The sequence below is a fragment of the Peromyscus eremicus genome, chromosome 7 (assembly GCF_949786415.1).
Source record: "Peromyscus eremicus chromosome 7, PerEre_H2_v1, whole genome shotgun sequence".
Classification (NCBI taxonomy): Eukaryota; Metazoa; Chordata; class Mammalia; order Rodentia; family Cricetidae; genus Peromyscus; species Peromyscus eremicus.
In genome coordinates, this window is record NC_081422.1 from 54000066 (window position 1) to 54139076 (window position 139011).

The 139011-nt window shown below is 46.1% G+C and overlaps 3 protein-coding genes across 11 annotated transcripts; all 3 read left to right on the forward strand.

Moving 5' to 3' along the window:
* Positions 1-8271: 8271 nt before the first annotated feature.
* Celf6 (CUGBP Elav-like family member 6) lies at positions 8272-38093 on the forward strand. 4 transcript variants are annotated; one of them, XM_059268011.1, is made up of 13 exons: positions 8272-8600; positions 12268-12350; positions 21228-21276; positions 34381-34509; positions 34603-34682; positions 34823-34966; positions 35064-35196; positions 35278-35427; positions 35652-35714; positions 35979-36059; positions 36153-36296; positions 36820-36975; positions 37749-38093. In XM_059268011.1, the coding sequence occupies exons 1-12, from the start codon at positions 8339-8341 to the stop codon at positions 36945-36947; spliced, it is 1446 nt and encodes a 481-aa protein (XP_059123994.1). In that variant the 5' UTR covers positions 8272-8338; the 3' UTR covers positions 36948-36975; positions 37749-38093. The 4 variants fall into 4 exon arrangements, with proteins under 4 accessions (XP_059123994.1, XP_059123992.1, XP_059123995.1 ...); XM_059268009.1 differs by having other exon boundaries at positions 35979-36296; XM_059268012.1 differs by lacking the exon at positions 37749-38093 and having other exon boundaries at positions 36194-36296; positions 36820-36932.
* A 13575-nt stretch (positions 38094-51668) lies between these two features.
* Positions 51669-84667, forward strand: Parp6 (poly(ADP-ribose) polymerase family member 6). Of its 3 annotated transcripts, none has more exons than XM_059268014.1 (23): positions 51669-51736; positions 55009-55203; positions 55778-55855; positions 56727-56821; positions 57392-57452; positions 57686-57776; positions 58436-58502; positions 61880-62029; positions 63269-63479; positions 64031-64084; positions 65758-65853; positions 66411-66503; positions 67868-67993; positions 69768-69833; positions 70728-70795; positions 72828-72876; positions 73128-73240; positions 74163-74235; positions 74901-74970; positions 82805-82884; positions 83470-83533; positions 83698-83782; positions 84323-84667. In XM_059268014.1, exons 2-23 carry the CDS (start codon positions 55201-55203, stop codon positions 84423-84425), a joined length of 1896 nt encoding a protein of 631 aa, XP_059123997.1. In that variant the 5' UTR covers positions 51669-51736; positions 55009-55200; the 3' UTR covers positions 84426-84667. The 3 variants fall into 3 exon arrangements, 2 of the variants coding, with proteins under 2 accessions (XP_059123997.1, XP_059123998.1); XM_059268015.1 differs by having other exon boundaries at positions 73131-73240; XR_009380256.1 differs by lacking the exons at positions 74901-74970; positions 84323-84667 and having other exon boundaries at positions 83698-83745.
* Positions 84668-94457: 9790 nt separating this feature from the next.
* Positions 94458-116935, forward strand: Pkm (pyruvate kinase M1/2). 4 transcript variants are annotated; one of them, XM_059268016.1, is made up of 12 exons: positions 94458-94590; positions 100033-100149; positions 102482-102648; positions 103163-103254; positions 106369-106500; positions 107084-107270; positions 108304-108574; positions 109233-109383; positions 109566-109718; positions 112649-112815; positions 115156-115337; positions 116276-116935. In XM_059268016.1, exons 1-12 carry the CDS (start codon positions 94541-94543, stop codon positions 116380-116382), a joined length of 1776 nt encoding a protein of 591 aa, XP_059123999.1. In that variant the 5' UTR covers positions 94458-94540; the 3' UTR covers positions 116383-116935. The 4 variants fall into 4 exon arrangements, with proteins under 4 accessions (XP_059123999.1, XP_059124000.1, XP_059124001.1 ...); XM_059268017.1 differs by lacking the exon at positions 112649-112815 and adding an exon at positions 113210-113376; XM_059268018.1 differs by lacking the exon at positions 100033-100149 and having other exon boundaries at positions 94479-94590.
* The last annotated feature ends 22076 nt before the right edge of the window (positions 116936-139011 follow it).

Consider the following 139011-nt stretch of genomic DNA (forward strand, 5'->3'; position numbering starts at 1 on the left):
GTATGAACAAGAGCAGGTGGTGAGTTATCTGAGTAATCTATCATCAAAAAAGCTTGTTGAATGGAGAAATTCAGAAGACACTGCTGATGTTTACCTGGTTTCTGTAAGTCGGGATGCTTGGACACTCAGCTGGGCAACAAAGTGCTCTGTCACTTCTGTGTTGGCTGTTCAGGTGTGCTGAGTGCTCAGCAGTAGATGTTGGGCTAACGATGTAACTTAGTGGTAGCATGCTCTCTTAGTGTGTACGAGAGGCCCACTCACCACAATAGTGGTGTCATTTCGTTTCATCCTGTTATTGATGTGGGTACCAATGTTACCTCCTGGCGTTCTCTGTTGTGATTCAGTATCCTGACTGAAGCACCCTAGGGAGGAAGGGTTTATTTTGGCTCGTAGTTTGAGGTCACAGTCCATGGTGGTGGAAGCTTGAGGCAGCTGGCCACATTGCATCTGCAGTGAGGAAGCTAGGAGGGAGGGCTGCTAATGTTAGCTTGCTTTCTCAGTTTTCTGGGGCCCAGGGCTTCAGCCCACCGAATGGTGGCGCCCACATTCAAAGTGGGTCTTCTCACTGCAGTGAACCTAATCAAGGTATCCTTCACAGGTGTACCCAGAAGCTGACGCAATCTACATACTCACCCACAGGAATACCCAGAGGCTTGTCTCAGGGTGAGTTTAGATCCTTCAAGTTGACCACCATAACAGAGACAGACATAGAAAGATTACATGACTCGCTATGATTATACATATCGTCTGAGTCAGCATTTGCTTAGAGGACAGAGCTCTGATCTCAACTTACCCTCTCTCTCCTGTGCCACCTCCAGCCACTGCCTGACACTACATCTTGTTTGGACGCCCCACATGACACACCCGCAGTGCTGATTACTCTGATGCATCTTGGCTTGAGTCAATTTTTTCCTGGTTTATTTATTTGTTAATATATTTATTCATGATAGTGTCTCATGGATCCCTGACTGGCCTCAAACTCACTGTGTAGCAGAGGGTCCCTTTGAACTTCTTCTGATCGTCTATGTCCTCTACATCCTGCATGCTGGAATCCCAGTTGTGAAGCATCCTGCGCAGTTTGTGCAGTACTGGGGAGTCGAACATATGGCTTCTTACTGAGTTAAGCCCTAGCTTCCCCTACCACCACACACACCCCATCTTCCTCTAGTGGACTATAGTTCAAGTCTCTCAGACCTGCTTTTCCTGCTTGCTCTGACTTATATTCATGTTTCCCTTCTTATCATGCCACAGGATACTACAATTTGACATTAGCCCCATCCAGAGCCGTTCTCAACAAGGCTGGGACAAGCTGCCTGTTAAAGCCAGGACACATTTCAATAATAAGCAGTTTATCTTGGGACTTGGTTTTGTATTTTGAATTTTTTTTTTTTTTACTTCTCCCTCTAAAATCTTACTTGTCAGGTTTCTGTGAGAGTCTTTCCTGTGTGCTCTGCTGTTTTCATCATCTTTCCCATGTTCCACCACTGTCTGAACAATGTCCATCCAACAATCCTGGAACTGGGGGATTTCCTGCCTCCCTTTGCCCCTCCCTTCTTCCTTTCCTCCCTCCTCCCTTCTTTCTGTTAATCCCAAAGATGGGAGGGGAAAGACCACCAACCCAAGGCAGAGTTCGAGAGGTCAGCATTGGATGTGAGGAAGACAAGGCTTTTATAGCTGGGATCTGAACTCAGGTCCTCTGGAAGAGCAGTGTGTGCTCTTAACCAATAAGACATCTCTCCACTCCAGATTTCTCATTTGGTTGCTAGATCACTGAGCATGGAATATCAGCCTTCTGCTTCTAGAGGATACCTATCTTGAAGTATCATTTCCTATCACTCCACCTATATTATATACAAGAAAAGAAATTGGCTTAAGCAAGAGGTGACACTCCCTTACTATGTACATACAGTACCAAAATGCAAATTTCTGAGTTATGTAAGTCTAAACATCAGTGTACCTCATGTGACAGAAGCAGGCATTACATGATCCTAAGAATAAGCCTATAAACAGATAAAAGAAGCCAAGAGAGGTAGCACACACCTGTAATCCCAACACTTGAGAGGTGAACGAGGCAGGAAGTCCAGATGTTCACTTATTCTTGCCTATATAATGAGTTTGATGTCAGCTTGGTCTACATGAGACCCTGTCTCAAAACAAACAAACAAACAAAAACAGATATGTAAGAAGTTTATGGAGAAAGTTACTAAATGTTTGGAAATATGGAAGAAGTACCAGATATAGGTACATGACATGTTCATGAATGAGAAGATTCAATACAGCAAGGGCTTAAAATGGTCTATAGATTCAATGTGACTCCAAATGAAATTCATTTCATTTTTGAGACAGGGTCTTACTAAGTAGGCCTAAATGTTTGGAACTCCCTGTGTAGATCACAATGGCCTCAAACTCACAGAGATCCACTCTCCTCTTCCCCTCAGGTATTAAGATCAAAGGTACACACCACCACACCCAGTAAAGTTCAGTTTTTTGATTTTGCAGTAGTGAGATTCAAAACTAGAGCCTTGAACAATGCTGAACAAGCAATCTACCACTGAATTACACTTCTAGCACGTCAGTTTTTAAATTGTTGAACTTGGAGATGATTTAAAGGAAACTGAAAGAAGAAAAAGCCAAGAGTAAAAAAGTCTATTTTCAAGGAGAGAAAAAATTGCACTATGGAATTGAGTTGATAACCAGCCGATGCACAGTGTGTGTGTGTGTGTGTGTGTGTTCCCAGACAGGGTTTCTCTGTGTAACCTTCACTGTCCTGTAACTTACTCTGTCGACTAGGTTGTTTTTGAACTCAGAGATTCTCCTGCCTCTGCTTCCCTAGTGCGTGCCCCACCAAGCCCAACTCAATACACATTTCTTTTTTTTTTCCCCCAAGACATGATTTCTCTGTGTAGTTTTGGTGCCTGTCCTGGATCTAGCTCTGTAGACCAGGCTGACCTCGAACTCACAGAGATCTGCCTGGCTCTGCTTCCTGAGTGCTGGAATTAAAGGGTCACCACCACCTGGCTCACATTTCTTAATTATCTCATTTATGCTTAGCATCTTCAGCTACTCTCATACAAATTATATGTACAAGGGCTGGAGAGGTAGTTCAGCCATTAAAGGCTAGGCTCACAACCAAAATGTCAAGATTATATACGTATAGACATGTAGACATAATTATTTTTTGTTTGACATGGGTTCAATGTAGCCCAGGCTAGCCTTGAACTCACTGGTTAGCCCACATGGATCTTAAGCTCATGGTCCTCTTGTATCTGCTTCCCAAGTTTGGAATTACATACCACTATGCCTGGTTCACACACAGGTTTTAAGGGCACTATCTATTCTTTTTGTTTTGTTTTGTTTTGTTTTGTTTTGTTTTGTTTTGTTGGTTTTTCGAGGCAGGGTTTCTCTGTGTAGTTTTGCACCTTTCCTGGAACTCACTTGGTAGCCCAGGCTGGCCTCGAACTCACAGAGATCCACCTGGCTCTGCCTCCCGAGTGCTAGGATTAAAGGCGTGCGCCACCACCACCCGGCAAGCACTATCTATTCTTATTGGCTGGTGCACACATTAATTATGCAGAATATTGCCACCACAATGCCAGACGTTGAGTCATTATAAGGTCAGGTATGGTACATGTCTTTAATCTCAGCACTTAGTAGGTGGAGGCAGGAAGATCAGGAGGTCAAGGCCAGCCTCAGCAATAGAGTAAGTATGAGGTCATTCTGGGCTACAAAAAAAAGTAAATAAAACAAATGAATAGATGGGCATGGGATTAAGCACACATCTTAATCCCAGCACTGGGAAACAGAGGCAGACAGATCTTTGTGGGTTTGAAGCCAACCTGGTCTACAAAGAGAGTTCTGGACAAATACACAGTGAGATCCTGTGTCTAAATAAATAAATAAATACTTTTAATTCATGACAGGGGTATTGGTTCAGGAATATACTAACTCATAAAACAGGATATGAAACCCAGTAAAGGGCTAATCTATATACAGACACTGAAATAATCAGAGGTTACATTGAAAATTAGCATGGGACTTCTAATTCTTTTTGTTTGTTTGTTTGTTTGTTTGTTTGTTTGTTTGTTTGTTGTTTGAGACAGGGTTTCTCTGTGTAGCTTTGGAGCCTGTCCTGGAACTCACTTTGTAGACAAGGCTGGCCTCGAACTCACAGAGATCTGCCTGCCTCTGCCTCCCAAGTGCTGGGATTAAAGGCGTATGCCACCAATGCTCAGCTTCTTTCTGATTCTTATGAAATAATGTTAGAAACCATCCTTTAATCTTGTACAACACACACACACACACACACACACACACACACACACACACACACTAAAAAACTCTCTACTCAAAAGTCCCAGCTAAAGAGTGAGTTGGAAATAGATCACTGGCTCTGGAGACTACAGCTCAGCTTTGAATCATCTTTTAATCACTAAAATTAGTTTGATTATCTCAAATTGATAAGAGATTCTGGATGCTTTCCAGAAACAAATGTAAGTTCATTCTGGAGAAGAAAATACTAACCTCCCCCAACCTCCAATTATTTCTAAAAATATTTTTCCAACACAATGCCTATCACATAATCAGAATCATCCAGGCACATAAAGAGAATATTAATGAGGTAATAATGATAAAGAATGTCCCAAAATTAGTGACAGACAACAAATCGAAGATTCAGGAATCCTGACAAGGGCCCAGCAGCATAAACGCTAGGTAATAAACAACCCTCATATAAGCATATCATATTCAAACTGCAGAAAACCAAAAACATGAAGAACTAGGGTCAGGAGATGAGCCAGAGGAAATATCCCATCCACCTACAGAGGAGCAAAGATTAGAATGGTGTGACATACTTAAGAAAGAAAAAATTATACCCACCACTTTTGAATGAAGAAATGAAAAAGAGGCACATAAATGGAGATGTCTTGTGTTTGTGAAGACAAAGAGTCAATATTGTTACAGTAACATTTTTAAATATTTAGTGTGTGTGTGTGTGTGTGTGTGTGTGTGTGTGTGTGTGTGCACATGGGTACGTGCCACCATTGCATGTGTGTGGAGGGCAGAGGACAACTTGTGGGACTTGGTTCTAGGGATTGAATTCAGACTGTCAGACTTGGTGGCAAGTGCCTTTATCCACTGAGCCATTTCCTTTAAGGGCCACAATATCAGTTTTGTTTCATTTTTTCTTCCCAATGTGGTCTGTATCGATGCAAACCCAGAGTTCCAGGAAGCTATTTTATGGGTTTAGTGATTGTCAACTTAACACAAACTAGAGTCACCTGGGAAGAGATAACCTCAATTTAATTTCTTCCAGCAGATTGGTCATTTCTGTGAAGTGGGAGGGTCCAGCCCATTGTAGAAGGTGTCTTCTTCCCTAGGCAGGTGGGCCTGGGCTGCATAAAAAGCTTGCTAAGCAAGCAGCTGGAGCAAGCCAGTCAACAGTATTCTCCCAGGGTTCCTGCTCTGACTTCCTTCAGTGATTGATGGATAGTGACCTAGGATCTGTAAGTAGAAATAAACCCTCTTCTCAGCAGAGGCAGGTAGATCTCTGTGAGTTCGAGACTAGCCTGGGCTACAGAGTGAGTACCAGGAAAGGTGCAAAGCTACACAGCGAAACCCTGTCTCGAAAAAAATAAATAAATAAAATAAATAAATAAATAAATAAGCCCTCTTCTCCTGAAGTTGTTTTGGATCATGGAGTTCACCTTGACATCAGAAAGCAAACTAACACAATGAGTACTGACAAGCTGACTCTAAAATTTGTATAGAAAGAAAAAAAAAAAGAGTACATAACATATCAAAAGAGAGCAATTGGCCGGGTGGTGGTAGCGCACGCCTTTAATCCTAGCACTCGGGAGGCAGAGCCAGGCGGATCTCTGTGAGTTTGAGGCCAGCCTGGATTACCAAGTGAGTTCCAGGAAAGGTGCAAAGCTACACAGAGAAACCCTGTCTCAAAAAAACCGAGAGAGAGAGAGAGAGAGAGAGAGAGAGAGAGAGAGAGAGAGAGAGCAATTGACTATTTAATTTTCAATTTGTCACAGAACAAATAAAACATTTTTAAATTAAAAAGACCCAATTAGTCAGGCAGTGGTGGTGCATGCCTTCAATCCCAGCACTTGGGAGGCAGAGGCAGGAGGATCTCTGTGAGTTCAAGGCCAGCCTGGTTTACAGAGTGAGTTCCAGGACAGGCTCCAAAGCTACACAGAGAAACCCTGTCTCGAAAAATATAAAAAGACCCAACTATACACACTTTTAAAGTTACCTGCTTTAAATGTAGCTATGGTGCTGGGGGGTACACCTCGGTGGTCTGGTACTCGCCTCCTTGCAACGATCAGTTCAAGGCTGGGCATGGTAGTGCATGCCTGCATTTCCAGCACTGGGAAGGTTGCCCCCAGAGAGAACCATAAGTTTGAGGCTACCCTGGACTAGGTAACAAGATCTTGTCAAAAAAGAAAGAGAAAAAAAAAAACAACAACTGCTCCACCAAGAAAAAAACAGTTTGAAAAGTAGATGTACCCCAAACAAACTACTAAATATGTGATGCATACATAAACTAAGAAATCTTAAGCCTAGCACGAGAGTAAATGCCTGTGACCTCAGAACTCGGAAAGTGGAAGCAGGGAGCTCGGGAGTTCAAAGGTTCTACTCAACTCTATAATGAGTTAGTGACCAGCCTGGATGACAAGAGACCCTGTTTCAAAAACAATAACATGGAGCTGGAGCTGAAGAGATGGCTCAGCAATTAGAGTCCTGGCTGCTCTTGTAAAGGACCTGGGTTCGATTCCCAGCACCGACAGGTAGGCTTATACCCATCTATAACTCCAGTTCCAGGGGATCTGACACCTTCTTCTGACCTCAGCAGGTACCAGGCACACATGTGCTGCACATACATACATGCATGCTGACCAAATTCTCATATACACAATAATAAAAATGTTTACAAATTTACTCTTTCTGTGTGTGTGTGTGTGTGTGTGTGTGTGTGTGTGTGTGTGTGTGTGAAGGAGAAAAAATACATATGTGGTGGCATGCTTGTTGAGATCAGAGGACAACTTTCAGGAGTGGGTTCTCTCATTCCACCTTGTTGAGGGTCCCTTTTGTTTCTGTCCCTCTGCTACCTGGTCCTCATGGTTCTCGCTTCCTCCTCCCATCTTGCCACAGAAGTGCTGGGATTACAGATGCAAGGCTCAGCAACTGGCTTTTCCATGCAGGTTCTGGGTATCCAACTCGGCTTATCAAGCTTGTTCATTAAGAGCCTGCTTGGCTATCTCGCTGTTCCTTCATCTTTATGAATGTGCGCTTGTGAAAGGGGAGGTAAACAGTTCAGCTTTGTGATTTTACAGATAGCTTTTAGATATTAACACGCACGATGTATCAGTTTCCGTTTCTTCTTTTGCCCTCTGCTCTGCAAATGCCAGGGGCCCCTACGCCCTAACTTCTTTGACCCACGGCATCCTTTTCAGGAAAAGGAGATAGCACCCCTAAGTTAGAATAGGGAGGAACCAGGCACGAGTGCTGAGTAAATATGGCTACATAAGTTCTCTCGCTCTCCTGAGGAAGAAATCAGCGCTTGGGGGCTTGTTTTAGGATGCAAGAGACGGGAGTGTGTTTGAGGCTCAGGAGCAAGGAAGTGGTTGAAGATACCAAAGAGGTGTGTGATGGAACCCGGTAGGATGGGTTCCATAGGACTGGCTTCGGTAGTAGGGATAAAGAGGTGGAAGCCCCATCTGCCCCGCAGAAAACCGTCTCGCTGTTGGAGGTGTGCAGGAAGGGATCGGCTCTGACTCCCGCAGACATCGCCACGCATGACGAAGCTACTTCCCATCCACTGCCACGCCCGCACACCCTCCACATACAGGGCAGCTGAGGGTCCGGTTGCCATGGAGAGCGGGAGCGCGTGAGCCCAGCCGCTCCTCCCGCGCCCCCCACCCCCGCCCCAGCTCAGCCAACTCCCACTCTGATTGGCCACCGCTATCTTATTATGCAAATCACTTGCGTAGACTGGCCCGGCTAGCTGTCTGACGTCACTAAACTCGGGGGGGCGGGTAGAGGGGCTGGGGCTCGGGGCTGGGCTTGGCGAGCTAGGGCGGGAGCCCAGAGAGCTCCGAGGGGGACTCCGGCCGGACCCAGGCGCCCCGCCCTAGACCACGCCCCTTCTTAATCCGCCCCGCCCCTCGCTCTCGGCCGGGCCCCGCCCCTCGCTCTCGGCCGGGAGCCGCCCCCTGGTTAGCCCCCCGCCCTCGCAGCCGGGCCCCGCCCCCTCCCCCAGGCCCTCGCCAGCAGTCCAGGGAAGGGACGGCGGGACAAGCCGGACGCGCGGGAGGGCGGACGGGGCGGGGACATGGCCGCGGCGCCCGGAGGGTCTGCGCCGCCCGCCGGCCCCGGCCCGCGCCTGGCTTTCAGCACCGCGGACAGCGGCGTCGGCATGAGCGGGCTGAACCCAGGTCCCGCGGTGCCCATGAAGGACCACGACGCCATCAAGCTCTTCGTGGGGCAGATCCCGCGGGGCTTGGACGAGCAGGACCTCAAGCCGCTGTTCGAGGAGTTCGGCCGCATCTACGAGCTGACGGTGCTGAAGGACCGGCTCACCGGCCTCCACAAAGGTGCGCGGGGTCAGCCCAGCCCAGCCCAGCCCAGCCCCAATCCAATTAGAGCGCAGCCCAACCCAACCCTGGCCCCAAACGCAGGCCCAACCCCAGCCCTACCGAGAGCCAGCCCAGTACCTGCCCCACCTCAGCTCTGTCCCCTCCCCAGGTCACAGAGCCCCAGACCCAGAATTTTCTCTGTGACATCCTCCTGAGCGCCACTCCGATTCCCTAGCAGGTTCTTCACTCTAACCTCCAAATCCCTTGTTACTTCTCACATCCCAGCCATTCCCACCTCCCAGCTGGACCTCTCCACCATCCCTCCCATCAGACACCCCAAACCCTGGAATTTGGAAACTTATTCTACCTCCCAGCTCTGGAGTAGCCGGTCTCCTGATCCCTGGACCCATGTATTTCCAGAGCCCTCTGGTGCCACCCTACTCAGGCCTAGCCGCTCACACACATCTTGGGTTTGCACCCCTCCTGGCCTCCAACCCCAGCCAGCCCCAAAAGCCTCCAATTAACTCTTGTGTCTGACAGCTTTAAACATCCCATGCCCAAATTCCTCTTCTCCTTCAGAATTCAAACCTGTCTAATCTATACAGTCCAATTCACCTCCCAGGAGACTGACTCTCAGAGACAAATGCCCTCTCACATTTGACAATAACCCTGATATCTCATATATTTTTCCAGAACCCCAACACTCTTTACCTCTTCTGATTTGAATCCAGAATCCCAGCCTCAGCTGGGAACATCCACCTTCCTGCGTCCCCTTCATCTTAGGTCCTCCCTTAGATGAATACACTTTTTTTCACCACTCATCCCCACTCCTGTCTGCTCCCTCTCAATCCTCCTGGTGGCCTCCTCTTTTCCTTTCTTTGCTGCCTAGTCCCAGACCAGAGCACTCGAGGGGTGGGGTCAGTCTAATGAGGAAGATGGAGATGGTGCCCCTTCTCCCTGCCTTTCCTAGGAAGACAGAGGCACCATGGTCCTGTCCAGCCACACCCCTTTCTTCCTGTAGAGAAGGGAGGAGACTTGTTTACATGCAGAAAAGTCTGTCCAGGCTGGGCTGGAATAGCAGAGCCGGAATCATATAATAATAATTTGAAGGGAAACGTGCTTATTTCTCCACTGGGAAATAATGTGGCTTCAAGATTTTGGTGGGGGAAGGGTCACCAACTCTCCTCCACGGTCTTCCTAAGAGAAAAGTGACAGGTCTTGCAGGGCAGGTCCACTCTGAAGGCTTGTGAGCTAGCATCAGACTGCTACTTCTTTCCTGCCGGAGACCCCAGAGCATTCCTTGGCATGCTAACGTAGGGGGCTTTGAGAAAATGTTCATGAAAGACCTAGGCCATTTGAGTAGGGGGACCTTTTGGTGAGGTTATGTTAAAGTGCCACAAGGACAAGTTCACATCATCCAGACTCCTTGCAGGGCAGCCCAGCTGCCTGTCTATCTTCCTGCCCATCCACTTACAGCACTTTTCTCTAGACATTGATTTCAGTAGGCAAGCATAAAACTAATCTTTGTAGATGATCTGTAGAATAAAGCATGGAATAGCTGCAATTCTCACTTAAACACTCAAACACTCAGAGTCTCTGAACTGTTCCCTCATTCACTGTTCCTTCCCATTAAGCACTAATTCTTCCTGTTCCTCCCCATACTCATGTGTCCCTTTAAGCCATGCTTCTCTGTATTTCCATCATGTCATTCTTCCACCTTCTAACCCAAGCAATCTACATGTTTTTTTTGTGGTAACACCTGGGCTCCTAAGCCTTTCATAAAGTACCTTCCAGTCTGACGTCAGATGTTATGGCTCAGTGGCAGAACTGATAAGTATGAGACCCAGGGTTAGGTGAGTTAGTCCCAAAACAGTCTACAGCTCTCCAAGGAAAGTGTGGCCTTGTGTGATATAGAGGCAGCCTGGAGGGTCTTCAAGTCAACATTCCAACTTTCTCCCCAGCAACCATGATGTCTAAATGCTAGAGTGACTCATTTTCATTCTGATGGCTGAGTATTGAGGGAGAAAAAGCCACCATGCTTTGAAAACAACCATAGCCTAGGAATTCCAAAATCCCAAACCCTGACCTATGACTGACATAATCTCTGGCTTCAGTTACCCTACTGATATGAGAACACTTTAGCTAAGAGTTCTCAATAAACCACAGGCAATCCTTCCATCCTAAGGAGGCAGTTCCATAGAAGGTGCCACTGAAATAATAAGAAATGAAACATTTCCCATTTGCTTTTCTAGTCAGCTGTCTGAGCAGAAAACTACACCAGCTCCTAATGGCTTCCCACATGCATGTGCCCTTCCTTGGTCCTTCTCCTTCCTCTACTCAAAAGGTTTGTTCTGAAAATGTAGATTTTTATCATGTCACAACCCCAGTGAAAACCCTTTAGTGGTTCTCCACTGCTCTAAAGGATGAGTACAAATTTATTGGGGTCTCTAAGGCTGTCTGTAACCCAATCCCTGCATACCTCACTAGGCACTCAGCTCCGACTCCTAAGTCTTCACCCACACTAGCTTTCTCTCCATTTCTCCAACACACCACATTTTGACTCAGTTTTCATTCCTCCCACCTGAAATAATCACACCCCTCTTCTTACCTGGTTCTAAAGGACTCATTATTCCTGTTCTTGAGAACTCAAAATCTTCTATTTTATCTTCATCATTATTTGCTGGGGTTTGAACCTAAGATCTCATGTATGCTAGGCAAGAACTCTACCACTGAGTTACATCACCACCCTCAGTGTCTTCTTGTAGACAGTCCTCAACACTTGGAAACAGACTCAGGCACTCCTCATGACATCCAGTCTCCAAGAACTCCTCTCCATTTTTAACCCATCCTAATGCCCAACCAAATAAGTAAGTATTGGATATTTTCTGGATGAATGAATTCTCAGTGAATATTGGAAAGGAGGACACCTACTTCAGTGTTTTCCAGCATCCTGCAGATTTTGAAGCTGAACACAGTGGCATAGTGTTTACTCTTTAGCTCAACCTGGACTCATTCCCTGATCCAAAAACTAGGCTTCTTTTACAGGAGTCCAGGTTGGGTCACAAATAACTCTTTAAGGGCCCTGTCTTGACAGACCAAGGTCCTTGGATAGGGTTAGGGAGTTTCTAGAATTTCCTACTTACAGAAAGCCCTCAGACCTGAACCAAGGCTGAAATCAAATCCATTCCTAAACTTCAAACTTGGGGAAGGAAGTGTTGGGAAGTAGCTGGCCTTCAACCCCTCATCTTCCTCTTTTTCTTTCTGCCACTGGATTAGGAAGGAGTTGAGGCTGATCCTTGGAGACTACTGCGAGTCTATATCTAAAATAGATGGGCGCTGTGGGGTGGGTACTGCGTTGAAGAAGGCAAAGCCGCTTAGGAAGGTTTAACCCTGACAGGACTTATGGATGGACTGAGGAAGGAAGCTGTGGGATTGAGTGAGCACATGACTGGGTGCATGGGTACACATGTTTCTTGGACAGAAGACCAGGAGAAAATGAGAGGTAGCCAGAGTTTAGGACATAGGTTCCCAAGCAGGTGAAGACTCTCCCATCACAGAACACTTCACAGGGCAGTATTCATGTTTCCAGGATAGTGACCCTAAGTTTGTTAACTTATTTGGATCTTACCAAGAAGAATGTTGAGGGGTTTCAGAAAACCCCCTGAGCCAGGCTCTTCCTCCTCAGGCTGTGCCTTCCTCACCTACTGCGCCCGGGACTCTGCTCTCAAGGCCCAGAGTGCACTGCATGAACAGAAGACCCTGCCAGGGGTAAGTCAACCAAGGTTGAGGGCGGGATGGGTGAGAATCACTTCAATGGAACAATGCTCTGCATGCATGCCAAAGCAGTATACAGGGTTAAGTTGGTACCAGCAGCTAGAAACAGGGTCATCTACCCAGGAAAGGGTTTATGTGTTCCTTGAACAACTCAAGCCCCATGTTACACTCAGTCTTCCGGCTCAGAGAAATGGGCTCACAACACTTGAGCCAAGTGTTCGAACTTATTTTTTAGAAGAGACATGGTGATATAAGCTAAGTTAGAATTTTTCCACTTTGGCTAAAATCATGGTTTCAGGTGTTACTTGTCACTACTGTGAGCATGTATGTAGTGATGTAGGGGAGAGGCTCTGCAGAGTCACTATCCTGTGTTCTCCAATCTTGTGCTCCTAGATGATGCTTTCCTGCGGTCTTCTTCCTGTAACACGTTTGGGGTACCTTGACTCACCAAAATCGTCTTCTTTCCATGTTACAAAACACAGCTAAAGTTAAAAGGGACTTCTTGGTTTTATAGACACCCAGGATTATATGATCTGGTCTCAACTAATGGATGGTCACAAGTAAAAGAAAATTGGAATCTCCCATCCATGTGGTAGTGACAATTAGGATCTAGCATAGGTTTCCAAAAGGAAAACATACTTCCCAGCCTCATTTTTTCCTATCTGAAGAGTGTTGTGTCTGGAAAAAGAGCAATATTCAAATGTCATGTGTAGGCAAAGTCTGGAACAATGTCCATTTTAGACTTAAGAAGGTCACTGGCCTATTAGAAAGAGACCAGGATAGAATTAAGGCACAAAGACACAAAATAGATCATGAGATATGTTCAAAGGAATTGCAGATAAGTATGTCTGGAGAAAAAAAAGAATTTAATGGGATTTTAATATGAACACATCATAGCATGATAATTAAAAATACTTGGTTTCACATTGTTCAGACTTAGATTTGAACCTCACCTCTGTCACTTACCATGGTGTTCTGTTTCCTTCACTCAGGCTTTAGTTTTCTCACTTCTAGGGAATGGGTTGTACTAACAATGTAGCTCCTTGGGCTGTAGTAAGGAAGTCCCAGTAAATATGACTGTTGCCTTAAGATCTTGACAAAGGACTTGATTTTCTTTCTTTCTTTCTTTCTTTCTTTCTTTCTTTCTTTCTTTCTTTCTTTCTTTCTCTTTTTTTTGGGGGGGAGGGGTTTTGAGACACAGTTTCTCTGTAGCTTTGGAGCCTGTCCTGGACTAGCTCTGTAGACCAGGCTGGCCTCGAACTCACAGAGATACACCTGCCTCTGCCTCCTCACTGCTGGGATTAAAGGTGTGCACCACCACCGCCCGGCTCTCTGAGCAAGTTTAAAACCTAATTTTTTCTGGGCATTCCTTTAATCCCAGCACTTCAGAGGCAGAGACAGGTAGAGCTCTGTGAGTTTGAGACCAACCTGATCTATATCGTGAGTTCCAGGACAACCAGGGCTACATAGTGAGACCCTGTCTCAAAAAAAAAAAAAAAATACAATAAAACCTGAATTTCTTCATCTATAAGACTGAATTTGTGGGCAGATGGGCTAAGTCATGTGAAGTACAGAGAACAGAAGAAAGTGAGCCTACGGTGTGGCGTAGCCAGCGGTAGTAGGAGCAGTCATTGAAAGAGTAACGTTAGTAGGAGCAGTTGTAGAAAGCATCATTCATCTAACCGTGGGAGCAAACGGTTCCTGCTGCTAGAACAGGCGTCAAGACGAGCTGGAACACCCGTGCAGGAAGCAGCGTGGTACAAATTCAGAGTTGCAAGAAACAGGTGGGTGTGAGGTGGATGGGCCTAATGGTGGGAGGGGGAACCCCAAGAGAGTCTGGGCCAGGCTGAGGGCAGGGTCCTACAGAGGGCTGCAGTTGAAGGGGAAACAAGTGGGAGATTTGGAGATTTGGACTTTACCTGGAAAGCCCTGAGCAAATCAAGAGGGCTTGGGAGAAAAAGCTTCTGAAGAAGTGGTGAGCAGTCCCTGTGGGGTTTCATAAGAATGGGTGCTCCTTGGAAAAGCACACTGAAGCCCCAGAGACCTGGGAGGATTGACTCTAAGGGAGAAAAGCAAAATAGTAATAACCAACAGTTCTCAGCACCAATATTCAGGGCATTTTACGTGTTCAAGTCATGTAATCCTTTGTGAAGACAGTATTGTTACTGCCCCTACCCCCATCTTACAGATGAAGAGACTGAGTCTTCAAGGGAGGTGCCCAAGCTCATGTATGAGAAGCTCTGGTCATTGAGCCCGGTTAGTCTATTCACTTAATTGCTCCACTGTTACATGAGCTAACTTGGTGGCAGATGTGGCTTAGTTTCTTTCTTAGTTTCTGAAGAGTGTGGCACTCGAGGACCTCTGCCTTCTTCCTCTCCTCCATCGGCAGACCTCCAGTGTGGACTGGTTTCCTCTGTTACTGCCAGGATTGACTTTATTCACCCTTCTCAACTTAACAAAGTGAAAATTAATATTTAATTAGCCTCTTAAATGAAAATCAATGGCACTGTTGGCTAGCCCCGGCAACATCCATGCCATCAATCTTTCCTTTGAGCTTGCCAGGGGCAGCAGCAACTTTTATGAGAGAGGACCGGGCACCCAGCCTTCTGTAGATACTAGGTCCTGGGTGTAGCTGCCATCTGCTGGAGAGACAGGGATAAGACTTCAGTCTGTATTTTTGCTGGAATGTGGCAAAACTGAAGGGTAGAAAGCCTGGAAAGGCTGAGTGAAGCCCCCAAAAGAAAGCCTGAATCTTCACGGGAAACAGCATAGTTTGTTGGAGTGTCTGGAGTGAGACCTCCTCTTGGATCCTCTCCATTTACCCATTGCCAGTCTCTGCCAGCTATTGAAGCTCGGCTCCCTACTCAGAGCTTCCTTCAAACTGCAGCCAACTGCCTCCTGGCGAAGCTACTGCTGTTTCTTTGAGCCTCGCTCTAGGTCTAGAATCCACATGAAGAGAATGAAGCCAACTTGGTCCCTACTTCTGGGATTGAGAGGGTGTCCGTTATTGGTCTATCTCCCTGTCCATGACCTCCCTTCTTTGGAAGAGCCTATCCCTTCAGACACTACGAAGAGGCAGATGCAACCAAGTAGAGGAAGGCATTTGCTTGACAAGCTGTGTCCTGTGCAAAACAACTCGGGAGGAGAGAGAAAACCCAAGTTAAATCCCACTATACTCTATAGACCAAGCCACGCCCTCAAGAAGCTCCCGGTTCACAGGTAACTCAGTGCACTGCATTGGAGTTACACCTGGACATGCAAAAGAGGCCTCAGGAGTGGAGAGGAAGGAGAGTGCTACCAGATGCTTTCTCCATATCTGAGGGTCTGAGAAGCTAAACGCCAAAGGCCACTTCTGAAATCTGAGGATACTATGAGAACTGACAGAAATGTCTCCCAGCAAAGATGACTGGCTGTGAATGGGTGGAGTGTGCTATGCATGTTGGGTAGAGGAGACAGGACACACAAGTTCTGACAGTCAGTCTTGGGCGGATTTAAGAAGAGTTAGGGATGAAGTTTTGAAGATTACCCTGGCTACAGCATGGAGACCGACTGAAGCGGGAGAAATAGCGGAGGCAAGACAGTGGGACAACGTCGCTTCTGAATAAGCCGGTGGTGAAGCGAGCTGCCCTGGAGCTGGGATGGTGCAGGAGTGGAGAGGAAAGGATGGGCTCATGGCATGCCTATGTGCTCTAGAGCTCATGGGATTTCATAGTGAGCTGGGTTGGAGGAAGCATGGTAAGCCGAGCAGTGGTAGCTCACGCTTTTAATCTCAGCACTCGGGAGGCAGAGGCAGGTGAATCTCTGTGAGTTTGAGGCCAGCCTGGGCTACAGAGAGAGTTCCAGGACAACTAGGGCTACACAGGGAAACCCCTATCTCAAAAAAACAAAACTAACAACAAAAACAGTGAGGATGTGTGGTAGAACCAAGTCTTGAAAATGTTGATGTTGAGGGTTGCCATACTCTTCTCTGACCCTCGCGACACCTCCCCTAGACTCACCAACAGTCCTTCTCAGGGGAGTACTGATAAAACCCTTCCTGTGGGGAGGGAATGCTGAGTGAGGGACAGAAGGCAGCACAGGGCGATGACTAGCCCAAAGACAGGTGTTTCAGACAAGTCTGTAGGAGAGGTGGGACACACCTTGCTTCCCTTCTGCTTACTGGCTCAAGAGAACAGGGCCTTGTACAGGTCTGGTTGCCTCTAACCTTCCTCACCCCACTTCGTGGAGTAGATTGTTCTCTTCTCTCCGATATTCTCTACCTTGATTTCCCCTTCAGGGCCCCGACACAGACATGGGCCTGGGAAACTCTTGGAGGAACAGGTGATCAGTCCAGGCGAAGGCTCACCTGAAATCTCACGAGAAGTTCGTGGTTGGGGAGTCAATGCCCCCATTTCCTTAGTGCACCCCAGACCCTTCCCCTGCTTATGGCAGGACTGAAACAGGCAGGGTTGCCCAGTAGCTCTCATGAGCAGCGTTCCCCTCCAGCCATGAGTAGCACGCCTAAACCTCAGGTGTTCCCCATAATCCCTGCCTGTGGCGCTGAGGCTCAGAGCCTGGGAAGCAATATTCTGCCAGTTTATGAGCTGTAATCCTGAGTCAGCCCACATGCCCTCCTTTCCCTCGGCCCCACCCTCAACAGAACTACGGTTTAGTTCACTTGTCCCGAACATCTTTTGAGTCTGTCCATTTCCTTTTACAATGGTCCCAGTCACTTTCACCTCCCACCTACATCACCGACCTTCCTATCTCTTCTCACTCCCTTTCCAATCCTCTCTCTGCACTGTAACAACTTATGAGATACTTTCTAAGACTTAACAGACCAGATCATCACCTGTCCTCCTTTTTAAAATCCATCCCTACATCCTTATAGCATTTAAAATATATTCACGTCAAAATCCTTGACGTGCTTTTTACAGCCTGCCCTAATCTGGTTCCTGCCTGCCTTTCAGTTTCACCCTGTTTCACCAAAACAAAATAAAATAAAAAAAAAAAGCAAAAATTTGTAAAGCCCAAAAGACACACAGAAGCACACAAAAAGACAAACAAAACCTATCATATCTAATATACCTACTAAGATCTGGTTCTTGTTATTTCCACCACAAACCCTCAAGCATAGGAATGATTCCACCTCTTATGAGTGGGGATACTGAGGCTCAAAGACCTTAGAGAAGTTGCCAGCGATGTAACCAGGACTGAAGTTCCCATCTGTCTCGTAAGCAGTTTATCTTCAGGAGCTGGAGCCCTTGCTCTTTCAGGCTTGACGTTCTCTGTCTCTACTCTAGCTGTCTAGAATACTCAGCTGCTTGCCCTGCCTCTCTCATTATCTCTACCCACTCTGACCTACAAGGCCCAGAGCAAACACTATTTCTTCATGGATTGTTTCCTGTGTCATCCTTTCCAGATGCAGCCAGCCTCACTAATAGCTCCTCACCTTGCGTTGTCTCCAAGGCCCTGGTACCTCTGTGTCTCATTATTTGTATTCATGTCTTAAGAATGGGCTGGAGATATGGCTCAGTCAGTAAAGTGCCTGCTGTGCAAGCCTGGGGACCTGGGTTTGCCCCACCCCCACCCCCGCCCAGAACCCACATACAAAGCCAATGGCAATGATACATTCCTGTAATTCCAGGATTGCGGGAAGTCCCCAGGTTTGCTGGCCAACCAGTCTAGCTGAATTACAGAACTCCAGGTTTAGTAAGAGATCCTGTCCGAAAAAAAACAAAAACAAAAACAAAACAAGATAGAGGGGACTCATGATTAAGAGCACTGGATGCTCTACCAGAGAACACAGACTCAATGGAAGTTTACAAACATCTGTAACTACAGTTCCGGGGCATCTTCTAGTCTCTGTGTGTACCACTGCACACATGTGATGCACAGATATACATGCAGACAAAACACCCATACACATAAAATAAAAACAAATAAGTCTTTTTATAGATTGTGGAAGAGACCTGATATTAACTCTGACCTTCACACACACACACACACACACACACACACACACACACACACACTTGAATGAATGCACAGTGAATTTGAGCGGGGGGGTGATGATACTGTTACCCAGCGGTCAGGAGGCTGAGGTAGGAGGATCATGAGTTTGTGGCTAGCTTAGGCTATTAGCAAGTTCTAGGGCAGTATGAGCTACATAGTAAAACTACCTTAAAAACAAAAACACTAACAAATGAAAAACAAGAAGTTGAGCAGTAGGATGCAAAAAAGCAGGAGCTTTACCATCAGTCAGACATGGGGTGAATCTCCAAGTACCCACAATGTAATCCTAGACAAATAACTCTCCCTGAGCCTCAGCTTTCTCATCCATAGTATGGGGACAGTAGACCTCTTGAAGTGGTTAGAAAGATTTGGAGACAACATATATAAATAGTCCCAGGGGAAGGCTTGGCATCTTGTGGGCTCTCAGAAAATGGGGGCCTTATCTTCTCTGTGAGCCTGTGAGGGGAGTCTCCTTCCAAGCATCACTAGGGCTCATCACAGAGTTCCATAAATGTTGGCAGCATGCCCGACTGGCAGACGGTGTAGACCTTGAGTCTCTTGAGGACTGGACCCTGGCAGGCCCATGTAAGAATTCATACATACCACCCAATTTCCACTCTCCATCAAAAGGTCAGGTGGTTTGGAAGAGGGAAGGGAGCGTCCCCCCAGAGCACCAGTGAGCACCATCTCCCAGGAAACCCAGCCAAGAGCTACCATGGAAACCGCTGCTGTCACATGCGCTCGTCACCCTAGGCTCCAGAGAAAAATTCTCAGGATCTATTTAAGAACTAATAAAATAATGATGGTTTTGCTCACTCTCACTGACCCCCCAGCTCAGGCTTCTGCCCCTCTCCTTCTTTCTACCAGGCTCTCCTGACTCCCCCAGACCTGCTTTCCGCCCAGCCCCCCTTTCCTTCCCTTTTCCCACCAGTAATTCTATTTCCTTGCCCTTTTCTAGGTCTGTCTCTTACTTTCTCCCATAATTTCTGTCTTGCTGTGTTTCCTCATCATTCCCTATGTCTCTGCTCTCCATAGCTCTGTCTCTCGGTTTCTCCTCCACACTCACAGGTGGCCATGCCTAGGGACTGGTCCTGTCCTCCTGGTCCCTGGTCCAGGCCAGTCCAGACCTGTCCAGCTCGCCCTGATCTGCTTGGATTGATCTGTCATCCCCTCTAGACTACAACCTGAGTCCTGTCGGTGTCTCGGCCCCCACCCACAGCCTGGTACACTGCAGGTGCTCCACTACCAGAGGGTGGGTGTGTCAGAGCCTTGGGTGGGAGGGAGGATTACAATGGTTCAGGCTTGGCCTGTTTTCCCTTTCCTTTTTTTTTTTTTTTTCAAATGAGTCTTCCTCACCCCTCCCACCCCAAAATTTGATCCAAAGAAATTGCTCAGCTGTGACTGCCAGGGTGTTACCATGGTTACTGGGTAGCACTTGTGGCTATGGTAACAGGAAGCTGCCTGTTGTCTCGGCAACGAGCACATTGGAAGGGATGGAGTGGTCCCTGATTGGTGCAGAAGCAGTACGTTTCCTGAGGGGAGGGGGTCAGATCATCACCTTCTCAGGCCAGATGGGCATCAGTTACCCCTTCCTCCAGGAACAGGAAGGCCGCTGTTCCTTCCTCCCGGCACTCAGCTGTCTGCCCCCAACATCAATCCCTCACATCCCACGCACCAAGCTCTTGGCAGTTTACCAAGACCTTCTGCACCCCCATTACCTCATGTGATCCCCACAACACCTATGAGAGGAAGGTGAGATGGGGATTCAATCATGAATTCACTTAGGGTGGTTGGGGGATGGGAAGGTGGGGGTGTATATTGAATCACCTAGGAGCTCGTTCAGGTTATACAGTCCCCCACCTTAAGAATCTAATATGGTTCCCAGGTGATTTTTAACCACGTCTAATCAGGGAACCCTTGAATTAAAAGGTAAAGCTGGCTGGAGGAGGGAAGGGTTGGAGGGAAAAGTTAAGTTGCTTTCTAGGTTTATAACCTGAGTGATGGAGGATTGAGTTGGGGTGAGGAGATGAGCCCGGGTTCTGGTGTGTTGAGTGGAAGTGCCAGCGGGCCTTTCTAGCCAGGATGCCCAGCGTGCAGCTGGAAACATGGGTCTGAGGCTCAGGAGAGATGTGGGCTGGAGACGCAGAGGTCTGAGTCATCCCTCTGTGGATAGCTGCTGGGGCTGTGGGTGTGGGTGAAGCGATTCAAGAAGAATTGGAAGAGAGAGATGAGCAGGGAGAAAATGGTGCCTCGAGAACCCTAGCACTGTCAGGGAAAGGGGCACTCAGGAGGGATGGAGGGGTGAGTGCAGAGACTAGCATGGCACAGACAGCTGGGAATGTTTTCCCAGATTAGTAAACTGGATTTGAGAGATAGTGGCTCACTTAAAATCGTACAACGAAGAAATGGCAGCGTTAGGGGTGTATAGCACTAAGTCTGAGTCCCAGACTGTTTAATCTAAATAACACACAGCTATATTCTCAGTTTTAGACATAAACCACAAATGTGCTATAGCAATTACACCCTCCCACCCAATTCCTCTCACTCAAAGCCTTTATGTAAGTCCAGGAGCCTAAGAAACAGGCTCCACATGGAGCTACCCCGAATCCAAGACAGAAAATCTCGTTAGCCACTACATCCACCCTATGCTTGCCACAGAGCTTCTTGCTATCCACTCCTTCAGGTTCCAGCACTTTCTAAACATCTGGGTTTAAGGAAGCAATGTTGGAGAGAATCTGTAATCCCAATGGGAGCGGAGGGGTTCAGAGTGTAAGGAGGGCTGGGACTCAGAGCCCGAGGAGCTCATTGGGAAGAAAGAATGAGGCCTTGGGACCAGGTAGTCATGCTAAATGGGTGTGTTGGTCCCATGTCTTTCAGATGAATCGTCCGATCCAAGTGAAGCCGGCTGCCAGTGAGGGCCGAGGAGGTAACTTCCCTGTCTGGTAAACCTCGGAGTGGTACCGGAGTAGAGGATGGGTGGGCCCATTCCTGGAGTTAGTCCTGTGCCAGGGCTTATGACTAGACCCAGCCCAGGTTAGTGGAGTCTAGAATTGTGCATCTCAAGAAATAGCTCAGCCATCTCAACTCAGACTGAGAAGGGATAGGTTCTAGAAAGCTCAGACCCAGAAGTGGCAGAAAGGGCAGAAGCAGAGGAAGAAAGCTCTTGCTGTCTTACTCCTGGAGAATGGCCATTACTGCCTTGCCAGGTGGAATTTACAGGTGCATATAAAGAAGCAAGCTGGGGTGGTTCTCCTTTTTCAGATTCCTCTGGGTCCACAGAAGGGACCTCTCATTCTTTCCCATCATGGCCTGATTAATCACCATAAAAGATGAGCTGGCACAACAGGTATTGTGAACCATAGTAAGGAACGTAGCTGTGAACTGAGGCTCTCAGAAGTCTTTAGACATTCTTAGCTGCACTGTTTTATAGTAGAGAGAGCACTGCTTCTTAAGAAGAGTGGTAAGGAGCTCTCATAGCTGTGTTCTGGTCAGCTCCCCTGCTAGAAAGGCAACGCTGACTTCTAGAATCAGTACTTGATATCTTTCTTGTCCTTGGGTCTTAGATTACCCCAAAGTATCTGCCTACAGCCCTCCTTGGTGTCTGCTAGTTCTCCCACTCTGATAAGATAGACTTTCCCTGTCTATCTTATCCAAGATCAGCCATTGCTTCCTTATGTGAGAGTCTAAGATTTAGGAGAGAATGCGACTCATTGATAGAGACATGTATTAACATCCTACTAATTCCTTCACACTCTCCCTTGATTTCCTGTCTACATTCACTGGGCACTTTGGTGGCATCAGGGTTCTGTTTGGTCCCAATAAATATTCCTTCCTCCCTTTAGATTCTCTGACATCTGTCTTTGATTCTTAATCTCTGGTCAAGATATTATCAGCCCCACATTGCCTTGGAGAGATATGTCTAGGTTCCTTTTCTCTTTCCGTCTTTTTTTATCTCAATCTTTTCCAGACAGGCTTTTCTGATGTGCCAACTGCATACAAAACATGTTCAAGAATCTCTTCTCATTGGGAAGCTCTGTTAGGGATCACAGCCATTGTTGGCCATATTCTAAAACCTTCCCTAGCCCACATACGTGAGACAGACCCACAAGTAAGTCACCTATGAGTACATGAGTGAGCCGAGAAACAAATAGAATGTGCTGTATAGTTCATTCAACTATCCAATCAATATGTTCTAGGCTACTCCACATTAGGAACACAGAAGCCTGGCAGATTATGAGGGGACAGATGGGAAAACAAATAAGGGGTCACTCTTCAGTGTGAACAGTGTTTCTCAAGGAAAAGTCTAGGATGGCACTGTGGGGACACAAATAAGGGGGAGCTAACCTAGATTAGGAGGTCAAAGTGAGTTCTCAGAGGCAGTAACATTGAACAGGAGACCTCAAAGGGTACCAGAAAGTAGTCAGAGAAAGGAGGAAAGAGGAAGGATATTCCTCAGGCAGGGGGAATGGCATGTTCTGAGACCCCAGAGCTCAGCAGGACATGGTACAATTTGGAATCTTATTCGGGAATTGGTCCATGTGCCAAGGGACGCCTGCTACACATGGTCCTGCACATCCCACCAGAATTCACAGGTGGCTGCTCAGCAACGCTTCTGCTAGGCTTCGTGGCATCCGCTTGGGTGTTAACATTTTCTTCCTCCTTTTTCTGTACAGACCTTGCAGGTGTCACATCACTGACAAATTCTATACATGAAGCACTTCACCTGTTCACCTGTTCATGTTCAGGGTAGTTCAGGGGCAGGACAAGAAATCTGGCTGAAAAGAGGGCTGCCTAACAGCCCAATTTATTACTTCAGAAGTTTTGTGTTACACAGATTTTTCTTGACAACGGATGGTTTTCAAGGGCTGTGCACTCTGAGCACTTGCTTGAATAACCCTTGCAGATACGCAGGACCAGATCTTCCAGTGCCTTCTTGCTACATACTCAGGAAAGGAGTAAACGTAGTAAGTCTCGCAAAGAAGTTGGGCCTTTGTCATTTATAAATATTTTATTTACTGACTGATCTGTGTTCTGCAATCTCGTGTCTAGTCAAAATGAGTTGCTTTTCTTCAGGGCTATCACATCTCTTCTAGATTAAAAAAATGATTTATGTGTGTGTGTCTATGTGCAGATATACGGGTGCCTGCAGAGGTCAGAAGTGGGCACTGGATCCCTTGGAGCAGGAGTTATAGGTATTTGTGAGCTCCAGGATAGGTGCTAGGACCTGCCTTCTGGGCCTCTGATAAAGTTGTAAGCCCTTGTAATGGCTGAGCCATCTTTTCGGTCCCCCCACACCTCTCCTAGGGTTTGATTGCTGAATTTTAATGCTGTCTAAAATGTGAGAAGCTCGATTTTGTTGTTGATTTTGTTTGTTTTTTGTTTTGTTTTGTTTTGGTTTTTTGAAACAGGGTTTCTCTGTATAGCTTTGGAGCCTGGAGCCTGTTCTGGAACTTGCTCTGTAGCCCAGGCTGGCCTCGAATCCTCTGCCTCCCAAGTGCTGGGATTAAAGGCCTTGTTTGCTTGTTTTTGAGACAAGGTCTCACTATGTAGCTTTGGCTGTCTTTGAATTCAATGATCCACCAGCTTCTGCCTTCCAAGTGCTGGTAGTAAAGGTGTGCAGCAGCGCACCTGGCTGAGAGCTCAATTTTTTAAAGATGATTTTTAATGTCTTGCCTCTGAAATGTAATAAACACCACCAACATGGAACAATTTTTCCCATTAAAGTCTTTTTTTTTTTTTTTCAGTGACTTCAAGCATTCTATAACCCTGATTACAAATGTTCTTGTATTCCAAGCTGGTGAGCCTGTATATTTTTATTATTGCTTCAGTTGAAGCCTTTAGTTTACAGCTGATTTCTAATAGTTTCTGTGTCTTAAAAGACACTTGTGTCAATTAAATCTTAATTTAAAGGATATCAAAGCTGCTGATGCCTATAATCCCAGAATTTGGGAGGCTAAGGCAGGAGAATCGCTGTGGGTTTGAGGCCACCATGTGCTATACAGTAAGATTCAAGCCAGCTTGGGCTATAGTGTGAGGTCCTGTTTCAAAAACAAATCCAAACTTTTTTTTAAAGACGTTGACTTAGGTGAGGTAATTCAACAAGTAAAGACCCTTGTTGTTAAGCCTGATGTCCTGAGATCAATCCCTAGGACCTACATGGTGGAAAAGACAAATATCTCTCACAAATTGTCCTCTTATCTCACATCCATGCCACGGCATGTGATTTCACACACACACACACACACACACACACACACACACACACACACACACACACACAAATAAATAATAGAATGCAACTTACAAAAGAAATCAAGGCAAATGTAACCTAAAGGTCTCCCATTTATCTTCTGGAAGGAATCATTGTGTGATTTTTTTTTCTCATAAAATGGGGGTCAGAAACTAACTTCAGGAACCCAGGAAACTTAATATAAAATTTACGTCTTAATTATTAAAACAGAAGCTGCTTCAGCTTTTGTTAAGTGTACTGTGAGAACACAGATAAACACATCGGGTTGACTTCTTTGGCACCTGAGCTGCAGTTCTCCCATCATCCATGCGGAAATACAAAATGAGCCTTTTGACAAAAATAGTTAGTGTTCTCGTTTTGAAGTTTGACGACAATGCAATGTGTTCTTTTAATCAATAAACATGTAGTTTGTGGTAGTAATAATCAATGTACATACTAATGTCCTTTTAGATGTTAGTTCTAATACTGGAGATTTCATGCTTCTGTGGGGTGTGTGTGTGTGTGTGTGTGTGTGTGTGTGTGTGTGTGTGTGCGCGCGCGTGCATGCTGCATATGCGTATGCATATATGTGGAAAGGCGTGTGGAGTCCAGAGGTCCATCTCAAGTGTCATTTTCAGGAGCTGTCCACCTTGTTTCTTTGAGACAGTTCTCTCTCTGGGACCTGGGGTTCACCCCATTTGGCTAGGCTAACTGGCCAGTGAGCCCCAGGGATTTCTCCATCTCTGCCTCCCCAGTACAGGGATTACAAGTACACATCACCACGCCCGGCTTCTCACGTGGGTTCTGAGGATGGATCTCAGGTCCTCATGCTTGCAGAGCAAGTGCTATCCCGACTGAGCATCTCCCCAGCCCCAGAACTCGGGATTTCAATCCCTACAGCACAATAACGATAGCAATACAGCAGGATCTATCTGCTAGGATCCTCTTCTTCCATGGCTGCCCCCTTTAAGTTTGGGGACACTTTTCTCAAAGATACGCATCCACACCTGCATAGACTATATTATTTTAATGTATCCTGGCTAGGTCTTATGAATTCTGAAGTTAAGTTCCATGGTGTTCATAGAGTCCATACCCTGGGTCTCTACTTTTCATCCAGTGGCAATTATACATCAAACAGTAAACTATTAAAGAAAAATGAACTGAATTTCCTAGAGGGAAGCCATCACCTATCAAATAAACAATATTTATTTCTGCGTTGGCCAAACATGTCATCAAAAACTTCTCCTCCGGCATTTGGATTTATTTTTTTAACTTATTTATTTTTATTTTATGTGCATTGGTGTTTTGCCTACTTGTATGTCTGTGTGAGGATGCCAGATCCCCTAGAAACGGAGTTACAGACAGTTGGGAGCTGCCATATGGGTGCTGGGAATTGAACCCTGGTCCTCTGGAAGAACAGTCAGTGCTCCCAACCTCTGAGCCATCTCTCCATCCCCGAATTTGATTTTTTTAGGTGAGCATTACAATGTTTTCTGAAACCGGATGCAGTGGTACATATGAATAGTCCCAGATACTTGGCATGCTAGGTAAAAGGATCCCTTGAGCTCAAGAGTTTGAGGCTAGTCTTGTCAGCATAGCAAGACCCTATCCCAATAAAAAAGTAGAGAAAGTTTCCTGAGATAAAATCCCAAGGTTTTTCAGAATGGAAAATGTTATCAGAGGTAAGGATCCTAAGTTGATCGAACAATGATTACTACATAAATGGGCATTATTTGTTATTCAGCATGAGGACCACTATGGATTTTTCTTATTTATGTTTTCTCTACTTTTGAAACATTAATACTAAGTTAAACTGTAAGTATAGTCTGATAGGAAAATAATTTTTAGTCACGATGAAACCTCTAAAATCAGTGGAACACTAAATTTATATTTTTCCTTCCTTTTCAATTTTATAATATAGTCAATAAATTAATAAATCACATTGGCGATTATTCTGTTCGTTTTCCTTCCCAACTTGGCTGCATTTCTTTAAGCTACACAAATCTTTACACATCCAAGATACCTAAGGTACAGAAATAGATTAAAGTAATCAATACACCCAATCAATACACTCTTTCTACTTTTTAATTAAGTAATTAATTAATTCAAAACTTGAACTTGTAATCTTCCTGCTTCAGACCCAGAGTGATAGAATTACAGGTGTGCACTACAACACTCTGGTTTAACTTGTTAAAATTGTCTTATTTATATGTGTGCCTACTTGGCATGTTGTCCATGAGTGTGCAGTTTCTGCAGAGGCCAGAAAAGAGTGTTGGATCCCCTGGCACTGGAGTCACAGATGGTTGTGAGACACATGTGGCTGCTGAGAATCAAAACGAGCCCTCTGGAAGAGTAGCCAATGCTCTTAACCATTGAGCCATCCCTCCAGCTTCTTAATATTTAAATTTTTTTAGATTAAAATATAATTACATCATTTTCCCTTCCTTTTTCTCTCCCCAAACCTTCCTATATGCCCTCCTTTTCTTCTCTTCTCTTTTCTTCTTCTTCTTCTTCTTCTTCTTCTTCTTCTTCTTCTTCTTCTTCTTCTTTTTTTTAATTTTGATTTTTTGAAACAGGATTTTTCTTTGTAGCCTGAAACTTGCTCTGTACACCAGGTTGGCCTCGAATTTACAGAGATCTGCCTGCCTCGGCCTCCTGAGTGCTGGGATTAAAAGTGTGCGCTGCTACAGCTGGCTGTGTATCACTGTTTTAAATCAGATACATACTTTAGCAACAACTGTTGTAATACAGTCAGTGATGGTTATTCCTATCTTTGGTCGGCAGGCTTCTTATTCTAGAAAAATACTCCCTCTCTTCCCTACAAGTCTAACTCTTTAGGTTTACAGAGAGCACTTGAGAGTTGCCTCAAGTTAACGCTTTGCTTCCTGCAATGTGTTCTGACTCTGAAGGTAAAGAAAGCTGCTTGTCAGCATCTTGGCCGAGAGCAGATCATGCTAATCGGATGTTATAACACTCTAGGGCCTTGGCTGTGGTGGAACCCAAGGCAAGCCCCCATCACAAGTGATGCTTTTCAGACACAGGCATGCAACCCACCAAGGAAAATGCACCCCTGAAGTGTCTTCTCACTCTAGAGCCTGGCTCGCCTTTCTAAACTTAGCCCTGGCTCTCTTGGATCATAATGAAGGCCAGCAGCATCTTGTTTCCATTTCTTGCTCTAAGTCTCTTTGTTGCCATCTTCTTTAAAGTTCTTGTTTATGTTTTAATAATAAAATGCAAATAATAGGGTCCTGATAGACGGATCAGTAGTTAGGAATACTAGAGGACTTGGGTTCGATTCCGAGCACCCAGATTGCTTTGCAACCATCTGTAATTCCAGTTCCAAGGGATCTGATGCCCTCTTCTAGCATTGGAGAGCACCAAGAACACTTGTGGTGAACATACACACATGTAGGCAAAACACATATACACACAAAATAATGTGAATTTTTAAAAAAATGTATCATCTTAACCATTTTAGTGTTACACTTACTAGTGTTAAGTATATTCACAAGTTTGTGTAACCAAACCCCCAAAGATTTTAATCTTCAAAATGTAAACAGCCTGGAGAGGACTCAGTAAGTTAAGTATTTGCCATGCAAGCCTGAGGACCTGAGTTCCATCCCAGCCTTCATGTAAAAGCCTGCCCAACCGTGTGTCTCCCAGTACTGGAAGGTAGAGACAAGGAGATTACTAGGTCTTTCTGGCCAGCTAGTCTAGTGAGCACCAGGTTCAGTGATAGAGCTTGTGTCAAAAACTAGAATGGAAAGTGATTGAGGAAGACCCCCAGTGTCCACCTCTGGCTTCCACATCCACTCTATACATGTGCAGTGCCCTCCCCACCCCAACATGTGCACACACACAAAACCAGAACCCTGAAACTTGACACCATTAAACTTTTCCCCGTCTCTGTAGCCTCTGGCAAACACCATTCTGCTCTCCGTTTCTAGCAGTCAGACTACTGATAACTCATGGAAGGGAAAATGGGCAGCATCAGTCTTTTGGTGACCGTCCTACTTTGCTCAGCATACAGTGTCCTAAAGGTTCATCCCTCGAGGTGGGAAATGTCAGAATGCTTCTCCTTTTTAAGACTGAACAGCAGCCCACTGGATACATATGCTTCATCTTATTTATCCATTGATCTGTTGGTGAGTGTTCGGGTTACTTTTACCTTTTGGCCATGGTGATAAATAGCATTATAACTGAGTATGCAGACATGTCCTTAGGATCCTGCTTTCTCAGAGGACAAATGCCACATGATCTCACTCGTGTAAAATGTAAAGAGGAACTCACAGAAGCAGAATGGAATGGTGGCTCACAGTGGCTGATGGGAGAAGGGGATGGAGGAAGGAGAGACGTTACCCAAAGGCTCCGGGTTCCTGTTAAGCAGAGGAACATGTTTTAGTGGGTTGTTACAGAGCATGGCAGCTAGAGTTAATAATAATTTGTAAAAATGGCTCAGCTCACATACTGCTTCTGCAGAAGGACGGCATTCAGTCTCCAGCATCCTTGTCAGGTGACTTACAGCCATCCATAACTCCAGCTCCAGGGAATCGAATGCCTTTCTGTGGGGCTGGAGAGTGGACTCGGCAGTTAAGTGCACTTGCTGCTCTTGCAGAGGATCCAAGTTCAGTTCCCAGCACCCATATCCAAATGATGCCCTCTTCTGGCTTCCAGTGATTCTGCGAGAACATGGTGTGCATACTTATAGAAAGCAGGCACCCATATATACATAAATTAAAAAAGTGAATAACCAAAAAATCCACAAAGCCAGGTGTGGTGGCACACACCTTTAATCCCAGCACTCTGGAGGCAGAGGCAGGTGGATCTCTGTGTATCTGAAGCCAGCCTCATCTATATAGTGAGTTCCAGGACAGCTAGGACTATATATAGCACCCTGTCTCAAAAACAAATAAATGAAATTTTAAGAAATGAAGTAAATATTTAAAAAGAAATTTAAGAATTTACCATGAAAAGTCAAGTAGTTAAGGTGATGGATATGTTAATTAGCTTAATTTAGTCATTCCACAATGCATACATATATCAAAACATGAAATTGTATCCCATGAATAGGCAAAATTATTAATGATAAATTAAAAAGAAAAATAATTTTGGAAAAAAGGTGCAACAAAGCTTTTAATACTTTGGTGTAAATACTTCAAAAGAGATACTGCTGGGTCATATGGTAATTCTGTTTTTATTTTTGGGGGCTGCCATTACATCTTTTGAGGAAGGGCAGTGAGACAGGGTCTTATTGTGAGGCCCTGACTGGCTTGGAGCTCTCTTTGTAGACAGGTTTGCCTTGATCTCACAGAGATCCACCTGCTTCTGTTCCCAGGTGCTGGGGTCAAAGGCATGTGCCACCAAACCGGATACTATTTGTACCATGGCAACTGTGCCCTTTTATCTTCCTTCTTGGCACCAACGTTCCAGTCTCTCCACACCCTCAGTAACATTTGTGATTCGTGTGTGTGTGTGTGTGTGTGTGTGTGTGTGTGTGTGTGTGTGTCTTTGACAGCAGTCATTTCAATAGGTGGGAGGTGATGCCTCCTTGTAGTTTGGACTTCCATTTCCCTAATGATGACTAATATTAAAATTTTTTTCATATGCTTCTTGCTCATTGGTATGTTTTTGTAGAAATATCAATTTAAGATCTTTGCCTATTGTTTGGTTTTGATGGTGTGTTTAGTTGATTAGCTGGTTTGTTTGTTTTGATTTTTAAGACAGTGTCTCGTTACATAGCCCAGGTTGGCATCCAGCTGGCCGTTCTGCCCCCACCTACCATAACACCACCCAGTTCTTTGCCCACTGAAGACAAAACTTGTTTTTGGCAGTATCTCACTATGTAGCCCTGGCTGGCCTGGAACTCACTTCGTAGACCAGGCTGGCCTTGAGTTCACAGAGATCTTCCTGCCTCTGCCTTCCGAGTGCAGATTAAAGGTGAGCACCATAACTGGTTAAGCCTTTTATTTTTGACGTAGAGTCTCAGGTAGCCCAGGCTTGCCTCTATGTAACTGAGGATGACCTTGAATGCCTAATTCTCCTGCTTGGCCTCCTGAGTGCTGAGATCACAAGTGTGTGCCCCAATGCCTGATTTATGAAGTGCTAGAGATCAGACCCATACTGAGCAAGCATCCTGCCAAGTAAGCTGCATGCCAGGCCTTTTAAGTTTCTTGATGTTTGTCTGTCCAGGAGGTTTTGCCTACTTGTTAAGTCTTCCTTGGCTTCTTCCACTGCAGCGTAACACCAAGGGAGAGAGGCTTTGCGGCAGCCACTGCTCCAGCAGGACTAGACTGATTCTGGGCTCTCAAACCTATCATTGGTTACATTAGAATTCCTGACCTATATAACCAGATACACAAAGTAACTTCATGGAGATGAACATGTGAGAGCCTAAGTCACTTGCTTGGAGTTCAAAAACATCGGATAGAATAACAAGGAGTATACATTAGTTGCCAATAGGAAAATGCAATCACACTATGGACTATGTGGCTTTCCAATTACGTCTCAACTCCCCACTGATGTTACCTCCCTTTTTCTTCCACTCCAGGAAGGTAGAAGTCCACAACTGATATTCTGTCTTTAGGGACAAACCCACCTTCCATGAGATACTCTATGTGTTATTTTTTTTAATGGGTATGGGTATTTTGTCTGCGTGTATGTTTATGCACCATGTGTGTGCCTGAGGCCTACAGAGACCTGAGGAAGATATTGAATCCCTTGGAACTGTAGTTAGATGATTGTCAACCATCCACCATGTGGATGCTGGGAATCAAACACAGGTCTTCTGGAAGAGCAGTCGCTGCCCTTAACAGCTTAGTGACCTCTCGAGCCCCCGCTGGATACTCTTACTCAGATGGTTTTAAGTACTGGGACTGAACTCCAGGTTTTGTCATGCTATACAAGTGTTCTACCATTGAGCTACATCCTCAGACCTCACTCAGACATTTATTCCTAGCTCTTGTAGAATCCTTTTTTAAAATAAACTAGTAGAATTTGATTTAGAGGAAACTGATATATCTGGGCTGTTAGCACCATCCTTTCTATCTGAAGGAGAATCAATAAGCCTTAGAGTCTTAGTGTTGGAGGCGGCACTAAAGGACCCAGGCTTGCCTTTGATCAAGTCTCTTAAAATTATCCCACCATTTCTGGATTGCCTGAAGTTCATAGTCACCGTGGCCTAGCTGATTATCCTGTGAAACATTAAATCCTCGTAAGTAGCAAAGAAAGTTCCAAGATTCAAGTGATAACCTTGGAAACAGTTAGAGAACACAGCCCACAAGGAATGCTCTTTTCAAAGATGGCTTTTTTACATCCTGGTGGTAGTCCAGAACCATAGGCTCAATGCCCTGATGGAAATGACTAAATCAAGAGGATCTTACTGAGACAGGAGGATCAAAGGTGCCTGTGATAGCTATGCTGAGGCCACCTTTGTCCCACACTCCACCATGGGCAGAAAGGGGCAACATAAAGTTTAAATGAAGGATGGGAAGGCCACCGTCCACACAAACCTCTTTACTGTGTTAGGAGCTTCATCTAAGCTTGTCTTCTCTCTTCTCACACAGGGCTACCTGGCTGCTGGCCCAGGAGGCATGATAGCTTCCAGACCCTATCAGTGACACAGCTCTACTATAAATTAGAGCACTGTGAAGCTCCCTTGGGACTGTGGAGGTTCTGGGATCTTCTCCAGACACTTCCAGACCTTTTGTAGACATGGGCATATTTTAATGTCAAAGCTCAGAACAATAGCACAGACTTCTTGACGTTTGATGTTGGACATTTCCCTGACCACTTGAGGCCTGTTCTTCAATGTTAGGGCAAAGCCATGAATTTCATAATATTTGTACAAGACTCAAATCTACACTGATGCTGCCTTCCACCTCCTCCCATTCCTGGAAGGTTGAGCCCCATCTTTGATATTGCTTAGTGACTTACTTGCCCCCTTGTTCTTTCCAGTCTTCTTGGGTTATCCAGAACTCTACCCTGTATCTTTTATTGGTTTTGAAGAGCTTTCCTTGGATTGCACAGGGAAGATTTCAGCTCCCTTTTCTGGCTTCAGTCCAGACATTTCTGATTTTCTCTTACATCTTTATTTTTATCCTAATACTTTATTACATTGATTTATTGATTGATTGATTTGTGTGTGTGTGTGTGTGTGTGTGTGTGTGTGTGTGTGTGTGTGAGAGAGAGAGAGAGAGAGAGAGAGAGAGAGAGAGAGAGAGAGAGAGAGAGATGGCATACATGTGGAGTTCAGAGACAACTTGTGGGAGTCAGTACTCTCCTTTCACTATGTGGGTTTCAGGGATAGAACTCAGGCTCATCAGATGATAGATAGATAGATAGATAGATAGATAGATAGATAGATAGATAGATAGATAATCAGGTTCATCATTGTCAGCAAGTGCTTCTACCCACTGAGCCATCTCACCAGCACCATCTTAATATTTTTGCTGAAACGATATACTTCGCCACTTTTTTAAGAGGTTGGGAAACCAGGGATCTGTTCCATGGGTTCAATTCTCCCACTAACACCTGTAGAAGCAAAAAGAAACCATTCACAGGGTTGAACTCTAACCCCACAGGCTTGTGAAGTAGTAAAGGGGTTTAGGAGCTGGATTTTTCTGAGCTCTGGGATCTTAAAGATAAAACCTGAAGCCTGATTCCCAACCAACCCTTCTTTCCCAATGTTCTTCATGCCCTACACTGGCAAGCCCCACCCCTAATTCAGAGGCTTACGTTAGAAAGAATCCAGACTATAACAGTGAGTCCACTGGACCCTACCCTTCAATCTCAGCTTCCTAGACAGTGCTGCAGAGGTCCGACTTGGAAGATGCATAGCTAATCCCTAATTCAAATCCAAGCCCTCTAACTTTCCTCATGGGACAGAGACTCCATTTACAATCCCGTCCCTTTCTCTGCCACTCCCACAGGCAATGAGGGTGCATGGAGAGATGCCTTGTTTTTTGATAATCATCTAGATTACAGACAGAATGTGTTCTTCCAAGGCGTTACCACACCAGAGGAGGGATCAGGGCATGAGTGCATGAGACGTCAAAGAGGAGGTCACAGGGCTCGGGGAGGGCCCTGGAAGCTAGACAAGGAGATGGGAGAGGGCCAAGTCTGGGAATTAGGAAAGGGGCTCAGGGGCTCAGCAGACACAGTGGGGAAAATGCTAATGTCAGAAGCTCAGAAAACCAAACTTTCTCTGTAGGTCTTTGGCTAGATTTGGTACTGGGGCTAAGGATTCACCATTCCAGTGCTGAGTGTCTAAGGCTAAAACAGTAGAGCAGGATAGCTGTGTTCTGTGCTGGTGTTTGTTTGTTTGTTTCTTTAACAGAGCCCTCCTTAATTTAAGCAAGAAAGGGCAGTGATTTGGCCATTGCCACCAGGCTGACCAGTAAGGTCACAGTCAAGCATCCCTTCCTCCAGCGTTTTGAGTCTCCAGCAACATTGCACAAGTCTAACAATAAAAAAGGTCAAAGTATAACATGATGTGTCTAGGGCTCTGCCCCCCAAAGGCATCAAAACTGGGTAACTTTCCGCAAGAGCAGCAATGAGTCTCTGTGAGCTTCTGCAGGATCCAGGTTTCGTGATGGAAATCTCAGCTGAGTTTCTTCCCTCTGCATCTGCCTGTAGGTCACTCTGCCCCTCAAAGAGACCCAGCTTTAGGGCCCCACGGCCTTCTCACTCCCTACACGTCTTCCTAGAGTTAGACTGGTGAGCCACCTTCCCAAGCTCCACAGGCGACTCTGGGGAGTCTAGGAACACTTGGGGTCCCCAGGTCATTCCTGGCTTTGTCCCCAGAGGACCGGAAGCTGTTTGTGGGGATGTTGGGCAAGCAGCAGGGTGAGGAGGATGTCAGACGTCTGTTCCAGCCCTTCGGCCATATCGAGGAGTGCACTGTCCTGCGGAGTCCTGATGGTACCAGTAAAGGTGACCTGATCTACCCCTGGGTTTTCCCGGTGACCTTTTCTTACCCTTTGACTCCTGTAGCCTGAGTCATTCCGTTCTTCTTTCCTGCACCAGGCTGTGCCTTTGTGAAATTCGGGAGTCAAGGGGAAGCTCAAGCTGCCATCCAGGGACTGCATGGTAGCAGGACAATGTCGGTGAGAGCGGGGACCTGGGCTGAGGGTGAAGCCAGCAGGGTGGGGGACCTGTCCCTTCACCTAACTTTGCCTGCTGGGGAAGGCGCTGGGCTCAGAGCTCAGTCAGGGTCAGTACAGGTCATTATCCTTCCTCTGCCCAGGGCGCCTCATCCAGCCTGGTGGTGAAGCTGGCAGACACCGACCGCGAGCGCGCACTACGGAGAATGCAGCAAATGGCTGGCCAGCTGGGCGCCTTCCATCCAGCGCCACTGCCTCTCGGAGCCTGTGGCGCCTACACCACTGCGGTAGGTGCCTGCCTCGGGCCCACCTGGATCCGGGTCGGGAGATAAGGCAGTTACCAGCCGCTGAGGCCTCTACAGTCGCCCTTCTTCCTTCCCCAAGATCCTGCAACACCAGGCAGCATTGCTGGCGGCGGCGCAGGGTCCCGGGTTAGGCCAGGTGGCCGCGGTGGCCGCCCAGATGCAGCACGTAGCGGCCTTCAGCCTGGTGGCTGCACCGCTATTGCCTACAGCAGGTAAGGGACCCAAGAGACTGAAGCTATGGTTGAGAGGGCCCATGAAGTCTCACTTCCTGACTCTCTTACCTCCATCTACAGCTAACACATCACCTGGTGGCAGCGGCCCTGGTGCACTCCCCGGCCTTCCAGCACCCATGGGGGTCAATGGATTCGGCTCCTTGACCCCCCAGACCAACGGACAGCCAGGCTCCGATACGCTCTATAACAACGGGCTTTCCCCTTACCCAGGTGGGTCGCCCTACCCTGCTGACTCAAACCTGGAAATGGAGTGGAAGCGAGGCATTTCAGGCAAGGTCCTGCTTGGGGGGAAGGGATTCCCCCATCTTCCCTGCTGCCTTTCATAGCGGTCCTCCACCTCCCACACTCCCACCCAGGGTCTCTCCCCTGGCCCCTGGCCTCTAACCCCTGCCCACCTACCTTCATCGTGGGCCTTGGGCCCCCTCTCTCTCCAGCCCAGAGCCCCGGTGTGGCTGACCCCCTGCAGCAGGCCTACGCTGGGATACACCACTATGCAGGTTTCACTCGGTGCTGCCCAGCCCGGGGGTGGGGATGTGGGGGTGTTAAATGGCCTCAGGAAGGAATAGGGAGATTTGTGGGGGGTTAGGCTCTGTTCGAGGAGTCAATTCTTCCATCCTGTTCAGTTCCCAGCCCCAGCGACCTGTCTTGGGACAAGGGTTATGGTGAACTGGGTTGAACCTGTCAGAGGTGGCCAGGCACATAGGGATCTGTTTGGGAAATGGCTCCTGTGGGTCACTGCCCGCTCCCACCTCTGTCTCCAGCAGCCTATCCCTCGGCCTACGGCCCAGTGAGCACAGCTTTTCCCCAGCAGCCTTCAGCTCTGCCTCAACAGCAAAGAGAAGGTGAGGGCCTGGGGGCTGGAGAGCAGCGGTTTGTGAATGTGGGGGTACCCCTCGGGGTCCTTCCCCTGAACAAGCCTGCTCCTGTTCCTGCAGGCCCCGAAGGCTGTAACCTCTTCATCTATCACCTGCCTCAGGAGTTTGGGGATGCAGAACTCATACAGACATTCCTGCCCTTCGGAGCCGTTGTCTCTGCCAAAGTCTTTGTGGATCGTGCCACCAACCAGAGCAAGTGTTTTGGTGAGCTGATCCATCCCTGCGCCTCAGGATTCCCTAGGGACCATACATAAGGCTTCCAGAGACTGAATGTTATGGGACAAAGTATGGGCACAGCAAGCCTTATTTCAGATCACCTGAGAATCTTGGGTAACTAGAGTGTGTGAAATCAGGAAGGTTGCAGTTTTGGAGTTTGTCCAGAGCGGGATGAGTCTAGGTTTGGAATCATGATTTGCCTTCAGACCCCAACTGCTGATCTGAAGCCAGATTGGGAGGAGTGGAGTAAAGCAGCCCACCCAAATCAGGGAAATACTCTGACCAACACCCGGTCCCTTCCCCGACCAGACTTACTTCCCATCTTTCTGGAAATCACACCTTTAGGGATGATTTGCCTCTATTAAGCGTGTGTCTATGCTTATGTAGGCACACATGCTCACATAGTTAAGCAATGGAAAGGGACATATGTGATGGACTTAGCCTGGAAATTAGAGAAAGGAGACCCTGGCAAGCTGGATTCCCAGCTAACCTGTCTGCCCACACCCTCCAGGGTTTGTTAGTTTTGACAATCCAACCAGTGCCCAGACTGCCATCCAAGCCATGAATGGCTTTCAAATCGGCATGAAGAGGCTCAAGGTCCAGCTAAAGAGACCTAAGGATGCCAACAGGCCTTACTGATCTGCACTCACTGATCAGTCACAGACAGGTGAGTCTTTGATGGATGTCAGGCAAATGGGACCCAGGTCCCAAGACCCTGCCAGCTTTATGACATTGGGGTACTACCCTCTGAGAAATCCAGGAATAAAGAGAAGAGGCAGGGACAAGGGGAACAGAGACTGGGATTTTCTTTCAACCCGAAGTTCAAGATGAATTAGACAACCTTGGTGTTTCCAGCCTTGGAGAGGCGATTTTTAGGAAAATTCAGCCCAATATATTCTGGCAACAGCTGTAGGAGGCCACAGAAGCAGTGAGCTCATATAGGAGGGCTGTGGTAAATGGGGTTTGGTTCAGTTCATGAGGAGCTCATGGACCGTAAGTCCTGACTTTATGGTGAAGGGGAAGGAACCACTGGACAGTCTGAATGAAGAACAGAGCAGCTAATGTGGAGAAGAAGGGAGAGGGGTAAAGATCCTCAGTAGACCTGCAGGGCTTCGTGGACAATGAGCGGTGAGGTGACAAGGGCCAGTCTGGAAGGGCCGTAGGAGGCTGCCTGCAACTTGGAGAGTTGTGCTGTCCTTGCAGGTCCACTTGGCCTCAGCCCACTCAAGCTGCCCCAGAAACTTCCTGCAGGACATTGACCACAGTGATCTGCCTATGATCCAGGCAGGGACTGGCTTCTGTGGCCAGGATGCTGCCAGGAAGAGAAACCCAGACACTTAGCTAAGATGTCACAGAGGGGACAGGCTGCTCTTATCTTACCCTCAGTGACCTTTGCCTCCTCCCGGCCCTGTCTCCTTATCAATTAATACCCAACAACAGAAACTGAAGAGTGAGAAAGAAGGAAGAAGAAAAGCACAGGAACGCTGGAGTGGCCCTACCGGAAGGAGTGGCAGCAGACGGAGGTGGACCGGACCCAGGGCTGGCGCCTGGGGCTCAGGCCACTCATCATGTGGGTTGTTCCACGGAGCACTCAAGCTGGCAGGGCAACCAGTGCTGGCTGAGGATCGACTGATCTAAGGGAACCAGCAGAGGGCCTCGGGGGTGCCATGGGCTTCTCAACAAGGGAAGCCCAAACTTACTTCGTTCAAAATCATATCATTCCTTAGTGTTTAGGGACCAAAGGACTATTGCTTTTTTTAAGAATATATATATATATATATATATATATATCTATATAAATTAAAACAAAGAAGAAAAAACAGAAGAGAGACAAAAAAAGACAGTATAGAGTCTCATAAAAGCGGCCTTTAAATACCCCTAGGAGACAGGGTGAAGGAGACCCTTGATAGCCCAGCCTAGGCAGAGGAGGCTGTGGAAAGATTGTCCTGTGTCTCGTTCCTTCTGAAGCTACTTCCTTACCCTGCCCTTTTTAAAAAATGGAAAAGGATGTGAAGTCTAGACTCATATTCCAGCAAGAAGAGGGTTATGGAAGCAGTGAACCCACAATCCCCAAGCTCAGATAGCATCCCTGACGAGGCCTCAGGAGGGGCTCAGGCCTGCTCTGCCTTCTGCTCTCCTGGGAGGGCCCCAGCCATCAGAATGGGAACCTGCCTTTCCTTCCCGACGCCCTTTCCTGCGGAGCCCCAGCCTCCCCAGGCCGGAAAAAAGAGGGAACCTTTGCCTTCCCAGTCCAGGCAGACTGAGGCCGCGCCTCGGCTGAGCTGAGACACCTCCTGTTTCCCCTCCTCTTGCGACTTGTTTCCCCAGTGTCCCCTAGCTCCAGGCCACCTTCTGTCTCTTAGTCTAAGTTTGCCCACCTGTAAAGTAGACTCAAGATATATGTAGAGGGCTGTGACAACAGATGTGGAAGGTTTGCTGCTGTAAATACTGCCTTTGAGAAGGGGATAATTTTCACTATGTAGAAGCTTCAGAATTAGAGGTCCCTCTTTACCCAGGACCCCGGAGGGAAGTAGATGTTTTGCCAAAATACTAATTCATTCCTTTAAAAAGTACATCTTTCCTATGCAAGTGTGTCTCACGTGTGCTTACCCAAGGTGCTTTTAGATGGTGAGCAGTGTTCAGCTTAGAAGTGGTGTGTGCTCTGTCTGTCTGTCCTTGTCTGTCTGTTGTATACAGTGGGTGCCATATAAAGCTGATCAACAGTGGTGCTTCCTGCCTGCTTCTGTGAGATGGGCAAAGATTCAGCTTAGAACACCACAGTTCACCTTGCCTTGGCCAGCCCTTCCTGGGCCTGCAGGGCCTGGGACACATTTTTTTCCCTGAGGGAATAATTTACACTCCCACCCCTAAGTCATGGATCAACCTAGTTCGAAGCCCCACAGAATGGGGGCTACTCTGGTCCAACACTGGAGGCCTGCCATCTGATAACATTGGGACAGTGAAGGATGTGGGTGGGAAAGAGGATAATGCCCTCCAGGCACTTTCTAAGAAAACCTGTTTCCACCTGGTCCTCTGTCTTTGACTGGTTTTTGGAAGTAATGAGAATTAAAACTAGATTTGTCAACCACATTACCAGGTTAGCTGTGGTTTACATCCACAAATAATTGCCAGCTGGGAGAGGAGCTGATGTGGAGGCACATATACACCAGCATAGTGCTAACCCACAGACGAGCGCCTCGGGTACAGATGGAGATATACAACATCTGCCCATTCAAACAAAGACATATTCATGGGCCTAGGGACACAGCTCAGACAATACAGTGTTTACCTTGTGAGCCCGAGGACCTGAGGTCAATTCCTCAGAACTCACATTCAGACAAACAAACAAACAAAACAGGCATGCACACGTAACCTCAGCACTTCAACAGAGACAAGTGGATCTGTGAGGTCCACTGGTCAGCCATCCTAGCCAAATTGGTGAGTTCAAGGACAATGAGAGACCCTATCTCAAAAAAGCTAAGGAATGATAGCTGAAGTTGTACTCTGGTCTCTGCATATATGTGCACATGCACGGGCACACACAGAAACACACTTCAGGTGTTCACCTAGAAGCAGAGTGGTCTCTCAGTGGTAGGTGCTAAGTACTGTTCTAGGGCTCGGGCTACTACCAAGTAGCAGGAGTTAAGGGGAAACCCAGACTATGAAAGCACATACGATAGAGGGACGCATATGGTCTATAGCAAGAAAACTACTAACCCAGCCTGAACGTTGGGAGATCCAAGAAAGTCTTCCTGAAGATTAAGGTGAAGAGTCATCAAGAAGGAACTGAGATATTCAAACAAAGTCTTTGAGCAAATGCATAATTTTGAAAAAGTGTTTATAGCCAAGAAATAATAATCACTTATTTCAGATTCTATTACTTTATAAATAAGTCAAGACCCTTTTACCATTTCTAAATCTACCCTGAACTTTAACTCAGTACTGAGTCATGTCAAGGCATTTGAAACAATATGGAACTTATTTTATTTCATACAGTAGGGTATGAGTGAGGGATTGGAAAGCTCTAGATCCCCAAGCCGCAGGGGTTGGTGCGATTTAGATCAAGGGTTGGCAAACTATGGTCTATCAGCCAGATCTGACCTGTGACATATTTTTGTATGTCCTACACATTAAGGATGATTTTTTTTAAGAATGATTTTTTTTAAAATGTTTTCAAGGATTTTTTTTTTCATTATGTGTACATGTCTCTCTGTGGGGAAGTGCCCATGAGTGCAGGTGCCCATAGAGGCCAGCAGAGGGCATTGGAGTTCCTGGGACTGGAGTTACAGTGTTTGTCAGTGGCCTAAAGAGGGCATTACAAACTGAACTTGGTCCTCTGCAAGAGCAGTCCATTCTTAACTACTGAGCCCTATCTCCAGTCCCCATTTTATATTTTTAAAGAGTGGTCAAAACAAAATGATGATACAGAACCATATGTGGCTCACAAAGCTTTAAGCATTTATCCGGTCCCTTAGACCCTTGGTAAGGTAATGGAAGATTTGTAGAATGTTTGAGTTTGAGCAACATGGTGTTGTGTCTTTGTTTGTGTGTTCTTGTAATAGTCTGGCCCTTTTCAATTGCAAGTACCAAAACATAAACACAAGCATCTTTAGGTCATTAGGAAATTAAATAGTTTGCATAAACAATTGGTCAAAGGATAAATCCCTGCCTTTAGGAAATTAAATAGCTTGCATAAACAATTGGTCAAAGGATAAATCCCTGCCTTTAGGCATTGCTGGGTCTAGGGGTTTAAATGATGATGTCTCTACCTCTTTATTCCACTTCCTTTTATATGTTGATCTCACTACTTCTAGCTCTAAAATCCTAGGGAAGACTTTCCTCAGCCTTGAGCATGTTTCTAAGATAGAAAACTGGGCCATTTTTCCACGTCTGTGAGGAAGAGGAGAAACAGCTCGGCAAAGGGAAAGATAATCGACGGCAAAGGGAAAGATAATCGACACATAGCACATTTTACCTTTTATTGTACCTAAACTTTTATTGACAAACATACAATTCCAAAACTGTGTCTGGCTAACAGTGTAATAATCCTGGGCCCAACCGAAGCATACACAGCTGTTTTCTGTGTATGTGAGAGACAAAGCAGTTGTGGACACAATTGCTTTATTCAATCTTTTTTTTTGTTTTGTTTTGTTTTGTTTTTTTCGAGGCAGGGTTTCTCTGTGTAGCTTTGCACCTCTCCTGGAACTCGCTTTGTAGACCAGGCTGGCCTCGAACTCACAGAAATCCGCCTGCCTCTGCCTCCCCAGTGCTGGGATTAAAGGTGTGTGCCACCACCGCCCGGCGTTCTTTACCCAGTCTTAATCCCCGAGTGATGTCTGATTCTTGATCAGGTCCAGATGTGTCCTGAAGATTTTGCAGTATGTGGCCAAAAGGCCCGATTTTTCACTCCTACAATAACTAATATAAAATAGTGGAGGGAGACAGCTGAGCGGTAGTGGCGCATGCCTTTAATCCCAGCACTCAGGAGGCAGAAGCAGGAGGATCTCTGTGAGTTTGAGGCCAGCATGGTCTACAGAGTGAGTTCCAGGACAGGCTCCAAAGCTACACAGAGAAACCCTGTCTAGAAAAAAAAGAAGTGGAGGGAGATTAGACCATTATTTTTAAAAACTCTTCCATTTCAAATAAGACAAAAGAGAAAACAATGGACTCCAATCTATAGTACTTCCTTCTAGATAGCGGGATGACTGTTCCAGATACTTTCCATTGGGAAATATCTCCTTTCTTGACCTTTTGTGGACATCCCTAAGAAGATGACTTTTCTAGAATCAAAGCATCTCTCACCCAGTTCTTCATGGACTTGGATCTAAAGATTGCCTTAGCAATTCAGCATTCCTGGGTCTATTTGCTGGCTGTGAGGATTAGCTGATCCCTGGACTCTCTGTAGGCTAGTAAAACTCCCCTGGTTTCCAGACCTCTGCTGAGTGTTCATCCTTGAGTCTTGATCTGGCCCTCCAAAATTATACCTCTTAGCAACTGTTCTAGGTTCATTTCTGTTGTTGTGATAAAAAAAAATACCTTGGCAAAAAGCAACTTAGGAGAGATAGGGACTTATTTCATTTTACAGTTCCAGGGTATAGTCCATCATTGTGGGGACATCAAACAGGAGTTTCAGAGCGCTAGGCATATTACATCCATAGGCAAGAGCAGAGAGAACTGGGTGCAGACCTGCTCAATGGCTTACTTGCTTATACTCAGCTTGGTTTCTCTACTTTTACACAGTTCATGACCCTTTGCCTAGGGACTGGTGCAAAGACCCACTGTGGGATGCTTCCTACATCAGTTAAGACAATCCCTCACAGATATGCTCACAGGCCAATTCAGTAATATACAATTCCTCATTAAGACTCTTCTTCCATGTGATTCTGGGTTGTGTCAAGCTGACAGAGATAACCATAATGGCAACAGGTCACAATTTGAGCCTTCCTCTACTCGTCAGCTTCCTGGTTCAATAACAGACCATCTATCTTGCTGCCCCTACAGAGACAACTCCCATTCTGTTCTTGTATGGCTCATATTCCAGCATCCTTGGCCTTCAATGAATAGTCAAAATTCCTGACTTCTAGGCCTCAGCCTCAAGAAGATGCTTAATGCAGGACTGAGGCAATCACACAAGTACTCATCCGGCCATCAGTCTGCAGCTTCCTGAATGCCTCTGCCTCCAGCCTTAGCCAGTTTTTACATGGAGGCTATATCAACAAGGACTTGAGGAGGCTCGGTCAGCTAATCCTGAATCTGGAACCCTTTGACAACTCAAATAGCTTGGAGACTGTGGGCAGAGTCTTCAGCCCTCAACAAGACCCCTGGGGCAGATTTCTTTCCCTAGATGCAACCCAGGTATCCCGAATGCAGAGGGAAAAGGCGTTTGGTCTGAGATGAGCATGGTTACCTCTGACTTCAAAAACAGTTCTGAGAGCTGGAGAGATGACTCAGCAGTTAAGAGTACTGGCTGCTCTTCCAGAGGTTCTGGGTTCAATTTCAGCAACCACATAGTGACTCACAACCATCTATAATAGGATCTGATGCTCTCTTCTGGCATGCAGGTATGCATGCAGAGCACTCACACATAAAAAAAATAGTGTATATGGCTGGAGAGATGGCTCCGTGGTTAAGAACACATACTGCTCTTCCTGAGGACCTGAGTTCGATTCCCAATACCCATGTCAGGCAGCTTACAGCTGCCTGTAACCCCAGCTCCAGGATCTCACATCTCTGATCTTTGTGAGCACTTGTATTCATGTGTACATACCCCCATGCACATAATAAAAATTAAAAAAGAAAACTATATATATATGTACACACAGAGCTGGGCGATGGTAGTGCACACCTTTAATCCCAGCACTTGGGAGGCAGAGGCAGGTGGATTTCTGTGTGTTCGAGGCCAGCCTGGTCTACAAAGTGAGTTCCAGGACAGCCAAGGCTGTTACACAGAGAAACCCTGTCTCGAAAAACCAATATATATTATATATGTATGTGTGTGTGTGTGTGTGTGTGTGTGTGTGTGTATATATATACATATACATATATATATACATATACATATACACTATATGTACCTGTATTGTACATATACATATATGCTGAGCCAGAAACAACTCTGGCTATGCCACTATGTGCTCTGCTCATATCTGGAGGCTCACTCCTACCTCAGAGCAACAGAGCACCCATGGGATACTCTCCCAAAGAAAGCATTAGAGTCACAGAGACTCAGGGTTCTCCTTGCTCCATTCCAGCTTCAGTCATAGACTTTGGGCACCCATTGTCCTGAGGCTGTAGCATCATCCATCATGACAAAGCCAAGCTAAGCAGGAACTCAATAGTCTGCTTGTGGCCTCTGGACCTCCTCCATGACCACTATGTTTGTATATGACACAGCCTGGTATTCTTTGGGCTTAATAAGCTCAGAGCCAGGGCATGCCAGGTCGCTGGCTCCCAGCCTGCAGCTTGGATCTGGATCTGTACTTCCAGCTTTTGCTTCTGTCCTTCTCTGAGTTGACACTTGCCACACATTCGGTCACATTTTTACAGACCTTACTTACGCAGGTTATCACGATAGACTGAAAACTGAGTCTAGTGTTCCCCATAGATGCCTTTGGTGCTCAACAAGAAATTCAGGGACTCGGGAAGAAAGCCTTTGGAATGAGCCCTCATCTTCCAGGTAAGTAATCCACAAATGGCCTGACATAGCCACCTTGGCTCCTGGCCCCCGACAGAAAGCCAGCTTCCCAGGCTAGATTAATTGTAGTTGAATAGGAAAATCAGCTACTCATGGTTAGGCCCCAGTGCTGAGATGAGGACTTTATTATATCTCTATATCTTAACTCAGGTCCTCCGGAAAGCAGACTCCGGGCAAAGATGAAAATGACTTGAGTGTGGAAACCCAGGATGGTGGGGTGGGGTGGTGGGTGGAGAGAGACAGGAGGCAATCGGAGGATGATGTAGCACTGTGCTGGCAACTGCTCTACATAAGCGGTGAAGAAAGGGACGGTCACAGGGAGTGCCAGCCTTGCTCCTAAGCATTCGGTATTGCAAGGAGAAGCTGCATTGTGGAGTAGTTCACCAAGGGGATTTCCAACGGGATTTTCCATCTACACCCCCTCCTCATCCGTTATTTTCCACTGGCCAAGGCACACCCCACAAAGCAACTCTCAGGTACTTACCAGGTGCATCTTTTGCCCCCTGGGTGTTGGGAAGGCCAAAGATGGAGAAGTAGAGATGCTATTTGGCATAGTCAGGCGCCTCCCACCAAGAAAGAGGGAGGTAGCTATGGGATCCAAGAAGGTACATGAAGTTTGTGCCCAGTGCCTTACACAGGGTTGACAGCCAAGCACCAGAACCCTAGTATTGAGTTCCAAGCCAAACGCATCTTAACTTGGAAGAGGAAAAGAAGTACTTAAGTGTGGTTTTGACTATCAGGATTATCTCTTTTTTTTTTTTTTCTGGAAATTCCAGCATTTCCTGGATTTCCCATTTCAGTCTGTGTGTTCTCGCTGACTTTAGATGTGGGGAAAGAAGGCTGGGGAGGTGGCTCAGTGGTTAAAGCGCTTGCTGCACAGGCATGAGGAGCAGAGTTCGGATCCCCAGAACCTACCATAAAAAGCCAGGTGGTGGACTGCTGTAATTTCAGCCTCAGGATAGAGTCAGAAGATCTCCTGAGCAAGCTGCCTGGGGAGCCTGGCCACACCATCAAGCTTTGAGTTTGATTGAGAGACGTTGCCTCAGTGTGGGGACATGGGCACCCCAAGGTGTGACTGAGGAGAAGGTTTTCAATGTAGAGATCAGGGTGAGTACAGCCAGGGGCATCTGGAAGAGTCCAGAGCAGGGAGACAAAGTAGTAGACTAAACATGACCATGAACATGAGAGAGAGGCGGGGAGAGAGGAGGACCAAGAGAGAAGGGCAAGAGAGCCAAAATGAGAGAGGGCAAAAGAGGGCCCATGGCCCAAATGGCACAGTTACCCAGCAATGAGAAGCAGGGGGTGGGGAGAGCCTGTGACCTGGAGAAGTTTAGGATAGGAGGTGGGCGAGAGGGACTGCGGGAGCCAGGGTGCCAGGATGCTAGGACCAGGCACTTGCTGAGAGAGCCTAGAGGCCAGCATGTGCTTTGGTGCTCATGGGCACCACCATTAGCCATTTGTCCCGGGTTTCTTTTAGACCTGACAGAAGAGATATAGTGGAGAATTCACAGCATTAACCTCTGGCATCCTCATGTACAAGTATACATGTGTACCCCTACACATACAAATGTTCATATACACACACTTCATAACACACATATGAAAGTGAAAAAAGATTAGGAAAGAGAATTTGACTTTCATAATTAATAACATGCACAATTATTTTAGTCTTGGCAGTCTAGATTGATGGCTTAAGGCAGCAAAATTATACTATTTGGGTTCTGTTGGAAATCCTAGGATTTTCATGCTCCAACCTCCAGACATCTTCCTTTCTTGTGCAGCAAAAACCAATAGTGTATGAGATTAAAACTGGGTTCTAATTTATTTATTTTTCATTGTTTACTTTTTTGAGACAGGGCCTTACTCTATAGACCAGGCTGGCCTCAAACTCATGGTGATCATTCTGCCTCAGCTTCCAAGTGTTGAGATTATAGGCATGAGCACCTGGCTAAAATTGAATTTTTTTTAAAAAAGACTGGATTAGGGAGCTGGAGCTGGCCGCTCTTTCAAAGGAGCATCCATGACAAGTAGTTCACAACCATCCGGAACTTCAGTTCTAGGTATCTTATACTCTCTTCTGGCTTTCATGAGCACACACACACACACACACACACACACACACACACACACACTCATTCACATACACACTCACACACACTTTTTTTTATAAATACTGAACTAGTTTATCATATTTATGTGCTGAGATCAAAGAGTAGGGGAGAAGAAAAAGTTGAATTTACATAAAGGAGAAGGAACAAGTGAAGGAGCAAAGTTCCCGATGTGGTAAAAACGAGTGAAATACAGGATACAGTGAAAGGATAGCCTGGGCTTACAAGGGAGTCTCTGCCCCAGCTCAAATGGAAGGATGAGAGAGAATGACCATTTGGGTGTAAGCACAAAATTGAAGCAGCTCCCCTCCTGGCCTTCCTTTTCTCTGCTGTGAAGCAGAATGGGGGTAGGTGGGAAAAGCTGACAGGCAGAAGGACAGCTGGATCCAAAGATTCTGTTGAAAAGACTGTGAGGGCAGGGGCTGGAGTTCATTTGTTAGAGTGCTTGCCTAGTGTGCATAAAGCCTTTGGGTTTGGTCCCTAGCACTACACAAAACAGATGTGATGGCATATGCCTGTAATCCCAGAACTCAGGAAATGGAGGCAGAAAGATCAGAAGTTCTGGGGCTACGTAGGGAGTTCAAGGCCAGCTGGGGCTACCTGAAACCCTATCTTAAGAGAGAGGGTGGCTGTGAATTTGTAGTAAGTGTATTGTGTATGAGGTAAGTAAGCACAAACAATTTAGTCTAGATAGAGTGATTCATAGACACCCCCTTCCAGGTCAGAGTTCAGAGGTTTTCAGAAAGGGCAGGGAAGCTGCCAGGAACTTGAGAATAGTATCCCCATTTCTCTGCCTCTCTTCTTTCATTCTCTTTGGTAGTTTGTCTTTGTCCATTCTCATTCCTTAGAGTAGATCGGATGATGTCCAATTAGAATCTTAATCTCTCAGCTCTAATCTCACAATCCCCAAACAATCTGTTTAACACAGCAGTGTTGTGACATATTATTTTAACTGGGCAAAGATGTGTCACATTTGTTTATGCTGTGGACTATTACTTTAACTGTGTAAAGATGTGTTACATTTATTTATCCTGTATTTGTTTAATGATGTAAGGATGTGTGTTTAATTATGTAAAAATGTGTTGCATTTATTTCACCTTGCCTGCCTAAGGCTCCTGATTAGCCTAATAAAGAGCTGAATGGCCGGTAGCTAGGCAGAAGAGGGATAGGCGAGGCTGGCTGGCAGAGAGAACAAGTAGGAGGAGAAATCTCGGTTCAAGAGAAGGGGGATGAGGGAAGGAGGAGGAAAAGAGGGAGGCACCTGGGGCCATAAGCCAAGCAGTCAACCAGACATAGAGACAGCAAGAAAGTAAGAAAAGGTAAAAAGTCCCAAGGCAAAATATAGATAAAGAGAAACAGGTTTATTTGAATTAAAAGAGCTAGCCAAAAACATGCCTAAGCTAGGCCGAGCATTCAAGACTAATAATAAGTCTCTGTGTCCTGATTTGGGAGCTGGTTGGTGGCCCAAAAGAGAAAGCCTGGTCCACAGCTTGGACTAGGAATCCACTCACGGTTCAGTTAATTGCAATTTAGGCACCATTCGTCTCAGGAAACATGTAGGGAGCCTGCGGATTTCAAGCACAGCTATGGAAAACATAATTCCCAAAGAATGGGCTCAGGAGCTGGACTGACCGAAAATGATGTCTACGCACAAGCTCAAGTCTGTAGAACTGGGTGATGTCCTTCACCAGTGGATGAGTCACTTTTCTCGAAGCTATGCTAAAATACCTGACAGAAACGACACCTGGAAGAAGAGGTTTATGTCTGGCTCATGATTTCAGAGAAGTTTCCAGTCCATAGTGGCTGAGAAGGCATGGTGCTGGAGGGAGGCACAAGAGGAAATGTCTGGACTCTCCAGTGAGGGTCGAATGGCCCGCCTCACTCCCTCTTTCTATGAAGAGACATCGTCAGACCCAATCTTGTGAGGGTCACTTTTGGTAACCACTGTGATCGCGCTGACCGATGTGGTCCTGGAGAGATGACTGGGTAAAAGATTGCCATGAGAGCATGAAGATTCAAGTTCAGATCCTCAGGACCCATGTACAAAGCGAGGTGCGTTGTACCCTGTGCAATCCCAGCACGGAGACAGGAGGATCCCTGGGGCTCACTGGCCAACCAGTCTACCCAAATGAAGAGCTTCACTTTCAATGAGAGACCTTGTCTCAACAAGTAGAGTGCACACACGCACGGGCACACACACACACACACACACACACACACACACACACACACGCACACGGAGGAGGGGTAACTGACAAGGATATGTGTGCATAGGAAGCCAGGAAGACCATAATAATCTATAAAGCAGTTGATATTCACCGTGAGTACGTAAGCATGAGAGGGAAGGGGTTAGAGAAGGAATCCTGGGGGCTGTAGGGTTTGGGAGTTTGACATTTTATTCACGGGACCAAACTCTTGTGTTATTTTAAAACACTATGGTGAGCACATTTCCACAGTACGTGGCTCTCAGAAGACTATGTGACCCTTGGTCATGAGCAGGGCAAACCCCTTTCTGAACTACTATGAACCTTTGCACTCTAAAACTGAAACATAGCCCTCGGGTTTTTTTGGTTTTTTTTTTTTTTTTTTCAGTTATTACAGTGTAACAAATATCGAAGCTTGTTAGCAGCCAGCTACCTGGGGGCCTTTTGCTATATCCACACAGGAATCATGAGTAGGCGAGGAGAAAATCTAGAACCCAGTGAAAAATCCCAAGTGCTCAAACCAAGCTTTTCTCTCACATAAATCACTTAATTTTTTTAAAGATTTATTTTATTTTATATGAATGAGTGTTTGTGTGTGCACCACACTGGTTCTTCGTGCCCATAATGCCCAAAAGAGGGTGTCAGATCCCCTGGAACTGGAGTTACAGATTACTGTGAGCAGCTACGTAGGTGCTGGGAATTGAACCCAGGTCCTAGGCAAGTGAAACCACGGCTCTTAACTGCTGAGGCATCTCTTCCACCCCCATTAAAATCTTCATTTAATTAATTTTTGAGATGCTCTCATATATCCCAGGCTGGCCTTGAATTTGTTATGGAGCTGAGGATAACTTAATTTTTCTGCCTCAACTTCCTGAACGCTGAGATTACAGGCCTGCCGCATCACACAGGATTTACATGGGTGTGCATAAACCAAGGCTCTGTGCATGCTGGGCAAGCACTCTACGAAGTGAGCTGTGCCCCGAGCCTCCCAAGGGTGTTTGTCCCGTAGGCCAGGCAGATTCCAGCACACAGAGGAAGTGTGCATGAGGGCGAGTCAGATTGAAGAATCTGAATTTTTGATTCCTTTTTTTAATTGCCTGGCTTCAACCTGCACCAAGGGGACGCCTCAGTATCTCTATATAGACAATCTAGATTGCTGTCCTTCCGCAGTCCTCCCAACCACACGAGGCGACAAAGAAAAACATGATTTTTTGGCGAACCCGGAGAGCCTCTTTCTCACTAGCCCTCAGGGACCCAAGGAACAGGCGCCACCCACTCGCTCCCTCACGCCTTCATCTATCGTTCACTGCGCACGCGCGCCCAGGCTGGCATCCTGGGGCGGGGACACGCCCAGGTTCAGCTTGCACGGCGGTTGGTCGGAAGCCAGGCACGTGACCGCAGTCTCTTCGCCCGAGCGTGCGCAGAGGGTCCCAGCGTGCCCGGGACGGCACGCTGAGGCGTGGGTGCGCGACCTCGCCCGCCCGCCTCGGTCCCCGCCCCTTGGCCTGCCGCTCCGCCCCCGCGGGGCGTCCCGGGCCGCTCGTCCCCTCCGCGGCGGCCGCGCGCGGCCCGGGGTCGCCGTGAGTACTCTGTAGGCTGGCGTGTGGGGAGGTTTGCGCGGGATGGGGCGGGGTGGGCCGGGCGGCGGGCGGGGTCCGCCCTGCTTGAGGGACCGAGTGAGGGGCGATGACAGGCTTCGCTCGCCGGGGCGGCTGGCGGCGGTGAGCCACAGACGGCTTCTTCACGGGGAAGGCCGGGGCTGGGGGCCTACGGGGGACGTCTGGAGCAGAGGCCTCAGGCGCAGCCCTGCCCGCGCAGGGGTCCCCGCGAGCATCCCAGTCCTCTCCCTCCGCAGGTGCCCGGGTTAGCGCTGGCCCTCAGGAAGCGCCCCTCCGCGCCCGGCTGCGCCCTTTGTTTAGCTTAGTCCTTCTGACACTCCTGTTGGAGTTTTCCTCTCCTAGCACACAGAGCTGGGAGTCAAGCCCAGCGTGTAGACGTTGAGAGCAGAGGCTTCTCTGGCTTGGTAGATGTCAAACGGTCACTCTGAAAAGTGCCTGTGGACCTAGAGAAGAAGACCTTTTGGGAGTCGTCCTGAGGATTATTTATTTACCTTTGGCAGAATCTCGTAGAAATAGATCAAGCGTGTGTGCAAGCTGCCATCACCCAAAATAAACACTGAGCGTAACAGCACTCTTCTCTGGTCACTCTGATAAGTCTCTCTTTGGCCCAGCTCCTCTTGAAAGGTTCCAGCTCTTTTTTTCTTCTCTTAGTGCATTAACCCCTGCATTAGTTACTGCCTCATCACATGAAAAATGGATATATTTAGGACCTATCAAATGTTCGAGTTCCCTGTGCAAGTTATGTGACTTCCCTAGGTCGGAGTATTAAATATATAACATGAAAACTTTGAACTAGGTCATCTTTCGCCCACCCCTCTTCTTTAGTGTCTGTGAATTCCATGATCCGCCACCTGCCCCTTTCCACTCTCCGGCTTTTAAATCTGCTCTCCATCCCTAAGGGAAGAGTATTTAGTGTCTAGGGTTCAAGTCTCTTTCACTAAAACATCCTGGTTTGAAAAATTAGTCATTTTATAACCGTCTTTTCCTTGGAAAAACTGATTTTTTTTTCTCCTTTTAATAGCAGAAGCCAAACAGCAAACCTTGAAAAGATGCTCACTTTTTCTTGACTTCTGCGGTGAAAGACCTTTGAAAAAGTTGGCACTTGTAGCCTCAGCTGCCATCGGTCTCCTACTCACCCCAGGACAACCCAGGCTGGACAGTAGTGCTTCCTTCCCTCTGTATTCCTCCATGGTCGTCCATAGCAGCACTTGACTGTTTATTTTCAAATCTCAAAAAAAAAACAAAAAAAAAAAAACCTCCAGTCCCCAGAACTTCATAATTTGCTTCTCGGCTGCTCTTGAAGGTGAAGGAAGGCTTGACTTTTAAAAAGCATTTTGTGGTGGTTGTTGATGTATAGAAGCAGTGATAAGTTCTTATGTTTATCTCCTATTTAGCTTAGGTACATAGCTGAGGGATCATTCACTAATTCAGTAAATGTGTTATAGAGGCTGAGAACAGTGAAAACAGTAAAAATCTTTGCTTTTAGAGCTTTACTCTGGCAAGAGACAAGTGTGTGTTAGAGTAGTCAGAGTGTGGGGAAGAAAATAATTGGAGAGGGATAGGGAATGCTGGTATAGGTATTATTATTACTGTAATTATTTTTTAGTGGATTTTTTTGTTTGTTTGTTTTTCCCCCGAGACAGGGTTTCTTCATGTTGTTTTGGAGCCTGTCCTGGATCTTGCTCTGTAGCCCAGGCTGACCTCAAACTCACAGAGATCAGCCTGGCTCTGCCTCTCAAGTGCTGGGATCAAAGGTGTGTGCCACTGCCGCCTGGCTAGTGCAGGTATTTTATATAGGGTATTTAAGATGACCTTTGACCAGAGTGTGGATATCTAAAAGGCATCCTAAAAGGGGAGAACAGGAAAGACAAGGCTGTGTAGTGGGACTATGCTTGCTGTGTCTGAAGAACAGCAGGGAGACCAGGGGAATCTCCCTGGTAATGTGTAGAGTTGATTTTCTAGGGAGAACCTTTGATTTTAAATTGCAGTTTTCCAACTGTATACCAAAAACCAAGAAGTGTAAGAAACCCTTGTGTGGTGATATTTTGTTTGTGCTTTAACAAATAAAGCTTGCCTGAAAAGATCAGAGGGCGGAGCTAGCCACTAGGTAACCATCTCGGCCAGGCAGTGGTGGTATATACCTTTAATCCCAGCATTCCTCAGCATCATCAGTTACCAACTTTTTATTTTTTGAGACATAGCACCAGACTGGCTGAGAACTCAAAGAGATCCATTTGCCTCTGGAATGCTGGGATTAAAGACATGTGCCACCATGTCTGACTCAAAGTTATCAACATTTTGCAAAATTTATTTCATCTGTTTTCCCACTTATTTTATTTGGAACTGGGGTAGTACTTAATTTCTAAAATTAAAAATAAAATTCTAGTTGACCTACAAAACACTGAGTTTTTTCATACATATAATTGTACTCTGCTCATACTCATCCCCTCAGTAGATTTCAAAGCACTTACCAGATACCAGGTTATCTCGTCTGTATGAACTTCAGTTGTAATTGACTTTTGCATATTGTTTTTTAATCAGTGAGGTAGTACTGTCAGCTCAAGGACTGCTATGTAGAGTTTGCTTTGGTATTGTGTTTTATAGCCACACACTGGACCAATTACTAGGTTTAACTTGGTATCTGAATGTAGAGTTTGCTTTGGTATTGTGTTTTATAGCCACACACTGGACCAATTACTAGGGTTAACTTGGTATCTGAGAAGAAATGACAGACCCTTGAAAGATGCAGTGACCTGGTTTTCACATTTTATCATGCAGCATAATAACTTTAGGGCTTGTTAAAACATCACTGAGTGCCAGCCCTGGTTTTTCTACTTCACTAAATCTCAGGGGGTGAGGGTTAAGAATTGGCATTTTAACAAGTTCCCAGGTAATACTGATGCTGTAGGCACACCAGCCTACTTAGAACCAATGATGTAGAAAAGTACGGTTTGGTAGAATCAGAATAAGGACCAAGAATACCCCAGAGTAGTGTGGAGTAGGTTAGATTGAGGTGTATGTGGAGCCAGGAAGGACTAGAATAGTGATTCCTAGTTTTGGCTTAATAGTAGAGAGCATTTAACTGATTTAACTTTTATGATTAATTCCTATGAAATTGTACGCGTTGGTTATGGGATAGGGCTGTGTGTGGTCTAAGCTGAAAGCTCCCCAGGCGATTGCAGTGTATAGGTAATGTTTGTGGCCTACTGATCTAGAGAGCAGCAGAAAGCTTTAAAAGCCTACTATTATAGTAGCTTTGACATCCTTTACCATTCAAGCCTTCATAATTTCATAGCTGAGTGTTTTTTCCTGATATGTTGCAAGTGAAGGCTTCAGTGGGGCTAAAAATAACCTGTTATAGGATGAAGGACTTCTAGAAGTGGGGGAGGAGCTTAGTGCTCTTCTGAGTGCCTGTTTGGCCATTACTATAACTGTGTGGAGGTTAGGTTCCAAGACAACCGTGATAATTCAGACAGTGTTTACCAGAGCATCATCAGTGTTACTGAGAACTAACTCCATACATTAGATGGTTGTCATAGAGTGGCTTCTAGTAATATTGCTTTTATTTTTCAAAGATTTATTTTTAATTTTTTGAATATGTGTATTCAGTCCCCTGGAGCTAGAGTTATAGGCAGTTATGAGCTGCCTGGTGTGAGTGCTGGAAACCCAACTCAGGGCCTTTGTGAGAGCACTATTAACCACTAAGCCATCTCTCCAGCCCCCTTGAATTAATTTATTTTTGAGACAGAGTCCTCAATGTAGCCCAGGCCAACCTCAAACATGTTATCATCCTGACACTAGATCCCCCTCCTTATTGCTGGGACTACGGGTGTGCACTACCAAGCTTAACTAAAGCTGATGTTTTAAAAGCAATAATGAGGGATTAGGGATATGGCTTGTTGGTTAAAATGCCTGCCATGCAAGTGTGAGGACTAGAGTTTGGATCTCCAGAACCTACATAAATGTCAGGTGGGCACAGTGGCTATGTGAATGTGGGGATAGGATCTCAGCAAGCCTGCTAGCTAGACTGAGATCTTGTCTCAGTCAGGCAGAAAATGAATGAGAAAGACTCCAAGAGTCAGCCATGGGAGCCTACACACACGCACATGCACACGTACTTGCATATACATTTGCCTGCACACACATACACATGCAAAGAAATAAAAAGTGATAATGGCCCTTTATGGGAAAATAGGAACAAAGAGTCTAAGAAGAATCTGGTTCTGGTTCATAAGGCTGGTGAGGATTGGTATTGTGAAAGCTATTCATAAATGAAATAATTGGACACAGAAGCATAAGCAATTGGTTCTGCCACTGTTACTTTTTGCCTTAATCTGATTGTAACCTTATAGACTAGAGCAGATAGTTACTCCAGTCCCAACTTTCAACTTTCAGTGGATTAGACAAATGTATATTCTATTTGTAGTGCTTTCAGCTTGGATAAGAACTACCAAAGTATGTGTGTTTGCATGCATTATGCCTCTTTATATGTGACTATATTTGGATAAAATATACCTGTGTATATACTACCCAGCTAATAAATGGTGAACCCAATTGTTAATCTACTTTCCACAGGACAGTGACTTACTACCACAACAGCAGAGCCTGCCATCCCCAGCAGATCGACAGTACCTATGACATCATCACCTCCTTTTTCTCATCCTGTGATCTCCTAAATGCTCATCTTGTTGGCCTGGGTTCAGTTGGTGGTATGGAGGGGTGCTGCCTAGCACAGACCTGAGAGTGTGTGTGAGACCCACTGACCCAATGGTGAGGACTGACTCCTCATGTCTCCTAACTAATCATCTAAGGGGCAGATAAGACAAAAAGCTGACCTCACCTTTTCCTGGTATTTCCCCTCTCTTGCCCTTTTGGAAATATCTATTTGAAGTTAAAGGAAGGAGGAGTGTGGAAACAGTGTTACTTGAACTGTGTAGGGCTGTTGTCTTCAAAAGGAAAGGGAGAGGTAAACACTTGGAGATAGAAGAGTAGGAGTGAGCGTTGGCTGTGGTGGCTTGTACCTGTAGTCCCAGCACTTGGGAAGCTGAGGCAGGTGAATTGCTGCAAGGTCCGGGCTAGCCAGGGCTACATAGTGAGACCCTGCCTCAAAGACAAAACATAAAGTGAGAGAGATGAGGAAGTGATGATGGAGAGCTTAGGTATGTTTTCCTCTGTCCCACTGAGTCAGAGCTAGACCATAGATAATATTGGACTCAGTAAGAGTGAAGTGAAAGGTGTAAGAGGATTAAGTTATTAAGGCTTCAGTTATTCTATCCCAAGAAATGTGAGGGTCTGTTTCCCATCCTGTTACCCTACACTAGTCCATGTTGTTGTTTATCTCCAGGACATCAAAGGCCAGTTCTGGAATGATGATGATTCAGAAGGAGATAATGAATCAGAGGAGTTCCTATATGGAGTTCAGGTGAGGTTGTATTCCCCCAAACTCATGTTGGATGATTTAGACTTTATATGCTGGGTACATCAAGAAGGAAAGAAGTTCTGCTGAACAGAGATGAAGTAAGAGAAAATGTTAGTGGGATCTGATCTGATGGGAATCTTTGAGAACTGATGTGTTGTCCTTGCTCATGCCTGGGACTTTTCATTGTCCCATAGTAAACTACATCCTCTACATGAAGGTGACCCTTGTGTTAGAAATTATTTTCTTCTCATTTCGTCATTAGGATCAAATCTTAAGTGGCTCCTAGAGAGTGCTCATTATCATTGCTAGATAGAAAAATGCAGTTGCTACCAATTGCAATCCTAAGCCAAACTGTTCAGACTCTCAGGACACTCTTCATTTAGAACTCATCTAAATTTTCATAAAAGGCAAAATTTGGGAAGGAAAGCTAAAGATTGAGAATATGAACTTTTTAAGAAAGCCTGCTTGGAGCCGGGTGGTGGTGGCGCATGCCTTTGATCCCAGCACTCAAGAGGCAGAGGCAGGTGGATCTCTGTGAGTTCGAGGCCAGCCTGGGATACAGAGTGAGTTCCAGGAAAGGTGCAAAGCTACACAGAGAAACTCTGTCTCCAAAAACCAAAAAAAAAAAAAAAAAAAAAAAAAAAGAAAGAAAGAAAGAAAGCCTGCTTGTTGGCCTACTGAAACCTTCTTAGACTGCAGTAGAAAGACTTGTTCCATGGAATTTGTGCTAGGGTTACAACCAAGAGCCTATGTGCTGCACTTTGGTTTTTCCTGTTCCTGGTGTATCTTTGTATTCTTTTTACTCTCTTTCTTACTTTCCCTTTGTTTATCTCTTTCTACCCCTGCTACCTCACTATTTTCACTGATGCACCAGGGGAGCTGTGCTGCTGACCTGTATAGACACCCACAGCTTGATGCAGACATTGAAGCAGTGAAGGAGATCTACAGTGAGAACTCTGTGTCTATCAGGTGGGACTCCACTTCAGGATGACAAGGATCTTTAAAAGGCTAGAGTTTCCTTTTGATGGTGTGATGGACTGATAAATTTATGAGTTTAGCAATAGAAGGTTGCTCAGAGTATTTAAACATCGTTGACTATGGGGTATAGGAGTTAAAACTACTTTTCTTAGCTATTCCCTCTCATCCTAAATACCTCTAGGCCACTAGTTCCCTTTGATGTAAGAAGGGCTATGGTCGCCGGGCGGTGATGGCGCACGCCTTCAATCCCAGCAGTCGGGAGGCAGAGGCAGGCAGATCTCTGTGAGTTCGAGGCTAGCCTGGGCTACCAAGTGAGTTCCAGGAAAGGCGCAAAGCTACACAGAGAAACCCTGTCTCAAAAAACCAAAAAAATAAGAATAAAATAAAAAAAAAAAAAAAAAAAAAGAAGGGCTATGGTCATAAGTGGTCTGATACACAGCTAAGATCTTAAGTATGGAGCTACCTTCCACCCTTCTCCTGTTTCCAGGGTTAGTTCTTCTTTACCTCTCTATTCCCTCCTCTCTTAATGAGCCTCACCTGTGGTTGCCTGTGTCCCTGTAGAGAATATGGAACTATCGATGATGTGGACATTGACCTCCATATTAACATCAGCTTCCTCGATGTAAGTGGTGCCAACAGCATGTGTAGCTTGCCTTACCGATTTTTTTCATGTAGGCTTTGCGTCTTGTTCTTGAGTGCTATATTTGGAGCATATATTCTTCACCTCTGTCTTTCCTAGACCATCAACAGACACTGGTGTGTACTGTTAGGTGCATGTGTGTGTGTCATATAGAGGAAATTTGTAGTCTGTTCCTCTCTGTGGTAAATCAAAAGCTATTTCTCTTACTCTCTTAGGAGGAAGTATCTACAGCTTGGAAGGTCCTTCGAACGGAACCTATTGTGTTGAGGCTACGGTTTTCTCTCTCCCAGTACCTTGATGGACCAGGTAAAGGCAGTGACTTTGGGCAAGTGAATAATCTTATGTGTGGTCTGATCCAAAGTCCTAAGTTAACTGAAGTAGAAATGAAATTGGAAATAAGACCTTTGTGCTTACCCTTTGTTTTCCATTTCTTGTCATTAGTATCCTCGTCCACAGTCATCTGATAGCCTTCTTCTTGACTCGTGAAATTGTTTTCTCTGATTTGAAGATATTTATTCTTCTCCAAACCTCTCAACTTCCCACTGAAAATATTTGAAATTTAACAAATAGCTTCTAGAGTCTACTGCTGTCTCAGGTTTTCTTCCTCCACTATGCAGGCATGTCCAACTTGTTGACATTCCAACACATTGTCCTTTTCAGAATCCACACTCAAGAACTGAGCAATTGGCATACCAAAAATAAATAAATAAATAAATAAATAAATAAATAAATAAATAAATAAATAAATAAATAAAATTTACAAAATTCTCATAATGTTTTAAGTAAGTTACAATTTTGTATTCAGCCACATTCATAGCTATCCTTAACTGCAAGTTGGATATGCCTGAGAGTATGTAACAACTACTGTGTCTAGAGTCTGAGGAAGCTATCCTACTAAACTGTGACTTGGACTTTGTGGAGATGAGAGGTATGCACATATTGGAAACTTTCTCTTTTCTTTGCAGAACCATCAATTGAGGTTTTCCAGCCATCGAATAAAGAAGGGTTTGGGCTAGGTCTTCAGTTAAAAAAGTAAGAACTTTTTTTTGTTCATGGACATATGAGGGAAAAGGATTGAGATATATGTATCTTAGCCAGCTTTCCATTTTTGTTACAGAATAACTGAACTGTTCAACTTAGAAGATAGAACATTTTATTTTAGCTCACAATTTGGAGATTTCAGCCCACAGTAGCTTGACCCTATGCATATCTGACAGCACAGTACATCATTGTGGAAGCATGTGGTAGAAGGGGTCTGTTCAACTTACAGTGTGGTTGGCAAACACGGACAGACAAAGACAGATACACATACACATGAGGGATCAAGGTACCAATATCCCCTGCAAGGATATGCTCCCAATGACTTAACTTTCTCCCACCAAGTCCTACCTCTTAAATATTCCACCACTTCCCAATAGTGTCACAGATTGGGGGCCAAGCCTTCAGCAGGTTAACCTTTTGGGGACAGTCACAATCCAGACTATAACAACAAATGTGTCAAAGCCTTGAACGTCATATTTTCTTCCAAAAATGTCCTTCTCAAATATTCCTAGGAAAAGTTAAAATAAATTTGGGAATCCCGGTCTACAGAGCAAGTTCCAGGACAGCCAGGGTACACAGAGAAACTCTGTCTTGAAAAACCACCACCATCAATGATACAAATTTAGGAAGCCAGATTTGTGGCTTCTTAGGATGGGAAGCCTATTTTTTTGGGTGTCTGACATGACACTTCCTGGAAATTCAGAGAAAGGCTCACTATTACCTAGCATTTAAAGAAAAGTGGGGTCAGCAGCCTAGAATCAGAGCTCCACTACTCTTGTTCTCTCTTATGGTTTAAAGGGTTCCGGAGGCTTAGTCAAGTTTAGGGTATTGATGTATTAAGATGTTTGTGCTGAAGTTTTGAAATTTGAGTGTTTGATACACAAAGAGAGCTGAAGCACATTTTCTGTCAGAGTTCAGTCAGGTTTAACAGTTTAGAAGGACCTAGAGGAAGGAGTGGCTCAGTCTGTGGGCAGGGGAGGGCCGAGAGTGAAAGAACAAAAAGAAGATGATAATGGGTTTGAAGTGTGGCTGAGAATTACCCACATAGACAGACTCAGAGTACATAACACTTGCAGGGACATAGTCAAACAAAGTAGCCTGTGTGTAGGGAGATGTTGATGGTAAAGCCCAAGCAATGAAAGCAAGAAAGCCAGAAAAGAAAGCTTCAAATCCAGGAAGATGCTGAGCTTTTGGCTCAGGCAGTGGGGACACTGAAATGTGGTTTGTTGGTTCGTTTTGCTTTATTTTTTTATTTTTATTTTTGTTGTTTTTGAGACAGGGTTTCTCTGTGTAGCTTTGTGCCTTTCCTGGAACTCACTCTGTATCCCAGGCTGGGATCCACCTGCCTCTGCCTCCAGAGTGCTGGGATCAAAGGTGTGCCCCACCACCGCCCAGCGCTTTGTTTATATTTAACATAATTTCTTTATTGAATCTTTGGGAATTTCACATCATGTACCCCAATTCTGCTCACCTCCAAGTTTCTTCATATCCTCTCCTTCCCACTGCAACAGCCCCCTAAAATGAAAATAAAAAAAAAAAAAAATCAGACCAAACCAAAACAAGCAAACAGAAACAAAAAAGAAGCCAAAAAACAAAACAAAAAAACTTCTTCCCTCCTCCATCCTTCCTGCCTCTCCAACACCTCTTCATTCATCCTGGTGGCATTGGGAGCCTCAGTACCTCACACAGTCTACCCTTTTGTCCAATCAGCTTTATGTGCAAATATTCATTGCAATGAGTCATTGGTCTGATTCAAGGCCTCTGGTTTCTGGTACATGCTTGTTTGTTTTTTAAAGTTATATATTTATTAATTTTGTGGGCATGTTTGTGTCATGGTGCATGTGTCACAGTGTGTATATGGAGATCAGAGGAGAATTTGTGGGAGTTAGTTCTCTTTTTCCATCATGTGGGTCCCTGGAATCAAACTCACTCAAGTCTTTATTTACTAAGCCATTTTGTTGGCTTCTATTGAAAGGCTTTTTTTAAAAAAGATTTATTTATTTTTATTTTATATGTCTTAGTGTCTTGTCTATATGTATATAAGTGTGGTAGTGTCCATGGAGGCCAGAAGATGTTGCTGGATCCCTTGGAATTGGCGTTAAGAGTAGTTGTAGCCGGGCGGTAGTGGCCGCGCGGTGGTGGCGCACGCCTTCAATCCCAGCACTCGGGAGGCAGAGGCAGGTGGATCTCTGTGAGTTCGAGGCCAGCCTGGGCTACCAAGTGAGTTCCAGGAAAGGCACAAAGCTACACAGAGAGAACCTGTCTTAAAAAACCAAAAAAAAAAAAAAAAAGGGGCTGGAGAGATGGCTCAGAGGTTAAGAGCACTGACTGCTCTTCCAGAGGTCCTGAGTTCAATTCCCAGCAACCACATGGTGGCTCACAACCATCTGTAATGAGGTCTGGTGCCCTCTCCTGACCTGCAGTCATACATGCTGTATACATAATAAATAAATCTTTGAAAAAAAAAAAAAAGATAAAAAAAAAAAAAAAAAAGAGTAGTTGTAAACTTCCATGTGGGTTCTAGAAATTGAACCCTGATCCTTGGGAAGAGCAGCCATCACTCAAAACCATGGAGCCATCTCTAGCCCTCATGAAAGGTTTTTAGCAAAGAAAGGACATGGTCTGATTTACTTTTAGAAAACTACTCTGGTAGCATGCAAAATACTAGAAATTTTTTTATTGCCAGGCAGTGGTGGTACACACCTTTAATCCCAACACTCAGGGACAGAAGCAGGTAGATCTCTGAGTTAAGGCCAGCTTTGTCTACAGAATGAGTTCCAGGACAGCTAGAGCTACACAGAGAAACCCTGTCTCAAAAAAAAACAAACATTGAGTTACTCATATTATATGCGAATGTTTTCCCTACATGTATGTAGACAAAAGATTTATATGTTATAAACTTAGTAATATTTGACTGATTTGGATATATTGAATGTTCTAAGAATCCAGAAATATTGGAAAATTCCTCTTGGGTTTCTAGCCCCAATATCTGGGTAATCTTATACTACCAAAAAGAACATAAGAGGAACAAGTTTGTAGGATAAGAATTTTAAACATGCTGTTTAAAGGCAACTTTGGAATATGCAATGTGTTCGGTATACAGTATATCAACTTGATTTGTACAGGAGAAGTTAGGGTTGGAGAAATGTTCTGGCCCATTGGTTAGGTAATGAGAGTGAATGTTTATTCCTAGGATAAAGATGGTGCTTTAGGACAGATGGTATTCCCATATGCCAGTGTCATATCAAGGGAGGCTTTAGGCATGCATTGTTCGATCGTAACTAGCTTTATAGTGTATGAGTCTGTAGATTAGTTGCCTTTCTTTGTCCCTTTCTGCCTGATCTTGCCTCTTGATCTTGATCTCCTAGGATCCTGGGTATGTTTACATCCCAACAATGGAAACATCTGAGCAATGATTTCCTGAAGACCCAGCAGGAGAAGAGGCACAGTTGGTTCAAAGCAAGTGGTACCATCAAGAAGTTCCGAGCTGGCCTCAGCATCTTCTCACCCATTCCCAAGTAAATAATTCCCTAGAGTTGATCACTTCCAAATAACTGTCTTTTCATCTTTTTAAATGCCTAAGTTGATTTCTTCTCTCTTTAATAAGAGTCTGGTAAATTCTGTACCTTTTACTACTAATAATAGCACATGGTCCTGATCTCCTTTGTATCCTTACCTTTCTACTCTGATTCTATTTATTTATTTATTTATCTATCTATCTATCTATCTATCTATTTATTTATTTATTTAGTGTGTATGCAGTGTTCTGCCTGCAGGCCAGAAGAGGGCACCAGCAACCATGTGGTTGCTCGGAATTGAACTCAGGACCTTTGGAAGAGCAGCCAGATGCTCTTAACCACCGAGTCATCTCTCCAGCCCCTTGAGTCAATATCTGTAACTAATTCCTTATGTAAAACATAATACCTAGCTTTTGGAGATGCGTATTATTTTTCCGTCGTTTTAGAAAATTATTTTTATGTTTATAGGTGTTTTGCTTGCACTATGTGTGTGCCTGGTGCCCTCAGAGGCCAAAGGAGGGTGTTGAATCCCTGGAACTGGAGTTACAGATGGCTGTAAGCTGCCATGTGGGTCCTGGGAATCAAACCCAGGTCCTCTGCAAGAACTCCTTAACTTTTACAGCCCTTTATCTTTCCATCTTACTTCAGCTCTCATCCTTATTTCTTGTCATAAAGAAGCAGAGTAATGGACACTAACTTCTTGCTCTAATGTAGGATGTACTGATACATAGGCTCTGTAAATAAATATTGCTCCATTCTTTGACACTGGTTCTACTTTTCTACACTTTGGTGTCTTCTGATTCTCCAAAGGTGGACCCAAAGGTATATTTGTAGTGTCCCACAGACCACCTTTGATGGTTAAATAGTTGACGTTAGGCAAGCTTTAGGATCAACTACTTGCCTAGCAGAGTGTTGAATGCTTAGTCCTTTTCTCTCACAACATAGAATAATCATATCATCTTTAAGGAGTATACTTAGTCATACTTGGTCTTAATGACATGGCGGCCTAGGCTCTGCCTCTGCCTTTTCTGTGCCACAACCTGAAGAACATACAGATAATGATAGCAGAAGTCAAATTTGTGATTTATTATTCTCTTTTGACATTATTTAAGATAACAATAGACTATTCCCTTGAATTTATGATCATCACTGGCCTACGATGTTCTTTTCTCTAATTCTCTTCTAGAACTCATAATGAATTCCCAGTTTTATTACTTTTTCTTTGTTCTTTCTCTGCAGATCTCCCAGTTTTCCTATCATACAGGACTCCATGCTAAAAGGCAAACTGGGTGTACCAGAGCTTCGAGTTGGGCGCCTTATGAACCGTTCCATTTCTTGTACCATGAAGAACCCCAAAGTAGAGGTGTTTGGCTATCCCCCGAGCCCCCAGGCAGGTCTCCTGTGCCCCCAGCACGTGGGCCTCCCTCCCCCAGCACGGACTTCTCCTTTGGTACATGGGCTGGGGATGGTGTGATGTGGGCATCAGGAGGGTGGGGGTGGAAATGTAGGGGAATAACTTTTCAAAGGGGTGAGGAGTAGAGCTGTCCAGCCAAGTCCAGACATAATATCATGAATGTATAGAATGGAATAGTTTTTAATTATTAAAAGCTTGTATCTAAATATATATAATTAAATAATGATTTAATTATTAAGTGCTTGTATCATGTCTGACAGGCCTGTCTGATAGTAGTTTATAAAGCAGAGTCTGGAGATTGGCATGCCAAGGAGAAGTCATGTATAATATAGTTAGGTTATGGTTACAACTTGGTACTCAGCTGCTGTGCCAACCTATTCTAACTTTGAAGGGAGTTAAAGACAGGTGAACCTTTCCAGAACCTTTAACAAAAACTTCTAAAGGTCTCTCCGTTTTGTGATTACTTAGGCTGATCTGAGCTAAGGCTTAGCTATTTTAGGAGAATCCTGGATGAGGGTGTGAATGAGGGTGTGTGTTGGGCCCCACTCTATAGGAGACTCATAGGATCTGTCTTGAACTCTTACTAGGTCAGTGGTCACTGCAAGAACATCCCCACTCTGGAGTATGGATTCCTTGTGCAGGTAATCAAGTCCAGAGCTTTTTTCCAAAGCTCTTCCCTGTTGCTTACCCATGTAACTGCCTAACCCACAGCTCTTGAGTTAGTTACTTCTTGAGTTGATTTGTTTGCAGAACTATATTGAGTGGACAAAAGGAAAGAAGGCATAGATTCCATCCTTAAGGTCAGAGTATTATCAAGAACACTTAATGCAGTGGTTCTCAACCTTCCTAATACTGCAACCCCTTAATACAGTTCCTCATGTTGTGGTGACCCCCAACCATAAAATTATTATCCTTGCTACTTCATAGCTATAATTTTGCTACTGTTATAAATCATAAGGTAAAATATCTGCTTTGTAGGATATCTGATATGCTATCCCTGTGAAAGGGTCGTTCGACCCCCAGGTTTAGAACCACTGACTTACAGTCTTATTAACCAACCCATAAACTTGTGAACAGCCTGATTTATACACAGGAACAAGTTAAGTCAGTGTTAAGTAAATAAAAATTTAAAACCAAATAGTTTAAGATATTGTTGCAAGAGCTCTGGATTTGTGCCATCTTTCTTCCATAGAGTGTGCGCTTGTGTGTGTGTGTGTGTGTGTGTGTGTGTGTGTGTGTGTGTGTGTATGAATGTGTGTGTTTGACTAAGAGATGGGTTAATTGTCCTAGGTGGTAGACATGACTTAAGTCCTGCCTTCCAGCATCTAATCTTGGATTGAATACTCACGTGCCACAAATAGAAAGTCTGTAACGACTATAGCTACTATAACTGATTAGTTAGTACCTATGTATAAAATACTTTCATGAGAACCTGTGAAATGGCTTGGCTGGTAAAAGCACTTGCTGTGTAAATCTGACAACTTGAGTTCACTCCCTAGAATGCCTGTGAAGGCTCAAGGAGAGAACTGATTCCATAAAGTTGTCCCCCATGTCTCCTCCTCTCATCAAATACATAATGATGAAGGCTAAAACCAAAATTTTAGTTTTCAAATATAATTAATTGAGGAGAGAGAGAGAGTATGTACGTGTTTGTGTGTGTGTATGCATGCATGCATGCACATGCATAGCATAGCACTTGTGTGAATGTCAAAAGACAGCTTGTGGGAGTTAGTTGGTTTTCTCTTTCTATATATGTGTCTCAGGAACTCAGGTTGACAGGCTTGATACCACCTCCCCAAATTTAAATACTTTCGTGGACAGATCTCATTTCTTGCAGTATACTTATGAGCTGCATAATGTCCTGCTTTATAAATGAAGAAAACAAGGCTAAATGTATCTGACTTGCCTAGTTATATTTGATAGTAAATAATAGATGTGAAATGTTAACTCAAGACTTCTATGTCGGCCGGGCGGTGGTGGCGCATGCCTTCAATCCCAGCACTTGGGAGGCAGAGCCAGGCGGATCTCTGTGAGTTCGAGGCCAGCCTAGGCTACCAAGTGAGTTCCAGGAGAGGCGCAAAGCTACACAGAGAAACCCTGTCTCGAAAAACCAAAAAAAAAAAAAAAAAAAAAAAGACTTCTATGTCAAAGATCCTGCTGGTCTACTTATATAGTATCATACAGGGTTAGTAGTGTAGTGAGGGCATCAGTTTAAGTTCAGAATCTAAGCTAGATTCAGTTGTTTCCATTATCTCTAAAACAACATGAAAAACTTTTATACTTCCAAAAGATATGGAATCTGTTCTCTCTCCAGATCATGAAGTATGCAGAGCAGAGGATTCCAACATTGAATGAGTACTGTGTGGTGTGTGATGAGCAGCATGTCTTCCAGAATGGGTCCATGCTTAAGGTATAGGCCCTTGCTCTGACCCTCTTACTTAGCCAAGGCCTTTTGCTTCCTATCTTTTCTTTCTTCCTATGCCTTTAGAAAAGGGTACATTCTGTTCACAATCCTATAGACTCTAGAAAGAACTGTTTTCTCAGAAAACAAATTTCAGTAATCCTCTCTGGAGAGATAAGGGTATAAAAATAATTTTGAAGACACTATTCCCACCTAACATTTTTAAACAGGGATCTGGTATTGACCAGGGTGTATTTGGCTGTTCCCAAATCTAGGTGGGTAGGCAGAACACTTAGCTGTAAATTATAATCTGTGTGTATATATTTAAGAGCAAAGAACACCGTTCTGGAAACTCAGAAGAGAGAACATCCAACTACCTTAATGACCAGAGAGAATTTTGTAGGTAGATAAGATCACTCAAACTTACTAGTGAGGTATTTAAATTTTTGATTGATAGTCCCCCTCAACACACACACACATATCTTCTCAACACACAACTCATCTCTCCTTATATCTTCTCCATACATAACCCATACCTCTCCTGTCTGTTTAATATGTCTCTTTAGCCAGCTGTCTGTACTCGTGAACTATGCGTCTTCTCCTTCTACACACTGGGAGTCATGTCTGGAGCTGCAGAGGAGGTGGCTACTGGAGCAGAGGTATGAGAGAGGAAAAGGACACTGGGGAATTGGGATAAGAAAAGCGAAAGAGGCCAGGTATGGTGTCAGTGCCTTTAACCTCAGGATTTGGGAAGCAGATACAGGAGGATCTCTTGAGTTCGAGGTCAGCTTGGTCTACACAGTGAGTTCTAGTACAGCTAGAATTACATAGTAAGGCCCTATCTCAAAACAAACAAACAAAAGCAAAGGAAGCCAGCTATTTCATTCCTTAGAATTTAACCTCCAAATATGCTTTCATGCTTAATGGTGCTCACTAAAGTATAAAGTTTATAATAAAGCTAAAATGGATAATGAACTCTGTAGGAGGTCCATCCAAATTATGGCATATCCTTACATTGGCATATCCATACTGACAAAAGCTGGGCGGCACTTTGATCCCAGCCCTCGGCAGGCAGAGCCAGGCAGATCTCCATGAGTTCGAGGCCAGCCTGGTCTACAGAGCGAGATCCAGGACAGGCACCAAAACTACACAGAGAAACTCTACCTTGAAAAACTATTAAAAAACAAAAACAAAAACAAAAAACCTGTAATATGTAGTTATGTCCAAAATCAAATACCAAGCCAGGCTTGTGGTGGGCATGTTCCTTTATCTTCCTAGCTGCTTGGAGGGCTGAAGCAGGAGGATTACTTGAGTTAAAGAGTCGCAAATGCACTTGGGAGGCAGAGGCAGGCAGATCTTTGTGAGTTCGAGGCCAGCCTGGTCTACAGAGTGAAATCCAGGAAAGGCACAAAACTACACAGAGAAACCCTGTCTCGAAAAACCAAAAAAAAAGAGTCGCAAATGCTTAGCCTAGATGTGGTCTTCAGTTCATTTTCCGCCCCCTTTGCCCAAGAAAGAAAGAACAGATAACTTTGTATATCAAAATATCTGGAAGGATATTCATCAAATTTTGTAGTTACTTGGGAGCAAATGAATTTGTTTGGTGGATTGGAGATGGTATCTCTGTTCTTTAATTATTTTGCTAGTATTTGAACTTTAAAGATTTATTTTTATTTTTATGTGTATAAGTGTTTTTCCTGCATGTATGTATGTGTACCATGTGGGTGTCTGATGTTCATAGAGGTCAGAAAGGGTTTCAGATTCTCTAGAATTGAAACTGCAGACTGTTGTGAGCTGTCATATGGGTGCTAGGAACTGAACCCTGGTCTTCTGCAAGAGCATCAAGTATTCTTACCCACTGAGCCATCTCTCTAGCCCTATTATTGAATTTTTATAATTTTGTGTTTTTGACTTAGAAAGCATTGAAAACATTTGCAATAAAAGGGATGGGGGGACATTCTGGAGACCACTTGACTGCCAGAACTGGGCAATCATTTAGTTCTTCCCTCTCTTTTCTCCTAAGGTGGTAGATCTGCTGGTGGCCATGTGTAGAGCAGCTTTGGAGTCCCCTAGAAAGAGCATCATCTTCGAGCCTTATCCCTCTGTGGTGGACCCCACTGATCCTAAGACTCTGGCCTTTAACCCTAAGGTATAGTTGTTTGGGAGGAAAGGGCTAAAGGACAGAAATGTTAATGGTGGGAGGTGGGGTTGCCATTCCAGTACACACAACAGATTGAGTAAAGGACAGAAGAAATGGAACACTTGTTTCTCGGGTACTCTTGAACACTGGGGTTAATCTGATGAAATAGCTGAGCTTGTCAAAAGAAAGGAAGAAAAATTAGTACCTGTTACAACATGATGGAAAGAATATAGGCTTGGGCTAGATGTGGTTGCTCATACCTATAATCCCAGCACTTAGAAAACTGAGACAGGAGAATGGCTTAGGGTTTAAGGCCAGCCTGGACTACATTGTAAATTTCAAGCTAGCTTACTCTAAGAATGGGATTATGACTGGTAGGAAAATAAAACAAAACAACAATGACAGGATATAGGCTTGATGGGAGTCAGCCAGACTGAATTCCACCAGAGGGTCTTTGGCTTCATTGTTGAATGATGCTAGGGAAAGTAACTTAATCTTTCTCAGTTTCAACTGCCCTGCCTGTAAAAGGGGGTAGTGGTTATTTTGTGGACTGTAACAAAATGAGAGATAATATATAAAATACCCTGTGGGGATTCTCTGGAAAAACAGCTAATAGGCTGTGGATAACTATAAATATATTCCATTCATTTCCATATATATTATAGAGGGAGGATTTTGTTATGAGGAATGGTCCCACCTAATTAGGGAGGCTGAGGAGTCCCCACATCTACAGTCAGCAAGCTGGAAATTCTAGAAAGTCTGTGATGAATGATGTTCTAGTTCCAGTTCAGAAGCCTGAGAACCATGTAGGCTCAAGACCCAAAAGGGCCAGTTTTGTAATTCATTCAAATCTAAAGCCAGGAAAAGGCTGATACCCCAACTTGTGAAGAATACCTTTTTATTCAATGGCCAGGATTGGGAAAGATTAGCTTTCTTACTCTATTTCGGTCTTTATTTGGCTAGATGAGATCCTTATTAAGAAGGGCAATTGGCTTTGCCTAGTCTACTCATTCAGCTGTTAATCTGAACCCCAAAATACCTTCACAGACAAACCCAGAAACCATGTTTGACCAAATATGTAGGTACCCTATAACCTATTCAAATTGACTTTTTGCAGCAGTAGCAGCGGGGGTGGGGTGGGGGTGAGGTGTTCAAGGGTTTCTCTGTGTAGCCTTGACTGTCCTGGAACTTGCTCTGTAGACCAGGCTGGCCTTGACTACAGAGATCTGCCTGCCTCTGCCTCCCAAGTGCTGGGATTAAAGGCATGCACCACCAGCTTTCAAATTGACTTCTAAAATTAACCATCACTGCATATCACAGTGCCTCATTGTTATCTGTCAGTACTATGTGTTGGGCACAGTGCTAGATTTATACATTTATTTAATTCTGAGAACATCTCTGAGGATGGCCACAGAAATATTTTTAGTTACAAACGGGCTGGAGTATAAGTCAATGTAGAGCACTTACCAGCATGTGTGAGGCCATAGACTCAACCCCTAGCATCACCAAAATCCTGACATGAAAAAAATCAAACAAGCAGAATACCCCCTGTCATTTGTAAACAGGGCATGTAATACTTGAAGGTGTTCTGTGACTTAATTAATTTCAACTGGTAAAAAGACTAGTATACAACTCTAACGTTTCCTCATAAAGTTTGTTTTTTCCATGGCATACTTGAGTCTAGACTTAAACTGACCTCCTTTTTTTTTTTTTTTAATCATCATATCTTTGTATCTACTATTTTTCTTCTTCTAATTCTTTTCTCCCCATTGATTATCAACAGAAAAAGAATTATGAGCGGCTTCAGAAAGCTCTGGATAGTGTGATGTCCATCCGGGAAATGACCCAGGTATTTTGCCCTCTCTTTGCCTATCTCAGTGCCCTTTCCTGCGTGTAGTTCACAGGACTAGGGTAAAGATTTAGAGAAGCTACTCAAATTCTTATGTTTTCTTTGTTTCCTTTGTAACCTTCCCAGTTCTTGTTCTCTGTTTTCTTAGCTTTCTTACCCTAAGTCTCCTAGTGTCTCTCTCAACCTTTATCTTTGCTGCATATTTTTTCACAAGTTGTTCATGTTTTAACTGTTTTTCATAGTTCTTGGGGAATTAGAGAAACTAGGGAAAGACCTCTGCCCAAGGTTGGGAGGGTGAAGAGGGCGCTTGGAGATAAGGAGCTAGATCCAGGGGCTGCGTCTTCTGTCCTTCTAGGGGTGGGGCAGCCACACGGAGCAGTGACCATCCTCTGACTCAAGGCTGTCCCTCACCAGATTTCCCCACCCCTCGTCTGCAGTCTCTGCATGAATAGACATTCATTTGTACTCACATTTACAGGTGGGCCTCTTCTCAGCAAATCCTATATATCACAGTGCAGATTAACACAGAAGGTACACCTAGAAGGGATGTTTACTATTAGAAAGACTGTTTTATGTGAAGATTTGCCACAGGATTCTTTAGCCTAATCTTTGGGGGACATTGATTTTATTTATTTTTTGATTTATAAGCAGCATTTTTAGAGCTGTAGGAGTTGCATAAAATGAGGGAGACCCACCTGCATGTTGTTTTGTAAGCATCTTCAGTCATTTTCATATTTATAAGTCTTGCAAACCTGACTGAGCCTCTTTAAGGGTGGGAACCCCCTTGTCTTCGTTCTTCCAATCGCCTATCTTGCCTTGGGTCCCAGTAGTCTGTTGAGAGTGGGAGGGGTCCTTCCTCTCCTGGGAGATAATCTTATGGCCATTGTCTTGCAGGGCTCATATTTGGAAATCAAGAAACAGATGGACAAGCTGGATCCCTTGGCCCATCCTCTTCTGCAGTGGTATGGATAGAATGGCTCAGGCTTTACAGGGGGTGGAGAAGGAAAGAGTTGTAGGCATGGATCTATACTTTCTCCTAGAGGCATTCAGCATTCTTTACAAGGTTCTGTATTATGACTACTCTCTCTTGGTGTTTTTCTGACAAGTCTCAACTTGACAGTAACTACAAAGCGCTCACAAATTCTGACGTGATTTCTCAAGTTCTCTTTAAGTATTCCATATTTCCCCAAATGTTTGTTTCCTTACTTAATTCTTTAATTATAAGATTTGTAAAAAGTGTGTGTATTTGTCATGTACAACATGCATTATATAATGGTTCATTAGAGTTTTTTCAGTGCTTGAATATTGTCCATGATGGCTCAGCAGTTTTCAAACATTTATTGTTATTAACTATAGTTGCCATTAGGAAGTTTTGAGTTTTTCTTATACAGTTCATTTCAATTTAGTTTTCTGTGTGTCCAAAGAAATTCATCTCCACCTCCTCTCTCCTTCCCTGATGAAGAGCAGCTAGAGCCAGATGCACTGTTGTTTCCTGCTGCTAGCAAGAGGATTGGACTGTTCCATTCCTCTCCCTCCCTCCTGCTGCTTTCTCCTGTTTTCCCGACAGCTTCTCTTTCTAGTTTGCCTCCGTCCAAGTCAGCCCCTGACACTAAGAGCCAGTGCAGTAGATTATCCCCACATAGCATGAGTAATTACAGACATAGACTTCTAAAGTAGCATCATAAGTTATGGCGAGATTGCTTAGTTGGTGAAATATTTACCATATAAGCACAAGGACCTGAGTTTGATCCCTGGCACTCACAAAAAAAAACTCAGGGATGATGGCATATACTTGTAATCGCAGCCCCGGGAAGCAAAGATAGGCAGGTTCCTGGGGCTCACTGACCAGCCAGTGAGCCCCAGATCCCAGTCAAAGACTTGTTTCAAAAAACAAGGAGGCAGAGGCAGGTGGATCCCTGTGAGTTTGAGGCCAGCCTGGTCTACAGAGTGAGTTCCAGGAAAAGCGCAAAGCTACACAGAGAAACCCTGTCTCAAAAAAACTAAAAAAAAAAAAAACAAGAAAAAAAAAAAAAAAAAACCCAAGGCGGACATGTCCTAAGGAACAACACCTGCGGTTGACTGTGGCCTCCACAGACCTTCCCAATGCACACTTGCTTATACATACACAAAAATTTAAACAACCACAAAATAAGTACATAGATGATGTACAGAGAGTACTGTATCCACTGCAGGAGATAGTGCTCTTGCTGAACCCTCAGTGTTTTATGCCTTTGTTCTCCTACCCTTATGTTTAAGCTGTATATAGCCTAGTCTGTCCTTGACTCCTCAGAAAGTTCTTCTAATTTCTTTTGGGTTTTTACCCCTAATTTATACAGTGTTTTTCTATTTTCCCATCCCTGAGATCCTTTAGGATTCCTTTGAGGTTACACAGGTTGGCTCCTGAGCCTCAGTTTTAAGACTTTAAACCCAAACACAAGTTTAACCATTTTTGATTCAGACCTCTCTCTCTAATTGGTAACTTCTGATACTCTTTTTGTTTGTTTGTTTGTGGTTCTTTTTTGGTTTTTCAAAACAGGGTTTCTTTGTGTAGCCCTGACTGTCTTGGAACTCAACTCTGTAGACCAGGCTGGCCTCGAACTCAGAGATCCACCTGGCTCTGCCTCCTGAGTGCTGGGATCAAAGGCGTGCGCCACCCTGCCGCCACCCCCAGCTTCTGATATTCTTTTTGTTCCATGCTTTTCTCTCCCTATAGATGTAGCAGCCTTCCCTCTGACTCTTTTTTATCCGTTATTTAATTCCTTGATAAGTAACTGGTCTGGTTGGTAGCTTCCCTCTAAAATCTATATAATTATATGTGTAATTTCTATGTAAGCATTATCACTTAAAAGAAATATCAACTATGACCTGGAAATAATCGCACAATTCAGACATTGGAATCTTATTTGCATACCTAGATCAGAGGAAAGTTGCCTTTTCAGGATAGCCTCACCACATACTTTTTCTGTCCCTTCCCCTTTTTCTGTTTCTTCCCAGGATAATTTCTAGCAACAGGTCACACATTGTCAAACTACCTCTCAGCAGGGTAAGTAATTATTCTCCCTCTGTAAGCTTCAGACTTAACAGTGAGAGGCAAGGAGGGGCTCTGGCCCACTACCTGTATTGGTCCCTAATTAGCTTGGTTGGTACTGTCTGTCCATCAGCATAGTCTTTGAGCCTAAACAGATTTCCCTTGATTGGGGTTAGTGTAAATCTGATTTGTTTCCTGTTTCCAGCCTTTCCCTCCCTGATCTCTATTTCTCTTCTGTTTTTTTATCCCACCCCCACCCTGGGCAGCAGCTGAAGTTCATGCACACCTCACACCAATTCCTCCTGCTGAGCAGCCCTCCTGCCAAGGAGGCTCGGTTCCGGACCGCCAAGAAGCTGTACGGAAGCACCTTTGCCTTCCAGTAAGGCTGGTGGAGCTGGGCGGCAGTAGGTGGGATAGGATGGTAGGGCCTTGAGATATATGAGTTTTGTTTTTTCGTGATTGTCAACTAGTCAGCAGCTATTTATTAAATGCCACTGTGGTAGGTGCTCTATAAAGGATAAAGTGCTATGTATGACATGGTCTTTATCTTTAAATTACTTATGATGTAGTTGAATGGAAAGAATATTTACATGCAAATAGATATGAAGGAACAGATTGGAAGGATAGATTTGAAAGTTTGGAGAAGAAATCCACAATTTATATCTAACTGTGGGAGAGAAGAAAGAGAAAAGTATGAAGGATAATTTAGAGGGAGTCTTAGTGCTTCTTTAAAAAATACAACGTGGCTGGGCGGTGGTGGCACATGCCTTTAATCCCACCACTGGGATTAAAGGAGGCAGGTGGATCTCTGTGAGTTCGAGGACAGCCTGGTCTACAGAGCGAGTTCCAGGCCAGGCTCTAAAGCTACACAGAAAAACCCTGTCTCGAAAAAACAAACAAAGAAAACAACAACAACAACAACAAAAAATACGATGTGACCTCTAGACTAGAAGCTATATTTGAGATCAGTGATAAGTTTATTGAATTTGAAATTAACTTATTGAATTTGAAGCATCAGGAAAATAGGCAAATGAAAATCCAGGTTTAGGATGTGGTTAGTTGAACAACAGGAGATGTAAGATTTAAACACACACACACACACACACACACACACACACACACACACACACACACACCTTGCTGCCTGTGACTGTGTCTGTGAATATATCAGTCATTAGGTGTGTCTGCTGCTCATCTGCATGTACTGTGTGGGTAAGGGGGAGGGGTGGTAATGGCAGTCTTGAAAGTACTCCCAGGAATCTCCTACCATGAGGGGACTTACATTCTGTCCTGCCTTACAGTGGGTCCCACATTGAGAACTGGCATTCCATCCTGCGCAATGGGCTGGTCAATGCGTCCTACACCAAACTGCAGGTGAGGCAGTGTCCTCTTCCCTTTCTTTCCACTCCCTGCCTCACTCAGCTTGTGGTAGTCTGCTCTAAAATGCTTGAATATCTGTTCATGCCTCAGCATCATCATGCCCAGCCTATCTTGAGAAAGATAGAGCCTCTCTACAGAGAAAGTTGGCACTGTAAATATAGAATGAATGTGGCTGTTGTATATTTTAAGTTGAGCTCTGTTTTTTGGTTTAGTGAATAGAAATTAACCTATTATGACAGAGACTTTCCATTTTGTGACTATTGAAGTTGTTGTTACAAAGACTTATTTTATTGCCCTGAGAAACTACTGGGAGTGGTTTTTGTTCCTCTTCCTGCTACTTCTTCCATAGTTCTTTGTTTGAGAATCTGAAAATGTATGAAGGCTTGAGGTCCTAATTATGAATGCTGAGGCAGGGACTCAGTGGCTCTGCTACTCCCCGTTCTCCAAGGCATTAATCTTTAGTATTTTGTAAGCAAGCAGTTTAATCTGATCCCCTTTTCAACCAATCATCTTTTCAAGAGTTAGGTGCCTAGAGTTATTTGAATGAGTGAGAAGGTAGATAAATGAAGGGACAAAGGACTGTATAAGTGTTGTGGATGCCTAATATACAGCCATGGGGAGCCCAGGCTCATATATTCATCCTGGTGTTTCCCTGCAAGCTGCATGGAGCAGCCTATGGCAAAGGCATCTACCTGAGCCCCATCTCCAGTATTTCCTTTGGATACTCAGGTAAGCAATATTCTTTGGCCACCTTGACTCTTTATATTGCATCCATTTGTGAACACATGATCTGTGCTGTCTCCTCTCCCATTGTGGATACTTGGTCTTTGTCAGAGCCCTCCTCAATCATGGATACATATTCTGTCTCTTTCTATTTTTCTCTCATTAGAAATTTAGATTATTTATGAGGCAAGGGTAGTTATTATGAAAAATGATAGTTTTATACATTGTAGGAACTAGGCCCTGGGGATGGGTTAATGAATAAATAGAAAGAAAAAGGGCTTTGTGTAGACCAGATTTGTTTTCTTTTTTTAAGACTGACTTGTGTAGTTCATGTTGTCCTTGAACTCAGTGTGTATCCTAAGATGACTTTGAACTCCTGATCCTCCTAAGTACTGGAATTACAAGCATGTGCCATCATGCCTACGTAAACCACATTTTTTATATAAGCAATTACAAATTATGTGCATACATGTGAATTCATGTGTGAATATTCTTGAATGTTGGGGTCTTAGAATTTGCTTATATTTTTGGAGATAATGTTCTTCTCTCCCTCCACCACCTTTTAAAATTTAAATGGTGTATAATCACACTATTGTAATAGTTAACATTGAGTGAAAGAGAAAGTGCTTCATTCTAGAGACATGAATGAGGTCCAGATTGTAAGGAGATAATTCTAGCATTATTTAGCTTAGGAAAAGAATTGAAGTTGGAACTCTTTCAGTCTTCCAGGTTCCTGTTCCTCTTTGGTCTGCTTTTGTTCTTGTTGAATGGAGTCTCTGTCTAAGCAACAGCAAACCATGCAGTTGCATGCCCACTATAGGAAGGCAGTTATACTAGTTTTGTTTCGTTTTTTTTTTTTTTTTTTTTTTTTTTTTTTTTTTTTTTTTTTGGTTTTTCGAGACAGGGTTTCTCTGTGTAGCTTTGCGCCTTTCCTGGAACTCACTTGGTAGCCCAGGCTGGCCTCGAACTCACAGAGATCCGCCTGGCTCTGCCTCCCGAGTGCTGGGATTAAAGGCGTGCGCCACCACCGCCCGGCTATTGTTTCGTTTTTTTAATAGATTATTGTTTAGTATTTTTAGTAATTATAGCCATTATAGAAATAAAATTAAAAAAAAAAATCTAGAATCACAGAACTAAGACAGGCAGTAGTGACGCACGTCTTTAATCCTCACACTTGAGAGGCAGAGGCAGGCAGAATTCTGTGAGTTAGGAGCCAGCCTATTTTACAGAGTGCGTTGCATTCCAGGACAGCCAGCCAAGGATATACAAAGAAAACCTGTCTCGAAAAGCAAAAAAAAAAAAAAAAAAAAAGGCAAAACTAATAAGTGTGTGTGTGTGTGTGTGTGTGTGTGTGTATGTATATATGTATGTATGTATGTGTAATCCCAGATATTCAGGAGGCTGAGGCAAGAGGATCATGAATTTAAGGTCAAGCTGGGCTACTTATTGAGATCTTGTCTCAAAATAAATTCATAAGATGCCTAGAAATGTAGGTTGATAGTGGAGTGTTTCTTAGCATACGTGAAGCCTTAAGGACAATCTGCACTAATACAAAAAAACAAACAAGGGGCCTGGAGAGATGGCTTAGCGGTTAAGAGCACTGGCTGCTCTTCCAGAGGTCCTGAGTTCAATTCCCAGCACCCACATGGTGGTTCACAGCCATCCGTAATGAGATATGTTCCCCTCTTCTGGCACACAGGCAGAACACTGTATACATAATAAATAAATAAGTTTTAAAAATCTAGAACCCTTTTTAATGATAGAACAGAGGAATCAAAAAAGAAGAGATGATGATAAGTAGGAAGGAAAACCAGTGTGCTAATACAGACACTATAGGGAAGGACTGAAAAAGCCAGGTGATTCAGCTGGGTATAGTGACTAATGCCTTTAATCCCAGACCTCAGGAGGCAGACAGGAGGGTCCCCAAGAGTTCAAGGGCAATCTGAATTACATAGTAATTTCCAGGCCACTCTTGATTACAAAATGAAACCCTGTTTCAAAAACTAAACAAAATGAGAGACCAAGAGGTAGCTTAGTGTTGCAGTCCTTGCCGAGCATGTCAGTGAGGCAACAAAACAAAAATAACTGGTCGATAGATTGTGGTTAGTTTAAGAAGAATGAGTACAAACGTGAACAAAAACACTAGCATAACTATAGATGTGCCAAATGTTTAGAAGAAAAGTCTGTGAATTTCTATCAATAATTTGAAACCTTTTGGTAAAATGCCTGGAAAAATGTAACTTGATAAAACTAAGAGAAATTAAAAACATGAATGACGACCAAGTCCAAATACTATTTGGGGGTTTTGTTCGTTTGTTTCTTTGGCTGGGGAACCCAGGGCTTTGAGCATGATAGATAAACACTCTACCTCTGAGATATCCCTCTCTAGTCTTTAGAGTCTTAAACTGTCAAGGAGCGGATTGTTTTTAATCTTAGACAAAAATCTAGAGAATGGAAAAAGGCAAACAACTAATAAAAGTTTGGCAGAATCTGATTGAAACTAAGCATTCCATTCATCAGAGCATATCTTAAAGAAATGTAAAGACAGGCTACAGACTTGGAGAAGATAGTTGTAAGATGCATAAAATCATAAGATTAATCATAAAATGTATTTAAAAGGTGCTGGAGAAATGGCTCAGTGGTTAAGAGCACTGTCTGCTTTTCCAGAGAACCCAGGTCCAGTTCCCAGCACCCACACAGCAGCTCACAACCATCTGTAACTCTAATTTCAGGAGATTCAACATCCTCTTCTGGCCTCTGAGGATATGCACATGGTGCACAGTTATATACTTAATACTTTATGTATGTATTTATTAATAAAGAATTTAAAGTGTATCTTAAAATTTCTTAGCCAGGTGTGGTGGCATACAGTTGTATCTTGGGGAACTGAGAAAAAAAGGACCACAAGTTCACGGACTTCCTGGGCTAAACAGCAAGTTCAAGGATAGCATGGGCAACTTAGTGAGACCTTATTTCAGTTGTTAAAAGAAGGACCAGGCTGGGCCAGTTGTGGCACACACCTTTAATCCCAGTACTGGCCAGCCTAGTCTACAAAGCAAGTTCCAGGACAGCCAGAGCTGTTACACAGAGAAACCCTGACTTGAAAAACCAACTCTCCCCCCCCCAAAAAAAAAAGTCCTGTATACACCTATGTGGTAGATCATGCACCAAGTCCTGAGTCCAATCTCAGGTGATATTAAAAAAAGAGTATGGATCAGTACAAAGCCTATTTGAAAAAGCAAGCAAATAATATAAATGGTGATTCCATTGAAGAAATGCCCCTCCCACCCCCATGAAAGCTGTTTCTAGAGGGAAGTAAAATAAAAAACCAAAGTGACTTATACCCATGTGGATCAACAAAAAACCAGAAATCTGATAATCCCTAATTATTCCAAAGGCTATAAAATCCACAGGATCTCCTTTGATTGATACAGCATGTTAGGAAACAGTTTTCTTTTTCTTTTTTTCTTTTGTTTTTGTTTTTCAAGACAGGGTTTCTCTGTGTAGCTTTGGAGCCTGTCCTGAAACTTGCTTTGTAGACCAGGCTAACCTCGAATTCACAGAGATCCTCCTGCCTCTGCCTCCGGAGTGCTGGAGTTAAAGACGTGCACCACCACAGCCCGGCCTAGCCAAATAAGAGTGAAAATATGAAAGTCTTCTAACTCTGGGCTGGGCATGTCAGTCATGGTAGAACACTTGCCCAGCATGTTGGGCCCTAGCTTCAGTTCCCAGTGCTGCAGAATAAGTGCTACCTGAGTTTCAGAGCAACAGTTCTCTTAGATGTGTCACTTAGAGTCAGAATGTCTTGAAGTACCATCCTGAAAGTGTAAATGAATCCTCGGCTGTGTTTCAGGTTCACAGTGGGAGTGGGTTGACTTAGTCTTTTGGGCTTCTTTGTCAGGATTTTCAGTTTTTATCTTTGTTTCAGCCTGAGCGTTCCTCTGGTTAAGTTGTTATTTTCCAGGTAATCAGATTCTCCCGTCTTTCAGTTCCCATATTCTTTCCCTTTCTTTTCCTCATCTCTTACGAAACTTTTCCTTTTCTTCAAATAAGAAGTAAGTACTTGAATATCTTCAGTTACCAGGGTAGAGCCAGGAATCTTTATAGATTTCTTGTCTTTCCTTAGCACTTTACTAACTACATTAAAACATCTTATCACACTGCCCTTTCCAAACCGTAGGATTATAGATCCAAACTATCATAGGATTTTAATAAGAATTTGCTGTTGGAGTTATTGATCATCTAGTCTAATTCCATATTATTTTATGAATAAGCTGATACATAGAAAAGCCAAACACAGCTGGGTGTTGGTGGCGCACGCCTTTAATCCCAGCACTCGGGAGGCAGAGGCAGGCAGATCTCTGTGAGTTCGAGGCCAGCCTGGTCTACAAAGCGAGTTCCAGAAAAGGTGCAAAGCTACATAGAGAAACCCTGTCTCGAAAAACCATTAAAAAAAGAAAAGCCAAACACTTTCTTTAGATCATACAGCTTTGAGTAGCAGAGATATGACTGAAATCCGAGTCTCCTGACTTGTAGGCCATTGTTCTCATTTTTTTTTTAAAGATTTATTTATTTATTATGTATACAGCATGTTTGCCTGCAGGCCAGAAGAGGGCACCAGATCTCATTATAGATGGTTCTGAGCCACCATGTGGGTGCTGGGAATTGAACTCGGGACCTCTGGAAGAGCAGCCAGTGCTCCTAACCTCTGAGCCATCTCTCCAGCCCCTGTTCTCATTATTATATTGACTGACAAGGGGAGGCTTTGTTTGAATCACTGGGTTGTTGGGGTCCCAGAAGATAAATAGAATCTTTGCAACACTGGGTGGGATGTATGCAAATGCCCCAGTTATTATTTTTATTCTGGCATTTGACCAACTCTCTCGCGTGTTTCCTTCTCCTTAGTCTCCTCTGGTTTTCTGTTTCTTTTTCCTCAGGGTACCTTTGGGTTGGTGGCATGGAGTGTGCTTAGAGAGCATGCATTTGACCAATGGCACTGCTAATAACTTGGCCATGAATGTGAGAAGAAATTAGGGACAGTGAATGGAGTTGGAAATTTTCTTTGTTTAGTCCTGTTTAATTCTTGGGGGCTGAAGAGAAGATTCAGAGGTTAAGAGCACAGGCTCCTCTCCCAGAAGTCCTGAGTACAATTCCCAGCAACCACATGGTAGCTCACAACCATCTATAGTGAGATCTGGTGCCCTCTTCGGGTGTGCAGGTGTGCATGCCAGCAGAACATTATATACATAAATAAATAAATGCACCATTAAATTTTTTTAATTAAAAAAAGAAATTAATTCTGACCAGGCAATGTTGGCATACGCCTTTAATTCCAGCACTTGGGAAGCAGAGACAGGGAGATCTCTCTGAGGCTGAGGCCAGCCTGGTCTACAAAGAGAGCTCCAGGACAGCCAGGGATACACAGAGAAACCCTGTCTCGAAAAGCCAATAATAATAATAATAATAATAATAATAATAATAATAATAATTCTGTACACAAAAGTGTCCAGACATTATTCTAGACATCAAGTAGTATAGTCTGAGCACAGGAGTGGAATAATCACTGGGTCAGTAAGAATGGGACAGTGCCATAGTTACTTTAGTTACTTAAAGTGCTGCCTCTAAGGCTACCAAAGAAATCAAATTATTCTTTCTTCTTCTCCTGGCTGCTTTCTCTGGAATTGAACCAGAATGGGAATTTCTCTTAGAAACTTGGCAATGAAATGTCTTGGCTGAGATCATGATGTTTGGATGCAGAGTTGAGCCTTGTTAAGAATGATGGAGAAGTTGTCCTACAGGAAGAAGGGATTGGGAGTTCAAGCTGAGTTTTGTTCAGGCCATGAATTTACCATGAGGTTATAGTGTAAGTGTGTGTTGGGTTGACAGTCGGCTTGCTCAGTGAAGAATTTCAGTCCAGTGGTTATCAACTCCCTCTTCTACACCGTGGCCATTATAAAACCAAGATAAACTGGTGAGATAGTTCAACCAGTAAAAATGCTTGATGCCCAAGCCTCGTGGCCTGAGTTTGGTCCCTACCCTCTTTTAAAAGTAGTCTTCTGGCCGGGCGGTGGTGGTGCATGCCTTTAATCCCAACTTTCGGGAGGCAGAGCCAGGTGGATCTCTGTGAGTTCGAGGGCAGCCTGGACTACCAAGTGAGTTCCAGGAAAGGCGCAAAGCTACACAGGGAAACCCTGTCTCAAAAAACCAAAAAAAAAAAAAAAAAAAAAGAAAAGAAAAAAAAAGTAGTCTTCTGAGCTGGGCATGGTAACACACATTGTCTTTAATCCCAGCACTTGCAGAGGCAGGTGCTCTTTATGAGTTCAAGGCCAGCTTGGTCTATATAGTGAATTCTAGGTCAGCTAAGACTGGAAAATCAAAACTCAAGCAAAAGAAAACAAAAACAAATCCCAAACAAATAAAAACAAAACAATAATACCCAAAAAGTTGTCTTCTGATCTCCATATGCACCTGCACTCACGTCACATACACATAATAATAAAATTTAAGTTAAAATTTTGATATAAAGACAGTGGCAAAACAAAGAATTAAAGCAGAGTGAAGTTGTAATAAAGTAGAATAGTGAGGCTGGAGCCCTGTTTATGGCTTGTAATGATAGCAGCATCTTCATAGTTGTCCCATTTCCTTGGTTACCAACCCCTGACTGATAAGGCTGTGATTATGGTAAGCCTGGAGACAGACTGAAATCCTGTCCTTAGGCCAAAAAAGGGGGCATATAGGTATTATTTGATTCGTAAGTAAAAATCCTATTTCAGTTTTTACAAACAAGGCCTCTTCTATAATTGCTAAGAATGGTAGAGGGAAAAAAAGAATTTTTTGATTAAAAAAGCCAGGCATGGTGGCACATACCTTTAATCTCAGCACTTGGGACACAGAGGCAGATTGATCTCTGTGAGTTTGAGGTCTACAAAGAGAGTTCCAGGACAGTCAGGGCTACACAGAGAGACCCTGTCTCGAAAACCACTCCCCATAAAAACAAAAACAAAAAACTAAAAATAAAAGGGGGGAGTGGTAGAGAATTTATGCCCTGAGATACACTGAGATAATGTAGAAGTGAGAGGCAGTTGGCACTTTTTCTAAAGGTAGGACTCTTAGTGCTTGCCATTGTGAATATCTGTGGAGAATCAATATGGAAGGGTTCTGCTTTCTCCTTTTATCCTGAGTGGTCAATCTTTTGTGTAACTTTAAAACTACAGCATATTGAGGTTCCTCTGCTTGCTTTCTCCCAACTCATGTCTCTGGCTTGCCATTTGATTCTGAGGCATTGGTATCCTACTCTGCTGGGCCCTTCTTTCCTGACTCGTGTGTTACTTCCCTGCGTTAGAACCCTTCTGTGGTTTCCTGGTGTTCTTAGAGGATCAACTCCAGTGGGCTAAACAGCTAAACATAGGCCTGCTTGAGCTAGCTCTAGTTTACATCTTTTACATCATTTTTTTGCCATTCATTATACTGTATGCAAACGAAGTCTTGTGGGTCTACCTGTCTTTATGCTTTCTGTATTCTATTATACTAACTCTTCCTAATTCTGAGGTCCTGATCTTACTGCACCAGGACATCTTCAAACCTCTGGGCTAAGCTAGTTCCCGTACTCTGGTTCACACGGTGCTCTGTAAGCTCACCATCACAACCCTCACCATACTGTGTTGTAATTACTTATTCCTTGCCTGTAGTCTCCACCAGACTAAATTCTGTGTGGGGAAAATAGCTTGTGTATTCACCACTGTGTCACCAAGTGTCTCTAGTTGGTATCTGGTGTATAGTAAGTACTTCTATAAATACTTAAGAAATGGATGAATTAACTGAGTTTGTTGTTCTGTGACAGGAATGGGCAAAGGACAGCACAGAATGCCTTCCAAGGATGAGCTGGTCCAGAGATATAACAGGATGAACACCATCCCCCAGGTATTGTTTGCTGGTTCTGCATGAGTTAGGACCCTTCCCTGGATCCTGCTAAAAATAACGGATGGGAGAACAGTGGAGCTGGGGCCATTGTAGGTCATTTAAAGGCATTAGGTATGTTGTAAAATGATCTTACTTCAGTCATATGTTATCTGAAAGCAAGGACACATGAAAGCAAAGGCAGGTTAAATGAAAAGATGAGGGGCTGGAGAGATGGCTCAGAGGTTGAGAGCACCAACTGCTCTTCCAGAGGTCCTGAGTTCAATTCCAAGCAACCACATGGTGGCTCACAACCACTTGTAATGAGATCTGGTGCCCTCTTCTGGCCTGCAGGGATACATGCAGGCAGAATACTGTATACATAATAAAGAAATAAATCTTTAGAAAAAAAAAAATGAAAAGATGAACATGGAAGCTGTGGACCCATCAGGGTAATTATATGTAAGCAAACATTTGGAGGGTGGCTGGGAGCTCAGGAGACCCAGCTCCTATCCCTGTCATCTCCATCATCAATAACTAACCAGCCTCTTGAGAGCAAGCTCTAACATTTTACCTTGTTCTGCTTTCCTCTGCTGCTTTCTCTTTCAGACCCGATCCATTCAGTCAAGGTTCCTGCAGAGTCGGAATCTAAACTGTATAGCACTTTGTGAAGGTATGTACTTCACCCAGTTCATGTCCTTTGAGATCCCAGCCTGTATTTCTGTTGCTCCCTTGGCACCTGATTCAGCCAAAAGTTAGGTTGAAGCATCATATCCTTCTTCCCTACCTGGACTGCCTTAAGCTTTCTGTCTGTGACTTCTGGCCCCTCTTCTCCAGTGATTACATCTAAGGACCTTCAGAAGCATGGAAACATTTGGGTGTGCCCTGTGTCCGACCATGTCTGCACAAGGTTCTTCTTTGTGTGAGTCTAAAAGAAGCCCTTGGGATTACTTGAAGGGTGAGGGTGGTAGATGGTGTGTGACTGCTGAGGATGCCCATTTTTGTTGTCTGAGTTCTGTCCCTTGCTATCTAATTTAGCTGGCACTGGGACTTTGCCCTTAGGGATAAGGACAGATCATTGGGGTCTGTGTAGAGAAAAACTGCTGAGCTGATTGATCTCTTCATCCTGAAGAGCAGCGATAAAATCTTTAACTTTGGGGCTGGAGAGATGGCTCAGAGGTTAAGAGCACTGCCTGTTCTTCCAGAGGTCCTGAGTTCAATTCCCAGCAACCACATGGTGGCTCACAACCATCTGTAATGTGATCTGGTGCCCTCTTCTGGCGTGCAGGCATGCATGCAGATAGAACACTGTATACATAAATAAATAAATCTTTAAAAAAAAAAAAAAAAAAAAAAATCTTTAACTTTGGGATGAAATGGTCGCATCTTGAAACACTTCTGCTGGTAGACATGGTTTGGTATTCTGCTCCCCTTGTGCTCACACTTCTTCTGTCTTTGGCAGATATGAGGATGGGCAGGTGGGCGATGCCAACATTAATACTCAGGACCCCAAGATACAGAAGGAAATCATGCGTGTGATCGGAACTCAGGTTTACACAAACTGAGGGGGCCCAGCCCTCGTACCACTCTGTTCCCCCAGGATCCATCTGCCCTTGAAAAAGGGCTCAGGAGCGGCAGGTGAGGCTGCCCTGAGAAATTTCAAGGGGCAAAGAAAGGATGGAAGAGGCGGCCTTCCTGGTGGAGACTGACCCGGGAACCACTCCACATCTGGATGGCCCTGACTGACTCCCACCCCGGTTTGCCCAGTTGACTTCACCCTGTTTGTAAATAAAACAATAAAATGGAAGGTGCTGTGGACTGGATCTGATCACTGTGGTCTGCCTAGCCTCGGCCCAGCACCTCACCGTGGCCCTGGATAGGGCTGTGTGCTGTGGGATAGACTATCTAAAAGTTGGGTCTGTTGGTGTTTCCTGAAGTAAAAGACATATCCATTTAGTTTCAGTTTTGTATTCTATAGATTTGTCAGTATTTTTAGTCAAAAGATTAAAGAGGGGAATTTATCAGTTATGCAGCTGAAACAAACAGGAAGAAAACACCCTGACGATGGCGGTTACTGAAGATTTAAAAGGGTCTCTGAGGCCGAGCAGCTCTGATTTTTTTTTTAACCTTCAGGACCAGCTGCTTTCTTACACAAAACCAGCCCTGCCAGTCATCCTCTCTTTGTGTCTTAGAGGCTGGGTCCTTAGTCTTTCTCCTGCCTGGCTTTTAGTTGGGATAAGTGAGGTGAAGGGTTAAGTTGGCAGGTGCAGGAAGCTGGCTTCTCTAACCTGAAGTCCTTTAAGAAAGGCTAGTCTAGGCTGTGGGTATAGCTCAGTGGTAAAGTGCTTGCTTAGTATGCATGAGGCCGCAAGGAGGCCAGCGGCTGTCAGGGTTTGGAGTGGGAACTCACCAGAAGTTGGAGCTCCCAGAATAGGTAGGTGTTCTGAAACCACTGCCTTTCTTTGACACTGGCCAGCCTGGGAGGATTGGGTTTGTCTTATTAAGAAAATTTCTGGCCTTTCAGACTTGTTCTATATACCCAAAACTCTTACTTAATTTTTAAGACAGGGTCTCACTATGTAACCCTGGCTGGCCTGAAACTCACTATGTATAAACCAAGCTGGTCTTGAACTCAGAAAGCACCACCTGCCCTTGTCTGTCCTGGGATTAAAGGTATTGCCACCATGTTGGTTCCCTTAGTCAATTTTTTTTTTTTTGTTTTTTGTTTTTCAAGAGGTTTTATCTGTAGCTTTGGAGCCTGTCCTGGAACTCACTTTGTAGACCAGGCTGGCCTCGAACTCACAGAGATCCACCTGCCTCTGCCTCCCAAGTGCCGGGACTAAAGGCATATACCACCACTGCCCGGCCCCTTAGTCAATTCTAATCATAGCTGAGACATGTTGAACATTTTCAAATATTTTATGAAATATTAATGAAAAATAAAAATGTAAACACAGAAAACACCACAAAGCTCTTTTAAAAGCCTAGCTTTTCAATATGATTTCAAAATCTGCTATAGTTCTTGTTTCCAAAGCCAGCTCTAGACTAGCTCTTGTCTTCTGTGACCTTCAGCACCACTCTTAAAGACCCTTCGCCAGAGAAACTGATTTCTTCATTGTATTACAAGCCCTTTATGACTAGAACATTATAAATGAGTATGGTAGTATACACCTGCAGTCCTAGCTGATCTCCTGGGTGCCAAGACAGGAGAATCAGTTGAGCCCAGAATGTCAAGACCAACCTGAGGAACTTAGCAAGACCCCCCATCTTAAAAAGAAAATAACTAGTATATCCCAACACTCCCAACTCTGTAAGACTCAGGCCTAAGACAAATAACGTTTCCTAAATAAATGACTGCCAGTAGACACATGCAACTGAAAATCCTGCCTCCTAGAAAGACTTTGTAACCCATAATATGGTATCAGAGACAGCTAACATAATTCAATTCTTATAAATTAGTTTCCAGGTAGTGTGCAAACCACCCTAATAATTTGCTAACATTTTATATTATTGTATAGGTATATATTATATATATTGTTGCAAGCTCCCTACATATATTGGCTCATAATTCTCACAAAAGCCTCAGAAATAGATGCTATTATCCCCATTTTGGAGACGGGAAAATAATCTCACATGGTGAATAATTTGCTGTATTCCACAGCTAATTGTAGCAAACTGACTCCAGAATTCCTGTTCTGGTTCTGATTATAGCCTCTGACAGCAAACCTGGGAGACATGTTTTCTTCATCTTAAATGTGTCTAGGACTGGTTCTCAACCTTCCTAATGCTGTGACCCTTTAGTGACCCCAACCATAAAATTATTTTTATTGCTACTTCATAAATAATTTTGCTACTGTTATGAATTGTAAATATCTGACATGCAGATGGTCTCAGGCAACCCTGTCCGAGGGTCACAGTCGGACAGGTTGAGAACTACTGGTCTAGGGTCTCACAGCTGACTGCCTGGTGACAATGCTGGATTTTTACCAGGTCCCTCCAACTCCAGAACCTGAGCTCTTGCCTTCCTACATCCTAGAGGGTTTACTATATAGCCCTGCTGGCCTGTAACTCGCTGTGTAGACCAGGCTGGCTCCCAACTCAGAAATCTCCTGTCTCTACCTCCAGAGTGCTGGGATTAAAGACGTGCCCTACCACACTGGGCACCTAGAGCTTCTCAATCAGCTGATGCCCTGCTTGGACCTAGGTATGTGGCTGCTCACATGTTATAAAACATTTTTGGCAATTTCAGAAATTAAGAAATTTTCCTACATGTAAACATTTCAACACCTGCCATGCAAATGCTAGCAAATGGTGGAATGAGAAGGAGTGTAAAACTAGTTTATATTGCCCCCAAAGCTCAGATAGCTGAGCTAGTCTTGTGGTATCATTTCGTTTTGTTTTTTGAAAATTAGCACAACAGGCTGGATGGTGGTGGTGCACGCCTTTAATCCCAGCACTCAGGAGGCAGAGCCAGGCAGATCTCTGTGAGTTCGAGGCCAGTCTGGTCTACAGATCGAATTCCAGAACAGCCGGGGCTCCACAGAGAAAGTCTGGAGGGGCGGGGGGAGATAAAACAGCACAACATTATAATGATTATAATGATCTTTTTACATCAATGTAATTATATGTATCATTTTATAGTTCTCTACTAAAAAGCTGATCTCAGAAGTTCATAAAGCCTGATAATTCAAAACACGAGTTTAAAATATCATAAAAAAAAAAAAAAAAAGCTGGACCTGTGGTTCAGCCTTTAGCGCCTCTGCTCAACATGTACAAAGCTCTGGGTTTATTCCTCAGCACTGTAAGGAAGAAGAAAAAGCCTTATCTGACAGAAGAATGCCCTCATTGCAGAGAAACTTGCTTAGCAGGGTCCTCTGTTTCTGGAGAGGTATGCTCTCACAGCTTGGAGGGAGAATTGAGGGCCCTGCTACTTTGAAGGTGAGAGGACTGAGGTCCATGAAGACATGTTTGAGCTGCAAGACAGCATTCTTCACGGAGGCCAGGGCTCTTATTGCACACACAGTGACAGCCCACCTTCCGCTTATCTGAGTGTAAGCTTCACTTAGCTCTAGACATGCTTGAAGAGGGGTAGGGCCAGGAGACGGAACTGTTTTCAATTAGTGCCAGGTAGAGAGTATGTGGCTGGGATTTTGGACTCAAAACTCAAATACTCCTTGAACTTCACCTTCCCTCCTTTCCTGGTAGTTTTCCATACAGGCTGGGTGTGGCCATGACTCAGTTTGTGGTGAGGATGTGGCCATCAGCTGGAGAGGAGCTTGCTTCTGCCTTTAGTTCTAGCTGGGAAGGAGCAGAGTCTGGTGCTGAGTCATTACTGGTTCTTACCAACTCACAGCATTATTCTGCGTAGGCATCGAGGAATATCTTGGCTTCTTATAGAGGCAGAGGCAGTTCTGTGGGTCACAAAATTCCACTGGAGCCCCCCAACCCCAGGAATGAGAAGAAGGTTGGCTTCAGTTCATTAGAAGAGGCAGTAGCCTCTGGAGTTGAAGACCACCCACCCTCTCCCTCTCACCACCATAGGGCCAGAGATGCTGCGGTTTTATACAGGAGAGAGCCTACATTCTCTTTAGTTCTAGTTGACCTTGGGATGAGTGAGTGAGGTAGCTGGCAGCCAGTCTTTAAGAACAGACATAGGTGAACATATCTAAGGAGAAGGTAGGACTTCTTGGGAGGAGGGCATTTGATCCATTGTTTCTGGTCTTTCCTCCCACCCCCCAGAATATTAAGATTGCTAAATAAACAATTTTTTACTTCCCTTTTTTTTTTTTCTTTTCTTTTTGGTTTTTCGAGACAGGGTTTCTCTGTGTAGTTTTGGTGCCTGTCCTGGATCTCTGTAGACCAGGCTAGCCTCGAACTCACAGAGATCCACCTGGCTCTGCCTCCCAGTGCTGGGATTAAAGGTGTGTGCCACCACCACCGGGCTCACTTGTCATTTTGAAAGTCCCTTACTGGAAAGGTAATTCTGTCTGATGACGGACAGCAGTCACAGTGATCATTCTGGAATTCCACATTTCTGTTTCTTCTTGAGACATAGGTTCTTATTATTTCTGCAGTGTCTGATGGCCCCTGACCTAGCAGCCCATCTGGGGCTATACTTACTTTAGAATGATATGAAATTATAGAAGGGAGAAGGAAGTTCTGTAGTCTCACAGCTTCTGAGGCACTGAGTTTAGAATTGTCTCTTCTGAATGGGAGCCTTACTGATAGACCATGTGGATTCACTACTTGGATGACTTTGCTGGTGGATACCATCTTGCCCATCATGCCCCCTTGGTCTTCCAAATCTTGACACCCCATCCCCAGTCTCATCACACAGCTGTTGAGTCAGGATCTTTCCCTTCCTGTCCTCCTTGGGATGGAAAGTGGCAGACTATATGCCCAGAAGGACTTGTCCAGGTTTGCACACTAGGGAGCTTGAGCTACAAACATAGGGAGAAAGGGGAGCACAAGACCTCCAGGAAATAGTTGGGTGGGTAGATTACACCACTCAGTCCTGGCAGTTCTGGGATAGAAAAAAAAATTGGAGGTCATGTCGGGTGACAAAGGCCGCCTTGGCTGAGATAGTGCTTTACAGAGTAAGTAAGGACTCCATGCTTATCTCTGGCTGCTTTTCATTGCTGATGCAGCATTTGCAAGATGCTGGGAGAGACCAGACATAGTTGCACTCAGAAAACTTGTATTTTCAGTATTTACTGAAATTACATTCATTTACTGAATACTGAACATTTTGGAGAGGTGCTTCATACCTAAGATGACTTTCCATGTGAAGCTCAAATGTTTTCCCCTACATGAAGCCATCTTTCCCACAGAGACAACTCTTTTTCTCTTTATCCCTAACTCCAAAAATCCATCATTTTCTCCTTTCCAGGGTTCCTCTCTGGGAAACTTTGCTCTACCATTGTGATAGAAGAATATTTTAGGTCTGAAGAAGGCATAGTTAAAAAGGCTACTGGGAAGGGTGGTAAACACTTATAATCTATGAATTCAAGATCATTGTGAGCTATAGAGTGAGATCCTATCTCAAAAATAAGTCCAACGGGTATAGTTTTAGGGGCAGGTAGGGCTGAAGTGTTAAGTTCTGCTTTAAACCTGATGTTCAAGCCTTGTGGGCAGCTCTGGTAGTCTGTCTTGTCCTCAGAAATAACACTACCATTTCCAGAGACCAATAGGTCAATATGGGACACCTTATAATCTCACCATTTCAGCAGGGCCAAAGTTTATTTTGCAGTTCCTGGGTTGGAGTATGATTTTTTTTTTTTAAACTTACCCTTGCCCAAGAATGCCCATTGAATTTTAAGAACTTTTAAGCCATTAAAACATTCTGTGGTCTTTTGGCCAAAAATCTGCAGTACAGTGAATCTCAAAACTCACTCTCCCATCCTGATCGAGTCAGTGAACACAAAGGAAAGGCTTACTTTAGGCTGGATGAAGAGGCTATGTCCTTCAACCTGGTTTCCTGTAGTCTTGGAGTTGCTGTAGATCAAAGGAATGCAGATTCAGAGGGATGGCTCAGAGAAGGCAAGTCTGACTTCAGAAAGTTGTTCTGCCCGAGTCACCAGAAAGCCTCTAAGGCTAGGCAGTAACCAAAGGAAGGTGCCTGGTGGACACTGTTGGACTCATCCACCTTTAATTAACTGATCAAACTCCACCCTGCGAAGTAGGGATTGTCCTCAAGTTACTTTTAACGGACTGTACTTGTTAAATTACAGGTATAGTCATAGGGCTAGTGATTAAAACTAGAACAGAGATAAGATACAACCTAACCTTACTCTTCTATATCATGTGGACCTCTCAGCAAAAGCAAGACAGTAACCTCTAGGAAGCCACTCTGACACATTTTGTCATCTAACAAGACAGGCTGTAGTCTGCCACTTCCCATGAACCCCATTTGTGTAACTGTCACATCACTGAAACCTGCAGATGAAGGGCAATTCTTAGCTGCCACCAATTCTCCAGTTTAATGGATATTCATGTTAATCTTGGAACCATACCCAGATTGGCCTCCAGTCCTGCCTGTCTCTTAAGTGCCAAGATCACAGACTTGGGCACACATAGCTTTTTTTCTAGATTTGTGGTGTGTGTGTGTGTGTGTGTGTGTGTGTGTGTGTGAGAGAGAGAGAGAGAGAGAGAGAGAGAGAGAGAGAGAGAGACAGCAGAGAGAGACAGAGAGAGAGAGGAGAGAGAGAGAGAGAGAGAGAGAGAGAGAGAGAGAGAGAGAGAGAGAGAGAGAGCGCACCTGGGATCGCCTAGAGCTCACTGTGTAGCTCAGGCTGAGCCTGGACTGAGCAGTTTCTCCTGACTCGGCCACTATGCCTGACTTCCAGTTAGATTTAGAACTTTGGGTCGCAGTATGCACAGTAGACCTCAGCATGAGTAGATAGCTGTACCGTGTACATATGGTTCTTAGTTTTTTTCCTACCCCTCTCTGGACAGAAAGAAATTCAATTCTCCGCATAGCTGTGACTTCAGGTGTTCTCTTTCCACCTTAACACCCAAGCATTTACTTCTCCTAAACTAAGGGGACCATAAAAGGCTTACAGAGGAAATTAAAAGACATTATTTCACTACAAATTACATTTCTGCTGTCATCCTCCGCTAATCTAAACTGACAGGAAGTGGAATGAAGGCCTGTGATTCAGTCACAAAGAAGGTGTCTGTTTGAGTTGGTCGCACCCATCTTTTTCCAAGAAAAAACAAAAAACCAAACCTAACCTAAGAGACAGTCTTCACATTTAGAATGTGGCAACATTGTATCTGCTTTCAAAACTTTGCTGAATGAGGACCGGTGTTAACAGATTAAGCCCGATAAGTACTCTATTTAAGACTAGAATTGGGAAATTAGAAAATACCTTGTAGGAAAAAAATTAAGGAAGGCTCCTATCCTACAGATTTAAATACATGACTGAATCGAAAACCAGTGCTGACTCCTGCATAGATATTCGCTGCGTGATGGTCAGTTCTGCACTGATGACCTTGGATTGGTTTTCTGCTCCAAGGCGCTTAGTGCAGGATTGGAGACTTTACCGAAAGTATTAAGATGGCCCCAACCTGTCCTTTCTTGTTATGAGGCCGCGCTCACGCTCCAGGAACAGGCTCCCAAGTTCCCCCTACCCGGCCTCTAAGGCTGGAACTTTCTGGCCTAGACCTCCGACCATCCTCTGCTCACATCACCCCAGCTTCCCGTTCCGCTCAACCTCGGAGGGTGCGCTGGGGCGTGCACCGGGAGGGTGGAGAGTCCCCGGGCGGGGCTGGAGGAATGTTCGGGGACCTATAAATCTGGGCACCGCCCTGGTAGTCCAGGGCAGATGGGGCGACCTGGGCAGAGGGCCAAAAAGGGAGCCCTATACAGCAGCCCAAGTCCTAAGGCAACAGGTGGCCGAGGCGCCTGGGGATCTGGGGGCAGTGGTGACCGTGACTCCGAGGGCGGGCCCTGCCTCCTCGCCACTTCCCCATTGGCCATCAGAAAAACCGAAGCGCAATTTTGGACTGCTGTGTCCTTCCGCCACAGAGGGTAGTTCTCAAAAGGGCAACCTGCCTGTCCCGCCTCCACCGCGCTTCTCTGAGAAGGTGCGGACGCCGGGCGAGACGCGAGAGGCGGGGCGCGGCTGGCTGCGGCGGGGATTGGGCGAGGGGCGGGGCTGCGGAGGGATTGCGGCGGCCCGCAGCGGGGATAACCTTGAGGCCCAGGAGGCGCAGTCCCGCACAGCAGCGACGCGACCTGAGCGTCCAGACGTCCGACTTTGCGATCGTTGCAGCATCCGGAGTACGCCCGAGGTGAGCGGGGAGAGCCTACACCCTCTGTGCCCAGGGCCGACGCCTGCGTCTGTGGAACGCAGGCCTGCCTGCCCACGCGGGACCCAGGCTCCTGGCATCGTGCATCCCAGTCCGGGTTGGGGGAGAAGCTGCACTCGAGCCCAGGTCCTGAGCTTCCAAAGTCAGGGGGGCCAGCCAGCCTCTTCCCCACGCGCTAGTTCTGGTCCCTCTTCCTTCTCAATCTGGTTCCACCCTCTTATCTTGCTCCTGCCATCCTCTCCACCCTGTTCCCTCCCACTCTTCTCCGATGCTCATCCTCCTCCAGCATTCACTAGTAGTTCTTGCGCCCTTCATCTTGGCTCTGTGCCCTCCCTCTTTCGGTGCCCGCCTTGTAATCTCTCCTTGAAATAACTCTGCTGCTGGGCTGCTCCCCCCTTCTGGCCCGTCATTCATCCCCCATTCAGGTCAGCGTGCTCTTCCCGCGCCCGTGCTCGCTGCTCCCGGTCGCCCCTCCCCCTCCATTCTGGTCACGTCCGCGCCGCTTCATCCTTTCAGCATCCGGATCCTCGCCCCTCCCCCTCCGCGCAGCTTCCCCCTCCCCCCGCATTCTGGTCACGTCCGCGCGGCTCCCCGCCGGCCCTCGTGGTCCGGGGCGAGTAGGTAGGATGCAGTCAGTCGCGGTCCCGGGAGATGTAGCCACGGGTTATGTAACGTCAGTCTTCCCGGTGGCGGGGCAAGAAGGGTTGGCCGCTATTCCTTCCTATTTTCTGCCACCGCAGATTCTTCTGGTTGCCGGCGAGGCCTGCGGGGCGCCTGCAAGAGCTCGCGCGCTCCATCCCACGGTGGCGGGGTTGCACGTACCGCAGGGTGCCTGGACCAGCCGGTCGCGCTGCTCCCACGTGCTGGCGGGGGACGGGGGGTGGCGGGGGGAAGTGGGCGATCAACCAGGAGCGGTTTCCAAATGAAGCTGGAGCCCGACGACCATAGCCCACAGAGCTCAGTCTAAATAAGGAAGCAAAATTTGTCAAATCAGTGCTGTGGGGAAGATGGGGCTACACAGGGTGGTCCGCCACTGGGTTTGAAGAAGCAGGAAAGCACCTAGTCTGAAGGTTACTTAAAAACCCAGGAGATTGATAGGAAAAAGTGAGCCTCATAATGAAGGTCCAGTCCTGCGTGCAGGCAGCGGGGGATAGAAACAGGTTTTTGGAGGTGGTTCCGCCTCTGATCTCCTGTGTCCCGAGTAGACATTTGCTCCAGGCTGCTGAAGTTACTGGTCTCCGTGTAAGTACGGGGCATACCTAATGCAGTGAGTAGTCTCGGGTGAAATGCCCAGAAGGGCATGCATAGGCCCTCTTTTTGTCAATGAATGAAACACAGTTACGTTGAAGGCCGCGAAATTGAGTCTTTGTCTTCCTGCTATTCCTATACACATTAGTGTTAAGCTTGGGGAGGCAGGAAAGCTCTGAATACCCGGTATCCCCCTGGAAACAAATTCTCTCTGGAATCCGTCGGTGTTTACAATGTAACTATGTAAGTTACATTGCAACTCTCCTGAGAAAGGAGCCTGCCATCTAAAGAGAGAAATGCGGGCAGCCTTTGTCTTCGTCTGTAAGGGTAGAAACAAAGAAGGTACCCAAATCGACGCCTTCCGATTCTCATCCCTTATTGTTCATGTGAGACCTTACTGCATGCTGGCTTGTAGGAAGTTAGGTTTGGAGGCTGTTGCCACAATACTCAGGGTGTGGCTACTTTCTAGGGTACAGAAGGGAGGGCCTTGGGTCAGGATTCAAGGTACCATTGTTAGCAAACAATTTACACTCTGGTGGCCTGAGGATGCTATTGGTAAGACGGTGAGGCTGTTCTGTGGGAAAGTGTAGTCCAAACCACCACCGGGTCTGTGGGCAAGATGACTCAGCCTTTCAACTTAGCGGCATTTGAGAGGATTCTCATCCTTGGGTGAGTAGGGAAACCTGGTTCTCCCAGATGTAGTAAGGTCTCCTATTTAGTGAGTCAAATGCTGAACTGGTGTGCATTTCCCTAAGTTAAACAATGTCTCATCCAGGCTGAGTGTGGTGGTGAATATAACTTTAATCCCAGCGCTGGAAAGGCAAGGCCAGGCTGTGAAACCTTGTCTCCGGTGTGTGTGTGTGTGTGTGTGTTGGGAGGGGGGGTAGCAAAATGCAGGTGACTAGGCCCGTTGTGCTACCCTAAGAGCGTAAGTATGGAGTGGCTGGTCCTACTCTGTATACCTTCATTCTTAACTGATAGGTACAGCAGCTGCTTATGGAACAACCTGTATCCAGAATGGCAATTTCTGTGAACTCATTTCTGAGTTCCTCCCTAAGCCAAATTGTATGGATGCTAATCACTTACTTTTTTTTTAGTACACAGCTATTTTCATTTTAAACATTATATTGAAAATTGTTATCTAATTCATAGGGAAATTTGTTTTACAAAGAGTTATTATTAAGAGCCGTGTTCTAGCCAGTTGTAATGGCCCAAGACTCCTTTATTCCTAGCAGTCTGGAGACAAACTCAGGCAGGTGGCTATGAGTTCAGGCCAGCCTGTGCTGTATATAGTTTAGGCTTGCCTAGGCTACATAGTGAAACGTCTCAAGAAAACCATATCCCCAGTGAGTGACTTGGCACATTTCATAGCCGACTCCAAACAACTCAGATCTCATGGGGGTTGGATATGCCATCTGTGTTGTGACATGAAGGTGTTGGTCACAGGAAAGGACATCTTATTTCTTAAAACTGTTGATTTCTTAATATTGAGTAGAAGAAATGAGGAAACAGCCGTGGACAGGAAGGTAGAAAAAAATGTCTCTTGCATTAAACTCACTTTACTTGGGTTTTAGTGTCTTGCTGTAGCTCTTCTGCAGGAAGTCAAGATGAGTTGGCCAAGAACTAAGGTGGAGATTTGAGGGAGGGAAAATGACTCACTTGACTTTCAGTTTCTGAATCATCCCAAATACCCACAGCCAAGTTAACTGGTAAACTGCAAGAATGAGTTGATGGCTGTAAAATTACTGCTTTTCTGGTAAGAGTACTTAAGGACTGAATCATCCTTGTAAACTTCACTCTGGTACAGATAGGAATAAACCACAGACTGTGATGTCCATTCTTCCTGCCTTGATACTTTCTTGGATCTTGGAATTTTTAGACTGGATGTGGAGTATTCAGATAGGAGAGGTGAGCCCACGTGGGTAGGGACCTGCAAACCCCTGCTGGCTCTTAAGGCCTGGAGTAACAGCTCAGCCCAGGGCTGGGGGTGGTCTTAGAGCCACCAAGCTGTGCAGTGAGGCCACACCCCTGCCTAGTTTGTGCCTGTCTGCACGTAGGAGGGACAACTGAACTGCAATACCTCCAGTGGCCTCTGAGACGCCCCCTGCTTCCCCACTGAGGTCTGAGGAGGGAGCTCTGAGTCTCTTTCCCAAAGCTAAGTCTAGAGGAAGCCGCATTCCTTCCAAACATTTTTTATTAACCCACCGGTCATATTTTGTTTTTAAACTGCTGGTGTTTCCAGTCATGAATGTAAAAGATTTTACCCTATGACATGCTCATTTTGGAGGAGTCCAAACTTCTGATTAAGAAGTAGGGAAGAACTGGGTGGGGTGGTGCACGCTTTTAGTCTTAGCACTCAGGAGGCAGAGGCAGGCAGATCTTGAGTTTGAGGACAACTCCAGATTCTGTAGAGACACTGTCTCAAAAAGCAAAAAAAAAAAAAAAAAGAAGGCTCTGGTAACAGCACTGTTAACATAGTAGCAGATGCCTGTAATCCCAACATTCAAGAGGTAGAGGCAGGAGAATCTGAAGTTAATAGTCATCCTCAGCTGCTCAATGAATTCAAGGCCAGTCCGAGGTACATGAGACCCTGTATCAAACAAAGCCAACAACAGGATTGGGTGTCCAAAATCCAGGGTAGGGGGTGGGGACAAAGGAATGTGGGAGAGTTAAGAGGAGTCAGGGGTTATTTATGGATTGAATAAAATCAGAATAATTTTATTTTGGGGAAGTCTAAAAATACAGGTCAGCATTGATGCTGAGTTCTGGGTGGTAGAAATAATGGGGTTTGGGGCTCCACTCCCCCTTGGGAAGAAAGGCAGTAGTTGTAATCCTATAAAGGTCACTGTAGGCAGGCACGCACAGTAAGTAGGTCAGTGCTCTGGGGCAGCTGCCTCCCCACTTTAATCCCCCCGCAGACTGGTTCAGGGCACTCCTTTAAATGCCGAGCCTGTGCTCCAGTTGTGGAGACCGTTGTGCATTCTGCTTACACCTGGTTCCCTAGGCTCCTAAGCCAGGGTCCAGAGTGTGGGCATCATTCCCAGAAAGAAACACTGGCCGCTTAAACCTGCTAAGAGGCACCGTGTGCCAGCAGAACAGAAACTTCTCCCAAATCACCTCCTTCTGGCTCAAACTGGTTCTCTGCTCAGCAAAGCTGAGATAGAGGCCAGGAGACCTTGGTACTGAGGACTGGAGAATTTCTTTTCTGTCCTAAAGTAGAATGGTCTTTCTGGGGGGAGGGGAGGCCCCCCATAATTCCACAAGAGTTTAAAGTAGGACTGTGAAGGGTAAGATTAAATAAATGACAGCTGGTTTTTGCTTGTTTCTCCTATTTTTTTTTTAAACCACAGGAATTTTAACTCCAAAAGGTAGACTCATGTTCTGAATAGCCTGGTAACACCAGACCTTTCTGATAGAGAATTTGCTGGGCTTAAAAGATAGACCTCCCACTGGGTATGGTAGCAAATGCCTTTAATTCCAGCATTCAAGGGGCAGAGGCAGATGGATCTCTTGAGTTTTAGAGTAGCCAGGGTTATATAGTAAGACCATGTCTTAAAAAATAAATAAGCCAGGCAGTGATGGTACATGCCTTTAACTGGGAGGCAGAGGCAGGCAGAGCTCAGTGTTCTCGGCCAGGCTGGTCCATAGAGCAAGTTCTAGGATATCTAAGGTTACACAGAGAAACCCTGTCTCCGTCCACCAGGAATGTTTATTGGCCACAATGATTTGGACCTACATGAAGATCTAATAGGTAGACTGAGGCATGGAACTTTTCAGCATGACCCGACAGGAATGCCAGCTCTAGGGTTGCATTGGGCATTTTTTTTGTTATTTGTTTTTATGACCTTTGTGCCTGACATGAGGGAAACATGTGAAGGGCCAGGAACTGCCTGAGATGGTAAAGGGCAGCGCCGAGCCGAGCCGAGCTGAGCTGAGCTGGGCCTGTGCATGCCTCAGCCTGCAGCCCACACTGAAGCCTGGGCTGGTGTCTCCTTTCTCACAGAGGGGCAATGGCTCTGAGGAAGATACTGCTGCGGGGGCTCAGGCTCAAGAGTAAGGCCCCTGCCCCTGAGCACGGTGTTGGCTGCTGTCATTGGACATGCCAGGCTTCTGCTGCTGACTGGAGGTTGGCTGTGCATGTGGGTGCCTCCTGAGGAGGATGCTGGCGTGGGTGGGGCCATATGTCCTGGCAGGCACTACTATGCAAGTAGCTAGCCAGTAGGGCAAGCCCTTCACAGAGGTCCACCATGCCCTAAGAAACCAAGGCTGGGGCTGCTTTCTTGGGCCAGAGAAGACCTCAGAAAGGGTACCGTATAGATACTATAGATAGGTAGTTGGTTTGAGTTGTGGGGCTCCATGGGGGCTGTGGGATAGGCAGAGGAGCCCTGGTTGGGGGTGGGGAGGGGGGACCCCAGGTCAGAGGCTGGGAAGAGAAACAGCCAGTGAGCTGGGCTCTAGATTGGCAAGGAACTTGAAACACTTGGAAGTTTGTTGGAGTCTATTTAATTGTATCAAACTATTGATTGTTACATATTTCCATTTGTCACTTTGTATCTGATGGCAAGATACTCCAGTCTGCAAACTTCAAGTTAATTCTAGATGGGTTAATGGGTTGTGTATTTGGAGGACAATGAAGTTTTTGAAATTTTACCTGCTAAGTTGCATTTCCGGGCCCTGAAGGCAGCAGCCCTTGTCTATCAGAACATGGTTGTCAGTATAACAAAGGTTGTACTGTCAAGTCTGAGAGCAGTCTAAACAGGGAAAGAAAACTGCTGAACTCTGGCATGGTGCTGACAGGTTTGGGTCATGAAAGTTTTCCATGGATTATATTAGGTACTTTTTTCTTTTGGCTTTGGGGGTCAGTGGATCAAGGTGCCCTTCCCAGGTCAGTGAACCTGCCCTGAGAGGCACACTTGTGACTGAGGGCATAGAGGACCCACAGCTTTCACTCCATTTTAGCAGAGTAATCCTGAAGGGCGTAGGGCTGATGTGTAGAGCTTCACCTCAGATTTATTTACACTTAGTTTCTCTTAAAGCATTTCACATCAATAATTTTATTAGTAAAGGCTATGATGCTGGGTACGGTGACACATACCTTTAATCCCAGCATCAGAAAGGCAGAAGCAGGCGGATTTCTGAGCTGGAGTCAGTCTTGTCTATATAGCACCTGCAGCGAGTCAGGGATACTTAGTGAGACCCTGTCTCAGAAAGGGAGCAGGGAAGGAGAGTTTTCATGAATACTACCGCCCAGGCAACAAGATGATAATTTTGACATTTGTCCTCTTAAGCCTTTTTTTCCTTTTATCTTGAGGTGGAGGGAACCAGGTTTTTTATATAAACTGGAGAATATGGTGGTGCACACCTGTAATCTCAAATCAGTAGGAATGATAGTAAATTACAGGTTTAAAGACACTTCAGGGGGTGTCAGTCATAGTGACTCACTCCTGTACTTTTTTTTTTTCCCCAGAGCTGAGGCCCAAACCCAGGGCCTTGCAAGCGCTCTACCACTGAGCTAAATCCCCAACCCCCCCTTTTTTTTTTTAAGGATTTATTTTTTATTATTATGTATACAGTGTTCTGTCTGCATGTATATCTGCAGGCCAGAAGAAAGAGGGCACCAGATCTCATTACAGATGGTTGTGAGCCACCATGTGGTTGCTGGGATTGAACTCAGGACCTCTGGAAAAGCAGTCAGTGCTCTTAACCACTGAGCCACCTCTCCAGCCCCCCACTCCTGTACTCTTAACACTTGGGAAGTTGAGGTAGGAGGAGATAGCTCAGTGGATGAAGGAACTTGTTTCCCATGACCCTACTTCTGTTCCCAGGACCTCACTGGTAGGAGGAGGAGAAAGCAGACTTGTCTTCTGATCTCAGCACAGTGCCCACCATGCACCCCCTAAAACTAAATAGCCATTTTTGGGTGTTAGGCGATAAAGTACCACAGGGGAGCCAGTAGGGGGTCACATTTACCTCCAGAGTTTCATTAATCATGTCTTCTCCCGTGTGTGTTTAACGTAGCTGAATCTCTAAGAGCAACTTCTACCTGGTTATTAAGGTAACTCCCACAAAGACCTTCAGTTACACTCAGCTTTTACCTTAATCCTTGTACAGCTCTCCAGAGCAGACTATACTCAGCTCTGAGCGGTCTCTCCAAGTGGGGCCGAGGAGTCATCCTGAGTCAAAAAAAGAGCAATATGTCACCGGAAGCCCATGCCCAGAAAACCAAAGGTATGACCTGATCATCAGTGGCCTCAGGCAGGAGTTTGCAAGGAGATACAATGTCTCAGATGGAGAGAAGAACCACCTGGTGACTTTTCAGTAAAGTGGGTTCAGAGTCTGTTCTATTCATGCTGACTTTAAGTGAGATCTGAGCTTACTTTACACAGCAGGGCTGCATAAGGGGGTGGATTGACCACAAGCGTGGTTACCAGGTGTTTGGAAGGGTCTGCACTTGGCTGTGCTGGGGGGAGGTCTTTGCTCTACCACTTGGCATTTCTATAAATAGCCCCTTAGAAGAGATAGAAGGGGCTGGTGGGTTTTGATCCAGCTTCCCCCTCCCCCCAGGCTATCCTGTGTTTCTTGTCTCTCCCCTCTATATTTCTATCTGAATATTTCTCACCTCTTTCAACTCAAGAGTACCCTGAGGGAAAAAAGTAGGGGAGGGTCTCCCCACAATGTACTATCCATACTGGTCCCTCAGCATGGCTGAGGAGCTGTGGGAGTTTGTCAGCCATGTTTGTTTCAACGATGGGTAGACAAAGAAGCTGACTGCCTGGGGACATCCTGTGTGAGGACTTCCTAAGATCTGGGCAAGGGGAAGAGGGAGAACTGATCTTGGCAGAGAGGCCTTAATGAGACTGAGCGCATTTAACAAACACTTCAAGGTGCTTGGGGTAAAACCCAAGTAGACCTCGAGGAGAGGTTGACTGTCTTGGGGAGTTAGGGATGAACAGTGTTGGCCACCAACAATAGCTCACCCCTCCTTAAAAAGTTTTCAATTCTTACAGTGAATATAGTGGTGCACCCCTGTAAGCCCAGCACCCAGGAGGCTGGAACATGAGGACTGCCGTGAGTTCAAGACCAGCCTGGGCTACATACAACGAGAACTTGTCCCCTGAGAAGTTTTCAATTTCTGTGGTTGAAGACTTATAGGCCTCCATTTTCTTTGGATCACTTGTAGGTTGCAGAGGTCTCTGGCTATTGCCAGGTCTCAGGTAGCAGAGTTTTAGATGAATATTCTTCAGGCGCCCAAAAAATACATTCGTCGAGTGAGGGTCCTTGACTGGCAGGGCAGAGCAATGGCAAAGAGCGGCTTGTTATAGAACTCAGGCTGAAGACTTTAGGCTCTGGAGTTTTAGAGTGTGGTCTGAGAACTCAGGAGAAGGACGGCCAGCTTTATTCAAGCCTCTCAACGTCTGTCGATGCAGCCCAGAGCTTCTCCAGAGTTCTGTCTCTAACCAGCTCAGTGAGCATTTAATTGTCAGTCAGTCATAAAGTTAAAGCAAAGGTCAGGGCAGCTGTTAGGATTGTGACCTGGGTGGTTAATTACCTGGAACAGATGTTCACACTACTGAGAGTGTGCTACCTATCAGACATGGATAGGGAATCCAGATGGTCGGAAATGTGGCTGGGGAAGCCAGGTCTAAGGTCAGCACTTGGGAAGATCAAGGATAGTGAACTGAGTTCAAGGTCAGCCTAGGTTACGGAGTGGATTCCAGGCCATCAGGGACCAGCAACTGTGTGCAGTTGTGTTTCCGAGGTTAGTGATGACTCCTTAGTGAGGTCGTAATGACTTTGGAGCTGTTCCAGAGCTCTTGTGTCTAGTCTTGTAGATGTTGCTGGTGGTTTTTGCTAAAGAATTCTGGGATTTTACTTCCTAACCAGAAAAGCTACATTTTTGTTGCCTGTCAGATCTTAATTCTCATGGCTAATAGAAGCTAAAAAATAAACTTGGACGATGAAGTCAGTGAAAACCTAGAGCTCTGGAGCTGAAAAGGACTTGACGTTTATCTCCCTGGTCAGCGGGGCCATTTTGGGTTTGAATGAACGTGGTAAAGAGGCCGTATGGTTCTTCCAAAGCACATACTTGGAGATTTGACACCTCCTCATGGTAGACTTCCCAAGACACTAAAAGAGGCGCCGGGTGTTTGTGTGCAGAAGAGATGTTCCTTACAACTTGTTTGGGGGTGTTTCTTATTACAACTTTTGAGGAAGTTTCTTCATGTGTCTAAAGTGATGTTCTTTCTAGGGTGGGTGAGAAAGTTATCAAAGTAAACAGTAGCTCACACTAGAATCCTGCCTGCTCTGTCCTTGGGACTATATGAGTTGGATGGGAAGTTGCTTTTGTTCATCAAGGTCTCTGCTGTTTGCTCACAATCACAATGAGCCCTTTGCCCAATTTGAGGAGCACCCACAGAACCAGCACGTGCCAGGCCTCCCGTGTAAACTGTGCACAGAGCAATCATCGAGTTAATGTGTAAGCAGGAGTCAGCTGCCCCTGCCAAGTGGCTCATTAAGCACTGTCTAGTCTAATTGCACTCTTCAACTCTCTGGGACCCAGGACCCCAGCAGCCATGCCGAAACCACACAGCGAAGCGGGGACTGCCTTCATTCAGACCCAGCAGCTCCATGCAGCCATGGCTGACACCTTCCTGGAACACATGTGCCGCTTGGACATTGACTCCGCACCCATTACGGCCCGCAACACTGGCATCATTTGTACCATTGGTGAGTGTGGCCCTGCCCTAAATGGAGGCTTTGTAACTGATTATCTCCTGAAGAGCGTAACAGTTGAAAAGCTAACCTAGGTTCTGACTGAGGCCCTTTATACGTTTATAGGGAGTGGCCACAAAGAGTTACACTTAGTTTTCTACAGTAGATGATGTTCAGGAGGTCTTCCTTAGCGATTCTTTGTAGGAGTATTTCAGAGACCTAAGATCTTTTCCATATGGTCTGCGTCACCCACATCCAGTAGTTGGACATCTTGAAGGCAAAGAAAACTGCCTAAATCTTCCCTCTATCTTCCTGATTATGTGGGGCCCTGAAGACTTTGAGAAAATGGCAGTGTTTCCCCCTCATAAAAATTGAGAACTTTGACTAGTACAATTCTTTCTGTTGATTTCTGGAGTTAATGATTGAAAAGCAATTAAAGGATGAAGAGTTTTGATGTTGAAGAGATTTCACACATTTTCCTGAGTATCATGGTTTTTTTCCTGTGACTTTAAATGTGTATTATTAATAGGTCCTGCTTCCCGATCTGTGGAGTTGCTGAAGGAGATGATCAAGTCTGGGATGAATGTGGCTCGGCTCAATTTCTCTCATGGATCTCACGAGGTGGGCCTCAGCTAGACTGCTGGGACAGGAGGGGTCATATTCATTAACGATGATAATCCTGGCAGGTGTGAGTCTGGGTTTCTCAGTGAATGGGACATTGTCCTAGCCCATCCCAGATTCCTTCTTCCCTTCCTGCCACCTTCATTGGCCTAGACAAACAAGGTCTGCTTTGTCAAGGACCAGGGCCGTCTCCACCCTGAACCTTCACACAGAAGACAGGAAGGGTTTAGCTGGAAACCCCTCTAGGCCATCATGTGTCTTGGCTCTGCGCTTGGCACCCATGCCTCAGGGTTTCAACAGTGGCTCCTGTGGGTCTGGTGACCAAAAGGTCATACAGAAGATTGATTCTGACTTAGTTCAGTTCCGAGATGGTTAGGGAGGTCCAGAGGGGTTTCCATTTGAGTCGAGTCTAATGCACAGACTACAACAGGTCATATCCCCGTCTGCATGGTCTTCCCAGCATCGGTGCCCTTCGTAAGAGTGAGGTGGGAATGCATTTCAGCTGGGGCTGTTCATTAGATGTTCTCACTGAACATGAACACATGCAGGAAGCAGATGGCAGCTGTTAGAAAAGCCCCTTTGTGCCAGTGCTCAAGTTGAGAACAACCCTTTCTAGCAGTTGGGCTGATGGGCCTCTAAAGAGCTACCTTTTGAATACTTTGTCAAACTTGACTGGATTTCCTACTGGCATTGATGGAGGAGGAGACAGTCCTCTCCTGCTTCTTGGTTCAGAGTAAAAGTATTACCCTGTGCTCTGTTTGCCCTCTGACCTTTGGAAAGTTGTTTGAACTAAAAATAGACATGGAGGAGCAGTCCAAGAATTGAACCCCTCCTTCCCAGAACATGAGACTCTTCACCATAGATCCCTGAACCCATATTCCATAAATAGCCTGATGGAGGCTAGCCCCCAAATGTCATGGGGCCTAGGATAGTCCAGTGGGCACCCAAGCAGTATATGGCACATCCTTGCTTGGTGTGATGGTACAGAATTTGAAGCAGAATTGTGAGTTCAAAGCCAGGTTGGGATACATGGCGAGTTGGAGGCTAATTTCAGGAACATAGTAAGATCCTACTGCAAACCGAAAAGCAAGGTGGTTGCTTTCCAAGCTCTGCTGCTCTCGGCAGGAGCAACCAGGAGTAAACACGAGGGTGAGCCTAACTCAGAGGCAGAATTAGAATTAGATCCACTTGCTGTGGTCCTTGCAAGTAGAGTCTCTGTGGACTCTTTGCAGGACAGTCAAAAATAAATTTGGGGACATGACCTTTAGGCTTTTCATTGGCTCTTGAATCCAGTAAAATAATACCATGCAGCTCTAAGATGGCAGTGGCCAGTGAGATCATCCAGACCAGCTGGGAAGGGGTCAGCTCCAGCTTGAGTTTTTAAACTGTAAGAGGCATTTGGAGATTATCTGTACTTTGAATCTTATTCCTAGATCAGGCTTGGGCTTTATTTATTTATTTATTGCCCTTGTGAGTTTATTTTTAGGTTTTAGACTGAGATGAGGAAAACTCCAGAAGGTTTGGGGAGCTGATCTGAAGGCGTTCTGTGATGTCATGTAATGCAAACAGTTTGGCCGAGTGTCGGGTCTCTTATTTCATGTGCTCCTTCGATGAGGAGCTAGCTGGGGTGCATTTTTTTGCTGGTCTTGGTGTTTTAAGTACTCCTGGAGATGCTAGACCTGTACCCCCTCCCTTGGACAGGAACATCTGCTGCTGCATCTGCTCCTTTGACAGCTCTGGCAGTCTCCTGATTGCACCTCATGCTGTTCACGTGGGCAGAATGTGTCACTTCTTGCTGAACAGGCAGTGCTGGACCGCCACGCTGACTTTTAAATGGCCTAAATTTAGCGCCTCTGCCAGGATGGCGCTGGTGGATACCAGTCTGCACCATTTGGTAATGAGCCAGCAGAACCATAGCTGTGATGGTGGAGGACACGATCCACCTCCCAGAAGTGTACCGAGGGCTAGCCATACAGAGAATTTTAGTGATGGACCACCCAGGGTTCTGATTATTAAGATTATAATGCGGTTTTATATACATAACCTCAAAATACCTATTTGTGTAGAACACTTGTGAATGGGCTGAGGTGTGTAACTCAGCAAGAGCAAATCCCTGGGTTTAATCTCACTCATACTTAAAAAATTTGTTAGGCCAGGGGGAGAGATTTTAAGTCTAATAAAGTAGAAATTATACAACAATAGTTCTTCCGTGGAAATTAACGGCAAAATCTAAGACTATTGTAAGGACCTCTCTAAAACAAACCACGGCAGCTTTCAGGCATCTTTGGTCCTTGAAGATAAAGGACTGGTTCCAACCCTCCTGTCTCCTGTAGATAACAAACAGGCTTGCGAGTGTCCTTCCGGCACACAGTGGTCAAAGGACAATGAATAACGTGATGAATTCAATGGCCCGTTATCAATGATGTCACATGGATCTGCACTATCTACAACTTCTTCAGCTGTCTTGGCTCTGAGTCCACGATTGAGAGAGGAAAAGGCCTTTGGGAGGACTATATATTGTAGCAAAGGACAGTTCTATCAGATGGGCCACTCGTCACCTGTCCCACTTCCCTTTCTAATCAGATCTGAGAAAGTGATTGGGAAAGGAAATGTCTGTGTGACTGAGCAATGAGCTGTTTAGCTTGGGCCATTGTTGACCTACCTAGGTCAACAACTTTGAGTTTGAATTGAAGTTGGGATCGATTGTGAAAACAGACTGACACAGACTGCCAGGCAGACTTCAGACACAAATCCTGGGTCCTTTACCTACCCTGCTTGTTAGCCTTCTTTGAGTCCTAGGCACACTAGAGCAACTGAGGGGACACATAGCTACTTTACTTGTAGGGCGGGTTCATGATCCTGCCTTTAATGGATTTTAGTGGTAGAGTTCTAGAATGTTCTAAGATTTGCTACTGGAGATGATTCTGTGGTAAATGGGGGACACTGTCGTTTAGAGAGAAGAATGGAAATTGGTAAGATGAGGGGATAGGAGTGAGGATTAGAACTCAGACACTTTTCTTCCATAAGTGATCAACTTTGGCTCCCAGGTAAGGAAAGGAACTGGAGTCAGGTGTGGTGGGGGCACCTGTCAATCAATCTTCCTCCTTTCTCCAGTACCATGCAGAAACCATCAAGAATGTGCGTGCGGCCACAGAGAGCTTTGCTTCTGACCCTATTCTCTACCGGCCTGTTGCCGTGGCTCTGGACACAAAGGGACCTGAGATCCGTACTGGGCTCATCAAAGGCGTAAGTATCTCAGGAAGCTAGGAGTGCTCTGAGAGCAGGCAGGCCTCCCTCCTGGTCATCTTCTCTAGTTTCTGTCTGTCTTTAGGTAAGTATTTTAGAGTTTAGGCCTACAAATGATAGGGCCTTTTGGTATGGATATGGGTGTTCTGTATGGCTGTGCACCACATGCATACAGTATACTGCAGGCCAAAAATATATATCCCCTGGAGCTGGAGTTAGAGATGACTGTGAGACACCATAAGGGTGATGAGAATTGAACCTAGGTTTTTACATGGACAATAAGTGCTCTTCACCACTGCATCATCTCTCCAGCCCCCAAATGAGAATATTTTATTTGTTGCTGTTTTCATCTGCATAGCTAGGAAATACTATGTGTGTGTGGGGGTCACTTTTTTACTATGGTTTTTTTTTAAAGCCTAAAGTCTCACTGGTGAACAGGGTTTTTTCTCCCCATTTCCAAAGACAGACTAAGACTTTATTCCCAGGAGGAAGGTGTCTTGGTACTTTGGGCCAGGCTTTGCACATCCCTGTCAAGGGGGCTGGCCCTGCAGCGCACACACTGCATGCTGTCTTAAATCTGCAGAGCGGCACTGCAGAAGTGGAGCTGAAGAAGGGAGCCACCCTGAAGATCACCCTGGACAACGCCTACATGGACAAGTGTGATGAGAACACCCTGTGGCTGGACTACAAGAACATCTGTAAGGTGGTGGAGGTGGGCAGCAAGATCTACGTGGACGACGGACTCATTTCACTGCTGGTGAAGGAGAAAGGTATGCATGGTCCGTGACCAGTTCCCATCTCCAGAGCTCTGAGATTGAATGTATCATAGCTCCTTTGGTAAAGTATTTATTTGCCTAGTGTGTATGAAGGCCTAGGTTCAGTCCCCTGAGGATCAGAAGTTTAAGGTTATTCTTAGTCTGCATCCCTGTTCTGTTTGAAACACTGCCTCAAAAAACCAAAACGCCCACAAAGGGCCAGGTGGGTGGTGCGTGCCTTGAACATTTGGTAATAGCACTTGGGAGTTGATGAGGGGACGGTTCTCTCTCAATATGGCATGTATAATACACCTATGTGCCTTTGAATGCTAGATAAAATTTACCCATTCTAAACAGTTTGTGGAAATTTATTTAAATGGTTTATGTATTCGTTGTTGCATTTGGTTTTAAGAGGTTTCCTGCAGCCTAGGGTGGGCTTTATTTATGTAACTGAGGCTGGCCTTGAACTCCTGATTCACCATGTCTGGCTATTTATTTGGGGACAAGATCTCGCTTTGTAGCCCTGGATGGCTTGCAATTCATTGTATAGACTATGTTAGTCTTGAACTCAGAGGTCTATCTGCATCTACCTCTTGAGTGCTGCAGTAAAAAAACCTGTGCTACCACAGCCAGGCAGTGGTAGCGCACTCCTTCAATCCCAGCACTCGGGAGACAGAGCCAGGTGGTGAGTTCGAGGCCAGCCTGGTGTACAGAGAAAGATCCAGGACAGGCGGCAAAACTGCACAGAGAAACCTTGTCTCAAAAACTTAAAAAAAAATGAAAATGAAAAAAAGAAAAAAAAACAAACAAAAACTTGTGCTACCACACCCAAAACTCAAATTTCTGTGCGTGGTGAGGAAACTGACTTAATGAGTCCAATTGCCTTGCCTGAAGTGTTGGAGTCTTGCTTGATTGTGGCTCTGGTGTCCTCGGTGTGAAGTAGCATGTAATTCACAGAACTCAGAAAGGGCAGGGGACCCTGCTGCTGGCCTCCTGTGCGATGAGACAGACCCTCATCACTGATCCTCCACACCTACCTTTTACACAGGTGCTGACTTCCTGGTGACAGAGGTGGAGAACGGCGGCTCCCTGGGCAGCAAGAAGGGGGTGAACCTCCCGGGAGCTGCTGTGGACCTCCCCGCTGTGTCAGAGAAGGACATCCAGGACCTGAAGTTTGGAGTGGAGCAGGATGTAGACATGGTGTTTGCATCTTTCATCCGCAAGGCAGCCGATGTGCATGAAGTTAGGAAGGTCCTGGGAGAGAAGGGCAAGAACATCAAGATTATCAGCAAGATCGAGAACCATGAAGGCGTCCGCAGGTGAGTCCTGCAGCCCTTGGCATAGCCCAGTCCTCTGTGTCGGGGGGTGTTCTGGATACCTGCCCACCAGAACATAGCCTGTCAGAGTCAGATCATCTTAGGAGCCTGATATTTGGCCTGCGTTTTGGGACGCATCTGGAAACTCAGGGCCTGGTCTCCATGCTGAAGCTTGTAGCTTTGTGGTCTTTATTTAGAACACATAATGACTGATGAAGAGTGGTCTTTTAGCTTCCCATAGGAAAGAAAGCACATGATGCTTTAGTTAAGTTGGTATTCATAAGGATGAGGCAAAATAGGGTGACTAATTTGACTGTCTTGATAAGCCATAGGGGCTGGTGGACCTATGGGAGGTAGAGAAGAACTATACAAGGGTGTAAGACCCAGGCAGAAGAGAAGAGAGTCCACGTGACTAAACCTCATCCCCCTCACCACCTTTCTTCTGCTCAATGAAGTATTCTTAGTGGTGTTGAAGAAGCCCAGCGGGCAAGATGGTTAGCCTAGTCTCCTGGTCAAGGTTGCCTGGGTGCCCGCTGGCTTCTGAGTGTCCGAGGGTGTGGCCCTCGTGGGACATTCCAAGTCAGAGACCTCAGGAAAGCGTCTGTCCTCCCTTTGTGTTTTCTGCTTCCTGTTTCTTTATTATCTTGCTCTTCTGCGTCAGGTTTGATGAGATTTTGGAGGCCAGTGATGGGATCATGGTGGCTCGTGGTGACCTCGGCATTGAGATTCCTGCAGAGAAGGTCTTCCTGGCTCAGAAGATGATGATTGGCCGATGCAACCGAGCAGGGAAGCCTGTCATCTGCGCCACACAGGCACGTGCTGCTTCCTTCCGTGTGCTGTGCTTAGGAGACCTGGGCCTTGTCCCCTGGTCCCTGTTCTCCAGACATGTGCACCTATACACTATCCAGGGAGTCATCTTGGCAATTACTTATCACTGAACATGGCCCAGAGTGTCACCTTATCTCACCAGATGCTCTTGTCTGTCCCTTCACAGATGCTGGAGAGCATGATCAAGAAACCCCGCCCCACACGTGCTGAGGGCAGTGATGTGGCCAATGCAGTCCTCGATGGAGCGGACTGCATCATGCTGTCAGGAGAGACAGCCAAAGGGGACTACCCTCTGGAGGCTGTTCGCATGCAGCACCTGGTAAGTCCAGACTGCCTGCGGTAGAAGCAAGCTCTCCCGCAGAGGCTTCTGCATCCTCTCCCATGGTCTCTTGCCTTCCTCCATGGCACAGCAACAAGAGTGAGGTTGGTGTGTGTGGAGTGCTTGTTTTTTTGTGTGTGCGTTTTTCCTGTTATACATTCATTGCCTCTACCCCACAAACCACCCCTTTCTCCTGCTCTGGAGGATGCCGCTTTCATTACATAGGCCACATCTGGCAAGAGATTTAAGCCCTAGGATGCAATCAAAGGGTGCCTTGGACCTTCTCCTGGATGGTTCAAAGGGCCTGGTACCTCTGCTCAAGAAGCCAAGAGTTCCCAGCTGGTCTCTTGGTTTGGTTTCCAACTTGATCCCTGCTAGTCCCTTGGACAGATGCTTCTCCACTGTAGGCTGTACCCGCACTGAGCTGTTCTGAGCTGGCCTTGCATGGTGCCTGTGTCCTGGGACTGCCTCCCCTCTGTGCCAGACCCAAAGCAGGGCTATAAATAGAGCTGGGCATGGAGGGAAGGGTGCTGAACTCCACAGGCTCTGGACTAGGAATTTGGAGGAAGTGTGAAGACTTTTCTCTGGAGTATGTTCTTTTAATACTTTGGTCAGATACGGTGAAGTCTGGCATTCAGAAGATGAGGCAGGAAGATAGCTAAGAGTTTGAACTGAATCACCTCCTTCTGCTGACTGCTTCTCAGGGGTGGAGACCCAGGTCCTTGGCCCTATGTTCTTCCCTGGAACTTCTGAAGAGGCAGTTATCGGGCTGCTTACTTTTGCCTGATGAAAGAGTACTGTGAAGTAACTTTTGAGCTTTTCTGTTCCATTTTCACCCAGCAAAGGACCCCTGTCCTTTTTGTGACCTTAGTTTCCCACCAGCCCCCAGATTTAAGACAACTGAAAAAAGAAAGAACAGCCCGCTGAATTAGCCATCTTGCCTTTCTTCCCTGCACATGTGTCTGATTATTGAGTTTGTGCAGATTCCAGGGTGACCTGAATTCTTGGCTCTGTGACCTTTTCCGTGGTTTATTATCTGTGCCTATGTTGGAACTGACAGACCAGCCCTGTCCTAGACAGGCTGTATATAGCTTGGACACCATCACTGCTTGTGTGATGCAGTTACTGTTACGACTGTTAACGTGGCGTCACATAGCTGCCCATAGCAGGAAGGTCTTGTCCTCCCAGGAAACCATGTGCCTTTGATCACCTCCAGTCGCTGCCTTCCTGGTTTTACACCACATACCCCTTTCCTAGCTACCTGCTTAGTTGTGTGATCTGCCCACAGAGTGGTCAGGACAAGTTAAGGTTGGCATTGACCAGGTATTCTAGTATGTATAGCTGTGGGTGAGTTATGTGATCTCAGGACCTTGCCCTAAGATGGGTTGGATGAGATATTAATTATAGCCTTGGCATTAAACATTTATTGCCGTCATTAAATGTTAGATAAGCCTCTGAACACGTTGATGTAATCTTCATGGCCTCAATTTGTAAATGAGAATCACATGGTGTGGTAAAATGTGGGTTCCAGCCCAGGTTTGCTGTCCATTTGCTGCACCATGCTGGAGCAGCAGGTGTGGACAGGTCTCCACTAGAGTCGGGGTTAGTTCTGATGTCCATGTTCTTTCTTCCACGCCCTCCCTGGGCTTTCCTATGAACAGACTCCTCGAGGCTGGGATTGCATGGTGCTGCTCAGAAGATGAGTCACAGAGTCTGGGTTAGACTGTGGCTGCCCCTTCATGGGGTGCAAGCCTCTCCCTCTGCCATCGGTTAACACTGAACAGCTTCTCCCCTTACCTGTCTGCTGTTTCTGCCTGTGTCTAACTGATGCAGTTCCTGACTTGTAATTAAGAGCTAGGCATCCCAGCTACGGCTGTCCTTTGTGCTGCATGCATTCCATTCTTAACCAAAAGAGTGCTTTCCGCTTGTGAATCTGCTTATATCAAATCAATGAGATGATTTGCTGGTTCTTTCTCATCCCTCCCATACTAAGATGCTGATGGTTTTAATTCTCTGAAACTTAACATTTCCTTTCTAATGCCTGGTCTTACCTGAACAGGTAGTCTGTAATGTAACACACTTGCTATCTTGCAAGGTTTTAATTAGTAAGTTTTAATCAGTGTCTTGAGGGACATGCCCGCATGCTTTCACAGGCATGGGTCTCTTCACATGGCTGTTCAGTGTACTGCTCTTAAGTGAGCCAGAGTTTCCACTGTTATGTTTAGAACTGGTACACTGTGCAGCTTTGGCTCTTTTGACCCTTGACCCCAGCTTCCAGAGCTGCCCCAATGTTTCCACTGTAAACACTGGGCAAACCCTCCGGTGTCTGTGTAAACTAGGCTGGAAGCCCTGCTGTAGTCAGGCAGCCATGTGAAGAGGAAAGGGCCTATTCCTTCCTGTAAGCAGTATCAGGAGGCAGTGTGGTCAGATGGAAGTGATGTGGCCTCCACCTTGGCATCTTTCCATGTCAAGGTCCTAGGGCCTAATACCACTTTGTCCCTTTCTTAGCTTCAATCGAAAGAAAAACCAAACTTCTAACCCACATTGATGGTGCATGCCCATTATCCCAGCCCTGGAAGGCTGAGCTGGGCAAAGAATGATTTCGACTCCAGCCGTGGCAAGTTTAAAGCCAGTAAGGGCCACGGAGTAAGATCTGATCTTAAAAACTCCAGTGGGGTTAGGGGAGGGTTAAAAAAAGAAAGGAGACGATCCTAAGGTGGGTAAATGAAGTCTTTCAAGAATGAAAGACTTTTCAAAAGTAAGCAGTGGAAATCAGCACAGGGCTTTGACCACCCTGCCTCTGTGTCTGCCCAAAGGACAGATGTAACTACCTTCCTCTCTGATTAACTCCCTCTGTCTTTCCATGTGTTGTCTCCTGTGTTTCCCTCCTTCGTCCCTCTTCCTGATCCCTCCTACCCTAACCCTTACAGATAGCTCGGGAGGCTGAGGCCGCCATGTTCCACCGCCTGCTGTTTGAAGAACTTGTGCGAGCCTCCAGTCACTCCACAGACCTCATGGAGGCCATGGCCATGGGCAGCGTGGAGGCTTCTTTTAAGTGTTTAGCGGCAGCTTTGATAGTTCTGACGGAGTCTGGCAGGTAGGGCCCTGAGGGCAGGTATTGCTATAGGATAACCACTTCTCACACCAGCCGCTTCAGGAAAAGGCAGCTAAGCCAGCCTTGTGCCTGAGCTTGGGCACAGCCTCTCTCCTTCAGGAAGGCAGCCAAGGAGGTCATGATAGGGCAGAACCAAAGGATCCCCTCATGGGCACAGTGGAAGTCACAGGCACCGGTGCAGGATGGTTCCTGGGGAGTTTGTGTCGTGCTCAGTTCAGAACTTGCAGTGACGGCTCCTCCTGGCATTTTTGTGCCCAGGGACATTTTCCTTCCCAGTTGTCTGTGACTCCTCCCCCCGCTTCCGTTTGTGACAAAGCTCTGACAAAGCCCTGTCCCTCCTTCCCTTCGTCCCTCTGGACGGATGTTGCTCCCCTAGATTGCCCGAGAGGCAGAGGCCGCCATCTACCACTTGCAGTTATTCGAGGAACTCCGCCGTCTGGCACCTATTACCAACGACCCCACAGAAGCTGCCGCCGTGGGTGCCGTGGAGGCCTCTTTCAAGTGCTGCAGTGGGGCTATAATCGTGCTCACCAAGTCTGGCAGGTAGGAGGCGGCAGGGGCTCCCTGGGGATGCCCTGCTCAATTGGCACCCCTCCTTGGGGATCCCAAGAGTGGCTTTGGGCCAAGTTTGGCTGCCACCAAAGGACTCCAGGCAGCACTCACAGGTATCCCAAACCCGTTTGGCCCCAATATAAGTTCACAGCCCGCCTCACAATGAATTGGAAGCAAATACCAGTTTAACTTTAGTTTAGTTACCATGTGGCCTTTAAAAGTCCCGTTTGGAGGCCTGGTGAGATGGCTTAGTTGGTAAAATTGCTTGCTATGCAAGCCTGACCTGGTTTGGTTCCCAGAAACCATGGAGGAGGAGCAAACTGACTCCTGATCTCACATACGTGCCGGCAGATACAAACACTAATAATGAGCATTTTAAAATCCCACTTGGAGGGTTTGGAGATAACGTCTCAGTGAGTATTTGTTGCACAAACATGAAGACCTGAATTTGGATCTAGCACCTGTGGTAAGGTGAATGCAGACAGCAGGGTGCTGGGGGCTTCCCAGCGAGCCAAGTGAGAGATCCTGTCTCCAAAAATGAGATGAGAGGTGGCTTGGCCTTTGAGGGCACTGGCTGCTCTTCCAGAGGCCCAGCATCTACATGGCAGCTCACGACTGTCTACCTCTAGTCCCAGAGGAATCCGTGCCCTCCTGTAAACCCCACAGGTATTACATGTACGTGGTGCACCGATGCACGTATGGGCAAAATCCCGTTCCACGTAAGTGAAAAAGGAAACGGTGGAGAGTGGTAGAGGAAGATGCCCAATGTCAGCTGCTGGCTGTGCACATGGGCACACAGAGGCACGCACCTGTGTGCACCACACACTCCACAATAGTGGAAAATACCCAGGTGTGATATCCCATGCCTGTAATCCCACTGCTCATGAGGCAGAGTCTAACCTGGGCTAAGGCTGTGCACATGGACTGAGTAGCAGCAGGTGGGTTCTCAGGAGCTCCAGGATAAAAGATCTATGCTAATCTTGTACCTCAGCCCTGCACCTTGGCTATTAGCACTAGACCTCTGGAGCTTCACTGAGGAGTTCCTGATTCCAGCAACTACCTCCTTCAAAGCCTGTGGGTGCAGGCCAGCAGGAAGATGAGTATTTTCTGCTGTGCTTTGTCTGGCCCCCCCAATACATCTTGTGTGTCTTCAGAGCTTGTTCAGTTAATTCAGCAAGCCTGAAACACATCTGCTAGAAATGGACACTATCATTTGTCATAGGTTGTTTAAGGAGGGGTCCCTAGAAAGATCTAGATGGGCCAAGCATTCCTATACCGTGCCTGGTTACCACCCAGATTTTTTTTTTTTTTTAAACCAAGTATATTTGGGCCTCTGGAGTTCAGTTGCTGAGACTGCCATAGTGCTGCAGTCTTAATACTGTTGGCTCCCAGGGACTGGTCACTCTGCTGCTGCTACTGTTTGCAGAGACCAGAAGTCCAGAACTGGGCATGTGCTGCTTGATTTGTGAGTGTTGCTGGCAGCTGTGGGTGCTGGTGAGGTTGCTGCCTTGCTACATGGAAGGGTTCACGATATGGGAGGGATTCTAGCCACAGTCCTGTGGGACTGCCCATACTGTCAGTTTAGGAAGGGCAGGAGACAGGATGGAGGGGCTGGCTGTCCTTGGAACAGAGTAAGCTCTCCCTGGGCAAGGCCTGTGGCTCAGAGTTGATATTAGAGAGTGAGCTGTACTGAAGGTGCTTCCCGTCTCCTGGGTCTTGTGACATGTGTTTAATGCTCGGTCTGTCCAACCTGTTCCCTCCCCATCTCAGGAGTGCTCACCAGGTGGCCAGGTACCGCCCACGTGCTCCCATCATCGCTGTGACTCGCAATCCCCAGACAGCCCGCCAGGCCCATCTGTACCGAGGCATCTTCCCTGTGCTGTGTAAGGATGCGGTACTGGATGCCTGGGCTGAGGATGTAGACCTCCGCGTGAATTTGGCCATGAATGTTGGTATGTAGCTGGAAGCAAGAAGATGGGGTGTAGCTAGAGTTTTCCTGCCTGGCCCACAGTCAGGACAAATCTCTCTCACCTGCCAGTCCCACAGCCGCTCAGACCCAACCAAGTAAACACAGAGACTTATATTGCTTACAAACTGTATGGCCGTGGCAGGCTTCTTGCTAACTGTTCTTACAGCTTAAATTAATCCATTTCCATAAATCTAAACCTTGCCACGTGGCTCGTGGCGGCTGGCAGTGTCTCTGACTCAGCCTTCCACTTCCCAGCTTTATTCTCCTCCTTGTCCCGCCTATACTTCCTGCCTGGCCACTGGCCAATCAGTGATTTATTTATTGACCAATCAGCAACACACTTGACATACAGACCATCTCACAGCAATGGAGTGCTGAGCAGTGGCTTTTCTAGGGGTCCCGAAACTGTCCTCTGAAGAGCTGAGCCCCTCTGTCCTTACCCTCCCAGATTAGGGCCTGAGGCAAAATTAATTGTCTCTACTCATTACTGAGGTTCTCTTAAGACTGGCTGAGCTACTACTGTACTGTGTGTAGGGCACACACATTACTACGTACTGCTGATGTGGCCTTTATTCCTGTAAAAGGTTGGATATCCAGGGGCAAGAGAAGCCACCTGGCTCTGACCTTGGGCAAGGCTGACCACACTGGAGTAAACTGATCTCCAAAGGTCCCTGCAGTCTGAGCTCAGCCCTTTTTTAGGCTAGGAGGCTTGTACCTTGTGGTAGGAAGAATTGGTTGGGCAGCCTGGTCCCCTACCAACATTGGGATTATAGGTACTCTTTGGAATGTACTTGCCTGGCTTGTGTCTGGGCTAGGAGGAAAGCGCCACCTTGTGGTAGGGGAGAGTAATGGTTGTTTATTTAGGACTGGGTGGGACTTTGGGGCAATTACCTCTGCTCACCAACCTTTCTGCTCTTTCAGGCAAGGCCCGAGGCTTCTTCAAAAAGGGAGATGTGGTCATTGTGCTGACCGGGTGGCGCCCTGGCTCCGGTTTCACCAACACCATGCGTGTAGTGCCTGTGCCTTGATGGCCCTCTGGAGCCCCTCTTCCTGACCCTTTCCCATCCCCTCCCCCATCCCATCCATTAGGCCAGCAACGCTTGTAGTGCTCACTCTGGGCCATAGTGTGGCGCTGGTGGGCTGGGACACCCGAGAAAATTAATGCCTCTCTGAACCGTGGACTAAAGCCCAGCTGTCTATCATGTGGCCCTACCCAAGCCAGGGGTGAAGGAGGAATGCAGAACTGGAAACCCTCTGGCCTTACCACAAAAGGGCAGCGACATCTCTGTGTGCTTTGCTCCTGTAGAAAGTTGCCCAGAGAATTCCCAGCTCTGGCCTGGAGTCGGGAGACCGCAAGAGTAGGGGCTTAGGGTACGGGGCCCAGGTTCCTGTGTAGATAGCCTTTGGCCCTGGCCCTGACTTGCTTTCCCAACAGCCTTGGCCTCCCCTCTCCTCCTTGTGCACTCCTCAGCTGTTACTGCAGACACACACACTCCGCTCTGCACCTTCCATTCTACCGCAGCATCTCCAGGCCTGTTGCTATAGTGCCCACCTGAATGTCAATAAACAGCAGCTGAAGCACCTGTGTCCTGTTCTTTTCTGCTGGGGAGTGGTTGAGCCCTGCCCTCTGAGCAGGTGAAAATGACAACGGCCTTGTACCCAGCTTTGGGTGCCATGGTCCCACCAGATCACCTGCAAGGCATAGAAATGGAAAAGCCGCCGCTGAATACTATATATGTACCGAGTATATAAATGGCCTCCTCCAGCACCAAGGCTAAGTGTGTTGGGAAGCCCATTGTTCTGTTTATCGCGACAAAGATGGGAAAGGCTGGGACATGTTCAGCTAGCACCTATGATGGTAGATAGACTCAGGTCCCCCTTGTGCTGGTGGGCTGACCCCTGCAGTAGAGGACCCTTGAGGGTGCTGTAGGATGAATCCCTGCTTGACACCTGAGACCCTCAGGGCCCTTATTACTTCAGCACAAAGGGCCTTTTCCTGTTACCCTCTGGAATAAGGTACAGCAAGAACAAGGTGGGATCCTTAGATTCTCCTGGCCGCTGTTGGGAGAGCCAAGTGGTCCAGTGGGGACACTGAGGCCTGTGAAATTGAGAAGTTGAAGCACAAACAGCTCAGGGACAAGTGGTGGAACGGAACTAGAATAGAACAAAACTAAAGGACCCTGAGGATGCTGATCACCGGATGTGAGGACCACATTCCTTTTTTTTTTTTTTTTTTTTTGGTTTTTCGAGACAGGGTTTCTCTGTGTAGCTTTGCGCCTTTCCTGGAACTCACTTGGTAGCCCAGGCTGGCCTCGAACTCACAGAGATCCGCCTGGCTCTGCCTCCCGAGTGCTGGGATTAAAGGCGTGCGCCACCAACGCCCGGTGAGGACCACATTCTTTGGCTTCTGGGACCTTGCAATTTTGAGACCCAAGGAAGACCTGTCAGCTGCTGGGCCCCACGAGGGCGGTCTGGGAGCGGGGAAGGCTCCACCAGTGAGCTGAGCTCATCCCCAGCAGGCGGCCAATGGGCGGGCGGGGGTGGGTCTTTCCCCTGGGTGGGCGGGGCCCGGAGGGCACTGGGTCTGGCGCGCAGCCCTAGGCTCCAGGAGAAGGCGCTGCGATGACTGCCCTGAGCCGTAGCGAGCCTGTCGAGGCGGGCAGGTAAGGGCGGCGTCCTTGGGCTCCGGATTCCGGAGGCTGCGGCGAGGGGCAGGGCGGCTCTGGGAGCGCAGCGCCTGGGCGTCTTCTGCCTGCGGGCCGGACACTTCCTGGCCGCGGGAATTCCGGCTCGGGTCAAGCTGCGCGGCTGGGACCCCCGTGCCGCCTCCTTGCTGCGAGGTGTCCGAGGGTCGGTCTTGGCGGCTTCGGGCGAGCGGAAGGCACGCTCCTGGACTCACCTCCTGTCGGCCACCTTCGCGGTCCATTCATTTGCGTTTTCATTCATTTCTCACCGTAACGACTCCCCAATCCCGGTTGCCTCCATCCCCAGGCTGGTGCTTCCCTGCGGGCCCCTGCAAAATCCTCTCCTCTCCCAGCGAGATCTAGGAGCACACGCGGCTGCCCCGGAGGCAGCGTGGAGCTGTCCCAGCACGACTCGGCCGCACCCCGTTCGCCAGGCCCGGGCGGGCTGGGGCCGGTCTCCAAGCCCGGAGAGCTGGTCCAAAGTCGACCTGGGAGGAAAGGAAAGTTCTTGTAGCTGGAGGAGAGTAAGGGGGCAGGGAAGACACGAGGTGGCATCAAGAATGGGAGCTGTGAATGTAATGTTTACCTAGCATGCACAAGGCCTTGGGTTCGATCCTCAGCATGGTATAAACCAGGCGTTGGTGATGCACACCTACATTCCCAGCACGGTATCCAAGATGGTTTACGCTTGCAGACCTCTGGGAAGCTCTTACGTGAGCTGAGATTCAGGGTCGTCCAGGATCACATAATGAATTCAGGACCAGCCCTGCGAAGTGTGGGATTTAACTCTTGAAGTCTTGAGGGCATGTGGATGAGATTATTTGAGGGAAGACGCAGCTTACGGATGAAACTGTAAATTCCTGCTCCCACCCAGTCCCAAGCCTACACAGCTGGACATCCCTGCTAGTCAGGATGGATCTAGGTAGAACAAATGTGATCTTGTGCCTACATCAACCCTGGATACATAGGGCTGTGGATTTAGCGGCTCAGCCCTCTAAGGATTTGAGGAGGTGAGGTGTCCAGCTAGCTGTTATCTGCCCTTGTCTCTGTGCGTGCTGCCTCCCTCAACATACATGATTGTGCCCCTCCTTGCAGAGACCTGACAAGCTGGATGTCCACCCCACTTGTTAGCTCTGAACTCCACTCCTGATGCAGTAAAGACAAAGTATTGCCAGAAGAGATGGGTAGATGGTTCTCTCACCCTCTAGGCTGCTCTGCAGTCTCCTCATAAGGCCACTTGGAGTCCAGCACAGTGGGGACACTCTTGAGTAGAGGTTATAGTTTGGAAGTCATTAAAAGTGTCCTCAGTGGGTACCTTGGGGCAAGTGAGCAGGTCTGGAGGGCAAAGCTGACTGGCGTCTGCTGAACATTCAGGAGGTTTCTGCTGGGGCAACCTGGAAGTTTTCCCCAACTTCTCGCAGGGCAAGGATATTCTAAATAGCATGGAGAGGTCAGCCTGGACCCCATCCAGGCCTTCCCGTTGGTGTTGCTTTCAAATTGCTGAACTCAGGTGGGTCTCAAAGCTCTATTTGGGACTAGAACTACCTGTATGCTTATTCATTCACTGGGGATGTTCTGGTGACCCACTGAGGGTGAGGACGACAGCATTCAAGATGGCTTATGCCTGCTCCCCTCCAGGGAGCTAACTCTTCCATGATCAGCTAGTGCCTGTCAAGGTGACTCCACCCAGCACTTAAGCTGGCTAAGCTGTGGCTTTGGCTGTTGAGAGACACGGTCCCTATTTATAAGACTGACATGAAGAGCTTCACTCTGAGAGTCAGATTCAGTCAAATGCTGCTCCCATTTTGCTGTGACTTGGAACAAATCACTTCCTTCTCGGGGCCTACTTTACCATGAAGTAAGGAGAGATGTGGCTTAGACTCCCTAAAGGCCCCTCCACACAGTCAGTGCGCTAACATGTGTCCTCCTCCATTTCTGAAGGTGTCTCATTTCTTTTCATACTCTGCCCTTTGCTATGACATGCCTTGGAAACCTATCCAGCCAGGAAGAGTGCAGTGTGCCACTTCCACGTCTAGTATCTGAGTCTGGAGACGGGAAAATAAGGTGTTTGTCCTCCTCTGAGAAGGGAAGACAAGTCTCCTTTAATTCTGTATCCATCTCTGACGCAGCTCTAAGCTTGACGGAGGTCAGGCTTGGCCTCTGTACCTCTTCACCTGGGCTGTAGGGCGCCGATCTCTCTCATCACCGATTTTCTAACCTGGAAGCTATGATTAATTCTCCTCCCTGTTTACTAATGTAGGGGAGGAAGGGGATCCGGGCAGAGAGCCGGAAGGAGGAGTTTCCTGAAGCTGGGAGGCGGCTCAAAAGATAGCAACAGTGTTGCTTTGAGGGTGAGGGCCTGAGCTCCAGCTGGGTATGGCCACTTGCACCTGTAACCTAGCACTAACAAAGGAAAAGGTAGAGACATCATTGAGACTTGCTGGCTGCCAGCCTAGCTCCAGGTTCAGTGAGAGACCCTGTCTCAAGGGACAGAGAGTGATAGAGCAGGACACCCTCCTCTGGCCCCTTTGAATGTACACAGGTACTCACCTACAACACACATACGCGAATGAGCTTCCCCCAAGGTGTAGCTGCCTGCCGTGGCAGAGTGCATTATTCTTAAGCAGATACACTTCAAAGGGACAAACTGTCGTGTCCCGTCCCCTCCCCCCCCCCCCCCGCCCCCCAGCTTCTCACATCTGCTTATTTTTGTTAGTTGAGAAATGCTTGGGTAGAATTTAGAGTTAGTTTGAATAACTAACTGAATCAATCTTTTTTTTAAAGATTTATTTATTTATTATGTATTCAGAAGAGGGTGCCAGATCTCATTACAGATAGTTGTGAGCCACCATGTGGGTGCTGGGAATTGAACTCAGGACCTCTGGAAGAGCAGTCGGTGCTCTTAACCTCTGAGCCATCTCTCCAGCTCCTGAATCAATCTTTAAATCAGCGGTTCTCAACCAATGGGTCATGGCTCAGTTTTTTTTTTCTGGGGGGGGGGGGGTCCGAATATCAGATATTTACATTACAATTCATAAGTTATGAAGTAGCAGCAAAATAATTTTGTGATTGGGGGTTACCACGAGGAACTGTAATAAAGTGTCGCACGCAACATTAGGAAGATTGAGAACCATTGCTTTAAATCCTTGTCCTAAAATAATATTTCCTCAATGATGTTTACAATTACATTAGGCTATCTACCTACCTACCTGCCTACCTACCTACCTACCTACCTACTTACCTACTTACCAACTGGCCGACCTACCTGTCTTTCAGTACCAGGGATTGGCTGCAGGGTAGGCAAGTGCTCTACCACTAAGCTACACCCCAACTCTTTCCTTTTTTTTTTTTTTTTTTTTTTTTTTGGTTTTTGGAGACAGGGTTTCTCTGTGTGGTTTTGGTGCCTGTCCAGGATCTCTCTCTGTAAACCAGGCTGGCCTCGAACTCACAGAGATCCACCTACCTCTGTCTCCCGAGTGCTGGGATTTAAGGTGTGTACCATCACCACCAATTTTTTTTTATTTATTATTTATTATTCATTTTTTTTCCAGAAGGTTCTCGTGTCACCCAGGCTAGTTTCATACTTAATCTGTAGCTGAAAATAACCTCGGACTCTTCTTATTTATTTCTTAGTCTCAGGCTCATGAGTGCCATGGCACAGGTGTCGAAGTCCAAGGACAACTTTTTTTGTTTTGTTTGTGTTTCTGTTTTTTGTTTGGGGGTCAGGGTCTCATTGTGTAGCCTTAACTAGCCTGGAACTCACAGAGTCCACCCACCTCTGCTTCCAGAGTGCTCGGATTAAAGGTGTGCACCACCACACCTGGCAAAGGAAAACTTTTGGGGAGTTGCTCTCTCCTTCCCACCATAAATTCTAGGGATTGAACTTAGGTGGTCAGGCTTGCCAGCCAAGCGTCTATACCTTCTGCGCTGTCTCACCGGTCTGACCTTGAACTCTTAGATCCTCCACCTCAAAAGGGCTGGGATTACAGGCTTACACCACTAAGACCAGCTCGGAACTCTTTTTTTTTTTTTTTTTTTTTTTTTTTTTAGTGGAAATAAAAAGCACTTAAAGAGTTTAAGTCTCGAGTCTTGCTTTCCTTCTTTACGTGCTGACACAGCACATCAAAGGTTTATTAAATAGTTGTCAGAATCCTTCTGGTATTTCATTTCCTCAGCCCCCTGTTCTCTCTGACTGAGGGGCAGTGGCAACCTTGGTTTGTCTGGGCAAACAACTGTCTCTGGTCACAGAACTGCCCCTTCACCTTTCCAACTTGCGTTCGAATTGACCAAATGACTCAAAGCTTGCCAATAATCTGGCCACACAAAACATTGTTGACATCATTTATCACTGTTGAAGCCTTTGTGTTTTTCTTTGGTGGTGCTGGAGAATCTAACACAGGGGTGCATGCACACTCAACATTCACTCCATGCTAAACTGTGTCCCAAGCTCCAAAAATAACTTTTGAAGGGCTATTCAGAAATTGAATTTTATGGTAAGTCATTGGCATTCAGAATCATAAGGCTTCCTTGTTAACAAACAAATGGAAAAATCTTTTTGTATAACTTTTAAATTTTTTCATTTAAGTGTGTGTATGGGGGGGGGGGTGGTATCACTGTAGCACAGGCTGCCCTGAAATGGATTTTGTAGGGTTCCTCTTCTCTTGGCCTCTGAAATATTGAGATTACAGGAATGAGCCACAGTGCCTGACTCCCAGTTGGTGGTGGTTAAAATGTTGGAGCTGAGGATTGGGCTCAGCAGTTAAGAGCACTGGCTGTTCTTCCAAAGGACTCAGGCTTGTTCCCAGCACCCAAGGGGTGGCTCACAACCATCTGTTAACTCCAGTTGCAGAAGATTTGATGGCCTCCTCTGGCTTCAGACTTGCAAGGAATGCAGACAGACAAATACATATGCAAGCAAAATACCCATGCACATGAATTAAAATTTAAATATATATATTCCTTAGACTCCTAAATTTCATATAAATTAGAAGTTGGATATAGATCCCTGGCCAAGTAGGGAGGGTATTTTACCCTCCAAGAAACGTCCAACGTCTGGTTCTGTCCCTTTGGGGCATGTATGTAGTCCCCGATGGTTATGTCATCTAGACCCATTTCATTAGAGACAAAAGGAATATGAATCTAATTCTGCAAGTCTTTCTTCATTTAGCAGGTGGACTCTTTCTGTTTAAAGGGTCCCTTTTGATTATGCGGCTACTCTGAGGACAGCTAGTACTAGGCAGGCAGAATAAATACTTGGCTCGTTCTTTTCATTTCCTAGTTTTCAGGGCTGGAGATGGTAGCTGGGCAGCTGAGAGCACTGGCCGCTCTTCCAGAGGCTTACCCACCAAGCCATCTCCTCAGCTCTGAACTTTTTTTCTTGGCCCTAAGTTCTTTGATATGGATAACGTTGAAAAGGGTGTTTTGTGTTGCTTTTTTCTCTTGGTCTTTTATGTCATTTCTAGGTAGGTAGTCAATGTGGTATAATACATAGTCCGTGTTTTCAGAAAGATCTGGTTCTGAGGTCCTGCTCGACAAGTTTCACCTCTGAGCTCCCTATTCTGTCTGTAAGACGTTCGTCTCTGGCCTTGTCAGAGATCCCCGGGCTATTCGGTCTATGCAGTCGTACAGAGTACGTGCTCACCCAGAGGTATCTTCTTCAAAGTGCCTCCAGCTTGGAGACTCTCGGGTGATTCAGCACCAGCTCTCAGTACTTCCTCTGTATTCCGTTTTAAGGTGTACAGTTCACTCTACTTTAAGTTTGGGAGTGCAGAGGAGAAACCTAAGGCACTGCACAAGCTAGACAAACACCCTGCAGTTGAACCACATCCTCGGGTGTCTTAATTAGGGTTTCTGTGGCTGTGATGAAACACTGACCAAAAACAACGTGGAGAGAAAAGGCTTTGTTTCAGCTCACAGCTCTCTGGTCACACCCCATTACTGAGGGAAGTCAGGGCAGAAACTCTGGAGGAACACTGCTTACTGACTTGCTCCTCATGGCTTGTTCAGCCCGTTTTCTTATAGAACCCAGGGCTACCTGCCCCGGGGTAGCCCCACCTAAAAGGGCCTGGACCCTCCTGCTTCAATCACTAATTAAGGAAATGCTCCACAGGTTTGCCCACAGTCTTCTGGAGGCATTTTCTCAACTGTAATTCCCTCTCTCAGATAACCCTAGCTCTCTAGTTTGTATAAAGTAAAAACAAAAACAAAAACAAGCAAAAACCAACCAGGGCACCAGATCAGATTTCATTCATTCATTCATTCATTTTGAAACTAGTGTATCTCTTTATACACTCCTGGCTGTCCTGGAACTCAGTGTAGACCAGGCTGGCTTTGAACACAGAAATCCTCCTGCCTCTGCCTCCCAAGTCCTGGGATTAAAGGCATGTTCCCACGCCCAGCCAAAGTTCATTTTTTCAAAGTGTGTGTGTGTGTGAATGTGCACTTGTGTGTAGGTGCTTTCCAAGGCTAGAGACTTTGGATGCCCCTTGAGCTGGCGTTACAGGTGTTACATGTGTGAGCGAGCAAACTGATATGGGCTCTGGAAACCGAGCTCTGCAACTCTTAACTGCTAAGTCGTCTCTTCGGCCCAAAGTTAATTCTTTTTTTTTTTCTTTTTTTGATTTTTCCGAGACGGGGTTGGGTTTCTCTGTGTAGCTTATGAAGCCTGTCCTGGATCTCTCTCTGTAGACCAGGCTGGCCTTGAACTCACAGAGGTCCACCTGGCTCTGTCTCCCTGCTAGGATTAAAGGCCTGTGCCACCACCACTTTGTGCTCAAAGTTAATTCTTAAAAGTAAACTTCTTATTGGTAAAAATATTTATAAATTCAACTTCTACATATCTGTAGATTCAAATCCCATTTTATTGATTTTGTATTTTTAAAGTGTTAGGTATCGTGTGTGTGTGTGTGTGTGTGTGTGTGTGTGTGTGTGTGTGTGTGTTGTGAGTGCATGTCGGTACCACCGCATGCATGCAGGGGTCAGGTGACCACTTTCAGGGGTCACCTCCTTTGGCAGCGTGTTCCAAGGGTTGGACTCAGGCCGTCAGGCTTGTATGGTTTACCAGCACTGTTCCTTGTTTTTGTTTTTGAGACAGGATTGGTCTGAAACTCCTTATGTACCCCAGGCCAGCCTAGAATGCCCCACAGTTTTGGCTCAGCCTCCTTAGTTCTGAGGTTACAAGAACGTACCTCTACAGTAGCTTTGTTCATTTTTTTCTATTAGGTTACTTACTGTCTCCGTAATGATTTGGATGTATTCATTGTATATTAGAGACAGAAATCATTTCTATAAATGTTTTTAAAAAATCCCCACCATGTTGCCCGGTTGCCTGCTTCAGCCTCAGCATACTAAGATGATGGGCAGCGTTTCACTTACCCTTAGATTTCATTTGTACGTCAGTATTTAAATTTTGAGCCAGGTGATGGTGGTGCATGCCTTTAATCCTAGCACTCAGGGCAGAGGGACCCACGTGGATCTCTGAGTTTGAGGCCAGCCTGGTCAAAAGAGAGAGTTCCAGGATACCCAACGCTACACAGAGAAACCCTGTGTAGCTCAAAAAAACCAAAATAAATGAATAAACAAATAAAAATTAAATTTTGATGTACAAAAGCTTAAAATTTTTATGCAATTAAAAACTTTTAAAATCTATGTTTAGGTGTGTGTATCTGTGTGTGTGTGTGTGTGTGTGTGTGTGTGTGTGTGTGTACCTGTGAGTACAAGTGTCCAAGGAGGCCAGAGGTATAGGCTCCCTTGGGGCTGGGGTTACATATAGTTGTGACCCAGCATATGGGTGCTGGGAATAGAACCTGGGTCCTCTGGCAGAGCAGCCAGTGAGCTTAACCACTGAGCCAACTCTCTAGCTTCTTCTTATACACTTAAATCTTTGTTTTCTGGATTTTATACCTTACTTGGGAAACTTCTAATATTAAAAAAATTGTTTCTGTTTTATCCTAGATCTTTGTAGAGTTAAATTTATAGGTGTGCCTGTAATCCCAGTACTCAGGAGGCTGAGGCAGGAGGCTTGCCTTGAGTTTAAGGCCCTGTCTCAAATAAAATAAAAGTTAGAGATACGTAGATGTTTACTGTACCTGGACTATATTTTTGTGAGTGATCTGAGATAGGTTTTGTCCTACCATCTTTATTAGACAACTCATTTTCTCTTTCTCAGAATATTTTCATTATATACTCGGTTTTCTTATATCCAAAGATCATTTGCTGGACTCTCTGTGTCCCATTGATCTACAATTCTATTAATCTTGTAAGCCAGTAATACCTTTGTAATTTGTTCTGATATTTGGTTGGGTAAAGCCTCCACATTTTCTTTTCAAAAGAAAAATTCTATTCTCATGCATATAGTCTTCCAGATCAAATATAATGTAGGGCCATTTAGAGTCATCTTACTAAGTATTCATCTCTCCATCCACCCTCCCCTTATGTAACCTAGGCTGACCTCCAACTCAGTATCCTCCTGCTTCAGCCTCATGAATGCTGTGATTCCAGGCATGGGCCACTACACCCACACCCAGCTCAACTATAGATTTTTGTGTTGATTTTGTAACAATTAGAATAGTAATGAACTGGGGTTTTGTTTGTTTGTTTGTTTGTTTTTGTTTTTCAAAACAGGGTTTCTCTGTGTAGCTTTGGAGCCTGTCCTGGAACTCACTCTGTAGACCAGGCTGGCCTCAAACTCACAGAGATCCACCTGGCTCTGCTTCCCGAGTGCTGGGATTAAAGGCGTGTGCCACCACCAACTGGCAGTAATGAACTCTTAGGGTTGGGGATGTAGTTGGGTAGGATGGTAGAATCCTTCCGTAGTATGCGTGAGCATCCCCAGTGGGCCCGGGGCATCTCATATTGTATTAGTTATTTGTCTATCTGCTAGCACAGTGTCCAACAGAAAAACACTAAAGCCACTTTCTTATGGTTTATCAAGTAGTTATGCGTGGTCAGGGTATTATAGTTTCTCTCTGCCCGGCAATCTTTTTCTTTTCCTTTTCTTTTTGTTTTTTCGACACAGAGTTTCTCTGTGTAGCCCTGGCTGTCCTGGAACTCACTCTGTAGACTAGGCTGGCCTTGAACTCAGAGTGCTGGGATTAAAAGCTTGCACCACCACCACGGGGCAACAGTGGTTTCTTTCAATTACATAAATCTGTATTTTTCTCACCTTTTTACAGTGGCTACAACCTCCGTGGTTGAATAACAGTAGAAAGAGAGCTGGCACTCCCTAGGGGTTTTTGTCAATTACACAGTCGGTGGTGCTCCCTGGGGACCCAGAAAGCTGCTCAAGACTGGATCATCGGTCAGGAATCTGCCTGGGGAGCCACGTTGGCGAGAGCCTGCCGCAGGGTGCGGACTCTAGCCCCGCCAAGGGCGTGCACAGCCGCGGCCAGCTGCCAGCTCTGGTGCTGGGCACAGTTCCAGGAGCCAGGCACGGATGGGGTGCAGGCTCAGCATCCCAGGAAGCCGGTTGGTGGGGGCGCTGCTCCTGTCCTCACGTCAGGTCTCCCGATCTGCGCTAAGCGCTACCTTTGGGCCAACGCTCCAGCTCGACTCACCAGCTGGCAGAAGGCTGGGCCGCGCCACGCTGACGTGATCAGTGTCGCTGCAGGCGCCGCCTTGGGAACCACTAAGTGTGGTACTGGAATTCTGGGTGTGGCTGCCACTAGGGACCGGAGGGACCTTGGTCTTCCCAGCTCTTTCTAGGGCAGGTTTAGAAAATAGCCTTGTGGTTGGTGCGTCCTTGGGGTGGAGGAGAGTGGCTGGAGAGTGGGGAGATGTCATAAGGCAGTGAGGCAGCACCTGATCTCAACTGCCTTTTCGGACCTGAGAGAAGCATACAGCCCTGCCCAACCCCAGCAACCATGTGGTCTTTTACTGGAAGTGAGGAGAGGCAGGCGATCATTCCAGGCTGTTGGGCTGAGTTGGCTCACGGCATAGTTTCCTCACATGTGGTCAGAGGCTCACTGTCCCTCCTAGTCGCCAGTCTGGGAGGAAGGAAGGAGCCGGGCCCATCACAGCACCAAAGTGTCCTTGCTAAGGTTACCCGTCCATGTGTCCAAATTCAAGGTCTGTCCTTCACTTCTCCTTTTACTTACCTTCAGCAAACCAGGACACTGTTGGCCCTGGTGCTTGCCCAGTCCTCCTTAGGAAATGCTTGTTTCCATGGCAACCTACAGACCTGGAATTTTTTTATCTTTTCTATTTGTTTCTTTTTTTGCGGGGAGGGGGTTTCAAGACAAGATTTCCCTGTGTAGTTCTGGCTGTTCTGGATCTCGCTCTGTAGACCAGGCTGGCCTTGAACTCAGAGAGCCACCTGCCTCTGCCTCCCAGGTGCTGGGATTAAAGTTGGGCTCCACCACTGACCAGCTTTTTTTTTCTATTTCTTAGGCCACTCTTTATAACCTAATTTTGGGGGACTGCCCCTCTCTTTTTCTTCCATACGTTCTTTAAGCCCTGGGTCTCTTCTCCCTCTGTCCTTCCCTCCTCCTTTGCACTGAGATAGAATTCATACACCAATGAAATTCATGTTTGTTTGTTTGTATCCAGTGCTGGAGATGGAACCAGGATCTTATACATGCTAAGCACATGTATAAACAACTTGCTGCCTGTCCAATTCTGTGATGTTTATAATAGTCATACAGTTGAGTAACCAAGACCACTGCCTAATTCCAGAACATTTGCCCTGCACAGAAACTAAGTGTACTATTAGACGCCACTCCCCATTTGCCTTTTCCTTGCCCCGGGGAGCTACCAGTCTACTTTCTGTCTGTATACATGTGCTGATTTTGTGTATTCCTTACACGGGTGTACATGGAGTAAGTGGTCTTCTGTGACTGGCTTCTTTCAGTTAACCATATTTTAAAGGTCCCTTCATGGGGGCTGGAGAGATGGCTCAGTAATTAAGAGCAGCTAGTTTGGGTTCCCACCCTGCTTCAGCTGGCTCCCAGCTGCTGGTTACTCCAGCTCCAGGGCATCGGACATCCTCTTCTGGCCTCTGCAGGCCCTACACTCAAAAACCACTTCCTACTCCACCACCCATGATTCTCAGCTCTCTCTCTCTCTCTCTCTCTCTCTGTCTCTCTCTGTCTCTCTGTCTCTCTGTCTCTCTGTCTCTCTGTCTCTGTCTCTCTCGCTCTCGCTCTCGCTCTCGCTCTCGCTCTCGCTCTCGCTCTCTCCCTCGTTTGTTTTTTGTTTTTCTAGAAACACAGGGTTTCCGGAACTAGCTCTGTAGACCAGGCTAGCCTCGGACTCACAGAAGTCCGCCTGCCTCTGCCTCCCCAGTGCTGGAAATAAAGGTGTGTGCCACTACCGCCCAGCTAATTCCTTTTTGTTTTTGTTTTTGTTTTTTGAGACAGGATTTCCTGGCTGTCCTGGTAGAGCAGGCTGGCCTTGAAGTCATAGAGATCTACCTACTTCTGCTGAGTGCTGAGATTAAAGGAGTGTACTATCACCACTCAGTTAATTCTTTTTATTTTTTAACTTTTTTGTATGTTTTTTATGAGTTTGAGTGCTCTATCTGCATGTATGCCTGCATGCCAGAAGAGGGCATCAGACCACACTATAGACAGTTGTGAGCTGCCATGTGGTTGAACTTGAACTCAGGAAGAGCAGCCTGTGCTCTTAACCACTGAGCCATCTCTCCAGCCTTTGGCTAATTCTTAAAAAAAAAAAAAAAAAAAAAGATTGATTTATGATTGGCATGTGTCAGTGTTTTTTTGTTTTGTTTTGATGGCTGAAGAGAAATACTTTGTTTATTGCTGGGCGTTTAGTCTGTTTGCACTTTTTGATTTTTCTGAATAAATGCTGCTGTGAGCAATCATGCATAGTATTTTGTGTAGACAAGCATTTCTGTTTATTTGTTTTATTATTTTGAATTATGTGTCTGTGTCTGTGTGTGGGTGTGTGCATGTTAAGTGCCCACAGAGGCCTAGAGGTGTCAGGTAACCCTGGAGCTGAACTTACAGATGGTTGTGAGCTGGGGAGTGTGGGTACTGGAAATCCAACGCTGGTCCTCTGGAAGAGCAGTACATGCTCTTAACCACTGAGCCATCTCTCCAGTGTCTGGACATGCATTTTAAATTCTCTTTTGTACGTGCTAGGAGTGTTTGCTTAGCTCTATAGTAACTGCAGCAGTTTGAAGAATCACCAAGTTGTTTTCCAAAGCACCGGCCCCATTTCACATTCCTACCAGGTGGAGAGAAGGGTCCCAGTCTCTCCACAGCCTCACCCACACCCGTCATTGATGACAGTCTTGGGGGAGTAGTAGAGTATGCTTTGTGGGTTTGATTCTCTTCCCTCATGACTAATGATGTTTATGTACTTGTACTTGCTGGACACTTAATATCTTCTTTTGAGAAATACTGATTCAAATATGTGCTTTTTTTTTTTTTGGTGTTTTCGAGACATGGTTTCTCTGTGTAGTTTTGGTGCCTGTCCTGGATCTCGCTCTGTAGACCAGGCTGGCGTCGAACTCAGAGAGATCTGCCTGGCTCTGCCTCCCAAGTGCTGGGATTAAAGGCGTGCACCACCACTGCCCGGCATGTGCCACTCTTTAATAGAGCTATTTGTCTTTTCATTGTTGAGTTGTCAGGGTTCTTTTTAAATTGTTGAGCTTGGTGTGGTAGTATACTCATTCATTTAATCCCAGCACTCGGGAGGCACAGCCAGGCTTATCTCTGTGAGTTCGAGGCCAGCCTGGGCTACAGAGTGAGTTCCAGGAAAGGCACAAAGCGACACAGAGAAACCCTGTCTCCAAAAAACCTGGTCTTCATAGTGAGACCCTGCCTCAAAATGAATGAATGAATAAATATAAGTGAATAAACTGTGATTCAAGAAATCCATATAACATGGCATCTTAATCATTTTAAAGATGCAGTTTAGTGTTAAGATCTAGCATGATGGTTCAGCAAGCCTGAAGACCAGAATGCAGTTCCTGGAAACCACACGGTGGGAAGAAAGAACCAACCCTCTGACTGCCACAGGCACACGTACACCCACATCTATACACATACGTAATTTAATAAAAAATACTTCTATTTAGCCGGGCAATGGTAGTGCACGCCTTTAATCCCAGCACTCGGGAGGCAGAGACAGGCGGATCTCTGTGAGTTCGAGACCAGCCTGGTCTACAGAGCGAGATCCAGCAAAAGCACAAAGCGACACAGAGAAACCCTGTCTCGAAAAATTTAAAAAAAAAATTTCTATTTAAAAATACAAAGTTGATAGTATCCTTCCTTTCATTTAAATCCCTTCTCTGGGTCCCCGTTGCTTGTAAGGGAGTGACTCCTGTCGGGGCTCACATGTAGCTTTGGCCACCTCTCCGAACTCACTGCTCACCACTTGACTGTTCACCAGTACCCTCCAGACACAGGGCTCCTGTTATGTGCCTCATACAGTCCCATACCTCTGGCCGCCCACCCTTTGACCTCTCTAATGACCCCTGTGCAGCCACCAGCTCCCTTCTCCATCCAGTGAGCGTCCAGTGGAGCTCAGCTGCAGGGTCTCTGTTGCTTTAGGAGAGTCGTCCTTGCCCTCCACAGGTGAGCCCGGCCTCTCTGAGAGAATGTCTCCTGACCCCCTTGCTTTTCCGCATACATTACAGAGTTGTAATTATGTACTGGTTTATGTAAGTCTTTGCCTCATTGTCTGCCTCCCTGGGCAGGCAGGCTGTTGCAGGTAGTGCCTGGCCTTCCTTCCTGGAGCACACAGCGCTTACCCAGAGCTGAGGGAATAGCAAGCATTTTCAGTTGGCATTTGTAGAAGGCAGGCAGGATGGAGGGGAGCTGGCCGTCCTCTGAGCATACTGCCAGCTCCTCCTGGGACGGGAGTCCTGACACAGAGGATCGGTGGCTGTCTGTAGGTCACCTAGCTTCCTGGCCTCCGCTTTTTACCTTCTGAGTGGAGACTTTCTTGTCCCAGAAAGCAGCGGTGACTTCCTCAAAGGCCCCAACATAAGTTGGAGGGGCCTGCCTCTACCCCCTACCCAGTCTCTCAGGACCCTGGGGCCTCACAGTTGCCTTTGGTTCTTTTGTTTGTTTGTTTGTTTTTTGTTTTTTTGTTTTTCGAGACAGAGTTTCTCTGTGTAGCTTTGCGCCTTTCCTGGAACTCGCTTTGGAGACCAGGCTGGCCTCGAACTCACAGAGATCCGCCTGGCTCTGCCTCCCGAGTGCTGGGATTAAAGGCGTGCACCACCACTGCCCGGCCTGCCTTTGGTTCTAAGCAGAGTCTGGTGGGTCCATAGGGCCAAAGGGATTCTGAGGCGGGCATCCTCAGATGCTAGAGGGGGGGTCTGCTAGACAGTATTCATGGGTAAACAGAGCTGACTTGTCCTCAGAGAGTAGCCACACCCCTGGCAGCCTGGGTTGGGGCATTTGTGTGGCCAAGGTTGTCTGTGTACCTCCCTTCAGAAGAGTGGCCACTTGGAGTACAGGGGTGTTCTGTTTCTGACTGAATGCGAGTCTGTTTTTAGACCTGAATGACCAGCTTCTTGTGTGGAGATGGCCAAGTCCCAAGGGGCCTGCCAAGAAAAAGTGGTCTGTCATCAGGCCCAGGGGGGCCAGCTCGACAGATGCTGCCCCAGCTGTGGGCACTGCTGGCAAGGCCAGCAGCCAGCCAGGCAGTTTGTAGAACCCACTGCCTGCCCTGATGTGGCCCGGGCTCTGTGGGAAAGCCTGGGTGTCCCAGGAGGGGACATTCTGCATGTCTTTGAGCTCTGGGCAGGACAGAAGCAGGGATGGCTGTCCTCAAACTTCCAGCAGAGGGAGGAGCAGAGAGGATGGTGTCTGAGCGTGGCTGCTGGGTCTGGTGTAGTTGTATACCTCCTGGCCAGCAGGTGGGAGCCCTTTCCTGGTGCAGCCTAGGCACCAGAATGCCTTCTCCCGCGGGCTCCTGCTTTCTTGTGTTGTAGGCCAAAGAAAAGACTGAAGCACTTGTGGCATGTGTGGAGTTTTGTGAGTGCATGTGAGGCCCGGTTGTGCCCCCACATTGTTAATTCCTGTGGGGAGGGAGCTGTACCTCTAGGTGCCCTTCAAAGAGTGTGGTGGGACATGGGGCTACTGCTCTCAGTGCAGGTAAAGGATGGGAAGCCCAAAGGGCAGGGCTGTAGGACCCCCTTCACCTCCCCGGCTGCACTTTGGCCTCTTTCAGCTCATGACATAGCACATAAGCAAGAGGATTTTCTGTCCTGTTTTGTAGAGAGAGGCACAGGCTCTGAAGGAGGTGACAGGATCACCAGAGGTTCAAGGTACAACCAGAAGCTGCTGTCACTCAGGGCTTGTCTTTGTGCCTTAAGAGACCTCTGTTTCTGAACAAACTGCACACACATCTGGGATTATTACTGAGCACTTACTGTATGCATGAAACTGGGCAAGTCCCTGGAGTGTGAGAAACTGAGTGGTAAGACTCTGCCTGGAGCTGGTTCTCTAGGCAGGCTGTGCAGCCTAGGGCGTTTTCTAGGTAGAGTGGAGACCACGCCCATCCTTGGACACAGGTGCAGCTTCAGGGAGCAGAGATGCTGAGAACAAGGACAAGGGGATTCTGTCCTGGGCAGGAGCAGGCTGGCAGAGAATGGCCCAAGCAGAGTTGGGAGGGCAGCTTATCAGCACCCTCTTCCCACAGCCAGGCCAGCGGAACACCTTGCTGCGACCTCTATCTCACAAGGAACAGCGTCCCTTTGGCAGGCTGAGAGCCCAGACTTGGGTTCGAAGGTCAGGAAACAGGAGAAAAAGGTTTAGGGCTAATTAACTAGGGGTGGTTCAGCCACCCAAGCAGTGAAGGGCTTGGGGGACAGGGCAGATCTGGGCTGAGGCAAGAGACACAGGCAAATGTCTTGGCTGCCACAGTAGGAAGATGGAGTCAGCCTTGCTCTCCAAATCCACGGGGCAGAAAGACATACGGGTTCCCTGTAGGGAGGAGAAACCTGTGCTTGTTACAACTCATTCTCGTGTAGCCAGTGTTGACCTCCCAGGTGGCTAAGCCTGTACACACCTTCTCCTGAGCTGCTAGCTCTCCCAGCTTGTTTGGTGCTTTGAGTAAAGAGGAGAAGCTGCGTAGTGGTGACGCAGAGCCAGGCGGATCTCAGTGAGTTCGAGGCCAGCCTGGGCTACAGAGCGAGATCCAGGGCAGGCACCAAACTACACAGAGAAACCTGTCTCGAAAAACCAAAAAAAAAAAAAAAAAAAAAAAAGCCAGACACTGAGCATACACCTGCCTTGTGACCCAGCAACGCCGGTGCTGAGTGTTTACCCACAGGAGTGAATACTTGTGTTCACAAGGCTGCCCCTAGAGCTTTTTCATCAATTTCGTAACAAGCCGAACCTGGAACTGTCCAAGTCTGTCCTTAGTAAGAGGAAAGCAGTAAATTATAGTATATTCACACAAAGGAATTGCTAGTGAAAATGCAGTTTACAAATAGAACACCACATGCACTAGGGTTGTAACTCATTTGGAAGAGTGCTAGCCTAACATGCACAAGGTCTTGTGGTCAGTCCCTAAGAGTGCATAAACTGGGCATGGTGGCATAGACCCATAATCCCAGCATGTTGTAGGAGATGGAGGCAGGAGGATCAGAAGTTCAAGGTCATCCTCAGCTATTTAGTGAGTTCCAAGTCAGCCTTGGCTATACCAAAACCCTGTCTCAAAAACCAAGTCCTAAACAGATACGCGTACAGCACTGTGGATGTGCCTTGAGTCTTCCCCATGCACTGTGGACGTGCCTTGAGTCTTCCCCATGCACTGGGATGGATGATGGGATCGCATGCTTACAGAGAGGAAGCAGTCTGCTGTCAGATGTCAGGGTAATGGTTCTCCTTGGGATGGTGGAGGCGAAACTAGAAGGAGCTAGAAGGGTTCTGAGGGTTGGTTTCTGGGCGTGTGTTTTTGAAGTGTGATGAACTGCAAAGCAGTTCATCCCAGCACTCGGGAGGCAGAGGCAGGTAGATCTCTGTGAATTCAAGGCCAGCCTGATTTACATAGTGAGTTCCAGGACAGCCAGGGCTACATAAAGAGGTCCCGTCTTAAAAATAAATAAATAAATGAAATAAAAAGGGAAAGAAAGAAGAGTGTTGGACTGTACACCTCCTTGCATACGATTCCTTTGCAATGTGTAAATTATACTCCAGGCTGGGCGGCGGTGGCGCACGCCTTTAATCCCAGCACTTGGGAGGCAGAGCCAGGTGGATCTCTGTGAGTTTGAGGGCAGCCTGGTCTACAGAGCGAGATCCAGGAAAGGCATCAAAACTACATAGAGAAACCCTGTCTTGGAAAAACCAAAAAAAGAATAAAAATTATACTTCAATATCAACCTAAAAATAGTCATTTAAGTACAACTCGTAGACTCTGATATAACTGCTCTTAAACATGGCTTAGGCAGTCTCCTCTTTTTGCTTTTGTGTGTGCCTGTGCCATGTGTATGACATGTGTGTACATGTCGTGTGAGTGCACACATACGTGGACGTCAGAAGACAGGTTCCGAGGCAGCGCTGACCTCCCGGCTTGTTTGAGGCAGGCTCTTCTGTTGTGGGTCACTGCTGTTCTAAGCCAGGCCAGCTGGCCCTCCAGCGTCAGAGGATTCTCCTGTCTCAGCCTCTCAGAGCACTGGAGTTACTGTGAGCTCTGCTTGGGTCCTGAGGACTCGAACTCAGATTCCCATGCTTGCGTGGCAAACACTTTACTCATTGGGCTATCTCCTCACAGCATTTTTTTAAAAATTATTTTTATTTAAAAAATTTTTTTTTCCTCTGTGTAGCCCTGGCTGTCCTGGAACTTTCTATGTAGACCAGGCTGGCCTTGAATTCAGTGCTGGGATTAAAGGCATTTGTCACCACTGCCTGGCCTTCCCAGGCATTTTTATTTTTTTGAGATATAGCATAGGCTATCCTTAAACTCACTATATATTGTAGGATGGCCTTGAACTCACCACCCTCCTGTCTTAGCCTCTCAAGTACAGGAATTATGGACCTGTACAACCACAGCATTTTGGTTTTTTCTCATTCTAAAGCCCTGCTGGTGAGTCTAATGTGAATCCAATTAGTAGATAATAATGCTAACAGGAGGGTGTTAGGTGGGAGGTGAGCTGAGACATGAAGGTGGGGTGGGGAGGCCATCAAGGCAGAACCCCAAGCCCAGGATGCTGAGCCTTGGCTTTGAGGTTCTATCTAGGCCCGAAGTCTTCCCAGCTTCCTGTCCCTGTGGCTGCTTCCATGACTTTTGGATTTGTCTTGTCCGGAGCCTGCATGGTCATGTGGCCTTTGTCTAAGGAGAACAGTATTGTTGGCAACTCTCTCCTTGGAGACCACAGAGGCTTAGTGTCTTGGCTGGCTACAGAGGTGGTACTGGCACTGAGCCTGCCTTTGAGAAGAGTTGGCAGGACCCACAGGGAGCTCTAGTATCTCAAAAGTCCACAAGAAGTCCACCTGGGAGAGTATGGTCCCTTCCTAGGAAGAAGTCACCCAAGGGACCGCTCCACTGGGATCTGTGGGGAGGGCCCCACCTGTGACCACACAAGCCCTGCTGATTCAGGTGGGCAGGGCCTGGCTGAGATCTCAGCTTCGGCATCAACCTCAGGCATGGCTGCTGCCAGAGGCTCAGATGAGGCCTGGAGGGAGCTCTGCTCTGAGGTTCGGAAGGACTAGGGCAGGAAGGGGCTGGTAAACTCGGGGGATCATTGCCTGGGCATAGACAGCTCAGAGAAGTGCAGTCTAGTCAATTGGAGGCTGCAGAGTTCGCCTGTGCTTTCACCCAGTAGATATCCCATGCTGCCTTGAGATGGTCCTCCTCCTCCTCCTCCTCCTCCTTCTCCTCCTCCTTCTCCCCCTCCTTCTCTCCTCCTCTTCCAACTTGTCTGTCTCCTTTTTCTCTTCTTCCACCTCCTCTCCTCTTTATGCCCTCTCCTCCTCTCCTTTTTCCTTCTTTTTTAGAGACACTATCTCATGTCCTGGCTGGCCTGGAACTCAGATGTAGCCAAGGATGACCTTGAACTCTGATCCTGATGCCTCCACTTCCCTAGTGCTGGGATTGCAGGCATGCGCACCCTATCTGGCTGTCTAGTTCTCTTTATGCTTCCTTGTGCCTTCTGTGTCCCTCTTGATCAGTCAAGCAAGGTAGGTTGAGTGACTCCTGGTGCTAGGCCAAGACTGTCTGCCTCCCCCACAGGCCAGGGCTCCTGGAAGGAAGGATCCGGCCATGGTGACCTTCCCAGCTCCTGTCCATCCCTTGTCTTCCTTGCCACGAGGCATCACTCATTTTCTGACTTATTCTTACTGCTTTCCCCTCTTCTCCTCCCTTTTTTTTTTTTTTTGTTGTCAAGAAGCATTTATCTTCTCTCTCTGTCTATCCCCCCCCCCACATCCTCCCTTCAGCAAACACTGAGTGCTGATGTGTGCCGGGATGCAGACATACCTGGGTTGGAGCTCAGAGTCCACTGAGGAAGGAAGACATGTAAACAGAACAGCAAAAGAAGGGGTGAGGAGCACAGAGGGAGAGAGGGAGGGAGGGAGCCAGCGAGGGAAATGGGAATGTTCTACACAGGGGAGGCATTTGAACTGACGGTTCAAAGAAGACCCAGACCTCCCCAGGTAGACAAGCTGGGGAAGGGGTTCCACGGTGAGGGGCTGCTGTGGTGAAGAAAGTGGGGCACTCAGCTGAGCTTCACGGGGTACAGTAGCGAGTTGTGACGGTGGGAAGAGGAGCAGAGCTGGACATGGTGGTGGACTTCAATCCCAGAACTGGGGGGGGGGGGGGGAGGCAGAAGAAAGTGCATCTCTCTGAGATCAAGCTTGGTCTCCATAGTGCGTCAGTTCCATACCAGCCAGGGCTCCACAGTGAGACCCTGTCAAGAAACAACTAAACAAAAAAGAAGCAGGAAGATTAGGAGTGGCAGGCGCGGGGCCGGGGTGGGGTGGGAGCAGGGAACGGAGACTAAAGGGCATTCTGCAGAGAAAGGCAAGGGCAGAGCTGGGTTGCAGATGACTGTGAATGTAGGAGAGAGACAAGTATGTGAGGCCATGGCTCGGGCAGGTGTGGCTAGGAGAGGATGTCAGAATCCAAGAAAAAGGACAGTAGTGGCCCGGGCTTGCGTGCTGTAGCTATAGCGGAGAAACAGATATTTTGATGAAGCGTGTCAGGTTCCAAGGACTGTATGGGGCGGAAAGAAAATGACTTGAGATTCTGGCTGGGGGTCACTGTGGAGGGTGGAGCCTTTCGTGGATACTGGGTGCTTAGAGAGAAGTAGTCTTGGGATGGGAGTTGGGGTGGGGGGTGGGGTGGGGTGGGGTAGGCAATGAGTTGGGAGATTTGGGAGTATCTGTCTGGAGATGGCATCGACTCGTGGGGCCTGTCTCTGATGTCTGTGGGAGGGAGCTAGACTTGCTCCCTGGTTCCGACTCACTTGCCTCTCTCTCCTCTTATAACCACCTCTCTGGACATCTCCCTTTGCTGCTGCCCAGCTCACCCTGTTGCCCTAGGCCAAACCCCAGCTCAGCAGCAGTGATAACTTCAGGAAGGTTCCTGGAAGGAAGGAAGAAGGAGTGGGCAGGAGTTCTGCCCCTGCCAGGGAGGCTCCAGATCCCTGCTGGAACCTCCTCTACACTTACCTGCCCTTAGACCCAGCTCAGCTCAGGAGAGGAGCTTGCTTGAGGATTCCAATCTTTGATCTTCCCTTTACTGTGGAAAGATGTTGCTGTTTCCCTGTTCCATCCCTTTCATGGCAGTAGTTATTGTGGTTTATACAGATTTGGGGCCGGAGAGATGGCTCAGTGGTTAAGAGCATGTGTTGCTCTTGCAGAGGACCTGGGTTTGGTCCCCAGTACTCACATCAAACAGCTCACATCCACCTATAACTCCAGATCCAGGGGATCAACGTCTCAGGCTGCTGAGGGCTCTGCCCTAGTGCACAGACCATACAGGCATACACATATACACACAAAATAAAAATACATATTTAAAATCTAAAAGAAAAATTACAGATTTCAGTATCCT

Coding starts and splice junctions, on each gene's coding strand:
- Parp6 (XM_059268014.1), top strand. Junction 58,503..61,879: donor CTAGGTCTTCAGTTAAAAAA/GTAAGAACTTTT, acceptor TTGATCTCCTAG/GATCCTGGGTATGTTTACAT. Junction 69,834..70,727: donor CCATCCGGGAAATGACCCAG/GTATTTTGCCCT, acceptor ATTGTCTTGCAG/GGCTCATATTTGGAAATCAA.
- Celf6 (XM_059268009.1), top strand. CDS start 8,339: ATGGCCGCGGCGCCCGGAGGGTCTGCGCCGCCCGCCGGCCCCGGCCCG. Junction 34,683..34,822: donor ATGGTAGCAGGACAATGTCG/GTGAGAGCGGGG, acceptor TCCTCTGCCCAG/GGCGCCTCATCCAGCCTGGT. Junction 36,297..36,819: donor CAACCAGAGCAAGTGTTTTG/GTGAGCTGATCC, acceptor CACACCCTCCAG/GGTTTGTTAGTTTTGACAAT.
- Pkm (XM_059268016.1), top strand. CDS start 94,541: ATGACTCAGCCTTTCAACTTAGCGGCATTTGAGAGGATTCTCATCCTT. Junction 108,575..109,232: donor AACCATGAAGGCGTCCGCAG/GTGAGTCCTGCA, acceptor CTTCTGCGTCAG/GTTTGATGAGATTTTGGAGG. Junction 115,338..116,275: donor GAATTTGGCCATGAATGTTG/GTATGTAGCTGG, acceptor CTGCTCTTTCAG/GCAAGGCCCGAGGCTTCTTC.